This window comes from Streptopelia decaocto, assembly GCF_964273445.1.
Source record: "Streptopelia decaocto genome assembly, chromosome: Z".
In the NCBI taxonomy this organism is placed as follows: Eukaryota; Metazoa; Chordata; class Aves; order Columbiformes; family Columbidae; genus Streptopelia; species Streptopelia decaocto.
This window is the reverse complement of record NC_138657.1, coordinates 953,608-1,076,102: the sequence shown is the minus strand read 5'-3', so window position 1 is coordinate 1,076,102 and position 122,495 is coordinate 953,608. Positions and strand designations below refer to the sequence as shown.

Sequence of the window (122,495 nt, the reverse complement as noted above, 5' to 3'; positions counted from 1 at the left end):
TGACAACCAGTGACAGGACAAGGGGCAATGGGTGCAAACTGGAACACAGGAGGTTCTACTTAAATATGAGAAGAAACTTCTTCATGGTGAGGGTGTCAGAGCCTGGCCCAGGCTGCCCAGGGGGTTGTGGAGTCTCCTTCTGTGCAGACATTCCAACCCGCCTGGACACCTTCCTGTGTAACCTCATCTGGGTGTTCCTGCTCCATGGGGGGATTGACCTGGATGAGCTTTCCAGGGCCCTTCAACCCCTGACATTCTGGGATTCTGTGACCCCTGACAGCTGCCCACCCTCGCACCGTGTCCACGGACCACATCGAGCCCACGCCCCCGGCAGTGATTTTTTTTCCCCTTTCCCCAAAAGAGGAAAAGGACTTAGAGCAGGGAACAGCAAGGAATTGCTACAACTCATAAACCCAGCTGTATTTCTTGCTGGAAAACAAATCCTTTTGCTGCTCCCAAACCAGTTTCTTTGACTCTTGTTCCCAGCAGATGGCACTTGGCTGCACTGACACCTCCATTCAGCTCCGTGTGTGGTGACTCAGAAAACATCAAAGCAGCCAAACTGTTAAAAAACCACTAGGAAAAAAATAGTAGAAAATCAACTGAACTTGTGTTTGTGTGGGAATAACTTTTTTGTCTTGTTGATTGAAATGGTTTTACTTCAATTCATAGGTGGCACTCTGGTTGCTTGTTGGTAGCTCAGAATCCTGTTATGGGACCCAAGAGGGGTGTGTGGGCTGTTGTATCATAGAATCACAGGATGGTTTGTGTTGGCAGGACTTTCCCAGCTCCCCCAGTCCCCCTGCCATGACAGGGACATCTTCACCAGCTCAGGGTGCTCAGAGCCCGTCCAGCCTGGCCTGGGATGTCTCAGGGATGGTTCAGCCACCACCTCTCTGGGTACCTGGCACAGGCTCTCACCACCCTCAGGACAACAATTCCTTCCTCATGTCCGGCCTGAATCTCCCTCCTTTAGTTTAAACCATCACCCCTTGTCCTGTCACAACAGGCCCTGCTCTAAAGCCTGTCCCATCTTTCTCATGGGCCCCTTTTAAGCACTGAAAGGTGCACTAAGGTGTCCCGGAGCTTCTCTTCTCCAGCTGACCAGCCCAGCTCTCTCCCCTGTCCCCAGCAGAGCTGTTCCAGCCTCGGGTCATTGCTGGGGCTGCTCTGGCCCCTCTCCAGCAGCTCCATGTGTGTCTGTGCTGAGGACCCAGAGCTGGCCCAGCACTGCAGGGGGGTCTCACAGAGCGGAGCAGAGGGGCAGGATCCCCCAAACCTGCTGCCCGCGGGGCTGGGGATGCAGCCCAGGGCACCGTTGGCTTCTGGGCTGCGAGCGCACATGGCGGCTCATGGCCGATCTCTCAGCCCGGTGCCCCCAAGTCCTTCTCCTGGGGCTGCTCTCCATCCTGCACCCCAGCGGGACCGATACCGGGGGCTGTCCCACCAGGGCCAGGACCTGGCACTTGGCCTTGCACATCCAACCTGTTGTGCTCCATGTCTCATTTGAATGGATGGTTTTCAGATGGTCATCAGTCTGGAAAAAAAACAGGAGCAAGAAAACTGGTTTTTATTTCACCTTAGAGGGTATTGAAGATTGCAGTTTCCAAGGGATTGTGAAAGGGCAGGCAGACAAAATGCCATTTTAATGCACTTTTGATGGGCAGGTGATGCTCACCAGCTCAGTTGTCTCCTGGTCTGTGCTTAACACCCGTTCCTATTTAAAGAAAGGGAGGAGAAAGCAGGTGTTTGTTCATGTGGTTCCAGCTGTGGAGGCAGCGTTGTCCGGTGGCCCCAAGCTGGGGGCTGAATGGAAGAGGAAAAGGTCACACTTGGTGAAAAACACCCGGAGGTCTGTTGCCCTTCCCTTATGGTCCTGTCCCAGACCCAGGGGACCCCTCTAGGCAAGAAGCTGCTGCCTCCCCTGGGGCTTCCTCTGCCTCCTGGTCTGCTCTAGGTTGGAATGTCTCATTTTCTGTTCTTTGCAGATTCACGTCCTCCTCATGGATGAGAAAGCTGCCATCAGCAGGCTTGCTGTAGGGGGATCTACTTACAGGTCTTTTGTGATGAGGGGTTCTTAGCTGCGCCCTTTTCCTAAAGGAATAAAGTCTTTTGCCACCATGGGTTTAACAAACTCATTAGTGTATTAACAAGTGTACATTGCCTTCATGGCTTTCTTCTGGAGGACCCTCAGTGTGTCAAGGCAACTCTTAATCTTCAGTTTTAGATGAGCATGGATGTCTCTACTGTAAAATGAAGCCATTGGCTGTTGATTCCTTATGCCCGTTGGGCCTGTAGGGTCCACAATGCGCTGGCAGTCTGAGCCAGGTTTCAGCCTGGGGTCCCTGGGTGATTTATGTGTGCAAAATCCAGGCCGACCATAGGAATGTCATCATTAAATGAACTGGAGATTTGGTGCCAAGTGTGCTTTTAGCTCTGGTCTGGACATACATATGTAAGTGTGCATGTGTGTGTTGATGTATGTGGATATACGTGCGTGTGTCTGTATCTCTATATGTGTACATGTATAGACACAAAACTTTTTAGAGTTGTGTTTCTAAGAGTGTTTCCAGGTACAGGCTTCTGCATTTTAAGATTATGGCCAGTTTGGGAAGTTTATAAGCACAGTCAGGCAAAAGGTGATAGTAAAGTTGGGCATTTCCTGTTCCAGTTCTCGTGGTTCGTTGGCTACACCCTGTGCCCATTTCCTAAAGGAGATAAGTGCAGATGCCTTATTGGATGGTCCTGTGAGCCTGACAGTGACGTTCCACTTTCTAGGTAAGACTGGGTGGAAGTTCCTCTGAACTGGAAAGCAGAGTCGTTCCTGATGGTTGATCATGTGCCAATCAGATAACAACTGCCCTTGAAAACGCCACGCTGTTATTTACACCCAGCGCAGGGGTTTATTAGGAACCACGCAGACGCTGATCTGGAATAAACACGTAACATGATGCATAGCTCTGAGCAGGGTGTCGGCAGGTCCCGCTTGGAGGAGGTGGTGGTGGTGGGGGTTTTGTAGGGTTTATTAGGAACAAGGGTTCAAGGTGCAAGGGTTTATTAGGAACCACGCAGCTGCTGATCTGGAATAAACATATAACGAGATGGTGGGTCTGAGCAGGGTCTTGGTTCGGCAGGTCCTGTGTGGAGGATATGGTGGTGTCAAGGTTTTATTAGAGTTTATTAGGAACAAGGGTTTATTAGGAACTACGGTGCAAGGGTTAGTTAGGAACCATGGAGCTGCCGATCTGGAATAAACACATAACGTGATGGTGACTCTGAGCAGGGTCTTGGTTCGGCAGGTCCCGCATGGAGGAGGTGATGGTGGCAAGGGTTTATTAGGAACTACGGTGCCAGGGTTAGTTAGGAACCATGCAGCTGCTGATCTGGAATAAACACATAACATCATGGTGGCTCTGAGCAGGGTTTCATTTTGGCAGGTCCCACGTGGAGGACGTGGTGGTGGCCCGGGCTGGTGGGGAGGAAGGAGGAACCTGCAGCTCTCCCCTCCCGTTATCAGCGCAGCCCCAGCACGTCCCTGCTCCTTATCAACCCTGGCAGAGCTGTGTCCCGCGGCGCTGAGCCTCTGTACATCCTGCCCCTGCGCTATAGGGGCCAGCCCCTCTGCTGGAGTCTGCACGTAAAGCCGGGCACACCGGGCACGCCGTTGCAGATGTGAGCGGGCAGGACAGCTGTGGCGGGCACGGCGAGGAGGGGCGATGCTGGACCTCGTCATCCTGAGCCTCCACTTCTTCCTCTGCTTCCTCATCTCCCTCGCGATCTGGCGCCGACGTGAGGTACGGGCGGCTGCCCTTGGGGCATGCACCCCTGAACGGGCTCCCCTCCCATCTCAGCACCTGCTAACGCCTTTCTCAGACTTATTTTTATGAGAAATCAGATTTTTCCTTGTACTAGGACTTCAAAGAGAACAGGAGCGCTTAGCTAATTGTAAGCAAATTTAACAGGAAGGCAGGTTTTGTGATTAAACTGCTTACGCTGTCTGCTGAGAGAGGCTTTTAGACGTTTGAAATATGTAAGAGGAGGAAGGGAAATGCAGACACATGTGCTGAAAAGCCCAGGTTGGATTGAGCTTCTCAATAAACAATTTTTTCCCCTCTTGGACTTGACATTTTCATTTTTTTATCGGCTTGTATCTGTTTGCATTTCTAGCCATAATATTATGTAAAGGGTATTTGGTTTCCATGTAAATCCTGCTGTTTACCGATAGCAAAACTAAATAGTAGAGTATTTTACCTGAAACGCCCTTGTATCTTTTTGTGTGCATCTTTCGCAGGGGTATGGTGGTTTAAGTGCAGAGTAAGGGAATAGTGATTTAGAATTTATCTCTGCTCAGCCCCAGGTATCAGGTTTGCAGCAGCTGGTTTCCCTGGTCCCAGTTCTGTCAGTGAGCACGCTGACCAGACATTATCACCGAACTCACGTGCTTTTCTTCATGTGCACTTTCATAGTTTTTCACTAAAAGTTCTGCTCCTTTGGCCTCACGTATGAAACGGGTTGGGGTTTTCTCTGGGACTGAAACATCCTTTCTACACATAGAAATCCAAACATCAACTGCTTTGCAAGTGGTTTCTTGATTATTTTGTTGTTGTTTTTTTTAAGGATGTGGCTTTGCACGGCTCAAGTACAGGAACAGTTGAAACGGGGCCAGATGGCCTTATATTAATTGGCAAAGAAGACGACATAAAGAAGTCTGGAAGAGTAACAGCCAAGGTCGATGGCAGAGAAGTTGTTGTTTTCTACCATGAAGGGAAATTTCATGCTATGGACTCTCGCTGCTACCGTAAGATATTTGCATGTATGATCTCAGCATTGTAACAATTAAACAAAAAGTCCGCTGTGTAAATTAATACTGTGTTCTACCCTGTTTCAGATGAAGGAGGCGCTTTACGTCTGGGAGACATTGAGGTACGTAAGCAAAATAAAAATAACGTAGGGGCGTAGAGACGTGTGGAATCTCTAACATGTTTGTTTGAATATTTTAATCTGAACATAAGGTTGAAAGAAATGGATGTATATGTAAAATAGCAGGCAGCCATACAGCTAAATCACCAAACGTGGGTTTTATCCCACAGATACTTCCAGGAGAAGAATCAGAAGATAATGACTTGCTTTGTTTTCTTCCTTGCAGGATATCGATGGCCAAGCATGTATTGTTTGTCCTTGGCATAAGTATGTAATTACTTTGGAAACGGGAGAAGGATTATATGAAGGAGTAGATCCTTTGGAGCCATCATCAACACCACAGTGGCGATCAAAAGGGGTCAAACAAAGGATTCACAAAGTCACGGTAGATAGTGGGAATGTTTATGTGAGCCCTCCAGATTTCTCTGTGAAATTTGACTCCGATTATTTTGCTGAAAAGTACAGAAAGAATGAATTAAATTTGGAAAAAATGTGCAACTCAAAACCAGCCAAGTAAGTTGTGGCCAGAAAGCAGAACGCTGGTGAATGCTCCAAAGAAGAAACACTGTCGTGAGATAAAAAACATGCCATGGCCATAAAGATTGTCTCCAGATTAAATTCTGGTGTTAACGTTATGTTAAAACACTGAAACACGTAGGACTGGGTAAGATAAGAAGCTCTGCATTCTCAGAAATGTCATTGATCTTGTGCCAATGAAATTTTTATTTGCACTTGCATGTCAAAAAGAATTATTTACAGCAGAGTGCTTCATAGTACTTGATATTTTAGAAATCTTATTTTGATAGTATTGTTTTAATTTTTCAGAGGGGATATAGTATATTACTACTTAAACATGTTACATAGTTTAAGTTAAATAGTCAGGTGTAAAGGTTATGTTTATATATACTTAACAGTTTATACTTATGATGCCTTTGGAATGACATGGAAATTTTTAATCTTTTAGATACCTGAGCAATCTCTGGATGTTTAATAAGTGTCACAAAGAAAAGTACAAAACTTGAGTGTATTTAATGAGCTTTTTTATGCCTCTTTGTCTATTACTACTGTGATTCCGTAGAAGTATTCATTTTCCTTCTCCTCAGTGAACTCCTTTTGGTAGTTCACCAAATAAATGTGACACGCATTTGTCATTTATGGCTTGTTCTTCCTGATTCTGTTGGACAAGAAAGAAGCTATTTGGTATAAAAACCTGATACATAATGTAGTGCCTCTTGTTTGTTTTTACTTATTTAAAATACATTTTTATACATTCATTTGAAAAAAAATGTGCTTTTAGTTTAGAGCCAAAAGTCGGGGTGCATTTTTGGGTGATTTGTTGGCTGTATGCAAAATTTGGTGATAATCAGGTTCAGTTTGAAGTTGCCTCATCTGAAAGATTTGTGTGTGCAGTGGGTTGCTGTCCTTTTAACGCACATAAAGGATAAGTAGGTCTGTGTCAACACCATTGTTCATATAAATGTATTTAGCAGCAGTGAGGCACAGGGAAGTACCAGAGGAAAACCCCTGTGCCTGTTTGATCACAATGAAAAGAAGCAAAGCACACAATGAATTTATTTCACCGCATTTGGGTGTAGAGGTCCGCCTCTCACCACGCCTGCTTACGTTGGTTTTGTGGTTGATAGGGAGAAGTGGCACCTGAGCCGACCTGTTTCAGTTTTGTGTTTTGGAAGAACTGCAGCACAGAAACACTTTTTTTCCTTCTCTTCTCCTTCTTTCTCCTTCCCCTACTTCTCCTTCTTTCTCCTTCCTCTTCCACTTCTCCTTGACCTTCTCCTTCTCCTTCCAGTTCCCCTTGCCCTTCTACTTCCCCTTGCCTTTCCCCTTCTCCTTCTTCTCCTTCTTTCCCCTTCCCCTTCTTCTCTTTCCCCTTCCCCTTCCCCTTCCCCTTCCCATTCCCCTTCCCCTTCCCCTTCTTCTCCTTCCCCTCCCTCTTCTCCTTCTTTCCCCTTCACCTTCTTCCCCTTCCCCTTCCCCTTCTTCTCCTTCCCCTTCCCCTTCTTCTCCTTCCCCTTCCCCATCTACTTCCCATTGCCCTTCCCCTTCTCCTTCTTCTCCTTCTTTCCCTTTCCCCTTCTCCTTCTCTCCCCTTCCCCTTCTTCTTTTTTCCCCTTCCCCTTCTCCTTCTCTCCCCTTCCCCTTTCTCTTCTTTCCCCTTCCCCTTCCCCTTCTTTCCCCTTCCCTTTCCCCTTCTTTCCCCTTCTCCTTCTTCTTCTTTCCCCTTCCCCTTCTTCTTCTTTCCCCTTCCCCTTCTTCTTCTTTCCCCTTCCCCTTCTCCTTCTTTCCTGTTCCCCTTCTTCTTCTTTCCCCTTCCCCTTCTCCTTCTTTTCCCTTCCCCTTCTCCTTCCCCTTCCCCTTCTTTCCCCTTCCCCCTCCCCTTCTACTTCCCCTTGCCCTTCCCCTTCTCCTTCTTCTCCTTCTTTCCCCTTCCCCTCCTTCCCCTTCCCCTCCTCCTCCTCTTCATTCCCCTTCCCCTTCCCCCTCCCCCTCCCCTTTCCTCTTCCGCTTCTCCTTCTTGAAAAACACAGATCAAAGTATTGTGAGGCCTTCACATACAGCTGTATTGGCTCATGTGATTGCTTAGGTAGCATTTTTATTGCTTTGGGTTTTTTTTGAAAGTACTGCATTAATAAAAGTTGGCTATTTAAATTAATAGAGATGCTGTTCAGGAAAGTAAGAATAATGAGCAATATGCAGTTTCCTGTATGTCATTTAGTAGAATGTTAGTAACAGGAAGTTTTACTTGAAAGTTTGGTGATCATGTTACTGGAAGAGTGTTCGGGCTTTTGCGGAACTGAATTTTCTGGCTAAAATCCAGCAAAGTGTTTAATGATATGTTTACTGTTAATCATATGCAATCAGTGGGACTGAATGCCCAGGCTTAGCTAAGTCCCTTTTTTTCTCAGTATTTGTCAGACATAATAATTCCTGCAAGGTTTTAAGGTGGTGTTGCTTTTAATTTAAATGTGTTCTTATTCTCAAGAAGATTGTCTTAATTTAATACCTAAAGTTCATCAGTCAATTTGCTTTCCCCTCTGTTTTCTTATTGATGATCATGGAACAGAAAAGTATTAACTCAGGTGGCTGCAAAAAGAAGAGGGAGAGTTGGCTGACTGTTGCTTTCTTTTTGCTTTCCTTTTGCTTTTTTTTTCTTCTTTTTTGATGCAAAGAACAAAACCTACAGTTGCTACCTTTAAAAAAATACATATGTACTCCCTATTCTGTTTTATTTGTCTGAGCTTTGAAGTGCTAGAATATGCACCCAGTTTGAAAATACTGTCACCATTTAGTGTCCCAGGGTTGGACATTTCTGAGTCTCTTGTCCTGCCAGCCCTTTTCTAGGTCTTTAGTTATTACTGGCGTATCATGTAAAAATATGGAAAATGTGGGGTTTTCATGAAAGGGAGGAGCCAGGAGGTTGGTGGGGAAGGATGGAGAGGGAACATGGGGGGATTTTGGATGTGATGGGGAGTGGGGATGCAGACACCAGAGCTGGGTCTTGGTCCTCAGGGGGGAAGGAAACTTTAGTGGGAAAAAACAGAAAGGGCAGGAAAAGGCACTTTTGGGCACAAGGAGACTGAAGGGCATGGAGAGTGGTCCAGGGAGCTGCTGGTGGGGTGGAGGACGGCTTGGTTTGTAATTAGAAACTAATGGGGAAAAAGGAGGGAGATGAGGAGCGGTGAAGCCAAGGCAGCGGGACTGGGATGGCATTTAAGGGACCACAAAGACAGCAGGAATGAGTAATTGTGGGCAAGAGACCAAAAAGTCACTGGCTGGATAATTAGAGCCTCCTGGAGAGATGTGTTAATGAGCAGGATGTTAAGGTCAACCCTCCAGATCATTCAGGAGGAGTGTTTTGTTGCTGATAGTTTTCGGGGTTTAGTTTAATTTGACAAATGAGAAAACACCATCTGTTTTACCATCATTAATCAGCCCAGCAACGAACAGAGAAATATATTTTGTGCTTTGGCTTGAGAATTTTTCAGGAAGACTCTGCGAGACGTTCAGGCTCTGCAAGACGCTTTCACAAGCAGCTTCAACAGAATAAACAAATCATGTTTTTCCTATCAGGGAGCCATCTTTTTGATAAAGACAGGTGAAAACTGTGACTGCAGCATGTTGAACTGCAGCTTGAGGCTTGACCTGATCTAGCTGCACTGTCAACCTCAATTAAACCATATCAGCTGTCAGGCTGGATGCTGTACATTTTCCTTCTGCATGCAGTGCCTCGTGCTGCAATGTCGTGTTGTGGGTGCTCTACACAAAATAAAGGACAACTTCAATGTGAAAAGTGTTATAAAGTTGGAATTGATGGAGTGGATTAGAAGGGGCATGGTCAGTAGGTCAGAGAGGTTCTCCTGCCCCTCTGCTCTGCCCTGGGGAGACCACACCTGGAATATTGTGTCCAGTTGTGGCCCCTCAGTTCCAGCAGGACAGGGAACTGCTGCAGAGAGTCCAGCGCAGCCACCAAGATGCTGCAGGGAGTGGAGCATCTCCCGTGTGAGGAAAGGCTGAGGGAGCTGGGGCTCTGGAGCTGGACAAGAGGAGACTGAGGGGGGACTCATTCCTGGGGATCAATATGGAAAGGGGGAGTGTCAGGAGGATGGAGCCAGGCTCTTCTGGTGACAACCAGTGACAGGACAAGGGGCAATGGGTGCAAACTGGAACACAGGAGGTTCCACTGGAAGAGGAGAAGAAACTTGTTGGGGTGAGGGTGGCAGAGCCTGGCCCAGGCTGCCCAGGGGGTTGTGGAGTCTCCTTCTGTGCAGACATTCCAACCCGCCTGGACACCTTCCTGTGTAACCTCATCTGGGTGTTCCTGCTCCATGGGGGGATTGCACTGGATGAGCTTTGCAGGGCCCTTCAACCCCTCACATTCTGGGATTCTGCGATTCAGAAGGTTATGAACATACCCCATATGGAGCACATACAATAGTGAGAGGGGTCTTTGCAGGACAGGACATCACACCGGGTGGGGAAAAATGTCTGGTCTGTAGGAAAACAATTTTACGACCAAGCTTTCACTGCCAAAGCCCTTTTGAATAGCGTTACATGGTTCCTAATTTCATCCATCTCTGCCAGCGGCTGAACCGGTACCATGCTGGGGATGCGGGGATGCAGGAGGAGCAGGGGGTGAAGCGTGGGGGCGTGTGATGGGTTGTGTCAGGTCTTTGGACTCTTATCCAGCAAGCTGCTGCTTTTGTTGAATTTGTTCATGCAAACCTGCTGATTTTGTTAAGTGCTATTTTTTACTTGAATAAAGAGTAAGCACAGTTCTCAACACCTGACACGTATAAATTACTGAACTAGGCTAAAAGGGAAAATGCCGGTTTTGCTTGTAGGTACACAAACTGAGAAATCAATGAAAAATATCCTGATTATCTCATTAATGACTCTTCTGTGAGATGAGGAGAGTGTCTTGACGAGCACTGGCTGTGATTCTGGACCAGTTGGGTTCTGTTGCTAAAAGAGATGTTTGAGAAGAGTAGTTTGTTGCTGCAAACTGTAGTGGTTAGAAACCTAAGGCTTATGAAGGAAAGACTGCTCCAGAAATAATTATCCTTTTTGAAGATTATGGTAAAATGTAAGCTATCTTATTAAAATATATATATATATATATATATATATATATATATATATATATATATATAAATTAACTCTTCAGATTACAATGAACAAAGAAAATTATTTTGTTTGTGGCTTTCCATGCGCTCTTGGTGCTTTGCTGAGGCTGTGGTTAACTTGGGACAACACAGGGATTACAGATAAAGGTAATATCTTTTTATTAAGCCAGGCAATGTAGCTAGAATAATTGCTAAAGCTTTCAGGCACACTGAAGTGGGGCTGTAGCACCTTAGGGCATTTCTGATTTATTCATGTTTGTGGATGAGTTGTTTAATAGGAAATATTACCTCTGCTTGCAAATCTCCTGACTTGATTTCAATTAACGTCCAAGACACATAGCTGTATCCTCATTCAAGTAAAAAGTATAATCTTTTTTACCTTAAAAAATGTCATGCTCATTTGGCACAGATTGCTCCAAGCAAGATTGCAACCTCTGTAGATGCAGCTTGGCCCAGGAAGGCACAGAAGAATGGTGCTGTGGTGGCCACCCCCGTGTGGGTTCTATGGACATGAGGTGTTCGACTGGCTCAGCACCTGAGAAACCAGCACCACCATCTGAATCTGAAAAACAATAGGTGAGGATGAACATCACCTCCCAGGAGACTGTGTCACCTTGCAGTGCTCATGGTGTTTTTCATGAGACTCAGCACTGAAAGAAAACCCGAAGCTCAACGTCAGCTTGGAGATGCAGGTGTTCATGTGAATTTTCATTATCAGTTTGGCTACTCAAACCTATGCAAAGCAGAAAGGAGTCTTGATTTTAAGTAAGTTAATGTGCAAGGCCAAGTGCCAGGTCCTGCCCTGGTGGGACAGCCCCCGGTATCGGTCCCGCTGGGTGCAGGATGGAGAGCAGCCCCAGGAGAAGGACTTGGGGGCACCGGGCTGAGAGATCGGCCATGAGCCGCCATGTGCGCTCGCAGCCCAGAAGCCAACGGTGCCCTGGGCTGCATCCCCAGCCCCGCGGGCAGCAGGTTTGGGGGATCCTGCCCCTCTGCTCCGCTCTGTGAGACCCCCCTGCAGTGCTGGGCCAGCTCTGGGTCCTCAGCACAGACACACATGGAGCTGCTGGAGAGGGGCCAGAGCAGCCCCAGCAATGACCCGAGGCTGGAACAGCTCTGCTGGGGACAGGGGAGAGAGCTGGGCTGTTCACTGGAGAAGAGAAGCTCCGGGACACCTTAGTGCACCTTTCAGTGCTTAAAGGGGCCCATGAGAAAGATGGGACAGACTTTAGAGCAGGGCCTGTTGTGACAGGACAAGGGTGATGGTTTAAACTAAAGGAGGGAGATTCAGGCCGGACATGAGGAAGGAATTGTTGTCCTGAGGGTGGTGAGAGCCTGTGCCAGGTACCCAGAGAGGTGGTGGATGAACCATCCCTGGAGACATCCCAGGCCAGGCTGAGGGTTGGACTAGATGGTCTGTAAATGTCCATTCCAACCCAAACCATTCTGTGATTTTATGATTTTATGAAATATTGTACTCCTGGTTGTTTTTTCCATTGCTTTTTTAATAACTGATGACTAGTTATAGACAAAACATACTGGCATTTAAAAATATGTGCTATTATCCTTCTGTGCCGATCTCTTATCCCAATGGGTTTTGCTTTCATAATTTGGATGATGCAAGCTTTAATCTTAATTATCTGTTCATTTCTATGCACATCTTTTACAAAATTTTTCTTTTGCTATGCAGAATGGAAGAATCCCTTCTGAAAACATTCATAGCAATAAAATACAGTAGGTCAATAACGTTGCCCCATGTCGCCTGCATTTTCAAATATTGTCAGTCAGTTCCTTGGTGAATAACGTTATCATGGCTGTGAAACTGAAGCAGAAATTAATGGTTGAAATGTTCCCTAGTTTTGGTATAGATGAGTATTCCTGTAGGGGAAAAAGAAAAGAAAGGAAAAAAAAAAGGGAGACTTTAAGTACTGAAAATGAAACAAAAATAATACAAAGCGTGTTTATGGCATTTACCCAAACATTCTCCCCATATCTCCCCATTGCAAAATAAAAACAAGAAAGAATCCAAAACTTCCTTTGTAGTAATAAAATAAACCTTATTTCTTGTCCTTTTAAGTTCAAAAGAGACAAAACCAGAGCTGTTCTTAATCCCTTTCCTGAGATTTCAGATACGCAAGGCGGCTCGTGGTTGCTGCCCCTTGCAAAGGGCAGCGCTGCTGTTCTTCAGCGGTGATGAGTAGCTTTTCCATTACCTGAGCAATGACGTGCTCAACCACTTCTGACATGTACAAGGCTGCTTGCCAGAAAACTCTGGAACCCTCCCCGTGCCAGGCTCTGCAGAGCTGCCCCCTCAGCGGTGGTGGGGACCCAAGGGATGGTTTATTTCTGAGCAAGAATATCACAGAACCCCAGAGTGTCAGGGGTTGAAGGGCCCTGGAAAGCTCATCCAGTGCAATCCCCCCATGGAGCAGGAACACCCAGATGAGGTTACACAGGAAGGTGTCCAGGCGGGTTGGAATGTCTGCACAGAAGGAGACTCCACAACCCCCTGGGCAGCCTGGGCCAGGCTCTGACACCCTCACCCCAACAAGTTGCTTCTCCTCTTTCAGTGGAACCTCCTGTGTTCCAGTTTGCACCCATTGCCCCTTGTCCTGTCCCTGGTTGTCACCAGAAGAGCCTGGCTCCATCCTCCTGACACTGCCCCTTTCCATATTGATCCCCAGGAATGAGTCCCCCCTCAGTGTCCTCTTGTCCAGCTCCAGAGCCCCAGCTCCCTCAGCCTTTCCTCACACGGGAGATGCTCCACTCCCTGCAGCATCTTGGTGGCTGCGCTGGACTCTCTCCAGCAGTTCCCTGTCCTGCTGGAACTGAGGGGCCACAGCTGGACACAAGATTCCAGGTGTGGTCTCCCCAGGGCAGAGCAGAGGGGCAGGAGAACCTCTCTGACCCACTGACCACCCCCTTCTAACCCACCCCAGGTACCATTGGCCTCCCTGGCCACAAGGGCCCAGTGCTGGCTCATGGTCACCCTGCTGTCCCCAGGACCCCCAGGTCCCTTTCCCTACACTGCTCTCCAATACCTCATTCCTTGACTGACATCACTGGATGCCAATTAAATCCGTACATCCCTGAGAAACAGTGGTTCCTGCTGCAGCTGTGATGGTTTGGGTGGCTGCTGACAAAAGCTGTAAGTGCAGGTGGATGCTCTGTGCCCATTCCTGGGTGCTGTGCTCGTGATGTTTGTGAAATTCTGTGGAGCAGCTGGGAATTCGTGACCAGGTCGGTTACAGAGGGACATTACATCCTGGTGGCCCCTCCAAATCCTTCAGAAAGGTGGGAACAGTGACAGTGAGAATATCAGATTATTTGGCCAGAGTTGTGGCAAGTGGAATGAAAAGTGCCGCTTCACCTTGGGACCCCTGACAAACTGCTGGTGTTTGACATAAAACAAGCTTCTGCAATGTAATCTCTGTACCTCAGGAACAATATATACATGAACATGGAATATAAACATAAAATTAGATCCTGGGGGCAGTTTTGGGCCCCTCATGACAAGAAAGGGCTTGAGTTGCTGGAGCAAGTGGAGAGAAGGGAACGGAGCTGGTGAGGGGCTGGAGCACAAGTGTGATGGAGCGGCTGAGGGACCTGGGGGTTCAGCTGGAGAACAGGAGCTGAGGGGAGACCTTCTGATCTCTGAACTGCCTGAAAGGAGCTTGGAGCCAGGGGGGTCGGGCTCTGCTCCCCAGGAACAAGCGCCAGGAGCTGAGGAAACGGCCTCAAGTTGTGCCAGGGGAGGTTGAGGTTGGATGTCGGAACAATTTCTCCCCCAAAGGGCTGTGGGGCATTGGAACAGGCTGCCCAGGGCAGTGCTGGAGTCACCAGCCCTGGAGGGCTGGACAGACGGACACGAGATTCTCAAGACATGGGGCCGGGACAGGGGTGGGGGAGCAGGTGGACTCGATGATCTTGATCTCACCCAACCAAAATGATCCTGTGATTCTGCAATTAGTAAAGAGTAAATACCTCTAACGAAACCACTGTCAAGGTCTTTCACGTGTCACCCATCTCCGAGTTTTCTCGCAGCCAGGGAGGTGGAACAATGGACGGCAACGTGTCTGGCTGCCAGCAAACTTCAGGTGGTTATTTCCAAGGGAAGGAACTAAGTTTCCAAAACAAGCAGCCCTCACCCTTTGCAGGATCTTTTTTAACCCAGCGGCACTTGGCAGCCCCACGTTTGAGAACCGTCTGCAGCCGTGTCCTGTCCCATGGCACATGGGATGCACATGGTGCTCGCTGTGCTGAGAGGGGATCTTGGCACAACGCAGCAAGGACCTGGGAACGGTGCCCAGTCACAGGTTTCTTTTAATTTGGATTGAGAGGAGCTAAGGTGCACAGTCATGCATATATAAGCATATTGTACACACTTTATAAATAAAGCTCTAGCTGCTAGGCTATATCACACGACAAATGACAAACGAGGTGGCTGTGAGGTCACTTCTTCATTCAGATGTTCATCCTTTTCAAGAGTTTGGGAATCCGGGTTTGGTACATGAGTACCACAGCGGACAAGCACAGCTTTTTAATCAGGGCATGACTTATCAATACTCTTTGAAGCGGCGCCTTCATTTGTCTGTGGGGCACGGCCCGAGCTGCGTTAGCATCCTGTATCATAACATACACCTCATCCTCTGCTGGCGTGGTGGACGATTCATGTCTCACACCACCTTCTTCCAGATGTAAAACCACCACAGCCTTGAAGTTACGAGTAAAACTTCTGGGGCAACAAAAGGACCGGGAGATATTTACAGAAAGCCCATATACCAATATCTGGGAAACCCACACTGCTCCCTAATTAATGCTCACTGATGCAAAGGTAGGCTTAGCAAAATTCATCAGCTGAATAAAGACAAAGGCAGAAATACTGCTTTGAAGGATTAAAGATCTAATGTCCAGTAGTTTGCTTCTTATGTGTTAAATATTCTCTGACTGATGAGCTTTGTTTTACCTTAACTGGTGTGTGCATGTCTCAACCTGCACCACAGTAATGTCCAAGTTTTTGGGGAAAAAACACAGTTTTCTAGCAAGATGAAAGGATAATGATCCCCACTATTCCTGACAAATGAGGCAACAATTAACATAAATGGTGCTTGCTAACTTTGGGTCCAGTCCCATATGTGAGCCGAGACGCTGAAAACCTGGTTTTGTCTTTGTTTTTCCTGAGTACAAAATAACATACAGCACTTCCATATGAATCGACAGCTTGCTTCAGTGGTGGTTTCAGGTAAGGACCCTGCACTTAGATGAATCATAGCATGAAGTGTCAAGAAAATGAGAAATGCAATTAGTCATTGCCCATTAAAATTTGTTTCAAGTGACTTGCCTAAATTTATTTAAGAATTGTAGCAAGGAAAACATTCTTTAAGAGTAACTACAAGTTTTCCACACCTGGAATGAACTCATTCACTCAAGCTGCGGGTGGCAGCGTACTGCAAAGATTTGAGACGAGAACGTTTCAATGCTGTCATGGTCATCCTTGCTATCCCAGCCCTGTGCTATCACCTTGGTAATGGATTTGAGAACCTACCTCGTTTCCTTGTAATCTGGGATTGATACAGGGAATTGACCATTAACTAATTAACACTTAAAAAACTAACACTTGACACTTAAAGAACTAACCCTACCCCACATCACTTAGAGAGCCAACCCTTTAACCCACATCACTATTGCCCAGCCTTGCTTAGCTCTGTGTAACTTACTGTACGAAAAACAGGACTTCACTGACGCCTTGCAAGGACAATAATCCTTGGGTGCATCTTTGGTGCATCCTTGGGTGAACTAGATTACAGAAATTTGGGCACAGGACAGGAGATACGCCAGTTTTAACCAACTCAGCAGTCTGAGACCCAACCAACTCATCACACTGACCAAAGTTGACCATGTACAGAGAAGAGGACACGGGTTCACGATCACTGTGCAGCGGCAACCAGGAGGAGCCAGAGGTGGAGACTACGGAAATGCTCTCCTGAACTCATTGTAATAAGAACCGCCCTCTTGTGGACAGGTTATATGTATAGGCGTTCCTAGAGCTTTCATGAATATGTAACACTTTACTGCATTTAACCAAGTTCACAGCTACTGTAATTTTACACACGCATTACGTGAAATGATTCCCTGTGTGTCCGGCTTCGTAAATAAATGCATACCTTCCTTATAACTTCAAGGGTTGTAAGGTCATTCTGTGCTACAGGATGTAACGAGAGGCTTAAAAAGTTAGAGAAAAGAGGAGAAAGTAGAAGGTGCACGTTCATGGAGACACGGGCTGCACTAAGTGATGACAACAAGAACAACAGACAAATGCGCTTTAGTTAATGCTGGTAGAACGTTGTACAAAGAGACCCTAAAAGGGTGATCCATACAGAAACCGAGGCCATTTCTCAGCTATTTCAGGAGTTTCAAAGGGTTAAAAAAATAAGTCCAGATTTTGCAGGTTAGTGGGGAGAAATTATTTCCTTGATAGCAGAAATTGTGGTGTTACCACCAGAGTAATATGGCAACTGAAATGAGACAGTAGACACAGAATCAAAAGAATCAGCTAAGAATGAGAGGATTTCTTCATTAACCTTCAAAGTCTGCTTGATATCAGGTTAGAGATCAACATAAACAAGAAGTTTTCGGCTTTAAATCCCTCACTTGTTGTGCTAGTCACAGGTAAAATATTGCACTATCAATTTTCTTTCAAGTTTTATTTATTACCTTCTTTAAAAAGTTTGTTTTTTACCACTGCTGAGCTATTCCTGTCTTCAGCAGCCAAGCATTAAACTGCAAATTTAGGCCAACAAACTGCCTCATATATAAAATAATAAATTAAGCAAGCCGTGATTTCAGATGCATGCAGAACACTATTGGCAGAATTCAAAACATCAAAACCATAAAAAGTTCATTTATCTCATGAGAAAATGTCTTTATCATGCACTTATTAGTTAATCCTTGTTTAGAAATTTTGTAGCTTCTGAGGAGATGTTTATACTGTGATGTATCTAATGGATAGTTGTTTACCATATATGCCCCATACCACAGCACAGGGGTTGGAAGAAGGTGGCTAAGACTTTTAAGAGCCCACTTAGTCCATCTGAGGTTTCTGTAGTATATATCTGGCTTGAACAAATTATTTTTTAGAGGATTTAGGCATTTTATTGATAGTATTGTCAGATTCATTGCTCTTACTGGCCAGTCGTTGAAGGTTTCTCTTGGGCAGGAATTAAACCCATAGAAGGACTGGATTTTGAAATGGCAGGTTCACTGGAAGAGAAGAACATATTAAACCATAGGTGTACCAAAATAAGATCAAAACTCAGTTAATTATATCCTATTTAGCAATCTGTAGAAATGTGTCAAATAAAATATTTCTATATACCACCTCATTACTTTGCTGACAGCTCAGTTTTAAATTGGTACAAATGTTTATACTGATAGACAATGGTAAATACTCCTAAAGACCACAGCTTCTCAAATAAGTCCCATTTATATTTTTTCTCTTAAATTTCCATGTTTTCATGTAATGAATAGGAAATAAAAAGTAAATTGAGCCATTGATTCCACTCCTGGAATTAAAGCATGAGCTATTTCTGTTTTAGTCATGATATTGTATATTATTTAGTTTCGAACTCACTTGAAAAGACTTTCATTAACAAGCACAAGCTTCATAAATCATTGCACACAAACTTTATTGAAATTGTAAATTGAAAGTGTAAAACCAGAATGTTCTGTCCCACCAGATCACATTTTTGTCAAAAGTAAACCAAAGAAGAGAATAAAACTGTCTTGTAGGGCTATCATTGAATAAACCACTATTGTAAAATACATGGAAGAGTCTATAAACCTAGAAGCTTATAGAAAACCACTCTTATTACTAAAGAGAAAACAAAATTGATTTTATTATTTATAGCTAGTTTTCCACTTAATTTTACCCTGTTTCCAAGTGTTTTGCCTTGTTTGGTCTTTTTTGAAAATCATGCCCCTAATTTCCCATTTTTGTTAGGTGAAAAAGCATTGTTAGGTAACCCTGGCAAGATCTCTGGAGATACGGATCTGCATGCAAGACTATAGCTTGAGTTGCTGTCAAATACATAACTGAAAATCACAAAGTAACTTAAGGCTCCCCGCTGTAGAAATCTGAAGATTACTGATGATTTAAAAATAAAGAACGAAACCAAAAGCACAAACAACCAAGAACTGCTGAATCTTTCCTTGCAGAAAAAAGCTTCATTTATTTTTTGTAAATGTCTTCAGAGAAGAAAAAAACCTGTCAAATGTGTGCCTGAAAAATTACCTTTCAGTAGCATTTGCTGTTTATACTTCCATTATGAGAATGTCAGAGCATCTTAATTATTTGTAGGCTTCTGCAGTGCCTCTGAAGTGAAAATAAGGCAAAAAAATAGGGCCTTTGCCACAACAAAATTGATGTTATTTGTCATATGCTGCCTCTGTCTTCAATTTTAAACTGGGAGGTGAGATGTCACCATTGGCAGGCTATGAACATGCGTTTTGAAAACAGTACCAATTCTTTTATTTCTTATGATTTGTTGCAGAAGAAAAATAACATTAAGAAAGGAGAAAAGAAAAAGGTTTATTAAATTCAAACAGAATTGCATATATATTAGCGAAGCATGGCATTTTATTGTGAGGTTAACTGAAGGAAGAAGTTCATAGTGGTAGTCAATGGTGCGGAGTCCAGTTGAGGCCAGTATCCAGTGCAGAGCCTCAGGGGGCAGTACTGGGGCCGGTGTTATTCAATATATTCATTAATGATTTGGACGAGGGAATAGAGTGACTGTCAGCAAGTTTGCTGGTGACAGCAAGCTGGGAGGAGTGGTGACACTGGAAGCTGTGCTGCCATCAGAGACCTGGACAGGCTGGAGAGCTGGGCGGGGAATAACCTGATGAAATTTAACAAGGGCAAGTGTAGAGTCCTGCATCTGGGCAGGAACAACCCCAGGTTCTAGTATGGGTTGGGAGATTACATATTAGAGAGCAGTGTAGGGGAAAGGGACCTGGGGGTCCTGGGGACAGCAGGGTGACCATGAGCCAGCACTGGGCCCTTGTGGCCAGGAAGCCAATGGGACCTGGGGTGGGTTAGAAGGGGGTGGTCAGTGGGTCAGAGAGGTTCTCCTGCCCCTCTGCTCTGCCCTGGGGAGACCACACCTGGAATCTTGTGTCCAGCTGTGGCCCCTCAGTTCCAGCAGGACAGGGAACTGCTGCAGAGAGTCCAGCGCAGCCACCAAGATGCTGCAGGGAGTGGAGCATCTCCCGTGTGAGGAAAGGCTGAGGGAGCTGGGGCTCTGGAGCTGGACAAGAGGACACTGAGGGGGGACTCATTCCTGGGGATCAATATGGAAAGGGGGAGTGTCAGGAGGATGGAGCCAGGCTCTTCTGGTGACAACCAGGGACAGGACAAGGGGCAATGGGTGCAAACTGGAACACAGGAGGTTCCGCTGGAAGATGAGAAGCAACTTGTTTGGGGTGAGGGTGTCAGAGCCTGGCCCAGGCTGCCCAGGGGGTTGTGGAGTCTCCTTCTGTGCAGACATTCCAACCCGCCTGGACACCTTCCTGTGTAACCTCATCTGGGTGTTCCTGCTCCATGGGGGGATTGCACTGGATGAGCTTTCCAGGGCCCTTCCAATCCCAAACATACTGTGATACTGTGATGCTGTGATAACACATATTCTGCCGTCAGAAAAGCACCACACCCGCCATGGAAAAGAAAATACGAGAAGTAAAAGAGGAAGTTTAGACAAGTTACTGATTTCAGTGTTTGCTACACCTTTGTACACATTAAGTGCAAAACAAACCAGATAAGTAGCTCGTATGTGTGTTCTTTCCATCCAGCTCAACCAGCTCTTTGAAACTGTTTGTCAGCCCCTTTTTCAAACTTTGGCAATTATTGTAGTTTTTCTGCAGTATCAAGAATAGCACGTTGTTATAATATAGGAAAATTCCTCTTCTTGCTCTTTTCTTTTTTGCACTATGAAAAATTTAGGCCCCCAATGCTAATCTGCTTTGATTTTTTCAGATCAGACCATCTCTCTGGCCTTTTTGCCTCATTTTTATTGCAACTACAGTACTTTTAATAAAGCAATAGAAACTAAAGCTAGTTACCACAGAATATCTAGTTCTAATCAGTCAGTTTGTATCTGTGCCAACTCTAGACCAATAACAAATACAAGGTAGTCTGTGGTTATTTTTTATTTGCTCCAACTTAGAGAAAATAAAGCATAAAAGAAAAATACTGATTTACGGATTTACATTTTTGGTTTGGAGAGCTGGCATTCAGAAATGTCAGCTTTTTATTGAAAGCTTTTTATGTGGAAACTTACCAAATTTGTCCTTCAGATGTGCACTTCAAATTCAAAGCAAAAACACAAAAACCCACAAACCAAACCAAAACCCACCAAAAAAAAAAAAAAAGCCCAAAACAAATAAAACAAAACGCAAACCAAAACTCTCTTATAAACCCCACGACACCACCATCACCACCAATTCCAAGAAAATGTTGTGGAAACGAAAATGACACAGTGCTGTGAATTTCCATCTCCCTCGTGGGCAGAGGGAGCCGTTTTCAGGCTGGTTTCCAGAGAAAGAAACACTTAAAGCCATGTTGATCACACCGTCCGTCTGCCAGCCCTTAGTAGTGAACTTTACCTATAGCAGACAGATGGTGGAAAAGCCTTGAACATAGTAAACTCCTATTAGTATTGTAAAAATAGGCTGCTCAGTAGCAAGACCTCAATTAATGCTCCTATAGCGACAACAGCCACAACAGGAGCGCTTCTGTGACTACACATTATACACCAGTGCTTGAGGCAGTGAAATAGTCATTCACTGGCTTCTGCTCTTAAAAATAATCCATTTATAAAGACACTTCAATTTGTGTCCTTGTATCATGTCCCATTTCTCACATCATGTGTAGTTTATCATCCAGCAAAGGCTCCAGAGCAGCTAATACCTCTGAGGTGTTGAGCAACTGTTCTGGAACAAGCGACCTGGAATTGCAGGGGAATGTCAGAGGCTATGAGGTGAAAATTAAGTGGTTTTTATTTATTACAGTGAAAGCAATAACATTTGGTTTTCATACACTGGCCATTCTCTCTCTCCTGCGTGTATCCGCTCCTGTAGTTAGAGGTACATGGGCAGCAGAGGAGGCTGAGAACCAGTGAGAAGTAGAAGGAGTATTAAATAGCCATAAAATTGTAACAGAAGGGAAAATAAGAAAGCAGAAATAAGATAAATAAATGAACTACTAAGCAGACAATTTAGAATCTAGCTCTAAACTTAATCTTTGGACTTTTTGAAACACAACTAACATTTTAAACATGAAATGGCCATCCAGTGACATCTGTGGAGATGTTTAACATCTGTATGAGGAAAGCTGAGTAACTATGTGCTGTCTTCTAATTCTGGAGAGGTGCAGTTGTATGAAAAGAGTTAGAAGGTAACTGTAAACAGTAAACTTACTTCTGGTTAAATTCAATTTATGACTTATTAAGAACTTACAATGTTGACAGCGGAACAGTTAGTGCTGTTAGGCATATATACAGGGTGGATATTTATATATCTAGGTATGAACTTTATTCTTTAATTTTTCTCTTCTTAAAATGCATATTAACTCGATGTTGATCTGACATTATTAGACTATTCTGCTTTACCTGATGCAGTGAATCCTATTTGCACCCCCGTAGTGCATTTTTAATAACAAAAAATACAAACTCTATGCATTACTCAATGAAGCTGTGGGTGGACAAAGGGCAGAACTTCTGCAGGAGCACATTAAGTAATTTTGAGGGTCTCCTCCCTGTAGAATTCACATGCTGGGTCACTCGGTCTTGAGCGCTTATCCAGGTGATCATAAAATGGATTAAAACAGCGCAATTAGTAGCACTCGTTAAACAATGACATGGGAATTGTACGGCGCAGCTGTGCATCTACACCTGGGGATTCTTCCCGTCGTGAAGGGGGTGTCTTCTTCTGCAGCACATCATGTTGTTTCAGCCTTGCGTCCCATCGTGGGTTAACCCGGGCTGGAAATACAACCACGATAGCCGCTCCATCACCTGCTCCCCTGCTCTCCCCCTCAGCCAGGGAGAGAATCAGAAGGGAAGGGAGAAACTTGGATTGAGATAAACACACTTCAGTAAAACAACAAAATACTGATACACTACTAGTAAATATAGATACATAAAAAATAGAAATAAAAGATACTCAAGGCAATTCCTCATGAACTCTGCCCATATTGAGCAGCCAGTCCCAGCAAGCCACACCTGGTCCGAACAGACGATCCCAGAGAGAGAAAAGAGAGGAAAAAGACAGAAAAGTGCAAAGGCCTCTGCAAAATGGCAAAAAAAAAAGAACTAAATGTCCCGCACCGCACTCCCCTGGCTCCGGCAAAAAGAGCGAAGAGGAGAGAGGTAGCGCTGGATCCCAGCTTCTAACTCTCCTTAAATAATTAGCATGACACTAATGAGCTGGAGCACTCCCATTGATGGGTCTGGGTGTCAGTCCAGCTCTGTCTGTCCATCCCGCTGCCCCACACCTGTGGGCAGAGCTCAGAGTGCCCTTGGCTCTCAGACCAGAGCAATTCGAAACATTAACCCTGTGCTGGGCTGTCGTCTCTTGTTCTCAAACTAAGTCCTAATAATGAGCATACTAGCTACGGAAAATAAAGGTTTCTAACTGCACAAAGAAAATGAACCCATTTTCATTCAAACCAGCACACATCTCTGCAGCAGGTTGGACCACACAGGCAGGAGGTGAGTCCCATTGCCATAATTCGGGAGCTTGTTCCCTCTCTGCCAAAGGCAGCAGGTTTGGAGGACAGACCTTCCACCGGGCTCCTGCAGCAGCAGACGTGGATCCTGGTAGCCCACAGCTCAGCCTCGTGTGTGAGCAGCTTTACACCGCTCAGTAGTTGCTTTCACACCTCTGTTGCACTACAAACTGGATCTGGTTTAAATTTAAAAAGTGTCATTTTTCTTTCTCCTTCTCCTCCCATCAGTTCATTCTCCATGCCCTGCATACTTTGATACAACACTGGGCTGATATTACATTACTTGATATAGTAATACTAGAAAAAATAGTTAAAGTAGATGTTAACAAGTGGCCAGGAGTAGGTAACATTTATGAGAGTGTTCCTCAGCAAATCAGGTAAGAAACCACAAAACTGGGTCTGGGGTCTGTGTATCGTTGGAGGTGCCATCGGAGGCTGCCAGTGCATTCAAAAACTGCTCCATCAGGATCTGGGGAATGCTGAAGCAATGGGCCCATCCGCAATTGCTGGTGAGGGGACACAGTCTGCGGTGGAGAACGAGCCTGAGGGACACGTGGGTGACCACGGTCTGTTGGAAAGGCGTTGGAGAGGCTCCAGTGAAGCCCAGCATCGCTGGCATTTGGAGGAAGGGCGGTAAGCATGCCGATGAAGGCAGTCGTGTGGGCATAATAATCCTCTTGCATTTTCAAAAAGCCTTTGAGAAGCTTTTTGCAAAGCTTATTAAACTTTGTAAAGAAACTGAGATTGGACGAGAGGTTGTTTTTTGGGTTGAAAGCTGGTGTAAGAAGAGGAAGTGAAGGACAGGGCTTAGCCGTCACTCTCCAGGAACAATTCAGGTCGGAAGGGACCTCTTGAGGACATCTAACCCAGCTTCCACTCCAAGGCTGTCTAGTGAGCTCACATTGCACAAGGACTCTTCCAGTGAAACCTTCGATGCCTCCAAGGACACAACCCCACGACTTGGTACAAAATCTTTGGGATGTGTGCTGATATTCCTTGCTTTCTCCACCTCTGGAAAACAGTTAACAGTGAGTTAACAGTGAAGTCTGTTGGTCTGGAGGGACAGTGACCTCTGGCCAGGAGCACCTGGGCCATCTCCGAAACTTGCTCGAGTATTCACACAGGGGAATATAATCAAACCCATTCTCCCAAGCCCGACCAAGCCTACACCATTTTTTCTGGCATAGTTGTACTGAAAAATGTTAGTGTTCCTTAACACTGGCCGTTCATTCCTTGCTTTCCCACACACAGGTGGCTTTTATTGGTTCGGATGTGGCAGATGGTGACAACACCAGAAAGAGTCCTTCTGTTTGCTCAGGCTTTGTCCATGCACGAGGTCTCGGCTGGTGGATCCATCTGTAGCACGGATGAGCACCAATAAAGTCAAGCCTATCATAGGTTATATTTTGCAACATCGCCTCTATTCACCAAAACATATATTTGAAAAAAAATATCCCGGAAATTTGCCTCTCCTAGAATAAGGCAGCTTCTCGTGTGCCTGAGGCTGCTCAGAACATCAGCAGCTCTGTGCGGGCTCAAGTAACAACTGGGCTTGGCAACAACTTCTCAGTCCAAGTGCATTAAACCCCCTCACTGTCCTGAAAATATGGGCCAGTTAGTCCTATGTGAATCAGTGCAAGCTTGGAAAGGAAAAAACCCTCCTCCTTGACTTGGCTGCAGTTATCCTCTTGCTGTGGAAAATACCATTACCCTGTTGTCAGCAAAAACTGCATACTTGTTTTCACTGCTTTATCTGAGGTGCTCGCTGGAGAGCTTCAACAGAAATAATTTGAAACAAAATAATAATGTTCCAGTGTAAAATGCACAAGCTCAAGCAAGCCATTGTTTTCTGAGCCCTGTCAAAGGCTCCTTTTTCTGCAGTTTTGTCGCTGTATGTCGGCAGCAAAGGCAAATGCCTGCTGGCCCCAACGTTTGCTGGTCATAGGATATTCAGCTTCCACATTGCCAAACAGGGAACAGTCAAACAATCCTCTATAATCCTCTTCTCTCTGTTAAACAGTCTTCTATGGCTTTCCCTTGCAGTGCCCAAGTAACCTGCAAAATGCATCTGAGGTAGCAGCACCAAGCACCTTCTCAGCTCATGATATTTATCACCATGCAAAAGTGAACTAATTCGCTTTTCTTGTGTGTGTTTGTTTATTTGTTTGAAAAACATTCCGCAGTCTCTCAGCAATGCAGGCAAAAATGGGGCAACAGACCTACTTTCACAGAAGAACAGGCAGCGTTTTCATCCAATTTTAACGCTTGCTTTACAAACGCTGTTTTAAATATTCTGATTGCTGAAGTTTTGCTAAAAGAGTGCAGTATTTCAGCCTGTGAGCTCTAAGTGCTGCTCACCAGGTGAGACGCATCCCACATCCACCATCTGCACAATGTGCCGGAATTAAAGCTTCGTGCAGCCCTAATTATCTTCCCAGGGGGTTGAAAGAAGGAGCGAGAGGAAAACAAGTGTTTTCTGTGCCCCTCCGCCTCTGTTGGCACCTCTGCCCCTCGTGCCCTTCGGCAGGGCTGGGGCTGCAGCAACCACTAATCTGCGCTAATTGGAGTTTGTTTGTGTTAATTGGGTCACCTCCCACTAGAGCCACCTTATTTATCAGGCCGTTTTTTCCCAGTATTACAATTCTATGTGTGTGCTTGTTAGCGGGTACGGATGTATAAATATGTCTAAATATATGTGTGTATACATATCCGTGTGTGTGCGCACTTAGCTGCGCTAGGTTTTGTTCACTAGTGTTGGACAGAACATTTATCTCAAATGTTGGCTCATTTTCAACATCTAGGCCACAACAAGTTCAAATTTAGGGATTCCAGATGATATTTAGTGCCCTTTAAAAAGTACAGTAGTGGTCATGGTGGAAAAGGTGTGATGTCTCTGACTATGTTGGCTCTCATTAAATGAACTTCATATAGGGAGTGTTTGGATGCTACTGAAGATTGAGATGTGGAGGATGATACAACACAGTCTGAGGATAATCTGGGGAAAAAACAGTGTTTTCCTTTGATCGATTTTTTTAACTCAGCAGAGAAACATGGATCCAAACCTTTTATTTTTTTACGGTGGGAGGGAACAAAACCAAAATCCCCATCTGTCATTTGTCTTTGGCTTTTCTACACAAAGCGAGATTGAAAAGCAGAAGAAACGGGAATGGGATAAAACACGGGGAAACAAAAAGGTCGGTAATTTTTCTTTTTGTTTATTTGGTTTATGTTTGGCTTTGTTCATGTTCTTCTTGGGCTTTGTGTGTGTGTGGTGTTTTGTTTGTTGTTTATTGTTTTGGTTTAGTTTTGGTTTCAATAAAGCCCACAGATTTCATAATAAAAATATAAAAACTAATACATGACTTCATTAGCATACGACTAATGCTTATGATCTTCAAAAACGTCCCGGCCAACCAACACAAAATTGGTATAAAACTTTGGCAGTGACATCAATTATCATCTCCCAAATTCACCAATGGTGGAATGGAACCTTCTTCTCAGAGCATGAGGCATTGCAGGCAAAGGTCTGTTAATTATTTTGTTGATAATTGTATCAAGACCTGTGTTGAATAAGTTCTTGCCAGTGGGAAGTGTTGGCATAATACAAGGTGTTTATTTAGAATGAAATTATTTGTACTCTGTGATGGTTTTTGTTTGTTTGGTGTTGTGTGTTTGTGGTTTGGGTTTTTTGTTTTTTTATTTGCTTGGGGGGGGCGGGGTGTTTGTTTGTTTGTTTGTTTTGGGGGTGTTTGTTTGGTTTGATTTGGTTGTTTGTTTCCCTCTTTTTCCTCTAATGCGTGTGGTGGTACCTGACAGATAACACGCCACTTTAGAATGGATTTACTTCCAGGTATTTGTGTTTATTTTATTGCAATTAGAGATAGTCCCTTTTTTAAAACAGTGCTTTAAACAGCACACAAATGCTAAAAAAAATCTACATGGGCATTTAAGAAATTGTCAGCCTAATATTGAAAGAATAGATACTATTTACCTAAAAAAACCCCAAAACCACTTTAACAGAGGATTTGTTGCGCTGCTCTGCTCCAGCTGTGGCAGCCCTTGGTGCAGATGTGCTGGCACTGCCCGGGCACCGCGATGCTGGTGTTATTTTCCGCAGGATGCCCTGCGAACGCTCCCACAGGGCTCGGGAGCCTTTGTCTGCTGTGCTGAGCTGGCTGCAGCGCGTTGGCTCCGCAGGCACGTCAGCCCAGCCCCTGGCTTGTGCTCCGCTCCCCGGCTGACGTCAGGATGCCATGGCCGTGACCGAGCGGCCGCCGCAGCCCCGGGCGCCTCCGGTTCACCGGCAGCTGCTGAGTAACGCGGACACCGGCGCCCGGGCTGCTGCTGGAATTGCTGGTACCACTGCTGCTGCTGGAATTGTTGGTACTGGTACCACTGCTGCTGCTGCTGTTCTTGGTACTGGTACCGCTGCTGCTGGTGTTGCTGGTACGGGTACCGCTGCTCCTACTGGTATTGCTGGTACTGCTACTGCTGGTACTGCTGCTAGTACTGGTGCTGCTGGAACTGCGGGTACTGTTACCACTGATCGTGCTGGTATTGTTGGTGCTGGTACTGCTGCTACTGCTGCTGCTGGAATTGCTGGTACTGCTAACACCACTCCTGCTGCTCCTGCTGGAATTGGTACCGCTGCTACTTCTCGTACTGGTACCACTTCTAATACTGGTACTGCTACTGCTGGTACTGGTACCACTGCTACCGCTAGTACTGGTATCATTGGTACCGCTGCTGCTCCTGCTGCTCCTGTTGGTACTGGTACCACTGCTGCTGCTGGTCCTACTGGTACTGCTGGTACTGGTATTGCTGCTGCTGCTGCCACTGCTACTGGAACTGCTGCTGGTGCTGGAGCTGCTGCTGCTGGTACCGCCGGTACTGTCGGTACCGGTACCACTGCTGGAGCTGGTGCCACTGGTGCTGGTGCCACTGGTACCGGCAGCGGGTCACCCCGACTCTCCGCAGGGGGGGGACGCGCCGGGACCCCCGGGGGCGGCGGGGACGAGCGGGGCTGAGCGCGGGCACGGACAGACGGACAGACGGACCGCCCGCCCGGCCGCGGATTTGTAATGCAGGCGGCGTTTCCAGGTTTCTTTTCCACTTTGCTCTCACCCTGCTGTTGGATTTGAGATCATGTATGTGTTTTGCTGTTGATTCTGGGGGGCGCGGGGTTTAGGATCTAGGTGGGGGAGAGGATTTGGAAGCATTGATATGTTAGTTTTGATTTAAGGGTGTTGTTTTTCTTTTCTCGCTTATCCCCGCCTTTCATCTTCGCTAACACAGCTTCGTTTTTTACTGCTTTTAAAAAAAAATTTTAGGTCGGTTAATATTGTAGCCTTGGGGAACGAAAGGGACGGGTTTTCTGAGGACAATCAGCAGCCGAGCCTGATCTGGAGCTACCTCAGGAGGAGCGCCCTCATTTCCCAGACCGACAGCAGCGGGTCCGCCGGGCACCTCGGGAACGCGGCTTTCACCGAGTACCGAGCCTGTGCGTTCGGAAACGTCCGGCTGCTGGTGCACGACTGCCCTGTCTGGGTAAGACATCAGCCTCGCCTTTTAACCAGACTTAGCAGCGCTAGCTGTCCTCGTCAAATGCAAATCTTAAATTTAAATTTTAAATCATTTTCATTCTTGTGGGATTTTATTCATATTTTCATCCTTGCAAACGGTAAAAGCATGTAAAACGCAGGCAAGGCAAATGCTGCAAAGTCTGGGAGGTGCGGCAGAAAGTTTCTCATTAACAAGCCACTGCCCACCCCCCCTGTAGGAAGGTGATATATTCAATTGTGCTGTTGAGTGAAATCTTGGCTGAAGATAATCCAGAGGTAAACAAGGACCCCTTTTATGTGACGCTGCACCATAAGCACTCTCTTCAAGTATTTATCAACAATAAAACAAAGCTTACCTTTTCCTTTTTCGTCTGAAAAAATGACAAGGCAGTGAGCTTTCCAGCTTTGAAAAATGACAGATTATAAGATCTGATATTTTGCAAAATACAGCACATGGAGTAATTTTATTTATTTATCTATTTATTTAAATAATGAAGACTCACATCTTAACATTATTTACTTAATTTGAAGGTAAACAAAAGGGATTTTGGCACTTTTCCAGGTTGTCAGCACTTTTGTTAGTAAGTGAGATAACTCAGTTATGAGTATGAGCAGATCAATCATTAGGTAGGAAATGATACTGGTAATCTAACTTAAAACATATTTAGTGGCTACTTAGCAGCCTTAAAAAAAAAAAATTAAGCTTAGCAGCTTTTGGAAAGTAAAACAATAATCAGTTTCAGCTCCATAATTCTATCCTTAGACTGATTTTTGCAGTCCTGTAAGGGAAACCTTTTTTTGGAATCCGCAGGAATCCTGGCAGTTCCAGAAATAAATAATCAGGAGTCTGTGATATTAAAAGCGAATGGTCCTGTTCTCTATTTCTCAAGCCTTTTTGTCAGCTGTGCTTATGAGAGCAGGTTCAGACGGGCTGGGGGATCCTGGTTTTAATCTTTGAAGCCACATGAGACCTGCATGTGTGGTTTGCTCGAGTCGCTGGTGCAGCAACGAGCAGAAGCTCCTGAATACAAAGGGAGGGTGTAGGACTTCAAAGGGTGTCCCAGAGGACTGGGGGTTGGCGAGGGAGGTGGCAATTCAGGCAGGGATGGCTGGAGAAGGGCAAAGAAAGGACCCAGATTGGAGACAGGGTCATGTGGTTTGGTGTTGTTTTATTTGCATTTGCTCTTCTGCAAAACAAGGCTCTTCAGTTCTGCAGAACTTGTCATTTTGCCCTTCAAAAGCTGGTTTGTTATTGTCTGGAGCGTTACCTTTCTGAGGTCTCTCGGTTTTTCCTTTCTCAGCTAAAGCTGGCAAGAGATTTATTACTGGGAATGGTGAAGAACAGCTGGGATCTTTCTCTTAGTAGAAGACCCCTCAGATAGGTGGACTGGCCTCTGCTGGAGGTTATTTGCTCTGAGCAAAGCTCTCTCTTTGCTAGTGCTGGGTGGAACAGCATTGTTTTCCATAGTCTGGGTGCTTGAGGTTTGCCATGTCATGGTGGTTATTTCAGGAGTGTTCCTCTGGTAGTCGGGGGAGATGGTACAGGACAATTCTAAATGTTGGCTGATGTTGCCTCAAGTCATATTCTTCATGGAAAAATATTCTTGTTGCACTTTACTAAAGCATGGATCTGGTGAGATGGTGGGCCTCTTGTTATTTCCACCTCTATCATCTCAGCGTAAAGTAAAAGCAGATTTGCACTTTACCAGAGATTTATATCTCTTCTAGATTAAGTCCATGCAATTAAGGTAAGCCAGTCTTAGACATAAACCCATCAACTCAAAGCTGTGACTCCCCAAACTCCAGAATGCCCAGCTGCTCCTTGTCCTCTACATTTATCAGCCTGGAAAAGCAGCGTGGATGTGACTTTACCAAGCAGAGCTCCCCAGTGCCTGGGGGGACCCTTGTGTGAGAAGTTTTGTGGTACAGAGTGAGGTTGCTCATGTTCCTGTTTGCTGCTGCACGTGTCTTTGTCAGCCCAGGTCACTGATGAACTTTTTGAGCCTACAGAAAGGGTCAACAGCAAGAGTGTCTTGAGGTGATCTCTTCCTGATTATATTATGGTATTTGGCTTCTTACGATGTGTTATGTCTCTTTGAAAGGGCTGCAGTGGGGTTTTTCAGCAGCTGCCGAAGTGCTTGTGCACTGATGGGTTGGAGAAGCGTGAAAGGTCTGGACCATGGTGGCATCATCCCGCTGGGCACGTGGCTGGTGAAACAGCGGGAGCAATGCCACGGGAGGGTGGCATTTCATATTTGGGGCGACCCAATGTGGCTGCCAAGCTGCAGGGATAGGACAAAAGGATTCTTGGTAAAAATAAAACAGGAGGAGCATGTTGTGAGCAGCTCTTTCCCATGGAGTGGCTGGGTGCAGGGCGGACATGCTGAGCTTGAGGGGGATGTTATCATTAACGCAGATGACACGGGGTTGTAGAGATAGTGGTAGAGCGTAATTTTCAAAATCTGCGGACGAAGTGTCGCTCTTTCCAAACCCACGTTGATCTCTGTGTTACCATCACGGGGTGTATCACTACAGCCCGTTGTGTCCTGAGCTGCAAAGCTGCGTGGTGATACCTCCCATGTGCCGGGGACAGATACACAAGTGGACCCACGACCTTGGTTCACATGGCTGCAAGAGGCTTTGACCAAAAATGCAGACCCAGGGTGAGAGGAGACATAAAGAACTAGGGAAATCCTACCTGTGTGCTAACACCCGTGCTGAATATTGTGATTTTAATAGCTGATCAGTTGCTAATGCATGCTTGGGTTGTGCTCTCATAAAGCATGTTGAACTAACATGTCCCAGTTTTGCTCATATTTTGGGGGGCAGGCTTCAGTATGGGAGCTAGTAACTTACAAGGAGTAATTGCAAGATGAATTTTAAGATTTGCTTTGGATTAGTTAGCATTATTTAGCACTCTATACGACAGTTTTCGGGACTGAGTTGCTGTTTCATTAGCTTGCTTGTAGTTTGCAGCTTCAGCCACTTTGTATTGAATTTTATTGCGCTTCTGGATATGTATAAGCAAGAACTGTAGAAAAAGTGCAGGCAAAACTCGTAATGTCTGGTGTCAACTTCAGGATGGACCCCAGCATCGGAGCTGTAATGTGTATTTTAATTCACTTCACTATGACGCTGTAAAAGAAATGGCAGAATGGAAACCTCAGTGTGAGTGTCCCCTACCCACACCACCTCTCGCGCTTTGCTCGCTTGTTTGGAGCTGTGCCATAAGGATAAAAGCATTTTAATCCTGGGCTGGGGAGTCTTGCTGTCCTTTTTAACCTTTTGTGAGCTACTGTTTGTTTGTTTGTTTGTTTGTGGTTTTGTTTGTTCATTTGTTTTTCTTTCCCAAGGCAACAATACTTCCAGAATTTGTAAAATTTCCTCCTAGTTTACAAAAACTGCATAGTTTCAAGAGAGTCACTGACATCACCCTGTTCCCAGCACCATAAATGTTTGAGGAGAAGGTTTGGAGAGCACCCAGTGCTGGATTTGATGGGTGCTGCGATGTGTTGGTAGCTGCTCTGGAACTCAATAGTGCTCAAATACATTAACTGCAATATTATTACTATTTTTACATTCTTACTTTCAATATCACTTTCCATGAGTCTTTTCACATCTTTCTGCTCTTTTTCTTACACCAACTGAACCCTGTGAGCTTTCTCACCTCCATGGTCCCACCCATGGTGCTGTTACCCGGCTCCTCGTGCTCCCTTTGCTGGCCAGTCTGGCCACACATTAACGTGTCTCAAGGTAAAGGAATCTGATCCACTTCTAAATTTTACTTCTTACTTTTAGAAATCGGATCATATTATTGCTTCTGTACAAAGCCATAGCTTGCAACTTTCCATTTGTTTAGTATGTCACCCTTTCACATTTCTAAGCGTGGCTGTCTCAGGTTGGCAGTTTAGAACAAGTGATCGTATCGTGGTAAATTGTTTTCCCTATTGTGCTCCTTATTTTTGCTTTCTACAAACATTATTAAATTGCCTTATGAGAGGACAACAGCAGACAATGCTAGCCTTCATTAATTTTGTTTCTGGGTCAGCTCAACCAGTTAAAGCTGTTTTGGAAGAACAAAAGCGACAGTCTGGGGTTGTGGTCTGAATTCCCTTGATTTCTGAAGAAGCTGCTTCCTTCTATGCAAAGTTCAGGGGACAAGTAGCTTATGGAGACCAGGCCTAAAAAGTCTGTTCTGCTGTGGACCTGAGTGATTATACATTTCAGAGGAACCTTTGCTGTCACTGCTGCCCCAAACCAAGCGCTGGGCTTGTTGGGCATGGGGACATTTACCAGCGGCATTTAGAAAGCGTGTGGGCATTGCAGGGGCACAGTGGATTTCATTGCCGTTCCATAATGGCATTCATAAGTTATTTTTAACAAAGCAAGTATTGTCCTCTTGAGGGGCCGTGTGATCGTGTAGGAAAACCATGTCTTCGTTGCCTCTGAAGGCTTTATTTTCAGTGTTAACGCTTGAGAAGTAGCTTTTACTAATGGCATGAATATATTATGAAATGTGTATAATGGAGATGTGCAATGAAAGAATGGAGCTTTTTTGCTAATAAGTCCTGAGAGGAATAGCGATAGGAGGATAATTATAATTAATAAGGCCATATTATAATAACCTTAGCTATGCAGTTACTGTTTCCTTTTGTCAATAGCTGTCTTGGGAAGTGGAACGTGCTAAGAGCAGGAAGCATGATGAGGAACAGCCGCTACCTAAATTTCATAGTTGGAGCCTGGAATTGAGGTTATCCCTGAATCCCAACTGTGGTGCGGTTCATCATCTGCAGAATTTTCTCTGCGATTTTTGCATGAAAGTTCCCCTAAAAGTGATAATCGATTTAATTAGCTTAACTTGGATGAAGGTCCAGACGCTCTGTCTCAGTGATGCTTTGGGAGGTCCGGAGGATTCTCCCAGCACAGAACAGGCTATGCTCTGCTGGTGTAAAATGAAAGTAATTGCATCAAGACCTCCAGAAATGCATCTTTCTCCTCTGTGTTTCTAAGTGTGGCATCCATCTTCAAGAATGGGCTTTTGAAGGTTTTAAATCTAATATGTGAGGGCACAAGGAAACTGCAGAACAGTAACAGAAATGATGTGTTGTGAGATGTTGGTTGGCGCGTTCTGTGTTTTTCACTTATTGATTTACCCCGGCTGGCTCGTGCCTGGGGAAAGTGGTGTCAATCCACACCAGAACTTCATAAACTATGGGAAAATGCTTTGTGACGTGATTAACAGACACGCAGTCGTGGCACAGGGCACTGGTGGAGAGCACAGACCTGCACAAGCTGCTGCAATTGCAGCCACGCACACCTGGGCAGCTGTCACAGCATCACCACGTCTCCATAGAATTCATTTCCCCTATCGTTAAACAACAAAAAGGGGGAAAAAAAGGATGTTTGCACGTCTGTGTGGCTGCTTTCGTAAGGGTTTTGCTAGATTTCCCTCCACCTGCAGAAATGGAAACACAGCAAGTTGGGTTAAGCACAAAAAGGGTAGGAGAATCATACGAGGTAATGAACATATTTTCTTTTTCTTTTTGTTTTGCTTACCAAAATACAACTGCTTCTCTTATTCTATTGTTTTCACTAGGAAAAAAAAAAAAAATCTGCTTTTTTTTTATAATTTGCTATGTGATATTGACCTCTTAAGCTGCTGTTTTGCTATATGCCTATAACTATATGTAGCTATATGCTATATGCACACACAAACACGAGTCTACTTCAACATACTCTGTTGAGATTCCCATCAACAAGAAGGTTCTTTCCTTGGGCACGGCTGTGTTCACATTCACCAAAATTTTCCCAAAATCTTTCTGTTTTGTAACACGAAATGGTGTCATAGTGCGTTAGACATTTAGCTCTGTTATAAAAGAGAGGGAGCTGCAAACCATTCACGAACACATCGCAACGTGTGAATAATACATATTACATTCTGCAAGAAGTTTCCATAAATATTTTATTTATTATTAATACTTAAACTCATGTCGGAATTCTTGCATATTTATACATCTGGGCTCCAAACCTGAGCAGTAATGCTGCTGGTTATTGCAGAGCTTACAGAGATGAGCATGAGCAAACCAGGGCTGGGCTTGAATACAGGCAGCTAGAAGTGAATTGCAAAAGGACAGGCATGTTTTCTGTCTGCCTAAATATCCTATATTATTGTTTTGTTTGTATAGTATTTTTCTCTTAAGCCTCTGTCACATTAAATGTATATAACCCTGCTAAAAACTCTGTAGCAATCTTCATCAGCTAAAACATATTGAAGCTGTCCCTCGAATATTCTCAATTTTTGATGGAATATGTGATCAAATTCTGCAAATGCCCATCTAGCTGGGTGCCACAAAGCACTGTAGCTGGTAGTCTTACTGCTATAGGTGCTAAAATTGTGTTTATGTTTTAATTTTGTATTCTTCACACAGCTTAAATGGTTCTGTTAAATGCTGGTGGAGATTTTCCTTAGCCTGGGATTATAATAGTCTCTAACTGAGTCAACTGAAAAAACAAATATCAAGGGCAGTGCTTTGAAAGCTCTTGTGAACATGGTGAATCATTGGAGAGCTATTCTTGATAATTTGTTGTAACAGTTTTCTGTGGTTTTCTTAGTACAGAACATCTACTCAAGAAACTAATGGGAACACATATTATACTTCAGGTTTATTTTCTGAATTATTTCTTTGTAAAGACAACACTTCAATTGGGTACTATGTGCACTGACAGTCTACACAAATATTTGCCAACTGACGCATTTCCATCAACTTCATGCAACCTCTTGTACTTAAGAACACTGTCGCTAGTTCACCACAGATTTCAAACAGTGAGTCTTTTGAAGGGACCAAAAATAATTATATTGACAATGCAAGTCACTTTTTGAATACTAATAATATTTTACATGTTTCTCTGGTTAACGTCTGTAATGCTCTTACTTCTGTGACCTGTCCTTTGAAAATCACATTGGCCATCTCCAAGCCAAACCTCGGGTCCTTTTTGTCACTTCCAGTCACTGCCCTCCTAAAAAGTGTCTCTGCACCTTTCTTACAAGCCCCCTTTAAGTATCAAAGGGCCACAATAATCCCAGAATGTCAGGGGTTGAAGGGCCCTGGAAAGCTCATCCAGCCCAATCCCCCCATGGAGCAGGAACACCCAGATGAGGTTACACAGGAAGGTGTCCAGGCGGGTTGGAATGTCTGCAGAGAAGGAGACTCCACAACCCCCTGGGCAGCCTGGGCCAGGCTCTGCCACCCTCACCCCCAACAAGGTTCTTCTCCTCTTTCAGTGGAACCTCCTGTGTTCCAGTTTGCACCCATTGCCCCTTGTCCTGTACCTGGTTGTCACCAGAAGAGCCTGGCTCCATCCTCCCGACACTCCCCCTTTCCATATTGATCCCCATGAATGAGTCCCCCCTCAGTGTCCTCTTGTCCAGCTCCAGAGCCCCAGCTCCCTCAGCCTTTCCTCACACGGGAGATGCTCCACTCCCTCCAGCATCTTGGTGGCTGCGCTGGACTCTCTGCAGCAGTTCCCTGTCCTGCTGGAACTGAGGGGCCACAACTGGACACAATATTCCAGGTGTGGTCTCCCCAGGGCAGAGCAGAGGGGCAGGAGAACCTCTCTGACCTACTGGCCACCCCCTTCCAATAATAAGGTCTCTCTGTTCCAAGAGTTCATCATAGTATTTTAGATTCTTGAGTTGACTTTTCAGTTCCTGGACCAGTTCCAGATTTCTGTCAAGAACTTGCAATGCAGCACATGTGCAAAGTCGTGGATTTCACTTTGGTTATGAGCTGCCTTTAGGTAAAGCAAAAATTGTAAAATTACAGTTCTCATGACAAAATACAAGTAATAACTGTATATTAAATGTAGTTGCAGCACAGTTGTATGTTAACAGGATACAAGATAATTTTCCAGTGTAAGTCTTACACTTAAAGCACAGATCAGTGAGAAATGGAATACGAAGTCAAAAAAGAAAGTTTAGTTATGTGATTGAAGTCTTTACCCTGAAGACATTAACACTTGTTAAGGCTACATGGAAGCTCTTGTGAAGCAGATAATAATCATATCCAACTGATAAAACTTGGATTAAAAGTTCATAGGTACACAGCATATTTCTGGGTAACCCCTTCCCTAAAATGTTGTGATAAACAGTAGGCTTGTGTAAACTCCTGCAAATCTTTGCCACTGAAGCTGCTTTTATTTCCTTAAAAACCTTTTGAAAGGTAATTAAAAGTAATTAAACCAATAAAGTTTCTTCCTGCAAAGTATATTCCTCGATAAACCCTATTTTTTTCTTCTTCCTGAAGAATTCCTGAACTCACAAAAGAGATTTACGGTTTATTATAATGGACAGCTTGTTCTGCAAACAAGGAAATTACAAAGCATGAATTCTGTTCTTTGTTTCACGTCTTCAAATAAGAGATTAAGTTATCAGTTAAAAATACTTCTGTAAGGTTTTGCATTAAGGCTGTTGAATAGTTCACCTTTCCCTTTATAGGCAGGAAATTACTGATTTGTGTTTCTTCTGTTTAGGATATATTCGACAGTGACTGGTACACCTCTCGCAGTCTCATTGGAAGAGCTGATATTATTGTGATTAAATACTCTGTCAATGACAAGACTTCATTTCAAGAACTCAAGGAGAGTTACATCCCAATGATAAAAAAGGCATTAAACCACTCTTCGGTCCCAGTAATAATTTCTGCCATTGGTGCCAGAAAAAATGGTATGTACTCAGTCTCCTGTAGTAACAGTTAAAATCCCACTTGGAAGTTAGAGATGCTGCAATTTCAACAGAAGATGATTGTTTTTCCAAGTTGTTGACAGAAACAGTCTGCCAGCATGACAGTAACGCATGTGTGTGCTATGGTACTGTAAACTGGTGTATTGGCAAGAACATTATGCTTAATTAACCCTGGCAATGAATGAATCATAGAATCATAAAATAGTTTGAGTGGGAAGGGACCTTCCACCCCCCTGCCATGACAGGGACACCTTCACCAGCTCAGGGTGCTCAGACCCCGTCCAGCCTGGCCTGGGATGTCTCAGGGATGGTTCATCCACCACCTCTCTGGGTACCTGGCACAGGCTCTCACCACCCTCAGGACAACAATTCCTTCCTCATGTCCGGCCTGAATCTTCCTCCTTTAGTTTAAACCATCACCCTTGTCCTGTGACAACAGCCCCTGCTCTAAAGTCTGTCCCATCTATCTCATGGGCTCATTTTGAGTACTTGAAACCATCACATGCTGGGATCAAATCTAATGCTTTGGGTGCACATTTGGCTTTATGAGTTGAACCCTGTGGTTGTAAACTCTCTCTAGTTGTGTCTCGGGTATAAAATATCTCCAGTGTGTGAGATTGGGTCCCTCAGCGTGTAACCACTGGAGAAGGGGTGGGAAAAGCCTGGAAATCCTGCAGGATGTCCTTGGATGAATGGACATACTACAAAGGTGGTACCACAATGTGCCACATGCTGCCGCATCACAGCAGCATCGCTGTGGTATAGATGTGGTGCAGCTGTGGTATAGATTATGTGTTTGCACATCACTGCATCCAGACTTATCAGTCGTCTGCTATGAGATCGATGCGAATTGATTTTACACTGAATATTTAGCTAGCACAAAGTTGTGTTGTTGCTGTCTAATCAATATGAAACTCAAAGCCACTTGGCTGTGGAAGGACCATGTGGACTTGCACGGTGTCCAGCAGCTGAGGATGCCCATGCTGGGAGAACACATGGCTTGGTTACACGTCAGTAACCTCCGTCTGTTGACAGCAGGCAAATCACACTCAGAAAGAACACCAGAGATACAAGTAGAACAGATGTACGAACTTTATTCTGTATTTTCAAATGTTTTGCATTGCATTTTTGTTGATTTTTATATGGCCCTTTTAGTTGTGGGGTCTGATTTTTTTATTTCCCTTTTTTCCCTAAAGCAATGAATGCAAAATTGCACCTGACAGTTCTGCCTTTTACTTTACAAGTTTGACTAAAACAAGCGTTTCTGAGCATCCCTCCTGCTATAAGCAAGCGATATGGTGGATGTAGATGTAAACATTTATTTTATGATGTATGAAGAAATACGAAGCTGTGTGAAGTGTATCTTATGTGGACATAATGCTCAGTTTTGCCAGAGCCTATTTATATAGCTTTTTGCTTAGGGACTGAGAAAGGCCTATTAAAGAACTCTGTAACAAGTAAATCTTTATTTTTCTTCCCTTTACTGATTCACTGATGATGATAAAACATTTTTATACTTTGATTTGTACAAAGGTAATACATCTGCCTTTCTAAAGGCAAGATCTCACTGAACTAATGTTTGTCTTCCCTAACACATTTTCTTGCACATTTCGTTTTAGCACACAATACCACCAAAATGAACAACTCGACCACTGTAGTTTTTATTTTCTACTTTTATTTTTTTTTAATTCTTTTGTCCCATCTTCCTCCCTAAACAATGTGACTGTGGGACAACTCAGGCTCTCCAGTCGCATTTTCTCTTTGGGACCTGCTGGATCTGTGCACACACAGAGCCCTTTTGTTTCTAGGAGGCATGTGAGAACACAACCGTTTGCTCATACGAATTACTAAGATACAAATCTGTAGCAGCAAGTGGCGTTGCTGAAAGGAATTTTCAAAAAGCTGTGCTGTTGCATGTTATCCATAGTTCTGAGTGGAGAAAATTAGTGTAGAGCGTGCACAGCACATTTGCAAGCTCTTCCCTGGCTTTAGGAAAAGTTGAGCCTGGCTGACAGATTTTGATCAGTTAACGGGCTTAATTTTAAAAAACACCTATTTTGCCTTAAAAAATTATATATTTTTATATATATATATATATATATATATATAAAATATGTATAATTAAATCATATTCTGCAGTACATACATGCCTGTAACAGCCAGGACTGCAGTGGAAATTTTTCCCTTCCATTGCTGTGTATGTTTCTTGCACGGGCAGGCCACAATAATTAAACAAGTTTAAGGGAAACATTAATGAATGGTAACACCTGCAGACCGGTTCAGCCAAACCTGGCTTCTGGAAGTGCTGCTTGGCTTCTCTAACTTAGCAAAACTATGTGAATCAATGCTAATGAAACATAAGTTGGGGTTTTTTTGCATTAGTTGTAGATTTCTTGCTATGAAAATACTATGTTCCCATTTCCCTTTTTGTTTGTTTTTGGTTGGTTGTTGGTTGGTTGGGTTTTCTTTTTTGTTTCATGGGGGTTTTTTTGGCTTTTGGGTTTTGTTGGTTGTTTGGTTGTTTTTTTGGTTTGTGTTTTGTTTGTTTGTTGGTTTGGGTTTTTTTGTGGTGTTTTGTTGTCGTTTTTTTCCCTAAATATTACATATGTATAGTTATTTAGGAAGATAAATATTCTGGATTATTTGACAAAAAATGGCACTTTTTGGTCACTTTTTGCCCCAGGAGTGACTTGCACCTGCCCCCTGTGCACTTCGGACAGGAGGAGCTGTGTGGCCACCTCCGAGGGAGTGCAGCTGGCCAAGGAGCTGGGAGCCACTTACCTCGAGCTGCACACGCTCAATGACTTCTACATACAGAAGTACTTTGGAGGAGTGGTGAGCGAGAAACCCCCGGGTTGAAAGAGGGTGGGACACATGGGAGGTGCACGGACGATGTCGAAGCTTTGGAGAGCAGAGGCAGACCATGAGCCAAGGTTGAGTTCCCACTGGTGCCAGGTTTAGCTTAGATATTAGGCATAAATTCTCCCCCATGAGGGTGCCCCAGGTTGGCCAGGGAGGTGGTGGCTGAACCATCCCTGAGACATCCCAGGCCAGGCTGGACGGGGCTCTGAGCACCCTGAGCTGGTGAAGATGTCCCTGCTCATGGCAGTTGGGTGGAAGGTCCCTTCCAACCTAAGCTATTCTATGATTCCAGCTGAATATGTAGTACTAAAGTTCCTCTGGTTTAAACTACCTTCTAGGAAGTTTTAGAGAACTCACAGCACACACTGCAAGAATTTCCTGCCCCTATTCCTGTCCTTTTATCTTGCTGGGATGGGATAACCAAAACTCAACTGGATAAGGCTCCGAACAACCCCATTCCACTTTGAAGATGCATCTTGTTTTGAGCAGCTGCCCTGGGTGGATGACCTCCACAGGTCCCTTCCAAGCCAAATTGTTCCATAATCTTCTGGCATTTTTAATTGTAACTGCTCAAACTCTCACAGCTTTTCTACTTGTAAAGTAAGACAGGTAAGACTGTTGAATTGCCTGTTTTTTTTTAGTGTATTATTGTGGTTGCTTGGTTTGCAGCCATGACACAGTTTTGCAACCCTGAGCAGATCCTGGGGTCAGCTGCAGCAGCACTGAACAAGGCAGAAGATGAGAAGCTCGTTAAAATGTCCCTCTTCTAATAAACTTGTTGTTTTTCCACTCTCCTGAAGGCAGGGAAGCCCACTGAGCAGTTCCAGAATACAGATTTTCAGACTTGTCTTCTCCACAGAATTATTTCACACTGATATTTCATTTGTGGTTGTAAGGTGTTTTAACCCCAGCCTTATTTTGGACCTTTTGGTTTCTTTCCCAATGATGTTTGAGCTTGAACAAAAAAGTGCAGTTCTTTCAGCACAGTAACTTCACATGGTCTGTGCTGTTGTCCCTGGTGTGTAAGTACAGTCTATTTCCTTGGAATTTGATGGTAAATTGGAATAGCTGGTCTGTTTTTATTGGATCTTTTTATTCCCAATTAAAAATGGGGAATTCACTGAACACCTGGTCCAATCAGAGTATTTTTCTACTTTTTAGAAAGCAGTATATGTGCTACAGTAATACCTTAGGTGAGGAAAGCATTTAAGACATGCATAAACTCAAACTGAACCACCCTTTGTGCCTCTTCATTCCTGTAAAAGGGATCATTTCCCTTCGGGTAATTTTTTATTGCAGGGATGATACTTGCAGCCTGTGAAACAAACCTTGCCCACAAAGACCACCCTGTAATGGGATTTTTCAGAGTACACAGTAGCTTTGCATTTTGTGGGTTTGTTGCAAGCTGAAGAGCTCGTATATGGTTTTGTCACTTCCATCACTTGCACCTGAGTGTTATCCATCAAGTCTCATTCTTCTCTGTAATTAGCACCTGTGCAAGGCAGTAAACTGAATATCTGTGCAGGTGTCATTTGTGAGAAGATTAAATACAATTAATGACCAACACTGGAAAAAATAGGCTTTAAAATTGTACTAATTCCAACTACATTTGGTACCTGCTCCTAGTAAAGAGGTGCTGGGATTCTCCTGGATGACGTTCATAGAGGCAACAGCCTCAGTCCTGCATACAGCACCCACTCGTTCTCCTTAGTCTGATGTCTAGGCTGTTCTTAAATAAGCAGGGTTATTCAAAAATACGTTTTGTGTTTTAGCTGGAATATTTCATGATCCAAAGTTTGAACCAGAAGTCATCTGAAAAAATGAAGAGAAGGAAAAAGACGCAGAAGTGTCATCGAGTTCAACCGCCGCAGCTTGAACAGCCAGGTGCTCGCTGATGTCTGGTCTCCGGTATCATTTGTCTCGTGTGTTGTGTTCCTTGCTCAATTAACATTTTGTAATCATTACTATGAGCTGCGCTATCTGTCATCAGCTATTCTGGTTATGTTGCTCTAGTTACATCACCTTTTAGTGATGGCTTAATTAATTTGGGGACAATTTTGTAGCAATATGCAACATTGCAATGGACTTATAATTTATTTCAGAGTGGTTTTCTGGTGCACTCGATGAAATGATGCAATGGTGCATTAATGTAAAGCTTTGCGTACAAATTATAAGTCATTACATAGTTACATTGTGCTTTATTGTTCTACAGTATCATCAAGTAATACTTTTGCTCTCTGTAAATAGAACAGGAGAGGTATATGCCCCAGCATGTGATTTCCTGCACAAGTTTTCTGAGCATCTGATACATTCATTCAGTGAAATAATTACTGACAATTAGTTAACCCTAAATATGTATTTGTCTCTTTTCACATGTACTATAAATTCATTGAGATCCCTTAGGTTTGGGATTCACAGGCAAGGTTTCTTACAAACATAAATGCCTAAAGAGGTTTTATGAAAGGATGGACACTTTTCACTAACTTAAGTATTCCTTTTTTTTTTTTTCTTATATTACTAGACTTAGTATCTTCATTTTTTGCAGTATTTTACTAAACATATTCAAATGGCATTCAAGAAACTTTCCTGTTGAATACTTCTTTCAAAAATTCTGTTTCATTCGATCAGGTCTCTGGGAGCAGAGTTGTGTGTTGGTTGATACTGTCTTCAGCTCTACAGCCTGACTCGTTCTCTTCCACAGAAAAAATGCCGATCCTGAAGGGCGAAGCCTCGCACTACGACGCGGACCTGCACAACCTGCTCTGCTGCTGCCAGTGCGCGGACGTGGCCTTTTACTCCGAAGACCTGAGCACGGTGGTGGAGGCTCACAAGATCATCCTCTGCTCCGTCAGCCCGCTCTTCATGCTGCTGTTCGAGGTGAAGAGCCCGGCCGACATCCCGGACGCCTCCATCGTGCGGACGGCGCGGAGCCTCTTCGCGGTGGATGCTGGGGCCGCCTTCCCCCCGTCCCCCCGTGGTGTCCCACCGTGTGTCCCACCGGTGAGGGTGGTGGTGAAGGACTCTGTCTTCTGCTCCTGTCTGCCGGACATCCTTCACTTCATTTACTCAGGTACTGCCAGGAACGGTTCCAGCTGCTTATTTCTCCTACAGTTACAGAATCACTGAATCACGGAATCGACTGGGTTGGAAAAGACCTCAGAGGTCATCGAGTCCAACCCTTGGTCCAACTCCAGTCCATTGACCAGATCATGGCACTAAGTGCCATGTCCAACCTCAGTTTACAAAGCTCCAGGGCCGGTGAGTCCAGCACCTCCCTGGGCAGCCATTCCAATGCCTGACCAGTCTCTCCGCAAAGAATTGCTTTCTAATCTCCAGCCTAAATTTCCCCTGGCAGGGTTGAAGCCCATGGCCCCTTGTCCTATTGCTGATGCCTGGGAGAAGAGACCAATCCCCACCTGGGTGGCTCATGGAGGAGTATGGAGGAGTTGATGGCTCGTGGAGGAGTATGCACATCAACCTAAGGAACACGTCTTTGCTGTTGGGAGATGATGTTCTGACATGTCGCTACATTTATTTCAACCTTGTGATTATGATCATAAAATCACAGAAGTTTGTGTTGCAGGGCCCTCCCCAGCTCCCCCAGTTTCCCCCCTGCCATGAGCTCAGGTTGCTTAGAGCCCCGTCCAGCCTGGCCTAGGATGTCTCCAGGGATAGGTGCCTTAATTTAGACATGTTTTAGCGTAATTTTCCTTTTGTTATTTTCATTTCTGGTCAACTGCCAAGAAAGAAGTTCCTTTCAATCTCTAGGAGCAAAGCACAAAATCCCATAGAACTCCACGTTGTCCATGTAACAGGAGCACTCGTGGGATGTCAGAAAAGACCACTTTCCTGAGATATTTTCAACTCCACAACTAGACGTACCCAGTTCCTAGTTGAGCTGCTCCTCAACTAAATAGTTTCAGTGGCACAGAGGACCCAGCTCTCTATTCATTACATTGCTTTTATTGTAGATAGAATCATAGAATCATAGAATTATTTCAGTTGGAAGAGACCCTCAGGATCATTGCCCTCTCTGGCCAACCTGGGACATCCAGAATTTGTGACAGTTGTAGATCATGCACTTTTAAATTATTGTAAATGATTGTATGTTCTAATCACATCGATGAGAGTGAAGGGTTACTTAAGAAAACTGAAGTAATTTCTCTTCTGCATATGGTGCTGCTGAAAACAGTAATAACTGGTTGGGTTGCAGGGGCTCTGACACTCTGCATGAGTTTTGCTGCCGATTCAGTACAAGCAATGACCAAAGACCTCACCTGCTAATCCCCGTTGTCTGTTAACATGAAATTGATATTTTTCTACCTAAATGTTGCTCAGGAATCCTCAGGTGAAAGAGAATTTTTTTTTTTTTTTTTCTAGAAGTACGTGATGGTAATTTGTTCATTATTAAATATTTTGCAAGCTGTCAGTACGTAAGAATATATATGTATATATATTGAAAGAGTTAGACAGCTTTTTAATGGTGCATTCTGGTTTTATGTACAATTTTTAAAAGTCAAAAATAATTATATTAATAGATTGTTAGAGCTGCATCCATAAAGAAGCTTAGTCAATCTCTGCTTAGTAGCTGAGATGCAGGCGCTGGCTTATGAAGACAGAAGGAAAACTCTTTCAGATTTCAATAAGAGTTTGTAATTGAAAACATCCCCTCCAGTTCTTCCCAAACCAGCGTCAAATACAAAGAACAGATGCAGAATTTTTTCAATGTGAATGGATTGATTTACTGGCATAATGAATAGAGGATTAAACCTGGAATTTCAGCAGATGAAAGATAAGTGTGTCTGCTGCTTTCTTTGTATCAATTTTAGTTTTGTTTATGTCAGACAAAGAGGTGGGAAACTTTGCACAGTTGTAGATGAAACTCTGCTGTGCGTCACAGCTCCCGACCCGAAGGTCATTGGCGAAGGTCATTGGTGAAGGTCATTGGCAAAGGTCATTGGTGAAGGCCATTGGCAAAGGTCATTGGCGAAGGTCATTGGTGAAGGTCATTGGCGAAGGTCATTGGCGAAGGTCATTGGTGAAGGTCATTGGTGAAGGTCATTGGCAAAGGTCATTGGCGAAGGTCATTGGCGAAGGTCATTGGTGAAGGTCATTGGCAGAGGTCATTGGTGAAGGTCATTGGTGAAGGTCATTGGCAAAGGTCATTGGTGAAGGCCATTGGCAAAGGTCATTGGTGAAGGTCATTGGCGAAGGTCATTGGCAAAGGTCATTGGCGAAGGTCATTGGCAAAGGTCATTGGCGAAGGTCATTGGCGAAGGTCATTGGCAAAGGTCATTGCCCTGTTTGGCACCTTTGAGAGGTGGCGATGTCTTTCAAAGATGTTTGATGCATGGGCTGAGAACAGATCAGGTCACGAGGCAGTGTCATCATTTTCAGCCTTTCAGGACCATGACTTTATGCCCATGGGTTATAAATACCATCCATATGGTACACATAGGAGCTGACAACGCTAAAGACGCCGAATGCTGTATGTGCCGTTTTAGTCTTTTCTGCAGCTTCCAGGACTGGGCTGGCTTGTGCTTTGCCCTGAGCTTTTTCTGTCTCTGACTCTTCTTTGCTGCACAGCCCTGGGAATTAGAGCTGAAAGGTACCAAAAAAACCCCATGGTGTCTTTGAGACTCACTGCAGCAAAATTTATAGCGATAAATTATGTTTATTTTAATGTCAACCAACACTTTCAGTTGTTCCCAGAAAGCTAGGGAGGGCCCTGAAAGCATATCAAGGTTTTGACTCTAAAAACAATAAATAAACAAATTACACTGCAAACTTGCTGGGTTTTTTAGATACCGCTATTCAGACTCTAACTGTGCATGAAGCTCTTCTGGTTCAGACACCTGCAAAGCAATCCCACCAGCAATAGGAACAGAAGCTGAATAATTTCTGTAAATGTTGAAACATTCAGGATTTTTTTCAGAATGCAATATGTAGTGATCGAACTGGGACGAATCCAGAAATCAGTTTTGAAAGCAAAGGAGATACTCTGATCTCTCTGCACTTAATTGGATTCGTTTAAAAGTACCAGGGAAGTTTTATTGTGCAAGAATTGCATTTTGCCCTTCCTAAGCAAAAAGATATGAGTATGTGCAAAAACTATACTTTCCGCAGGATCTGTTTTCCATGGATATTTTTTTCCTCTGCCTGCATTGCTGATTTGCAACCCAGCTTTTCCTGGTCTTGCCACAGGTGCTTTCCAGTGGGAACGGCTGGAAGAGGATATAAAAAAGAAGTTGAAGGACCCAGAAGAAACTGAACAAGTGCTTGAGAAAGTTAAATGCATCCTGAAAACTCCAGGGAAGGTACATCTGACTCTGTTGGGGTAACTGTTATTAGTTACTTCGGTTTTTGGGAAATTGTTTTGCAGACAAGATTTCCTTGTCAGTCCGTTTTAAACTCTGGCTTACCCAGTTTGTTATTTTAACAGTGGGTTGTTTGCAGACAAGTATAAAATAGAAACACAGAGATGCTGATCTGATGTGCAGAATTAATGTAACTGGTAACACACAAGTGATTGTCCTAGAAGTGTTGCTCATATTCACAACTTTGCACATTGTCTAACAATATGTGCTTCTAATTCTCATCTGATAGAAGCTGCCCAGCAAAGCCTGGCTTTCCTGAGTACATACCAAAAGTTACATTTCTGCAGTAGGTCAGGAGAGTTGATTCCTCTTGTAAGTGCTGTGGGGTGGAAATCTGTCTATAGCTCAATGTATTTAATTCAGCGGATGACTTCACAATAAAATGTGATCTGTGTCACGTTATTACATTAATAAAAAGTTACAATACAGAATTAATTTTAACAGCCATTTGCTGACAGAGCTCATACATTCCCTGGTACTATAGAACTTGCAGAAAGTATTTCTGTTGATTTAAATGAGAAATTAACTTGGACTGTCTTGAGATAATATGAAAATCAAAATGTTTCTTAGCTGTTTTAAGCTTCTGGTTGCTCAGCTGTAGGCTTTCCAGTCCTAAGTGTGCACAGCTAAAACATTCATAGGCTTGGACTGGGAAAGTCCTGAAAACTTTTAAGAAAATAAGTATGAGATGTTGTTTCTTCTGTGGTTTTGTTATGCCTTTGAGGTACCTTTATTTCATATTTAGGAGTATTTTTTTGAATACATGGGGACTAGATAAAAATTGAGATTTTCCTTATAACAATTAATTCTATAAATTAGACAAAATTTTAATCGTCAGTTCAATCTCACCCGAATTTCGCTTGTCGCAATTTAGCACTATGATCCTGGCAGTGTTCCTTTTGGTAGCTTAGATTCAATTTTTAAAGTAAGAAAAACAAAACTGAAAAACTAAGTGGAAGTGCTGGGTTTTGGAGGCTCTCGACGCGAGCTCGCCCAGATTGTCGGAAGAGAATTCTGCATGTCAGCCCGTGAGCTCCCTCTGCCTCTGTGGAGACAACGCCAGGACAATATCAAAAAATACACAGCTTTTGGCTGCCTTGCATACGTGTGCAGCATCATATTGGGGTTGGACTTGTGTCCCATCAGCCTTCCCCACAGAGCCCTCGGACCTCACGCTTCTGCAGCTTCGGGTGCGAACAGAGCAGAAAATTCGTGGTGCGGATAAAGCTGCCCAGAGATGCTGGATGGGGGAGTTTTGTCAGCCCAGAGGGTACCAAGGGAAGAGCTGGGATGTGAGTGTAGGAGACAAAGATGCCTTGGAGCTGCTGTGCTGTGAGGAAAAGGAAATTAAATGATAAAGATAATTGCAGAGTATTGCACATGTGAGAGGCATTAGCAGAACACAAAGCAGACAGTGAAAGGCTGTTGCTTAGTTTCCCTATATAAACCATGGTTTGTATTCTTCTGTGGGCTGTGTTTTGTAATCTTCCATGGCAGTGTTTTATTAATATTTTATTAATATATTAATATTTATAAACTGTTTTGCAGCTGAACGCTGTGAAGGACTGCAGATCCCACCAGATAAAGCGGCTGTACAATACTTCTCTCAGGCTGTTCTTTAATACGCCTGTCCTGGCTGATGTCATCTTCAAAATACAAGGTACAGTACCACTGCTCCTGTTCACATGGACACCACTGCTCCTCCAGCTTATGCTCTCTCTGCAGAAGATGGGCAAATGAAGATGGCCATGTTTTCTGTTGCATCAAAACTAAGACCATGCATACGCTTAGTTATCATTGTGAAAAGCATTTTTCCCTAGAGCTAATGCTTGTCCCTATGGGTGCTTTACAGCAGTGTCCACTCTCAAGCTGGTTTATCGGGGCTGAGCCCATATGAGTGTCCTCTGCCTGTCACGGTAGACTTTGTGCCCCCACAGGTTCAGCAGAACGAGGGGTGTTCTGCAGGAAAGGCTCCTGCCATGGCGTAGCACCAAGGTAGACAGTCTAAACCAGGGTTTGCATCACAGAGGACAGTGATTTTATTTAAAAACTTATTTGCCTTCCTCATGTTCCCACTTGTGCAAACACCAGGATGTACCCAAGGGTTCTATCCAGCATCAAACCTTGGAGATGCATGGACTCTGGTGGCCACATCTGGACTTGTTATTGGTGGGCTTTTTTGTTGTTAATAATTAAAAGAAGTCTGTTGAGATGATGGTAATTATCATCTAGTCCACTTTGTGGCCAGGACTAAAAAGATGAGGGGGAGCAGGGGATGGATTTCCATGCTGACTTGTCTGGAACAGTCTGTTAAGTTTAAAATTTCCCCTGTGCTGAGCACTGAGGAGGCCAAACCTCGAATCCTGGGGTAGTTTTGGGCCCCTCACACCAAGAAAGGGCTTGAGGTGCTGGAGCGAGTGGAGAGAAGGGAACGGAGCTGGTGAGGGGCTGGAGCACAAGTGTGATGGAGCGGCTGAGGGACCTGGGGGTTCAGCTGGAGAACAGGAGCTGAGGGGAGACCTTCTGATCTCTGAACTGCCTGAAAGGAGCTTGGAGCCAGGGGGGTCGGGCTCTGCTCCCCAGGAACAAGCGCCAGGAGCAGAGGAAACGGCCTCAAGTTGCGCCAGGGGAGGTTGAGGTTGGATGTGGGAACAATTTCTTCCCCAAAGGGCTGTGGGGCATTGAACAGGCTGCCCAGGGCAGTGCTGGAGTCACCATCCCTGGAGGGCTGGACAGACGGACATGGGGTTTTCAGGGACGTGGGGTAGATGTGGACTGGGCTGTGTTGGGTTAACAATTGGACTCAATGATCTTAAAGGTCTTTTCCAATCAGAACTGTTCTATGATTCTAAGAAGTTGGTGGTGTTACAAAGATCTGCTCACAAAGACGTCAAGTGCTCCTCAGCATAGACATGGGCAATGAAACCATCTTTTGTTCCCTCTTTGTCTGCAAAGAATGTGCTTGGGGGCACCAATATGCTGCAGTGTCACAGCTGGTTTTTTGTTTTTGCTGTTGTTGTGGTGGTTGTCGTTGTTTTTCGTTTTCTGGAAATAAAATGTGCTCACCCTTAAAATAAAACTACAGGGGGTAAAAGTGCCACATGCTTTTGCGAGAATAAGTATGAGATGGTTTTTAAACGCTCATGATTCTCCCGTTTTGTCCATGCCCACCCTTCATGCAGCAATAGTCTTTTAGGATTCAACAGTTATTTTCAGCTTTAAATCTCAGGGACAAATATGAAGCATTAATCCCTCAAACACAAGTACCTGAGGACAAGCAGATTCTTTCTAGGTGTTCTGTTCAATATGCAGGAAGAACCCCAAAAAGATATTTGAAAAGGAGAACAAAATACTGATGCTGAGCTTAATTACATGAACAATTCGTCTCTGTCCCACTCGCAGAGAGACTCTGTGGGAGGCTGATGAAACCATACCACCGCTATATATTTTACAGAAAAAAAATTACTGCTGAATGAATGGGGTGACAAGTACTTTTTAAAAAGTATGCTTACTGTTTTCCTAGTGCTTGATAAATCTTCCAAGCCTTTTTCTCTAATTCATTAGCCACAATAATTGCATTAAAATTAAATAATCACTAAGAGACACCGGAGGCTTTAATCTTGATCAGGCAAATACGTTTTTAGGTCTTCAACTAATTCCTTGAATATTGGGGGTTGCTTTGAGCTTTCCAGCTCACAAAAGCACATGGGAGATGTTGAAAATGGGAGCCCATTATGCCTGTGTAAAGACTCATAATGTGACCAAACCTCCTAATTAGTAAGTAAATATCCAATTGCATGTGGAACTGCATGTACACCTTACACCGCTTCTGCACCGTCTATTGCTCGTGTTATGTGAGTAAATATATAATGGCATTGTTGTGTCCTCTCTATATAGAAATATACCTATTTTGTATGCAGCTTAGGTAATTTGGAAGTATAAACACAGGTGAATAGAAATAGAACAAAAATGAAAAGGTGTCAAATGTCTTCAAGGAATTAGGTGGGTGGCAGGGTTGTGGTTGAGGAAATTAGGATAGTAACTTCTGTATAAGTATTTATAGTATATTTATCTTGCTTATCGGTTGATCTGTATATTATAATTTTGATTATAATAGAAAGATCGATCAGCATTATTTTTGTAATGTAGCCATCAGGAAATTCATTTAGACAGAACACTTAATCTGGTTAAATTCATACATACTTAATGGATTTAGTGGAGTTTTATCTGGGATAATTTGCCTTTCTCTGCTTTTGCAGTTGTGTGAAAGTCTGACTTCTGGAACACACATTCATTACCAATGGGATTACTGATGAACGCAAATGACTCATTTGAATAATAATTCACTGCGCTGTGTATTTATGCAGCGGGACAGAGGTTCAGTTCATGTAAAATGGTGTAACGACAGTGGAGTCAGATTTTTTACTAGTTGAAAGACTTTCTGACTGATAAAAGTTTGCCCTATTTGGAGCACCCGGTGTTAGGAGCAGGTTGTCATAACAAATTTGGTATTTCCTTTTGTTTTCTGCTGGCTACTAGGCAAATATAAATATCTTGACTGGTATAAACTGAGTGTGCTATTAGTTATCTGTTCGATATTGTTAATTTTAAACACTTTAATTGGCTTCAGTGAAGCAAAGACCTCCTAAGAAAATACCCGCTTCAAAATCAAGATGTTTGTGTGCATATAAAACGATCACGAGCTTTAATTTGCGTCCCGCAGGCGCCACGGTGCCAGCGCACAGGGCAGTTCTGGTGGCTCGCTGCGAGGTCATGGCCGCGATGTTCAATGGAAATTATCTGGAAGCAAACAGCATCCTGGTCCCAGTGTACGGGGTTTCCAAAGACACGTTCCTCTCCTTTCTCGAGTATCTTTATACCGACTCCTGCTGCCCAGGTAAGAGAATTTAAAAACACGCGTATGTCTGTCACTTATTTTTCTGCAGTGACTCATTAATAGAAAGTAAAGTTGCTGCCTTGTTGCTGCTGCACTTATCTCGCCGAAAAATGCCAATGTTTTCAAGTATAATACATCAAGAAAAGCAACTTGTTCATACTGTGCAATAAACAAATAAATCAGCCTTATTGAACTAAGATCAACTACAGGCAGGACAAAAACCGTCAATAAAAAGCTGTATTTTTTGTGCTTGAGCAAGACTCAAACTTTGACATTTTATCTCTGGTCCATCGCAATATTTGGAATTTTATTTCTACATCACAATAATTCTGCTTTCTAATCTTAATCTGGGTTTTATTTTAAAATGGCATTTTGTTTAACATATATTTTGATAAGTCTAACATAAGGAAGGTTAAGTTGGAAGAATACCTTATTTGTACTCATGGATATCTTATTTCTATGTAAAACTAGGAAAAGTGTGTCAAATGGAGTATTTATCAAGAAAAAATGAACTAGAGTATTCTTTGTGTTTTAATCTTTGTCTTTTTTTTTAATGAAAATCTACATTCTAAATAAGAAATATGATTTAAAACCAGCTGTTTTCCTGTGATGTGATGAATGATGTTGCTATACATATTTTTGCTTTTGGTTTCATTTTCAAATAATTCTATGCTATTCTTTGGTTTTCCATATGTTTCTCTTTCCAGTCTAACATTTCCTCGTCTATCAGTTTAAATATGTAACCGCCATAGAATTTTTTTATTCTTTTTTTTTTTAATATGGTAGCTCCATCTTCTTTTGGGCCTTTTTACAGGTGTTTCAAAAAGATGGACCCAATTTGAAATCCCCTCTGTATCTTTGAAATTGGGTCCATCTTTTTGAAACACCCTGTATATTTTCTTGTGCATGTATCACATAAGTTCTTTTTTGAAAGAGAAGTTAGAAAGCTAAATTCTCTTATTAATCATCACTTTAAATAGGCCAGGAGCACTTGACTTAGCATCTTGGAGATACAGGATATTGAGAATAATTTATTACATTTACTTTCTAAAAAGTACTAACTACTCTTTTTGTGTTAACTAAATAGTTTATCTGGAATAAGATAGAAAACTTACAGAATATAGAAAATAGAACATATTCTATATAGAATACAGATAACCTTTAATTATGATAATGAAAAATAAAAGAAGGTGATCGACAGCGGTTTGATTTTGGGTCCAACGTTAGGCGTTTAAAAGGCTACTCAGTGAAAAGTGGCTCTGATAATTTTGTCGAAAAGGTAAAATGCATGTAAATTTTTGTTGTCGTTTTTCAGCCAGTATTCTCCAGGCCATGTCCCTCTTGATCTGTGCGGAGATGTACCAGGTAATGAGACTCCAGCACATCTGCGAGCTCTATATCATCACGCAGCTCCAGAGCATGCCCAGCAGGGAACTGGCGTCCACGAGCCTCAGCATTGTCAGCTTGCTCAAAAAGGCCAAGGTGCGTGTTGAATATGCCAAATAAGAACATGTATATTGGCTTCAGTGAGGTTTTTTTGCTTGTTCTTAAAATGTAATTGTTAAGATTTTTAAGATCTTAATAATTTCCCTTCCTAAGCGTTGATAAGCAATCCTGATTAGGGATATTTGGTGGCACAGGATTGGCTAAAATAAAGCCTTCTTCAGCCTTTTATTGCATTTATACCATAATTTGTGCAATTGGCTTCATCGAGGACATGTTGCTGTAATTCAGCTTAATTGCAGCTTTTGCCAGAAAAGGTGTGTTTTAGGCAAATGAAGAGGCACTACTTTCTCTTTTGGTCAAAAAGAAAATATGCAATATGTAAGTGGCAAAGGAGATCTAACCTGATTGAATATTGAGTGAAATACATAAAAACCATGAAAATATTAGAGGCTGAAAAAAAGCAATTGTGTAAACAGAAGAGGAAAATAAAAACTGAACTGATTACAAGCCTCAGGCAGGGTATTGTCTCAAATGAACAGCATTTTGTGGAGAAAGAGGAGACAACAAAACCATCATGACATGCTCCTCACGTTCCTTTTTCAGAAGCTCTGCTTCTGTGCAGAAAACAGAGATTTTGAAGATTTGTGACCAAAGGAGCCCCAGGGGTTGGATCACACCTCTGGGACAGCGAGTTTTATTGTTTGTTCTTGGGTCTCCATCTGTTTACATGTTTCCATCAACAACGTTTCCTTCATTATCTCCTACAGTCAAAACTTTATTTAGTAAACAGTGGAAATCTGAAATATTTTGGCATGCAAGGTATAGTTGTGTTATAGACATGACAGCATTAAGTGTTGTTTGTGTTTCCTTCTTGCAGTTTCACAATTCTGATTGCCTCTCAACCTGGCTTCTTCATTTTATTGCGACTAACTACCTCATCTTCAGTCAAAAACCTGAATTTCAAGATCTTTCAGGTAATTTATCAATTGCTTTTAAAACAATAGATGTTTTTACTTTCTGCTTAGATCGGAAACGAGGTACTGGACAGTACTACTTCTGCATGAGAAGATGATTGGGATTTCTTTAGGATATACATTCTAGTTTAGTCCAGAGTCCAAGCTGGATGGTTCACCCTTCCAGCTTATGTACATAATTTTGTTCCATTTGTACATTTGAATCAATGAGTCACTTCCAATACCTGCTCCTTCAGGGTTGGGGTTTTCTTTGAAGAAAACAGGATTCTTACAGTACTCTCTAGCAGATCTCATGAAATCAAATAATTAATGTCATTCAAGTAGATAAACCCAGGTTCTTCCAGGGAACTGCTATTTACTTTCCCAAATGGTATATTTGTTTCCTGATATGTAACTCTAGAAACTTTTGCTCATTGATTATGGGATTTTTCATCACCCTGACAAAGGTGATCTTGACGTGTGCATCTCTTTGATCCTTGGTTCATAGTCACACCATTGGTAATGGGCCAGTGTATTGCAGAAAAGGGTTTTCTTGTTAGTGATCTGAAGCTCTGTTTGGTCCAAAGTACATTAAAGGTCCTCTTTCCGCATTTGCAAGGCTCATATACGTATGTGTGATGATAGACAACTGTGTAATCATTAGGAGCAAAGGAAGGAGATCTAGGTCCTCCCTGCCGTGTTTGGACTTGAAATTCATCTTCCAGCTGCCCACCGGTGCATCTTCTGAAATGTCCATTTTGTATAGGGAGATCTGGATTAAACTCGGTAGAACAGGGCACCTGTGTCCCCCATCAGTGGGGCTGGTCCACAGCGGACTTGATCTGCTTCCCTTGTTGCTGGTTCAGGTGACAGGGCGACACTTTGTGGGATCTCCCTCACTACAGGGTTTTGGTCTCCACCACCCTGTGGTTCTCCTGAAGCTGCAGGGATCAGGTTGTCCTCTGCATTTTGTGAAGACAGAGGCTGCCTCTGGCTTCCCCTGGGTAGCCAGGAGTGCACAGAGACCCTTCTGGCTTACGGTCCCTACAGGGCTCTATCTAGGCACATCTGCTTACCCATTTTTCTATTCCCCAGTGGGATATCACTTTATTCATATAGCTTATTGAATGTGTGTGGGGTTTTGTCTGTTTGTCTTTTTGTTGTTGTTTTTTACTGCCATGGAAAGTCAGAGCAATGGCACTTCTATCTCCACACTGCAGTTATCCCAGTGGCTGCCAGACTGCATATGTTTTGAAACTTACGCAGTGATGCTTCTGATAAGCATCGTTTCTCAGCACTCACCAGCAGGTGCTGTGGGATGAACAGTTGCAGTGTGACCTCCCCAGACCTTTGCTTTGCCATCACCTGCAGTTTCCTTCCATGCTTCCACCCAGGGCTGATGGAGGGCGGTACTAAAGCAGTCAGGTGAGATTTCGGAGGTCTCTGGCCACTCGCTGATACCAGGCTGGCCATTTTGGTAAGCGCCTGTATGTTGGCTCAAAGGACAAGGGTACCACACTAGAGGATAACTTTGAGTTTTGGTGTCCACACACCCAGCAATCTGCCCTTCGTCCTTCTGCTCCCTCTGAGTCTCTTGCACTGAGGGGTCAAGATTCTCTACTGTATCACTTGCACTGAGACAGACACAGGAAAGAAATAGGAATATATAAGAAAATATAGATGGATGGGATGAAACTGTGCTGATCCAGCTTGCCAGGGCACAAACACTCACAGGCACATTATGATGGGACCACACTTCGCAGACCTACTTACAGGTAGTCTCCCTTTCTTACTCAAGGCTGCATGGCACAACGTGGAGGATCAGGCCGAAAGAGTTGCGGTGAACGGAGCCAAACCCAGTTGGCGACCGGTCATGAGTGGTGTCCCCAGGGATCAGTATGGGGCCAGTTCTGCTTAAACTCCTTATCAATGATCTGGATAGGGAATTGAGAGCACCCTCAGTCAGTTTGCAGATGACACCAGGCTGGGTGGGAGTGTTCACAGAATCGCAGAATCCCAGAATGTCAGGGGTTGAAGGGCCCTGGAAAGCCCATCCAGTGCAATCCCCCCATGGAGCAGGAACACCCAGATGAGGTTACACAGGAAGGTGTCCAGGCGGGTTGGAATGTCTGCACAGAAGGAGACTCCACAACCCCCCTGGGCAGCCTGGGCCAGGCTCTGACACCCTCACCCCCAACAAATTTCTTCTCAAATTCAAGTGGAACCTCCTGTGTTCCAGTTTGCACCCATTGCCCCTTGTCCTGTCACCCAGAAGAGCCTGGCTGCATGCTCCTGACACTCCCCCTTTCCATATTGATCCCCATGAATGAGTCCCCCCTCAGTGTCCTCTTGTCCAGCTCCAGAGCCCCAGCTCCCTCAGCCTTTCCTCACACGGGAGATGCTCCACTCCCTGCAGCATCTTGGTGGCTGCGCTGGACTCTCTCCAGCAGTTCCCCGTCCTGCTGGAACTGAGGGGCCACAGCTGGACACAATATTCCAGGTGTGGTCTCCCCAGGGCAGAGCAGAGGGGCAGGAGAACCTCTCTGACCTACTGACCACCCCCTTCTAACCCACCCCAGGTACCATTGGCTTCCTGGCCACAAGGGCCCAGTGCTGGCTCATGGTCATCCTGCTGTTCCCAGGACCCCCAGGTCCTTTTCCCTACACTGCTCTCCAACAGGTCATCCCCCAACTTATACTGGAGCTCTGCTGGAGGGTGGGATGGCCATACAGAGGGGTCTGGACCATCTGGATCGATGGGCTGAGGCCAATTGTCTGAGGTTCAACAAGGCCAAGTGCCGGGTCCTGCACTGGGGTCGCAACAACCCCATGAACGCTGCAGCTGGGGAACAGCAGCTGGAAAAGGCCCTGGGGGTGTTGGTGACAGCGGCTGAACATGAGCCAGCGTGTGCCCAGGTGGCCAAGAGGCCACAGGATCCTGGCTGGTCCCAGCACTGGGGTGGCCAGCAGGCCCAGGGCAGTGACCGTCCCTGTGCTGGGACCTGGGGAGGCCAAACCGCCAATCCTGGGGCAGTTCTGGGCCCCTCATCATCAGAAGGACATTGAGGCACTAGAGAGAGTGCAGAGGAGGGAACGGAGCTGGTGAGGGGCTGGAGCACAAGTGTGATGGAGCGGCTGAGGGACCTGGGGGGTTCAGCTGGAGAACAGGAGCTGAGGGGAGACCTTCTGATCTCTGAACTGCCTGAAAGGAGCTTGGAGCCAGGGGGGTCGGGCTCTGCTCCCCAGGAACAAGCGCCAGGAGCAGAGGAAACGGCCTCAAGTTGCGCCAGGGGAGGTTGAGGTTGGATCTGGGGAACAATTTCTTCCCCAAAGGGCTGTGGGGCATTGAACAGGCTGCCCAGGGCAGTGCTGGAGTCACCATCCCTGGAGGGGCTTAAAAGACACTTAGACAAGGTTCTTAGGGACATGGGTTAGTGCCAGAGTTGGGTTAGGTTATGGTTGGACTCTGTGATCCTGAGGGTCTCTTCCAACTGAAATGATTCTGTGGTACTTTGATCACCTCAGGGATCCAGGAGAGCAACTCAGCATGGTGCGCCAGCTCTCTGGTGTCTTTCTGATGGCTGAAATCTTCAGCAGCAGCCCTGCCTATTGCACAAGGCGAGCGGGAAGGTGCCGCTGGCAGCCCTTTGTTCCTGCAAATTCACTGACCTCAGCCCTCCCCGAGCTGCAGCTCTGCGTTGGTCTCTGTCCTGCTCGGTCAGAGCCCCCAAAGGACTAGGCAACCACTGCAGGCTGACCTGGGAAATTCTGAGGTAGTGTGATGAAAATGCGTATTCCTGCGAAGGCAAAGGGGATTTCATCTAAAAATACAGCTAAAAACTCTGCTACATGGTTTCATCAGTGACAAAAAACACATGCAATAGAAGACAAAACTCTTGTTTAATTATTAATTGCTCTCCCTACCTCTCTTTTTGCAATGATCTTCAGACAAACTATTGGCATAGGGACTGAAATACCCTCCTTTATATATTACAGCGTAGAAAAATGCTCACAGTTGATTACCCCATCTGGTTATCACAGCATCCCAGGCTGTTAGTGACCCCCGTGTGTCCCCAGCCCCCCCTGCTCCCGCAGGGTCACAGCAGATCCCACAGGATCCCAGGGGCTGCAATGGCTCACAGAAGGAGACTCCACACCCGCTCTGGGCAGCCTGGGCCAGGCTCTGGCACCTCCAGCAAACAAGGTTCTGCTCATGTTCACATGGAGCCTCCTGTGTTTCAGTCTGTGCCCGCTGCCCCTCACCCTGGCCTTGGGCACCACTGAACAGAGTCTGCTCCATCCTGACACCACCCTGACACACTGATCATTGATCACATCCCTCTCAGCTCCTCTTCTCCACTCCGCAGCCCCAGCTCTCTCAGTGTCTCCTCACACAAAGATGCTCCAGACCCCTCAGCATCTCCGTGTCCCTCCCTGGACTCTCTGCAGTGGTTCCTTGTCCCTCTTGACCTGGGGAGCCCAGCACTGGCCCCAGTTCTGCAGATGGGGCCTCCCCAGGCAGAGCAGAGGGGGAGGATTATCTTTTGCAGATGAAGAATATCCATCTTCAGGGTAATCTCTCCGATCCCGGTAACGGCTATTGTATTTATTAACTAACTTATTTATTGTTAACTTAAAAGCAAGGGAACATCATGCGCTAACTCTTCTGTCTGTACTATGGCAAGTTCTAGGCAAAGTGGAGAGTGCTCATCCTTACTTTTCTAGTCATATTTATACCCCTAACTCTTTTTAACCCATTTTGAAAGACTTTTTGCAGCCTGTGCACTTGTGCTGTTTGGATACTACATTTAATTCCTTTGTTGCTCTGTTTAGTGGAGGAGCGCAATTTCGTAGAGATGCACAGGTGGCCTTCCAACTTGTACCTGAAGCAGCTTGCAGAGTACAGGAACTACGTCCACTCTCAGAAGTGCCATTGTGCAGTGATGTGAGAAGCCTGAACACGCACAAAGTGCATCTCAACCGGGAAATCTCAGACTGGGAATGATACGGAGCATAATAATCACATCAAGAGCAAAACCAGATGTTCCCTGCAATGCGGTATGCCTTGCTGTAGTGCACTTACTAGTGGTCCTTGCTTTGATAATAAACCACGCTGTTTATTTTTTTCCCTAAAGCACAGAGAAATGTAGCATGAAGATTTATTTCAAGCACAAAGATTTCACACCGATGGGGATTTAACGTAGCATGGGACAGTGTCATGACTGTCATCTGTTCCGCCTTCTTATTTCTTTATTGCTTGTTGCATTGTTTTTGATGGTTATTTCTGGCTGCCAAATCTGCACCTGTTGAAACCAGTGGTTTTTGTAAATCTGTGTACAGCAGGGGCATTGTGGCAGTGCAGGAAAGCTGAGAAGTCAGCTCTTAAGTTCTTTAATTATTTCAGAATGCAAAAATTTACTGCATCATCTGTTGGTTTGCAAAATAAAGTGTAGGCTTAATAAGCATTTTAGTAACTGTTTGTTTTCTACTTCAAGTTCAGTATCTAGTTCCTTTTGTTAAAACTGTTAGAGTCGTATGAGCAGGTGTTTTACTTCCAGAAGGATGCCTATGCATCACTATATTCCCTAGTGCCTCCCAAACATATAGAAATTAAACATATTTTCCTTCCAAGTAGACAGGAGAAGAAAGTCTGTTTTAATAATTCGTAGAACACCTTTGCTAGTGTGGTCATACTGTATTTTCTCCCCAGGAGCAAAGAAGTCAGACCAGAGCATATCCATACGGTACTGGGAGGGACTGGGAGGGAAAGGGTCTTTAATGTGATGTAGGTTTCTGGGGCAAAACTCATTGACACTAGTGACCTTTTGAGGAAAAGTGGACAGGGAACGCCAACTTTGAGCTCAACCCTCCCCAGCGGGGACTCAGTTTAAACTGAATTATCATAATGTGCCATAAACTACATCATGTGAGATAAACCTGATTATTTCTTGCTGTGTAGAGTCTTTCTCAGATACAACAGAGAAATCCTAAATATTATGACTAGGATGACCCTTGTGGACAGTACCGAGAGTTTTCTCAACCTGAATCGCTCGTTGTGACCTTGTGTATACGTAGTAATATCAAAGACAACATGAACCCAACCATTACATAACACATCTGTCTGAGCACAGATGTTTTTCTGTTAGTAGAGATCTTATCAAAGAATTAAACCCTTCTTGTCTTGTTGTGTTTTAAATTCTGCTTTGCCAGCTGCATTTAATTTAGTTGTGTAGTCTGAGCCTAGAAAGACAAGGAAAAGACACTGAAAATGCTATTTAGTGTTACCTCAATGTCCACAAGAGGACATCTAGAAAGTACTTGGAGACTGCAGATGGAACACCAAATTATGGACCTGAATCTTTTTTTGTTTTATTTTTTGCTTGAAAGACTTTTTAAAAAATATTTCAATACACGTTTATATGTGAATTGTTCTTTTCAAATTCCATGCTAGAGTCATAGAGATTTATTTACTTTTTCTGGTGATGTTTTGCAGAGGTTGAGAGGGTATTTCCTTTCCTATTTTTGGATAGAAAAAAAATAATAATAAAAAATCTTGTGACTCAGCTGGCTGCTGCAGGCTCAAAATTCTGAGGTTGTTTTTATGTAAGAATGAGAATTCATTTTTATTTTTCAATTTTCACCCTAAAGTTCTTTAGAAGATGAGATATACTTATCTACAGCCCACATACATAGGAAGTCTGAAATATAGAGTATTACATTACATTTTCAAGGCCACTAAAGAGAAATGAAAACTTTAAAGAAAAAGTATGCAGAGAAAAGTAATACATATTGAAATCAAATGTGAAAAAAACATTATTTCCCATCATCATAGTAAACATTTAAAATAATAGGCATAAGTTGACTGGATAGATACAAACAAAGCTATGGGGTTTTTGAAACATTCAGTTGTGTACCAAAAACGAAAAGAAAAGGTGAAGTACAGGTTGCCTGGACACCCAAGAGCATCTTTGGTCACAACTTGCGCTTCTACCAGCAGATCAGTCATCAAAAATACGGATTATACGCCTCATACTGACTTCTTGTACAAAACTGAGACAAAGTTGTGTGAATGTTTGTCTGTGTTGCACATGGTCCTAAATTTTTAGTGTTTTAAAACCTTTCCCAGTTTTTTTTTTTTTTTTTTGCTAGCAGTTAGTCTGTTGCCAGTAATTTAAGAACAAATAAAAAGCAACAAAACAATGTTTTTAACTTCCTGTAAATGTTTTATAGTCATTTAAATATAGGCTTAATGGAAATACAAACACTTTATAACCAAACAAGAGAAATATTTTGCTATTGTGTATTTTAGTCAGTGGTAAGCGTAGGTTTTATAAAGAGAAGCCAGGCAGTGTAAAAATATTTATTCACAGATTAATGCATACTGCTACTCAGACATTAAAACAGTTTTCCCTTTTACTGAGTATCCTCATAATGGTGCCTGTATCAGGTGCGGATGTGTTGTCCTTGCAGACACAGGCAATATGATAAATTTAAATTCTTAGAAGAATTCTTATTATAAATTCTTATTTCTAGGCTGTGTGATGATTTTCTGTATTAACGCATTTAACTTAAAGCTATTTTAAAAACTGATACTTTGGCATTCAGAAACGTGACTGAAAGTAAATGATGATGAGTCGTCAGCAATTTTTTAAGTGGAGGCATGAGGACAATATCACAGACAGTCAGAAATTAGGGCAGGACTGAGTTTGGTATTTATGACAACTTTGTGTGGTATATATAAACTAAAAATTGCTATGATATGAAAAAACACCCTTTTCACTATGGTATAAAGCAAAAATCAGGGACCAGCTGGGGGGAAAGGGGGAAAACAAAGTTATTTAAGCAAGTGAGGAGAAAGTTTTCCATAGATCCCAGCATCTCCCAAACTCAAGGACAGAGTAGAAGTCAAAGAAAGAGGCCAGTGGTCAACCTGGGTGCCCTTAGGCAGGACTTAGAGGGTTGGGATTACAGTTTCAGACGTAGATTTAAGTGGAGTTTTGAATCCCGAGTCCGTCATTAGAACTAACTCTCTAAATTCACATCTAGAAGATGGTTTTTTGAACAACAGATTGCACCGTATAATACTTGTTGTACCGATACATGTGTGTGCTTGTCCCAAGCTAGCAAGAAGCTTTCCAGAGACTGACACAGTCAGGTAAAAACCTCTGCTATTGTCCTTTAGTTCTTGCTGTATTTGATTGATTTGATTTAAAAAATAAATAAAAAGAGAGAAGGAAGAAAAGCTATTTTATTAACCATGTGCTGAAATGGCTGTATGTTTTGCTTTTTACATACTCTGACTAAATTGTACTTGGTTTTAGGTTGACTATGTAAAATTTTGTTAGAAAATAAAAAAAAAAAATTCTCTAGTCAGTATCGTGTGATAATTTACCCATGTGAATTAGAGATTTCAGTGTTACACTGGAAATATTTTTGTGGCATATTAGAATCATAGAATCGTATATTTTCAGTTGGAAGGACATTAAAAGCTCCCCCAGTGCCCCATGAGCAGGGACGTCTTCACCAGCTCAGGCTGCTCAGAGCCCCGTCCACCCAAAGCTTCTGGGTTCATCCTCCCCCTTTCCCTTTCCCTCTTCACCCTGGATTTCCTAATCTCAGCCAGCTCTTCTCCTGGACCTGATGACCTGATGGGGGAGTGTCCCACACGAGCCATCCCTACTTGTCCCACTGTCACCGTCCATTCGGTGATGGACTTGTGATGGTTCGTTTACCTTGATCTCGAAGCGCAAAATTAAGGCGACCAAAATGCCAAGGGGTTATAATTGAATCAGTGTTACTTTATTATTTTGGCTGTAAAGCAGCACGTGACAGAGAAAGTAGAGAGAAGGGGAAAGAAAAATAAAAGGGGGAAAGACAATTTAGCTACCACCAAATGAGTCCCAAAGGTGTCTGTCTGGTCTTGGGTCCCGTAAGAAGAGTCCTGCTGGTCATCCATCATGATCTGGGATCCTTTGGTGGAGAGATCTCTACAATGTTCAGTCGGGAACCATCATTTATGCTTCTTCATCCCCCCTCACTTCCATGGATTGGGGCCAATCTCTGCCTTTGTTTCACAATCCAGGCTTAACTGCACAGGCTCGAAGAATCACCACTTTGCTTGACAAGACCCGTCTGCACCTGCATGGCCTCATATTCAGGGGTCTCTTTCTGATCCCTTGGGTGACCTGAAGACCCTTGGTGAGCTTCTGAGCATGCTTTTCTTTGTTGGCCTTAGTAACAGGAGGTGGGGGGCAAGTTTGGCTGAAGCAGCAGGTGAGAATCCATCTTCTGGACAGCAGCTATTGTCCCCAGGTCGAAGAGGCCATATAACACAATTCCTTTTAGGAGGTGGAGGCAGCAGGTGAAGTCCACACAGCAGCAATTGTTACTGGTAACCCCCAGGTTGGACAGACCTGTGCAACACAATTCTTCTCCCCAGGCCTCTCTCCAAGTTCAATTCAGTCCAATGAAGTTCGATGAAGTCCAATGAAGTTCAAGTTCAATTGTCCAATTCAGGTCCCTGATGGTGATGTTCAGGCAAATATTGTTCTTCAGACCAACTCTTACACCCACCCACAGGGTGTCCTTTGCCTGTCCTGGAGCCGGGGCAATGGCTGGACGTGTCTGTCTCCGAGGGTTCAGACAAGCCATGCTCCGTGCCCAGCGCTTGGAAGACCAGGTTATGGGGTTTCTGGTTCTGAGGAGACCTTGCTGCAAGATGGGGCTGCAGCAGAGCCTGGCACACCGTGGGTGCCTTGGGACGGGTGGTGTCCCCATGAAGAGGGTTCTTGAGAGACAAGCCCTGGCAAAAATCAGAAGCGTTCCTCTGGTGGGGATGGGCAAGGAAAGGAAGGTGCTGCTGGTGGCACTGGGAAAGAAGAGAGCTTTGGAGAGAGCTTTGGAGGGAGCATTGCCAGCTTGGTGAACAAAGCTTTCCATCACTGTAAATCCCCAAAACCCCAGCAGCAGCTAAGACAAGCCTTCTTCTGACACCCCATCCTGGGTAGCCCTTGCCATCCGTCTGTCCCCACTGCTGCTGCCGTCCCCCTCCCGCATCCCTCCACTGCTGGGAAATTACCTTCTGCTTTCTTGTCTGGAGCATCTTTGTGCTGAGGAGACACTGAGAGCTGGGGCTGCGGAGTGGAGAAGAGGAGCTGAGAGGGATGTGATCAGTGATCAGTGTGTCAGGGTGGTGTCAGGATGGAGCAGACTCTGTTCAGTGGTGCCCAAGGCCAGGGTGAGGGGCAGCGGGCACAGACTGAAACACAGGAGGCTCCATGTGAACATGAGCAGAACCTTGTTTGCTGGAGGTGCCAGAGCCTGGCCCAGGCTGCCCAGAGCGGGTGTGGAGTCTCCTTCTGTGAGCCATTGCAGCCCCTGGGATCCTGTGTGATCTGCTGTGACCCTGCGGGAGCAGGGGGGGCTGGGGACACACAGGGGTCACTAACAGCCTGGGGTGCTGGGCTCTGTGATTCTCTCACTGGTAACGCCCCCATCATTCCTCTTCAGCCCGGAAATCTGCTTCCACTTTCTATGGGTTCTATATATATATATATAACCATCAATCCCCCTCCTGATGGGAAATCAGTTTCTGCTTAAACACTCTCATAAAAGCCATAAAGATGCAGATTTAAGAGATTCGATCTTCATCCCCTTGTCCTGGCAAGATTAATCCCTGCAGAAGTTTCAAAAAGCATCCTGGGTGATACCGACATCCCCCACCTCATGAAACAACACCTGCAAGCTGTTTTTCAAGTATTTTATTTTCAGTTACTGATTTTGGCCCTTAGAAATTTCACCAAAACATTTTTTTTTTCCTAAAAGGATATTTAAGTCTGAATTTCCACATTTTTTCCAGATTTAGGGATTGCATTTCACAGCGGGGTTGGGGGTCAGTGCAGAGACCGGCAGAAGTAATCACCATAAAAACAGAGGGAAGTATTTAAAAATCAGCTTAATCAGCCAGAAAACCCCAAACAAAAACCCAGTGACAATGGAGGGAAGAGGAGACAACCTTCCATGAGCACCAAAATGGGTGCAAACCCCCACATTAAAAGAGCTGATAGTTGAAGGAATTTTTCCTCTGGAACCAGGTAAGCCTTTTTGCCAATAATTTATAAAGTATGTGCAAGTTTCCTGCGGATCTGAAACATCTGAATTGCATATTTGCATGCTAAATTTAGGCACATGAAACTGACTCTGGAACTCAAATAGCGAAGTATTTCTACCAGGTTGTTTAAAAACTGCCCTGCACATCTGTGTACACATGTGCTTAATCTCCAGCTTTTTTTGATGATGGTTTCAATGAAACAGACGATATTCTGGATTTTTGAAGCCGAATAAGGGGGTTAGCACCAGGGTCTTTGCCCATGCAGAGAAAATTATGAATAAAAATAAACTGAGGAAATACAATGGGAATATAACACAGGGAAAATAAGAATGAGGTCAAGTAATCAGGACCTGAATTGTACAGATCATTTGCCTTAATTAATTGAAAAAAACCCATTACTTTTCCAAGCCCTCTCTGAAGGTGAAGGCACAGAAGTGATGATCAAAGAAGTAAAAAATTGTTTGATTTCCATTTCTTTGCAGCAAAAGGGGAGCCATGCTCCAAAACTGGGCAAAAATGGCAGAGAAATACCCCACTTTAAATTCCACCAAGCTCAATGAATTCTGATCATATAGCCACATGCACACCTGGAAGCTCTTTGTAACAGTTGATAAGGGTTCAACGACAACCCTGTCAAAAAAAAAAACAGTAATACTACCACAGTTTTGCAGGTATTTCCCTTCATGTTGGCTTTGCACCATGGGGGAGAGAATGTTCCTGGTTGGAAATAGGGTTGGAAATAGGGCTTGACTATGAGTAGGAATTATTTAGGGATGATGCACAGCGATCAGAAAGCATGAGTTTAGCAGAAAACGCAGCTCCTCTCACACTGAATCATTTTATTTTCAGAATAAGAGGTTTTGCTTCCCAGCAATCTGAGTGCGATGTGGCTCGTTGCGATTGGCACTAAATGGGTATCGAGCACCTGAGATCCCTCGTCAAGCGGAGTATTTACAAAGCCAAAGTCTGTGCTTTGCACCTTCACTCCCCAGCCTGTTCCTTTAACAAGCAGCTGGCAGGAAATTTAACACTGTTTGGATATCTCAGCGATATGGCAGGAGTAAATAGCCATGTGTTATCAATAAGAACACTCCTTTCATTGGCAATGTGGAATTACTGCCAGCTCGCACACGGTGCGCGCGGCCGTGTCCTCAGGCTCTCTCTGGTCCCACAGTTACAACCTGATTTTGAAAATAATTATTTTCCCAGAAATACAGCGTGACAATTGTGTAGGGTTGGGAAATAACCGGTAAAATCCGTATTTCTACCAGGATTAGGCAAGGCCTTCTGCCACCCCCCGGTGTGGTCAGGGGTGCTGTAAGGACACCCTGGCAGGGGTGACCGAGGGAAAAAGCACCGAGGGACCTTGGGGACACCATGTGCCCCTTACAGCAGCCATTGAGCATCTTGTGACGCTCTTTATACCTGATCATGGTGAATATTAGTGGTTACCTGGTCAGGATGGTGGTTTTAACTCACGCTGGTGGACATGAGCATGGCTCTAGGCTGGGGCAAACCATGGAGAACAGGATCCGGTGGGACACAATTGCAAGGAAGGCAGGAGCCAGAAAACCATCTCGGGATGCAGGTTGTGTGGCCAGAGCTCCCCAGTGTCCTGGTGGGTCCTGCTCAGGCACCTCGACTGTCAGCAGCTTTTCACACGAGAAGCAAGCGAAGGAAACCACTCAGACAGAATATTTCAGCAGCCCCTCCTGTCCCCACCTGCCACCAAACAGCCAAACGAGCAGCAAAGTGTGAAAAGTGTAATTTTAAAAAAATTTTGATAGATACCTCCCTGCTCAGCCTCGTTCTCTAGCGCCGCCGTCCACACGCTGACTTTGGTACCGCAGCCCCCGTTCCATCCCTGCGCCCCCTGAACAAAACGCTCCCCCCTCCGCACTCCTCCCAAAAACGGCTGGAAAGGGGCATGGGGGGGGGGACACAGCGAGTGGCCGCCTCTGGGCTCCTGCGAGGCGCGCAACCTCCGCTGGGCGGCAGCAGCGGCCCGCGCATCGCACCCCGCGCAAAGCACCCCCCGCATATCACAGCCCCGCGCATCGCACCCCGCGCATCGCACCCCGCGCAAAGCACCCCCCGCATATCACAGCCCCGCGCATCGCACCCCCGCGCATCACACCCCCCGCGCATCACACCCCCCGCACATCACACCCCCTGCCTATCGCAACCCCGCGCATCACATCCCCCCGCGCATCGCACCCCCGCGCATCGCACTCAGAGCAAAGCACCCCCGCGCATCGCACCCCGCGCATCACACCCCTGCGCAAAGAACCCCCGCGCATCGCACCCCGCGCATGGCACCCCCGCGCATCGCACCCCGCGCATCGCACCACCGCTTGTTGCATTCCTCCTCTCGCAACACACCCCGCACATCTCATGTCCCCGCGCATCGCATCCCCCCGAGCAAGCATCGCTCCGTGCATCCTCTCCCCCGCGCATCACACCCCCCAGCGCATCTCACACCCCGCACATCACACACCCCGCGCATCGCATCCCCCTGCGCATCCCCCCGCGCATCGCATGGTAACCCTCGAGCATTCCACCCCTGCGCATCGCACCCCGGCGCGTTGCGTCCCCCCGCTCACAACACACCCCGCACATTTCATGCTCCCGCGCATCGCACCCCCCCAGCAAGCATCGCTCCGTGCATCCTCTCCCCCGCGTACCACTCCCCCTCTGCGCATCTCACCCCTCCCCCGCGCATCGCACCACTCCGCGCATCCCCCACACACCCCCTCCCTCGTATCACACGCCCCCCATGTAATCCGCACTCCGCGCATCGCATCCCCTGCCCCTCCACGATCCCTCCGCCGAGCACATCACATCCCCCGAGCATCTCATCCACACACACATGCCCCACGCATCCCCCGTGCATCCCCCGAGCATCCCCCACGCATCCCCCACGCATCCCCCACGCATCCCCCGTGCATCCCCCACGCATCCCCCGAGCATCCCCCACGCATCCCCCGTGCATCCCCCGAGCATCCCCCGTGCATCCCCTGAGCATCCCCTGAGCATCCCCCACGCATCCCCTGAGCATCCCCCACGCATCCCCCGAGCATCCCCCACGCATCCCCCGTGCATCCCCCGAGCATCCCCCACGCATCCCCCGTGCATCCCCTGAGCATCCCCTGAGCATCACCTGAGCATCCCCTGAGCATCCCCCACGCATCCCCCACGCATCCCCTGAGCATCCCCCGCTGCTGCCGCAGGGTGAACGGTTCCAGCGGCCGGTACCACCCACTGTCCCGTTTCTGGGTTGTAAAGGACCGTTTGTCCCCAGTGGGTGTAGGGGACATAGTCTGGTGTTCCCCAAAATGCCCATCACTGGTGCTGGGGTGCGACCCAGTGTCATCACCGCCAGCATCGGGGATTTGTCCCCACTCACAGAGTGGCTTTGTGAGGGCATTTCTGCGTGTCTTGTGCCCTTCACTACATGGAAAATATGACTTCATTTTCCTCATCAGCCTCACCGACAGTGGAAAGCTCAGTGTTTGAAAATTACTGTTTTAGAGAGGAGGGAAGGTGAAACCGCTGAGGTTTTTGTTGTTGTTTTGTGGGAGGCCAGGGCAGCCTGGTCAAAATGTAAATTGTCAGGGTAGAGAAGGCTGCTGGAAAACAGGGGCAAGAACGGGAATCTGTGTCAGCTGGGGGAAAAGTGACGTTTTGTGGCAGCAGACGTGGGCAGGGACAGAGGTTTGCACAAACCTCATGGTGTGCGGTGAATTCACTGGACAGGCTGGCTGCAAGTTGGCCTTTTTCTAACCAGCATTTACAGCCGTAATTCAATGAGTGTGGCCTCGAGAGGAGCTTGCACTCCGTGATGTACTTTTCTAAAGAATAAAAGCAAAAGAATCCAAATCCTTGACAATCCTTGAAAATCCAAATCCTTGAAAACTCTTTTCTGCTTTAGTTCTCCGCGTCCAGCACACCTTGAATCAAATGATTTCATGGGATGACTTGAACAGGTTCCACATTGGCACAGGACACACCACCTGAAAACACAGGGTTCTCTCCAGTGGTCCTTGCAGATGCCACACAAAATCTGATTTTTTGGAGAACGTAATTTATGCCCTGGCACTATCCGGGAGCTTTTGTTTGTGTTGTTTTGTTTAATAACTTTGATATAACATAAAACACTGCTTTTCTTCTCTGAGTCTCCTACAGGGTAAGAAACAGTCAAACAAGAGGTAGGAATTGAAGGACTAGGTGAAAACAAACAAGTCTGGGAAAAACAAAACAAAGCAAAACAAAACAAACAAGCCTAAGCAAAAAGGGCACAAGCCCAACCTGTTCTTGTTCTCCTGTGCAGCAGTTATTAAGCGCTGAGTAACGCGGCTGGTATGCGAGGCAAAAGACGTTTGGCTTCATCCCCTCCCTTTGAAGAATTGCTCTTGGGAGGAACTCAACAAACCCTGCTACAGGGTGGTTAAAGCTTTGATTTGTCTTCTTAAGAAATGAAGTATTTTTAGTAATAACAGTCTATTCACTAGTCTTGATTTACTACAGATGACACAAGAAATCAGCTGGAGATGCCCAGAACGTCCCCTCTTTGCACTGCTTTAGCACCAGACCTCAAGCCTTCCTCCCCGTGCACTTAAACTTTTGCTTTTTTTCATGCAGATTCATTTCAAAATTCGTGGTAAGCCTGCTCTATGTTTGTCCAACAGAATAAATAATCCTTATGTTTGTTTTATGTACATAAGGAAAAAAGCCCTTTCCTTGCTCATGTTTGCTCACTGGGCAGCTGCCAGTGGTTTTGTTTGGTCAAGACAGGAGCCCAAATTCATTTTTGTGTCCCCATATGGTTTTGAGAATCATTTTGTTCAGGCATTTCTCCCCGGGCCTGGTTAGTGATTTCCCACCCTTTGTTTCTGATCGGTGTTTGTCTTGTGGGGTAGATTTCCTGTCTTTATATTTCTCTGAGTGCCATAATGTTCCCTGGGTGACGGAATATTTGTTTAATGGGACAATATCGCAGCTGGGAAATGCTCAGAGTCATTTATCACGCCGGACGGCTGCAGGGCTGGAATTCAGTATATTTCCTCTTGCTTTTGTGGTTCTATAGGAATGTCGAAGCGATTTCCCGGTGACGAGGTGGCTCCGCGGTGCGTTGGAGTGCGTGCGAGCCGCGGTCACCGCGTTATCTCGCAGGTGTTTTACATCTACAGCTTCTCCTCTCCCTCCTGTTGATACACGCTGGACGTTAAGTCAGTTGGGCTACTCGAGTGTAGAAAAAGAACTGGGTATGTAAATTTTGTAACAGGTAAATTGAGCAGCGTAAGAGGAAGGAGAACGCCATGAGAAAAACAGACAACACACACATAGAACTAGTATTTCCTTTGACTTCTTTGCCAACAAATCTTCATATTTGTGTGTATTAATATTTCCGAGGCCAGCATAATTGTACATAATAATGCTATGTAGCGTACATTTCTGAAAATTCTCATAAATTTTTGGAGTTGGGCTAGTTTGGTTTTGTTTTGGGAAGCTGTGGTGCCCCGATATTAAGACAGGCTTTGTTTGGAGGATAAGCAAGGACACACGGTCTCCTCCTCCTTTGCTTTGGAGCATAGAAAAGATTATTTGCAAATGAGTGTATAGTTGGAGCTGGGAAATGAAAGGTAAAAATAATCCTCATTTTCAAATCTGTTCTCGCTTTTGTTACCCAAATAGAGAAGATTGGAAAACCCTCACGAAGTGGATTTTAAGCGTCTGCAACATCACCCTCAGTGTTTGTAAATTGGTTTAATGTTGGGGCATCCTGTCAGAATACCCCAAAATACGTGGTTATATTTTAACTGGAGAAAAAAGAAAAGAAGAAAAAGTGGGCATAAATGGGTGAGAATGGGGCTTGTACGTGTTGCTCTTGTGTCCCCATTAGATGATGGAGCCAGAGGTTTGTTCTGCGGGTGTCCGGGTGCTGCTGCTGTAACCAGCGGAACCGCAATGAGAAGGCACCTACAGAACACACAAGGAATTTGCAAAATGCTTTAAGAGCTTTTGAAACCCAAAAACAGTTGTTCTGTTTTGGGTTTTTTTGGTCCCCCGTGTTGAAATCGCAGGCAGGTCCCACTCTTGTCAGGTATGCCCATGAACCCCAGCGGGTGCGGAGCGTGTGCCAGGCACCCTACCAGCCTCGGGCTCTTGTTGCCATCGCGGTTTTGTTGATGGGCTGATCAACCTTCTGAAAAACGGGGCGGAAAATACCCCGAGCAGCAAAAAAAAATGAGTATGAAATGCCATTTCCCTTACTGCATTTGTTTTGGTTCTGTGTGTGTTTTATTATTGGTTTCGTTCGTTTTGTTTTGTTTTTTTCTGGTCCTTAATTACTGAAGCAGCCACCTTAAACTGCAGAGTGATTTCAGGTCGCCCATGCCCTGGATGCTAAAGCATCAGTGCAAAGGGTGCAGATGCAGAGGGACACATCCAGCTGCTCCTGGTGCCTCACTTGGGAGCAGAACAGGGCATTTGCCTTTGCATAAAGTGTATGATTTTCTTTTTCTATTTTAAATTCAGTCTGAATTTCAGGAGGGACCTGTGCCTGGGACATTGTCAGCGAGGTGGAGAAGGAAGCAAACCAGGTTTTGGGAAGCTGTCCATGGAGACACAACCTGCCATGGTGCAACGAGGAGTTCCTGCACAGCCCTCACCATTCAGAGCCTGCGGAAACAAACCCCAAACCTCCCCAAACTGGCTTCAGAGGTGTAGAAGACCAAAGCCCACCACCTCCAGGCTGCTTTGTCCTCCTGCCGATCTACGGTGCGATGTTAGTGACTCCAGCATCATCTCGGATGCGTCCAGCTCCCCATGGGCTTTCTCTGCCCCAGCACACGATGGATGCGAAATCCTCCAAAATTCCTGCATTTTGGGGTCGCAGCACCTGCTGTGTCCACCCAAGGTGACACGTAGGACAAGTTTTCTGCTGAGGTCAGATGCAATTCTGCTTTTGCAGCCTCCTATTACATGTATTGGTTAAGTTGGTCTCTTCAAATGCTAATAGGGGATTCCATAGAGACACAAAGAACCGTTCTTTCGCTGAAAAAAATGGATACCCCATTCTTTAAGTACAAACTGTCTTTAATATGTAAGAGCCTTTAATATATGGCAACACTTCATGCAATGCAAAATGATCTGAAAATGAATTTTTCACTCTGAGACACCAGTAGTGTCATTATATGATTACACCTCTTAGTTCCAGAGAAACCTTTGGCTGCTGCATGTTTTAATAAAATGCATCTGCTAAACCAAGTTTTATCCCAAGACTAGAAAACAAGGATTTATAGTAATCACTGTGTCCACAATGAGAGCACATTTTAGTGTCTTTTCATGATATGGTTGTCCTCAGATGGCTCGTATTCTACACATGACAAAATGATTCTTTAATAGCTTGCACAATGCAAGGAAGGATGGCTAAAGACTTGTGGCTTTCTAGCTGAACAAAAACACTGATGTTCATAGCAGCAATTGTATACTTGACCTCCCTCAACACAGCCTAGAATTTAATTAAGAATTAATTTTGAACTTCACCGCCCCTTGATGGAAAATACAAGGTTTTTATCCGAAAACATGCTCGGTATTTTCCCTATTGCTCTCATGATCTCTGTAACAAGGACATGTTGAAAAGCCGAAGGAAGATAAAGCTCATGTTCCAATGTACCATCTGAGCAACACGGAGGGTTTGGGGAGGGTTTGCTCTTTGCTTTTAGGTGCAATAATCCCTCAGGGAGCTGCGGTACAGGGTGTCCTGTAGGCTGTTTTAAAATGGAAAAGCATCATCAAAAGGGAAGAGGAAGACGTGCTGTGTCTGCTGGAGATGATGTTCACACTGAGACTTTATTTCAGCCTCTTTCTTTTTTAGTGTTACATGATTTTTTTATTGTATTACATTTTTAGTGTTACAGCAAAAAAAATCACTTAATGTTGAGTATTTTTGAATGAAAAGGAAATTTGTGATAAGAATTCTGTACGTACAGAAATCAGAAGCCATTCAGATTGTGCTGTCGCTGAGAGGCTGGAATTGCTGCAGAGACACCACTCAGCACCACAATATAAGCGCAATTAATGAGGAGGTAAGAAGGGGGTATAATCAGTGGCTGTGTTTACTTATCACCTTTAGCTGGAATCAGTGGAAAAATACGTCTGGTGTAGTATGTGGTGAAGGCTGGAGGGGTTTAATCACATTATTGTTTTCTCTATCACGTCACGTCTCCACAATCTGTCACGATAGCGTGTTCTGTCCCGCAGCCCGCGCAAGGACACCCGCCCGGCCTCAACTTTGTTTTAACAGCAGAGGTTTGTGTAGATGGTCACTGAGACCCAGGAGTCAAACTCGGTCTGTGATTACCCCGGAACAGCAGGACACGGCCGCCTGCAGCAGCTGGGAGGGCAATTTAATTACCGATGGGTTTTCCGAACCGTCCTGCTCTCCGTGAGTTTTCCCGGCTCGCAGACGCCCCAGGGCTGGGCACTGCGGGCAATTCCCACCGCTCGTGTTGACATTTGCTGCCCCGCTGCCCGCTGGGTTCCTCAAACGTGAACAAACGACGCTGCAGCGCCAGAGGTGGTGAAACGACTCCAATGGTTCCAGATTTTGTTTTGTCTGGGAAGCGGAGCCGCGGCTCCGGGGCTGGAGCAGACACCCCACCAGCACCCCGGCTTCCAGTGAATCACAGAACCACAGAGGGTTTGGGTTTGAGGGCCCTCCCCAGCTCCCCAGCCCCCCTGCCATGACAGGGACACCTTCACCAGCTCAGGGTGCTCAGAGCCCGTCCAGCCTGGCCTGGGATGTCTCAGGGATGGTTCATCCACCACCTCTCTGGGTATCTGGCACAGGCTCTCACCACCCTCAGGACAACAATTCCTTCCTCGTGTCCGGCCTGAATCTCCCTCCTTTAGTTTAAACCATCACCCTTGTCCTGTCACAACAGGCCCTGCTCTAAAGTCTGTCCCATCTTTCTCATGGGCCCCTTTCAAGCACTGAAAGGTGCACTAAGGTGTCCTGGAGCTTCTCCTCTCCAGTGAACAGCCCAGCTCTCTCCCCTGTCCCACAGAGCTGTTCCTGGTTCTCTGCCATCCCGCATCTCGCTGCAGCAGCATCGTCCCCCCGTCCCACGCACGACCTGCCAGGCGGGGCTGGTGCGGCCGACACAGCATCCCCGACGATCCTCGTGGTGACCTGGCAGGACCGGTGGCTCAGGAGGTGACAGTTCCTCCCAGTCACCCTCCAAACTGATCTAGTTCTGCGGTGTTAGAAGGTGGAAAAATGAGGCATAGCTCAGAGATCCTGCTTTGCTCTATGAGAGAGTTACAAGCTGTACATTCCAGTCTTGGTTTATTTGTCATTTTCAGAATAAATTTCTGCCTGAAGTTGCCACAGAAATTCAGCAGGAGTATTTAAAATTATTTTTTCCTGTGCTACATACGCTCAACAAGAATTCTGTTTCTCCTGGACACATGGATTCAAGAAGCCATTGGACACACAGTGTAAATTTTGGGGTTGTCCTGTGCCGGGACAGGATTTATGGGTCCCTTCCAACTTCGAACATTCTATGGTTCTGTGCTTCTGTGGCTGGGGCTGATGTCTGAGCCAGGGAGAGGCCGAGGGGTGAGTGTTGTATGTTGTAAAGGCAAACTCACATTGGAGCGAGCGCAGAGACAACCAGACTGCGGAATTAACTTGGGGTGACTCCGAAAGAACCTCGTGCCTCTGAAGTTCTGCTCTGGCAGCAGCTTCATTGGGTTTGCACCCCGGATGCCATGAGAGGCGATGGACCCTTCATCAAAATTTGCCTCCATGTCAGGCCCAGCCAGGTTGCTGAGAAGTAAAAATTGTTTGTTTTTTAACGGGACTGTGGTTCTGCCAGGCTCGTTATGGTGACACGGGACACAGCTACTTCCTCCAGAGTTTACAGTGTTCTTGGGTGGTTGGTATCTCTCCTCAAGACATGCAAACTGTTTGTATACGAGGATTAGGGTGAGGGTGGTTGTGTGAATCCCCGTTGTTGGGGCTGAACCTCCCCCTGCGATGCTGGCACAGAACCACAGAGTATTTTGAGTCGGAAGGGACGTTTAAAGGTGGTGTAGCCCAAGCCCCTGCCATGGGACATCTTCAACTGGGTCATCACAGTATCACAGTATGTTTGGGATTGGAGGGGACCTCAAAAGCTCATCCAGTCCAATCCCCCCATGGAGCAGGAACACCCAGGTGAGGTTGCACAGGAACATGTCCAGGCGGGTTGGAATGTCTGCAGAGAAGGAGACTCCATCAACTAGACATCATCAACTAGATGATGTTGCGGCAACCAGAACTGTTCGTGTCGCTGACAGCGCCGCTGTCTGATGTGTCTGTGCACGAACAGGAGATTCTCCTGCCAGAAGCAGCAAGGACGGTTCATAAATTAGGCGATGCAGTCCTTCCCTTTTGTCTGAGCCGCATCACGTCGCAAAGTGCCGTAGGACACGATGTAGCTGAGGCAGGACAAGGCATGAGAATGTTGTCCAGTGTGACTTTTAAGTGTAGGAACTGCTGATGCGGGCAAGCCATTTTCAATAATAATGGAAAAACACCCTGCCGAATGGCCCGGGAATGGTCCTTTTGCTGCCTGCTCCTCTCCAGCCACCTCCACACGATGCGCTCACGTTGTGCACCACAACTTGTGTCTTACTTAGGTATATTTTTCCCAAGATTTTGTAAAGCTCAAGATTCACATGCAATGAAGTCACACTTGCTGTTCCTGAGGAGACTGTGGTTTAATTCTCTACAGACCCAGCACCAGCACTTATGTACAGCAGGACCTTCAATGTAAAGCGCTTTTGTGTAGCCCAGCAGTTGTGAGGCTGGGGGTCAATGGCAACTGGAGACCCGCGTGTGATGGGTGCAAACAGCCCCCCAGCCTTGAAACCTGAGCACAGAGAGTTGGGAAGAGACAGTGAGACGCATCTCGACCCCAACAACAGCGCTGTGCTTCCATGGGAGACCAACCTATTGTCTTTCTGTGTTTTGAAAAGCCCCGAGTGAATTTATTTTGCAAGCACTGGGTCACTGGCTCAAAACACCATTGGTCATAGAGGAAAAGCCTGAACCTCCTGCAAGGTCTGTCCAAAGAGGGAAAGACCAGCAGAACTTGGGTGGGAACAGGCTGAACTTTGCGTTACCTGGGGAACATTGAAACCTTTGGTAGTCAGTGCTCAACTAATTCCTGATGAAGACCAGTGATAAATACTGCTACGGCAGCGTGGTTCAGGAAGGAAAGGTGGCCTCAAGTTGCGCCAGGGGAGGTTGAGGTTGGATGTGGGAACAATTTCTTCCCCAAAGGGCTGTGGGGCATTGAACAGGCTGCCCAGGGCAGTGCTGGAGCCACCAGCCCTGGAGGGTTGGACAGACGGACATGAGGCTCTCAGGACATGGGGCAGGGACAGAGTTAGGTTATGGTTGGACTCAATGACCTTGATGATCTTTTCCAACCAAAACGATGCTGTGATTCTATGATTTTATGGCTCTATAGCCCAGTGCCACTCATGGGAGCAGGGTGACTGTGCTGTGCGTCTTTCTTGAACTCTCCTTTTGACTCTTCTTTTGGGGATTGGACTAGATGATCTTTTGAGGTCCCTTCCAATCCCAAACATACTGTGATACTGTGACTGTCTTAATGTCGTTGCTCTTATTTCCTTTTCCCTCTGGTGTTTTTCTCTCTTGCCATGTGCTTCTCCAGGTGCCCCCTGCAGCAAAGAGATGCATCCAACATCTGAGTACTCCATGGTACCACGATGAGCCGGGGGTTGAGTCACAGGGGAGAAGGGGCCTCGCACGGACACGAGCCCTTGGCAGGTGTTGTCTCCCCCGCACCCTCCCTGCGTGTGGGTGCTCAACTAAAGCACCTCCTCATAACTTTAATTGCTGTTATTTGTCTTTCACAGCTGAGGCAAGAGGGGAGGGAAAGTGGTGTTGGCCTCTTCTGAGCTGAAAACCAGCCGGGTTTGTGGGTACGAGAATTAATGCGATCTGAATTTGTACTGGTTCGTCACTTGCGGCTGGTTATCACCAGAGTGCCTAAGGAGGACGAAATCTCTGACTAAGATTTTTTCCTGTGGCTAAAATGAATTATTTGAGTTTCTCCCCACCAGGTTTTTCCCCCTGAAATGCATTGGGGCCCGAGTGCCGGAGCAGAGCACAACCTGCAGGAAACACCTGCACACGTTTGCTTTCTGCTCCAAATGCAGCATCGTGCTCAAACAGCCCAGAACAACCCCTCCTGCTCACCAGTGTTACCATCCATCGCACGCCTTCCTCATTCCTCTCTCTGCATCCGACAGCATCGCTCTTGCAAGCTTGATGTTCACAAATCAACAGCAGGAACCCTGGGCCCCCAGACAAGGACACACCAAAGCCTCGGGATTGTAAATATAACATTTTATTGAACTTGAATTGATGTAGAACAGAGGGGCGACAACGGCTCCAGCTTCCATTCACAAAATGCCCCCAGGATGTTTCATGTACAGGGTCTTAATACAGTTTGCATGGACGCAATTGAAAAGATAAGTTGTGAAACACTGTCCGGGTCAGACGGAGGGACGCACAGCCCTGCTTTCAGCCCTCATGTTCCCGATATTGTCCTCCCTTCTCCAGTTTCGTACCCTTCCCCAAAACAAGGTCACAGAACTGCCGGCCACATCCCTCCCCCATCAGGTACAGACACAGCTGACACAGAACTTAATAACTACACTTCAAAGTAGCCATAGGTCTTTGCATGAATCAACATTAAATACCCAGAAAGACTGGTTGTAACATTTTTTTTTAAAGCAAACAAATGAGCAAAGTTACTATAAAAGCATTTTAGCCCAATTTCTGTTTAAAACCTGTTGAAGTAACTAGACTCCAATATTTGTCTACATGTTTCACAAAACATTTCCAAAATATTTGAATTTATTACTTTCTTTTAATGACGGACGAGGTGAACTGAAGGCGTGGGAGCAGTCAGGAGAGCTGCTTCCACTGACCACATCTACCATTAAAATAACATAAAATACTCTGGACACAGTCTTTATCCCTCAAACTCCGGCAAGATTGGAAACCAATGTTGTTTTCAGCCAACCAGCAAGGGCGGCTGCCTCCCTTTTCCACCGTTTACATTGTGTACATTGTAGTGAGATTCACAGTTTCCGTGAGGGGGATGCGCACAGTCGCCCCTTTACCTACATCAATCGCTTCGGATCCACAGCAGTGTCACCAGCCCCGACGCCACCGCGGGCAACGTCTGCTCCCCAGAGCCATTCACAGCAAGGGCAACAATCCCATCAGAGGATCCCGACACCTGCTGAACAAGGGATCTGTGGATCTACAGCACCATTCGGCAACACACGCGATGTCGGGTGTTCTCGGAAGGCATCAGAAGTGCTCAACGCAAATGGGAAACACCTTCAGTGAAGGTCGTCCGGTTTGCGAGACGCTGAAACGGCACGAACACGTACAGCGGTGAACCAGAAAATGTGTGCAAATACAACACCACGGTAAGAGAATGAAAGGAGAGAGGGAAGGACGGAGGAAAAGGAGAAAAGGAGAAAAGCAGAAAAAGAGAAAAGGAGGAGAAGTGGAAAAGGAGAAAAGCGGAAATGGAGAAAAAAGTGGAAAAAGAGAAAAGCAGAAAAGGAGAAAATAAGAAAACCAGGAAAGTGGAAAAGGAGAAAAGAAGAAAAAAAGTGGAAAAATAGGAAAGCGGAAAAGGAGAAAAAAGCGGAAAAGGAGAAAGGAGAAAAGGAGAAAAATAGGAAAGCAGAAAAGGAGAAAAAAAGCAAAAATAGGAAAGTGGAAAAGGAGAAAAAAGCGGAAAAATAGGAAAGCGGAAAAGGAGAAAAAAGTAGAAAAGGAGAAAAGGAGAAAAATAGGAAAGCAGAAAAGGAGAAAAAAGGAGAAAAATAGGAAAGTGGAAAAGGAGAAAAAAGTGGAAAAGGAGAAAAAAGTGGAAAAGGAGAAAAAGGAGAAAAAAAAGGAGGAAAAATAGGAAAGCAGAAAAGGAGAAAAAAGCGGAAAAGGAGAAAAATGAGAAAAAATGAGGAAAAATAGGAAAGCAGAAAAGGAGAAAAGGAGAAAAAAGCGGAAAAGGAGAAAAAGGAGGAAAAAAGAGGAAAAATAGGAAAGCAGAAAAGGAGAAAAAAAGCAGAAAAATAGGAAAGCGGAAAAGGAGAAATGCAGAGAAGAAGAAAAGGAGAAAAGGAGGAATGGAGGAAAGGAGAAAGAGAGGAAAGGAGGAAAAGAGGAATGGAGGGAAGGAAGAAAGAAATCAATTAACTGCACTGAGCCTCGTGACGCAGTGATGAACACCCTGGGCAGCGTCAACGCCGCATCCCCACACACAGGTCAGACCAAGAGCGCTGAGCCGCCAAAACGCGCCCCAACACCAGGAATTCACACCATTTTAATCCGAACAGCCACTCTGCTTCTCGGTTGAAAGCTGATGACCCAGTGCAGTTAATGTAACAGCTCCCGCATTTACACCTGGGCACCGCCGTGCGCTCAGGACCGAATCCCCTCATTAAACCCAGATTACACAGCTCTTAAGGGAGCAAGAAATCCCCTCGTTTTGCCATTTGAAATGTCAGATATTGCTGTTATGCAGCAGAAAGGGATGCGCCTTGTCTGCTGTTCCACCTCCGTGAATGTAACGGCTTTGAATTCACAAATTTAAGGCAAAAGTTCAATCGCTCCCGTTCACCCAAACGCATATTTTCTGACACACATTTTCTGGTTTACGGTGACACACAACAGCTTTTTCGTGGCGCTGGAGATAAGGTCTATGAGCGATGTTACCAGCATTTTGGCAAAAATTCTAAAATCAGATTTGTAAACATAATGCTTCCCTTTTCAATTGGCAGCATTTTTAAAAGACGAACACAGTAAGACACACAAAGATTTTGCTCAATTTCAACCGAGTAACCTGTGTTTTCACATGACAAAGTAAGCAATTGTTTACATCAAAATAAACCAAAAAAACTGAATGAAATGAAACTTTGTGCTGTTTGGTGATCACAGTATCTTATAGTTAAATACATCTGTTCTTTTTTATATTCCTGGCAATCAGGACAAAATTCTTTAAATATATATTTCACGTAGGCAATAGATTCTTTGCATATCTCTCTTCAAAAAATACTTTATAGTAGTATATAAATAGGTAGCCTACATGTTTAATTTTATAATCTCGCCCAAAAACTATATATCTGTTTCATTTTCGTAAAGTATCAATTCCCCAAGTATTATTAAAGCTGACAAACTATTGAAATGGAAATGCTCTCACCTTCCACAATAGAAACAGAGATTTTGTAGGAAAACCCTACAGCAACACTCACCAGTTGTTTTAACCTGAGCGTTTGGCTTACCTAAGAGTAGCAGCTTTATTTTGCATTCCCCATCAGGCACTCGTGCACACACACGTTAAACCACACGCGCCCAGACACCCGCAGGCCACGTGGGGTCCCCGGCTGCTGCAGCCACGGGGACCGGTGTAGCTACAACTTTACACCAAACACACACAAGCAAACACCTTAAGGCAACCACTGCTATGGGGGGTTTAAGTTAAAAGGTTAAGCTTCTGCTGTAACAAAATGGGCTGTATACAGCAAACACACGTGCCTCTTTAACCCTCCAAAGCAATGGCTTATTTTTTTTTTTTTAATTTTGTGCAAATTTTAAAATCTTCTACCATTTAAGGCAAAGAGTTTGTATTAACAAGAAAGGTCAGAAAACAGCCTTATATTTATCCAAGGACATTTCAGTTTGCTACATTTCCTTAAAATGTGCACAATTTTGTAGTAGAGGTACTGGATTCCCAGCATCTACCAATGAAATTATTCCAATGGACAAACATAAGTTTTGAAGAAAAGAAGGGACCAGAAAGAGCAGCTTCAAATATGCATAAAAGCAACATCAACAACAAAAGTAGTTAAGTCTGCTAATACTGAAACTTCTGTAATGCAAAAGAATCTTACAGCAACTAATCCTAAGTTTTAAATAAATAAGCTACAGTTCGTTCATGTGTCCAGGCCGAAGCAAAGACTAGTGCCATGACTCTGCTTGCTGCTGGTCAAAATCCCCTATTAGTCTCTTAATATGAGACAGCTTGTTGTGGAGATACACGCATCTGTACTTCTCCTCATAGTAGTTGGGGTTGGACTGTCAAGATAAAGATAAAAAGAAAATTAGGGCATGAAAACTTTTCTGCGGAGTTTAAGATTTCATGTCTTTTCCTTAAAAATAGCCCTGAGCCAGTCTCCATATTTACTACACCCCACAAATCCAGTGTTACACAAACCTGTTTTATCTTTCGATACTCTTCCAACACTTCTTCATGAAGCATCTTAAAGAAAAAAAACAAAGACAGTATGAAGAATATTTCACTAGTACCAGAAAATGCAGAGCTACGTAAAGCACTAAAAATACGCTCAGTTTTACTCAAGGCATTTTCTTACCCATAGGCCACCACCTTCCTGTGTTGCCAAAATAAACCCCCAACCCCCTGTATCACCCAGGATCTGCAATTAAACCTGCAAACAGGCAACAAAAGGAGCAGGTGTCTGGCGATTTCCTTTGAGGAGTTGCTCACGCTGCTGTGTGTTCAAAAGACAGCTCAAACAGGTGGGGTTTGGGGGCTCAGCACCTTTTTGCAGGGTTTTGTCAAGCTACAAAAATCAGAGCTGGCCCATGCAGGGTCTGAGCCGGCATGCAGGTTCTGCAAGGCTGCGCTTTGTCTGATTGAGCAGTACCAGGGGTTTTTAAAACGCTCCCTCCGCCCACAAATACATTTGCAATCTGGTCAAAAACTAAATGAAAGCAACCAAAAATCCTCAGAACTAGAGAATTCTGGTATGGCAAATGTGGAATTTGCACGTCCAAATCAGAGAAGTGCAGGCTGAAAAGATTGAATATCACGCTTTTAACACCCTTTTCTGCTGAAGTCATAGCTGGGATCAGCCACCCAGAAGAGAAGGAGTAAGTTGTGACTGTAGGTTTAGATAATATACAGAATCACAAGAAGTAGAGGGTCAGGAAAGCCTTAGGATTGTGGCCACATTTCTGATCTCCTCCTCCACCTGTGTCCGAGCACACGAGGGGTCAGCAAAGCCTTGGCCTGCTCATTCCAGCTTCACAACTCACTACTCAGCCTCAGACACTGCACGTGGCAACCCTTTCAAAACCGTATCAATATAATTGCATAGCTAAATATACTGAAGAGTCCGCCTGTGCTGAAAACGTGGACTTCTAGAAGGGATAAGAGGGAGATGAAACACAATCTCCACAGTTTTATCCTCCTTTACCTGATACTCTTTGGACCCCGGAGTGAGAAGCTTCCGCTGCGCATCAAGCTCCATGAACCTCCTGCTGATGCTTTCCATGCGAGCGTGGAGGTTCCTGTACTCATCGTACTCTGCGTTGAAGTCATCCTTGTAACTTTGGCGTTGCTCGTATGAGACTATAGCTATGTATTTTCTAAAAGAAAAAAAAAGCATACATGCAATTTTACACCACGGATATTTCACAGTGAACATCAAGCAACCAAGTTTAAGTTGGTTCGCAATGTGACTGACTTTGCTTCTACATGTAAGCGTATGTGCTCCAAGATAATACATTTACGTAATTACGGAAATCTACCATATTTTTGTGACTGTTATTTGTTAATATGCACAAAAAGCAGTGTAGCATACTTAGGAAACATTAGCGATCATTCAGATATAGGAGGACCAATAAATGCTTCAGTAAGAGATGAGAAACTGCTAATAATAATCTCTTTCTATGAAGGGCCAGGTTAATCAAGTTATATTTACTTTCGAAAATTAATTTTCCTTACATTTTTGGAAGAGACTGCACTTACGGAGTTGGAGGCAGATAGATGTTTGGCTGCATTTGTGCCTATCTAACACAGGTAATGACAAAATTCGATTATTTCAGTGAACAGCAGTTCCATTGTTGTCCATTCAACTAGTGAAGTTGCCAAACCACAACAGAAACAAACTGCAGAGAAGCCTGAAACTCAAAACTACCCATCACATCAGCTCTTTGGGAGGGCAAAACCCATAAATGCCTAAAGGTGCTGATACAATTGAAACTTTCTTCATTCCCCCCTCCCACAAGTCAACGCGAGTGGATTTAACAAGCTCATTATACAAATCCAAGAAGAAGCGTCAATGTGACAAACATTTCCCACCGCTGCCACACCCGTAATTCTGGTCCTCCCAGCCCAAACACCTGGTTCTCTTTAGATGACACAGACACCTCCGCGTGGGGACGAATCCTCCAAGCCACCCTTAGGTTAACTTTAAAGAAGCCATAAAAAATTAACAAGTTGAAAGGCTGTACCGACACGGATGACAACTTTTGTTGGTGATGTACGCCAGGCTGGAGGCACCCGATTGGAGTATTAGGCGGTTTTTAAAAGGAAACTAAAGATGCCTTTCAACATTTTGGGAGGTACCTGTGGAGCAATTCGCAGGTACATCCCACAGCACGAGCCCAGCAGAGGACACGAGCCCAGCAAAGCACATGGAGAGGGAAGAAATGGGAGTGGAAGTGGCAAAAACATCAATCTGTTTTGGTTTTCCAGCTTTTGCTTAAAAAGCTTGATTTCCTTTACTCTCATAATCTTTATATTGAGACAGAAATTTTCTTTATGCTAAAGCTGTGATTATACTCATGAATTATGTAACACTTAGAGACAGGAAGAGAAACTGGAATAAACTACCAAAGCGCTTTAAACTGCCCCAAGTTACAGGTGCTCTCAGGTTTCAGTTTTCCTGTAATGATCAGGCAGGTGTCTGAAACAGCACGACCTCATTTTTTTACAGGACATCATGGCCATTAGATTATCTGTGAGATTGCTCTAGGGGTTGTTCCTTTTACAGAGCATGCTTCACTCAAGTTTTTACTCTCAATCAGAACTAAATCAATTTCATGAAACCTTGCACGAATGCTTTTGTGTTTTTAAACTTTTAGCAATGTCTGTTGGCATCCACCTTTAATATTAGATTACACCGAATAACCGTATACCTTACTTCTCTGTATATCTGCTCTCATCTCACTGGGGAGCACACAGTGAAAAGCTGAATTTGCCTGTTTTCACACAGCAGCGGTTGTAGATGAAATGTAGGTTTGAGTTTTATAGATTGCAATAAGCTAGTCATTGTAGATACATAACAGTAATGATTTTTATCTTGTTGATGTCAAAATAAAGCAGCTGAAATTTAAAATTTGAATTGAGGCTATTCTGTTCTCTTTAGCTCTTTGGTCTGCAATTCTACGGTGAAACTGGATATTTTGCTGCAGCTTCAAGTCAGTCTGTGGCCATTTTACATCAAAACTTTAGAAATAATTGAGGGTTAACTCCTATAAAGCCTGATACCTTCCCTCCCCACCTTTTCAGCTTAGACACACCAAGCAGCGAAAACACAAGAAAGATGTTCAAATTTACATGTTTTCTAAAAATAAAACAGCTCACGTTCATATTCCTTTTTTTTGTGTTCTTGAAAAAGAATTAAAGTGAGTGCTTTAAGTCTTCTTCCAAAATACAATAAAAATTATTTTTAATGCTTCTTTTGCCCCACAATAATTAAGGGACAACCTCCACGTTTAAAACTTGTCTGTACTTGAATAATGCAGCTGAGTGACTTAAAAGAACTTGTCGTTATTCCATAATTACATTTTAGTAAATTTTTGGATTTCTAGCAAAATTTGAGTTTTTACAGGTGATTTTTCAAATGCTTCAATGAGTGGCAAGAAACTTAATTCTTATTTTACTCACATGAAGTAGTCCGGTTGTTCACTTGTTGATAAAGGGGAATCTACGGAGGCAACGCAAGTTTCTTCAGCTCCTACAGAAAGGCAGAATTTTGACACTTGTGATAAACAGATTTTTAATATAGCCAAGCAACACCAACCTGGAGGGCCTGAAAACATCCCTTACAGTTTGATTCTCACAGTAAATTACATGGGATAAGCTCTATAAGTTAATAATAGGGCTGACGCGACCTACACCACAGTAGGCAGTACCGGGGTTTACAGAGAGGGCACAGATGCTTTATTCTACAGGTTCTGTGCTGCCACGGTATTAACCCAAGGTCAGCTTCTCTTATTCGAAGGAATGATGTGGCATCTGCACAGCAATTCAAGTTATGCAGCAACAGATGTAGCTGCACAAAAGACAACAGCTTGAGATATATATATAGCTATATATATATAAACATCCAGGTTCCAGAAAGAAATAGAGTAGAAAGGTGAAGTCCTTTCCATGCCATGTTTTTATCCCACGTTCCCTGCCAGTTACGGATATTAGATTTAATTAGATTTAATTTCGGCACTCCTCTAAGCAAGGAAGTCAATAGCGTTGTGGGTGGGTTACTGGCATTCAGGCTTCAATAACCTGCGACAAAGGCTTGCTCCTCATTAACCTCGCAATGCTGGGTTTGAAAGTTATTTGCACTTGTTAATTGCTCTTTTAAATGACATTATGAAAGCACCGTACAATTACTCTCTAATCCCTCTCTTTAAAGGAATATTTCAAGAGCCCCCTGTCTTTTTGATTAATAAGAGAAACAGCTGCTGTAAGGAAAAGGAAGGAAAACATGAAGGAACATTCACTATCCTGGTAATTTATATCTGCTTTTCATTTGGGGTTTTGCAGCAATCTTAAATAAGACACAGTCCTTTATATTTACCACTGTCTTACACTGCTGCTGTTTAAACACAGTATTTCTCAGTTTAGCCATTCTTGCCAATCTCTGAGATACCTGAGCTCTAAGTCACGGGGAGAAAAAAGAGCTATTATGCAGTATTTTACTAAATGCTTTTGCTTTTAACATTAAAATTATTATGTTGTATGGCAGGAGTATAAAAATAATATATAATACATAACACATAACAATATATAATACATAATATATGATATATACTATATCATATAGTATATATACTATACAATAAAGTATATATAGTATATAGTACACAGTATATATACTATACTATACTTTGGTGTATATATAATATATATAGTGTATATATAGTATATATACACTATATAGTGTATATATATGTACTATATATACTATATGCTATATACTATATATTTGAGAGAAATGCAAACAGTAATATTCACATTATGTACAGTACAACTTATGTGAACAGTTTCGCTGAAAGCATTTAATTTCCAAAAATTCAAGTGCATTTGTTGACATGCTTCAGTCCATTTGAAAGCTTCAGCATGAGCACCAACTTGAAACGTAGTAGAGGATTTTCCTTCCCTAGCTGTTTAGAATTTTGTTACTAGCTTCTAGAGAAAGATGCTCATACGTTTATAAATTTGAGCATGAACATTTTCAAAGCAAAATCTCTGAAATTTGACAACACCTAAGATTTAACAAAGGAACCGAACTTGGCTCTATTGTGTGTGCATTAAGAAATCGAGTATTCTTTGTGCATTTCTGCTAAGCATTTCAACGCTGTTTTCAGTAGGTAACATTTCTGTATCTTTTGGTATCAAGAGTTTTGCAGCCAGGATGGAGAAGAGCTTACAGCACGGGTCAAACCAACATTCTAGTAAATCACACGCCAGTTTACATACATTTTAGGCTTTCCATGAACCTTGCATTGTAATACAGATGAAATACATTTAATATCTGATCCATGTGTTTCAGTAAACTGGTGTGCAATAAGTACTTGTGACAGGTTTTTATTTTCAGCATACAGACTTTGAAATTTGCTGAAGGAAAAACTGGAGTAAGTTTCAGTAAACCGTCAATTTCCTGGACACCAAGAAAAAAAAACAAAACAAAAAGGCCCACATCACCCACGCGATAATTGTGATTTTCTAGTGCCTAGCTCTTCCTTGTAACCGGTTTCCATCCAACAGCAATCCATTTAAGATTCCCATGTTCTAAAGATTTTTGTACTACACAGTGAGAACTCTTAAAAATGAACCTGATTTTAGCTACGTTTCCAGCAGAACAAGCCCAGCTTCTGTGTTTTGTTTTTAAACTGACAATTACAATGTGGTGCAACGGCAGTAAAAAAATTGACTTTTCATGCCATGAAGCAAGTATAATGGAAAAGCACTTAATGTATAGCAAGTGAAAAAATACACCATTTGCATTTCCAGCGCCCAGTTTTACTGGTCCCTTTTCAGCAGTGTTACCTGCATTAATAGTTATAAAAAGCAGCGTATTTATACCTTCACATGAATCCAAATGGGAGGATTCTTCCAGCTTTGTAGTTTCTTCTTTTCCGAGGTCTTTCTCCTCCTCGCTCGTACTCGTAGAGTCCTGAGTTTCACTTTCGTCATTGTCCTTACGCTTTTTCGCCTTCTTGGGCTTTTGGTGCAACATCACACGCTTCCTGCTTGCAGATTGGGGATGCTCCTCCTGCACCGGGGCCGGGACTCCCAAACCAGTCTGAGGGGTGTATTTCTGTTGCTGGTCCTCGTAGACGCTGTCGTGGTTTTGGCTGGAGGCGTCAACCGGCAGGTCCTGTGTCCCGCGGCCCTCGGGGGTGCAGGGGGAGCTGGAGATTTGGGGAGGGCTGGATGTGGGGAGCAGCACTGGGGGTGCGGGGGCGGCTGCGGGACGGGGGGGCGGCGGAGCGGCCGCTTTCTCGCTGTAGTGGGGCAAGAGGCCGCTGAACTGGGGGCGACTGGTCAGGTGAGAGATCCTCTGCTTCTTGTTCATCACAGGACCGATAAAATTGGAACTCGAAGGACGTTTCTGTAGTAATAACAAAAAAAAGAAAAAACACCAAACTCAGCAGAATCAAGTTTTACTCACATTCTGAAAAAGAAGCATTTCTGAACAGGTAATTGTTGGAAATATGTCTTTCTCACCTAAAAACAGCTGTCAAACAAAGAAGCACCGCAGCTAAACACGTGGTTTATTTTATTCTTAGTTTCTCATCTTATGCTTTACCAATGTGTTCTTCAAATCCACAGCTAAAGCATAGAGGGTGTGGGTCTCTGCTCCCCAGGAACAAGCGCCAGGAGCAGAGGAAACGGCCTCAAGTTGCCCAGGGGAGGTTGAGGTTGGATCTGGGAACAATTTCTTCCCCAAAGGGCTGTGGGGCATTGAACAGGCTGCCCAGGGCAGTGCTGGAGTCACCAGCCCTGGAGGGGTTTAAAAGGCGTTTAGATGAGGTTCTCAGGGACATGGATAGTGCCCAAGTTAGGTTATGGTCAGAGTTCATGATCTTGATGGTCTTTTCCAACCAAAATGATTCTACAAAAGGCTTTGGAAGAAAGACGCTGTGTTCAGCAGCAACATCAAAGGCTTCACCAAAGTGAGGAGGTCAGGTCGGTGTCCTTTAGGTACTGACTGGCTTAAGAGTCAGATTTTGCCATCACACAGCCACCCAGTTTACTGAAGCAGCCCAAGAAACAGGCAGCAGCGTGCTTATCAGGGCGTGTGAAGCGCAAAGCTGATAAGAACAGCTAAAACCCCTCGTTTTGCTAGAGTTGTGGTTCCAGCCGTTGTTCAGCTGACGCGCTGGTTCACATCCTCTTCTGAAGCAAGAACACGCTGCTCAGGTGGATGCACAAGCTTGGACCAGGAACGCCAGGCATGGCTCTGCGCCACCCTGCTGGGACTAATCCAGATCCTGCGTGTAAAGCGTTCCCGGCACCTGCACCACTTCATGCTCTCACTGGAACAATGTTAGGGAAAGACAGGAGTGACCTCCCCTCTCTAATTAAACATAAATAGCTGAGTGGTGAACAACTTTCTGTACTTCCCACCTGATCGCTGTGCACTGCATGCAGTGCAGTTTTAGTCACAGAAAGTATCAAACTTTTCCTTAAAGAAATACCTTTCATACAAAGTCTGCCTTCTCACACCTAGGCTGCCCCGAATCAAAACCATACAATATAGAATCATTTTGGTTGGAAAAGGCCTTTAAGATCATCGAGTCCAGCCGTGAAAAATGGGTGTTTAAATTATGCCTATAGGAAAAAAAAATATCCCTCCAAGTGGATCATGGCTGTAGTTTGTCCTCATTCTGAACTTTTCCAAGCTTTATATTCAAACAGTAGCACAGGATGTTTGTGCATATATTATTATAACTACCATATCACAAAGAACCTTGAACATGTGTTGTTGCATAACAAAAATATATACATACCTTGTTTTTAGAAGACCTTCCCACACACCAAGATAAACAAGTGTGGCAATATGAAACAGTTTTAAATATTTAACCAGAAAGCACAAGGTTGTGTAACAATAATGGGTAACCAAGAAGCTCAGCAGGTGAGTTCTGCAAGGTCAATGTGCTGTGGATGGACAGTTACGGCTGTGCAAACGCAATGGGGTGGTCTCTGTCAGAGATATGGGTGTATGTACAAAACACTGTGCAGCCACCAATTGTTGATTTTTCTGAATATTTTAATAAACATTCTGCAATACAGAACACTAAATATAGCAGTCCTTAAGCTACGTGACCATATTTTTTTTTTGCAGTGTTTGGCGGTGCAACTGTCTTTAAAACAAATATAATAATCCAACTAGAAATAAATGCTTCAGTTTTACATGTGTTGACAACATTACCAGTGATTCACATCACAGCGTTCACCCCAATACAAAGTGTGATAACTCTTAACAGACTGTAAATAATGTAAAATAAATTACAAAATACCTGAGAAGGTGTTGAGGAAGCATCTTTATTGGAATTTACAGGAGATCCCGAATGGCTGGTGCTGGTGGCATTCTGAGATGAATTTAACTTTCTGTAAGGATGACCCAACATTTCAGGTTAGAAGGCAAAAATGTTTATGTCATAGTTCTTTCATTATAGGGAAGACTGGCATTCATTTCCCAGAAAAGGTTTTTTAAATGGCTATTTTCTTTCCCCTAGAGACTGAACTTACCTAGAAAGTATTAACTCCAATGACTGTTTATCTATTTCACTGTATCCAGGCCAATCTTTTTGAATATCTTTAAATAAATAATCCTTCAGAGTGTAAGAATTATCCTTTGGATTCAGGTTGGCTACCTACAGGCAGATATTTAAGAAAATAAATGTTCATTATACCTAAATGCAAACTACAGCAAAAAAAAAAAATAGATTGGTACTGCAAAGCTTAATCAAAGCTGAAAACAAAACCACACACCAGTTTTCCAGGGTTTCCAGATGCGAAGATCAAAGCAGCTTTCATGTAATGAGCAGAGATGTTGAAAAGTGTGGTCAATTTGGGATGTACGAAAATCCCAAACTGCTGCGAGCATGTATGAAACATACTCCACGAGAACCTCTCTCTGCACCACGTACCTGGTGTTCTGTCTTTAATGCAGCATTGCGAATCAAGGCAAACTACGCCAATGCTTTAAATCCTCACTAGACGAGATAAGGCGAGAGGCCTAGTCTTCACTTGTTTGTCTTTATTTCTGAAAACTGAAGAACACCATCTCCACGCACAAGCCCAGAGCTGTTCAACCTCAGGAGGACACCTGCTGTACTTTTGTGCTTTTTGTAGCAAAGCACAGACCGTGCCTGGAACAACGAGTGTTTTCCACCATCGCAATAACAACCTCAGCATTCTCTATTTCTCTTGACAAACAACTGCTTGTCTTAGGTGCACAAGTCACAACAAACTACAGCCTTCTACGGAATGGTTGTATGCAATAAACTAACTGGCACTGAACAACTTATTTTAGTGCAAAGATTCATTATTCAACCCTCTCATAAGTTTTAAGCCATACTGAAGTTTTACTGATTCAGAAGGAAAAAAGCAACTGTACTCATATCTTATAAGTTATACTTTGAAAATGAGTTTATATCTTCCTTAAGAAAAATGCAAAGTCTGCTCAAAACATTAAAAACCCACTGGCATACAAAGTGCTGGTTTAGACTTCATCACCTGATGTCAATTCAGAGTTTCAGGGAAAACCTCAAAGAAAAAACAGTCTCCATCAGTTTGCCTGAAAATGCTGAATAACTCATCAACATATCACCACTACTTTTTGCCTATTTTTCCTCCGAAAGCTAATTCATGTGTGTGTGCATGTCTATCTGTCCCCATCTTAAAAAACAATTAAGAGTAACAGAGGTACCCAGAAACAGTAATTAACTTCTTAAAAACAGAATTAAAGTTGTGCTCCAAGAGAAGCAAATGTGTGCATATTGGATCTTACCAAGTACAGGCTGCTGATTTTACATTTGTACCGAAAAATCCCATTATGAAGCTAAGAAAAATGTGAGCAAGGCTTCTCAGGTTGCAGTTTTGCTAACATGACCATTTCTGAATGCAAACCAACACCCTGAGGTGGTTCAAATCACACAGAGAAGACAGATCCAAGTAAGTCTGCTTAAATATTGTCAAGCCTAATGGGACAGCAGAAAATTTTTGCACCTTTTATCCTCTTGGGAGCAGAGCTTTCAGAATTTTGTAATCAGCTTAAAAGTATAAATCAAGTACTTCACTTTGTATGTAAGAATATTGTTCTCATTAAATTGTGTATGTCTTCAGGGTCAAAAAACTACCATTTACTGGGCAAACAAAGCAACAATGTTTAACATATTCACCGAACGAGCTTTAAAAATTCAGCATAGGATCAGCCAAAGTTATATAAATGTTGAATTTTACTCACTTTAATAGGTTCCAAAACACTTTTTCCCTACATATATATGAAATATTCCTGCTTTACATATTAATACATGCATACTCAGCCACAGCCTACAGGTACATTAAAAAGTAAGGGAGGAGCCACTGCATCTCACAATACTTTATGAAGACTCTTCTGGGCTGTTATAGTAGAAAATTCGTGTGGCAAACTTGAACAAACAGCTTCAAAGTTTCAGCTGTAACTTTATTGGCTTGCTGATAATTTTAATGGATATGATAAAGAAATACAAGTGGAACTTAACTGAAAAGAGCACTGGGAAAGCTACTGAATAAAAAAAGGTTTCACGTAAGATAAAGACACAATCCACATGGCAGCAAAGAAAGATTATGCTCGAAATAGGACCATCCCCTTTTTCATTTACAATTTGGCTGTAACATTCTTCCCTGGTTTGCAATTCCAACAGACCCTGCAAGAAGCCAAGTACCAGTTCCAGGGCAGCAACGACGTTCAAATAAAACACTGACCTATGTGATTACCCAGCTTCTCATAAACTCATCACAAGAAATATTAAGTACTATGACAAACTATTTCACACAACTGAGAGAACACGCAGTCAGTTTCTCTCAATTAAACAGTTAAGCAGCCCAAGTAAAAGACAGAGGAAAAAAGAGCACGTTAAAAGCAACAAAGCTAGAAGTAGTTAATGACTGCCTGCCATTCTAGCAAAACAAAAACACTCCCCAAAATTTCTTAAGTATTTCTTTCCTTTCCCTCATGTTAAATTGCAGTTTGGGCACATGTGTAAAGCTGACTGAAAAAGTTAAACAAGGAGTAGTACTTGAGCTGTCTATTATTTTCTAATTTAAACACAGGAGTAACACACCTCAAAATGATGATTAAAAGAATAGCAGGAGGGACAAAAAGCTGACACAAAACTGCATGATCTCACCTGCGGAAGGATAATCCCAAGGGAATTCTTGTCTTTTTGGTTCACTCCATCTCTTTGCAAGCGAGCAAGTAACTCTGGTTTCTTGTAATTCTTCAGTGCCAGTAAGTGAATTACCCTGTCCCTGTACGGCCGCTGAGAAACAGCACCGTGAGTGTGAGTCCTCCGCACCGCGACCGCGGGGTTCACGGGTGTCGACCTCTTCCTCTGCGGAGCAGCATCCGGAACGCTTCGTGGTGGAGGCCTTTTGATCTGGACTCTTTTTCCTAAAGTAAAGGTGAAAAAACAAGAAAAAAGACAAAAAAAGGTGATGTGGGAGGTCAAGGGAAAACAAGAGAGTTGATTTACAAGAGTTTACGAAGCTGGATAAACTCTGAAGACTGTATTTACTTAGCATTTCAAGTTCTAAAAGAATACACAGGTAGTAAAGGTGGCTCAAGCAAGGCATCAGTGAAGAAATACTCAATTAAAAAAATAAAGCTGGTCAATGAGTGATACTGGTAGGAACACTTTATCAATTATTCATGTAGATTGTGCTTTTATTACTTTTCCAGTTTATAAGCTCAAGCACTGAATACCCAAAATCAGGCTCTTCTCTTTTTTAGGAGAGTAAAGTGTGATGCAAGGGTCTTGCATGTAATTAAAAGATTCCTCATTAATGCCTAGCGAGACCAAGTCTATACAATTAATTGCATCACCGGATAAAGAAACTACAAGCACTTGGTGTTAATCACTTGAGTTACCATAAACTAAACCACATTTTAAACCGAAATCTTTCCCACTTATTAAACAAGCCCAAGTTTATCAGAAAAAACATACCAAAGATTTAACAGCTCTTGGGACCAAGTTCTAAAACACGGCCCGCACATTTTGGATCAAACTCTATAAAAATACGTGCTTCTCACTCAAGGAACAATGCAAGTGTTTGCAAGCGATGCATCCAGAATTGAGGACTAACATCACCCAACTTGAACGTCAGTTTTCCAGAAAAAGACCCAAACTTCTATAGTCTGTGTTTTTAAATAGCACTTGTTATCAGACAGAAAAAAAAAAAAGATTTATCAAATATTATAGAAAATCACTGTAGTCAACATGGTTTGCAATCTAGCAGAGGATGTGACTCAACCTAGGCATTTTTCTGAAACCAACAACTCATGTTTGGTACATGAAGGAGACTTTAATGAGTATTGGTGGCAAAATCTGGAGCTTGCCTCCCCTAAAAGACACGCAGGCTCTGAGCTGTGCTTATGTACCACTCATCCTCAGGAACAGCACAAATTCATTTCCATTTTGTAGTGGAGACCAAACCTTTATAACCTTTCCATCCTGCTATTACCTGGACTTCGCCCTTCTGGTTTTCAGGAACAAACCTAAGTGTGCACACACAGGGTTACTTTTTCAGAACCTTATGAACTTGCTAGTTGGTTGTTGAACACATTACAAACGTTTTGATGAGTTAAATTTTATGTAGATACACCAACCCACCACACAGCCCGTAGTGTAAGCAGCATCCAAACAAAATAGCTCCTGAAGTTGTGTCTCCAAATCACTTGAAAACCCCAAATTAACTGAAAACATAATCAATCATTAACACAACCAACAACTCCAGTTCCTAATTTGTCCTGCATGAAGAATGTTGCAGTCACACCGTGACCTACCAGCAGCTAGACCTGTCCTACCTGAGCTCCATCAACGCCAGTCTGAAACAAAACATCCCCAAACACCGTAATTGTCTTAATTCCAGTCTTGAGACCCCATTTATTTAATGTTAAATTCACCTGACATCTGTTTAAACCACCAAAAAAATCATGCTGACCAACCACACGTGAAATAGAACTTCTCCAATGAGAAGGTTTGATATACATGAAAGCGGCTCCTGTCATGCTGCTGTTAAAGAGCAGCATGGACACTATGGGGAAACCAGAACAACGTTGTGTCCTGGTACTAACCCGTTCCCAGCTTCCTCAGTGTCAAGGCCTTACACAATTATATCTGTATCTCCAAAACCCATGACTACACTGGCTTAAAATGCTGTGCAGTAAGCTGAGGCAGAGCAAGCAATGGACCATCACTGTCAGGGACATCTGTGGATGCAGCCAAAGCCAAGTGAGAGCCTGTTCTGCTCGATGAGCATAAAGAACTGGCTGGAGGGTCGGGCCCAAAGAGTTGTGGTGAACGGAGCCAAATCCAGGTGGCAGTTGGTCATGAGTGGCATCCCCAGGGCTCAGTACTGGGGCCAGTTCTGTTTAACCTCTTTATCAATGATCTGGACGAGGGGATCGAGTGCACCCTCAGTCACTTTGCAGATGACACCAGGTTGGGTGCAGTGTTGATGTGCTGGAGGGTGGGATGGCCCTACAGAGGGGTCTGGACCGGCTGGATCGATGGGCTGAGGCCAATTGTCTGAGGGTCACCAAGGCCAAGTGCCGGGTCCTGCACTGGGGTCACAACAACCCCATGGACGCTGCAGCTGGGGAAGAGCGGCTGGAAAAGGCCCTGGGGGTGTTGGTGACAGCGGCTGAACATGAGCCAGCGTGTGCCCAGGTGGCCAAGAGGCCACAGGATCCTGGCTGGGACCAGCACTGGGGTGGCCAGCAGGCCCAGGGCAGTGACCGTCCCTGTGCTGGGACCTGGGGAGGACAAACCGCCAATCCTGGGGCAGTTCTGGGCCCCTCATCATCAGAAGGACATTGAGGCACTAGAGAGAGTGCAGAGGAGGGAATGGAGCTGGTGAGGGGCTGGAGCACAAGTGTGATGGAGCGGCTGAGGGACCTGGGGGGTTCGGCTGGAGAACAGGAGCTGAGGGGAGACCTTCTGATCTCTGAACTGCCTGAAAGGAGCTTGGAGCCAGGGGGGTCGGGCTCTGCTCCCCAGGAACAAGCGCCAGGAGCAGAGGAAACGGCCTCAAGTTGCGCCAGGGGAGGCTGAGGTTGGATCTGGGAACAATTTCTTCCCCAAAGGGCTGTGGGGCATTGAACAGGCTGCCCAGGGCAGTGCTGGAGTCACCAGCCCTGGAGGGCTGGACAGACAGACATGACGTTCTCAGGACATGGGGCAGGGACAGGGTGGGTTATGGTTGGACTCAATGATCCTGAGGGTCTATTCCAACCGAACCGATTCCATGATTCTGAGATGGATGTACCTGCTCCAGGTCACTGCTGCAGGCAGGACCAGCGCTGCCCGACCACCGAGTACCTGCAAGGGGGATGTTCACCTCGGATCTGCAGCTCCAGGCTCCTCAGGCAAACAGTACCCAGAACAGTCTAATAACAGACGATACCACCTAAACACTTTTTGTTTTGTGGGAAACAACAAAATTCATGGGGAGATGCCAACATTACCTTACTGTAACCTTTTTTTTCTTCAAAAAACCCCAACAAAACGGTCTTGTAGTAACAGTTGCTTACTGATGGGCAAGATATCAAATAAATAAAATTCAATCAGGATTAAGAACTGTGAAAAGTCAAGTTTTCCAAATCAATCTTATGAATTTGTATATGAGACTTCCGCAATACTATTTTTTTTAGATTAAAAATTAAGGTTATTAGTTCAGCACAGTATTTAGTTACCCAAAAGTGCTGTTACAAAAGCAAAACATTAGCTACTAAACCAGAGGATGTAAGTGCATGGGGTGGTAAAAACCCTCACCTCAATGGTCAAACTTTCAACCAGTCAAACAATATGGGAAAAAGGAAGGAAAAAAAGTCTAATGTCTGAATGCAGCAACAGGAGATGTCGAATCTGCCAACTGAGGGCAAGCTACCTACACCTGAGACCTTTGAGGACACCACCTTTCCCGAGGATGCACTGAAAAGATGAATTACCGAATTTGAAATCTTACAGACAGCTATTAGAAAATGAAATACAACCATACCTAAAAATGGTCCACCAGGTTTAATAACCTTTGCACTTCGATTGCGCGACTCCTCTTCTGCCTGGGTCATGCGCTCTCTGGTCGTCTGATAGGAATCGCTTGTTGCACATACTGTAATTTTATTCTGTATAGATCCCAGGCAACTGAGTTGCGAGGCTCCAGAACTATAAAAACATTGAAAAAGATTGAGCCCAAGCACTAGTTCAGGTTTAGAAGTATGGTTGTATCAGGAACTTTAAAACCTGTCTTAACAGGTGAAGAAATATGTTTTCCAGTTCTGACAGCTAGCTAGGGCATAAATGTATTTAAAATTGCCTCTGTGCAGCCAAACTGTATCAGTTTTACCTGTCAATGTAATGGCATTTCCTCACATAATTGTACCTGAGAGGCAGACTCGGGGCAGTGTTGCGGTGGAACTGATCACGGCTGCAATGACAATGACGGGGCAACTCACGTCACGTCACAACCCTAATGGTGGGCAGCTCCCGTCCCAGAGGTTTTACACCATCTGTGAGGCACACACCTCCTCAACTCTGCCTGAGGTGGCCCCAGGTGGCCCCAGGTAGCCCCAGGCCCGTGGAGGACAGGCCGTCCTTGCCTCAAGAGCTGTGCACAGCCCGCGCTGCCCATGTCCCCTCATCTCGCTCCCCAAGATGTCCGCCCTCCTCCTCGCCCGCTCGGTGCGTTTCTTGGTGCTGAGGAGGCCTGTGCTCTGCCCACCGCTTCTCTGAGGACACACGTCCCACAAGAGGTGCCCAGAGCAGACCCCACGCGTGGGGAAGGACAGTGAGGTCTCCTCCATAGCATCAGGAGGTGTTTTTTGGGGGCCCGGCCCTCTGTGGTCAGTCCACACGCGCTCCTGCACTGCCTTGTGCCCAGCAAGGAGGGCACCTCGACTTCGGTTAAACTGGCTTAATTAGCACCACTCTTAACGAGCACACTGTGCCGCACCTGCCACGGCAACAACTCTGACCAGAGAAAGGGCACCGGCTCTAGCTAACCCAAAACATTTCAACCACCCTAAAACTCCCCATCATGGCTCCAAGAAGGGTCAAGAATCTTGTGTCTCAACCTACCACATAACTTCTGAACCTCACAAAGCTGGACCAAGCCACCAACAAATATTTCAAGCCAACACATCTACAGTTTAGTCCATAGCCTAGACCTATGTAATGATTCCTCACTCCGAAATCAGCACATTTGCTCAGAAAAAAAGGGTCCTTCTTGCCATCTAAAGTGCAGCTTTTACCCATTGCCCATTTCCTTCAATATTGCTGCCTTTTATGTGCTTTTTCACCACAGGAACAGCCAAGCACCAAGACCCTGAGTAATCGCCCTCCTCGGGCTGGGCATTTTCAAAATCCAAGCCAGTTTTGAAGCTAGACCTGACTTGAGCAGAAAATTAGACTAGACACCCTGCAGAAGTCCTTTCTGGTTTTATTGTTTTAAACGACTCCGGATGTATTAACTTTGCAAGCACTTTGCACAAACTGAGAGGTAGCTACACAGAACTTTGGAAAAGCTAGTCTGAATTAGATTTTGAAGTAGATTAGCAAAATGAAGTCACACTAAAACTACCTAGGCACGCTATTCAGAAGTATTCAGAGCTAAAGTAGCTGAAATGCAATCTTACATCAAAAAACAGAGTTTAATTCAAGTGAAGGTGCTTCTTCCCAATAAGAAAGTGCCCTCAGAGATGCTCACCAGAGGAGAGGCAGGACCCTTCACGTGCACCCCTACGCCGGCTTTGTGCCTCGGGTAAGAGTTTAACCAAAAACAAGCAAACAACAAGCCCCAGGCTCCCCCACTAAACCACTCAGCTTCTCCCAGTCCCACCAGTTCAGTGAGTTCACTGAAAGGCTGTATTGTAGCAGAACAGACCTAATGCAAGGGGAGGCAGAAAGATGAGGATGCTGAGAGATCTGCCATTAGGCAGAGAGTTATTAAATGGGGTCATTTTCTTATTGCTCTCAAAACCTGCCCTCTGGGAATCTCTGTTTTGACACTGAGGGCAGAAGCTCTCCTGTGTCCAAGAACCTGAGCAGCACCTTTTGGAGACGCGTCGCTGTGCCCGTTTGCTGTGGGCTTCTCACATCAACACAAACTCCACCCGAGATGTCGGCATCGATCAAAAGGGACAACCAGCACCACTGGACCACATCAATACTACGGTGAATGTAAAATTCTAGAAGCTGAAGGAAATGTTGTGTAAAATCACGGTATTTTCTTGCTTTTTCGGTAGATGTTAACACTGTCCACTTTGGCGGAATGGATCAGGACAAGGTGCTGATGTATTACGTTTGGGTTCTGAAATGCCACGGTCATGGAATTACGGGTAAGGTCACAAAGTTATGTGATTCTTAAAATAAGAAACTACCCATCGTGGCCAGCATGCCAGCATGCTGCCAGCCATAATCATATTTACATATGGTTGCAGAATGGATCTGGTCTAGCTTGGACCACACTGAACTCCAAATGCTTTTAAAAATAGCACCAAGTATTCAAAAGGTTACTTTTTATAAGAGCAAACCCAGAAAGAATTTTATGTAAAAGCCAGTATTTATAACTTGCAAGAAATCATGCTATTGCTAGGAATTAATTCTCTACTGCAGCTTGTCACTAGGAGCATGCTTCTCTTAAAGGTTTTGCTATATGCTCAAAACCACAGAATCTACTTAAATTTGCCATGAAGGAAAATGTTAAGTAAAACTTACCTTGAGTCTGTTTGCTGGACACAGTCAAAGCTTCCCTGAGGATTATCTTTGCCAACATTTGACACATAGAAGTTAAATGTATGTGCTTCATTTGGCGCATCAACTCCGGGAATTTTAATACGCTAGAAGGAAAGAAAAAAGGTTTATGTAAAAACTTCAATATACGCTCCTTTACTTGCCATTAACCAGGACCATAATTTTACACGAGAAAACATATTTCAAGGATTTTGAAGTTATTTCAGTCAACGTCACTAGAAAAGCTGCTTTGGCACAATTCTCCCCCTGAAACCAGCGCTGAGCATCCAAGTCGCAAGTCATCCTTCCCGTTTACTGCAATTAATATGCATGTGCTTAACTTTAAATGCCAACGTCTAAGTCTAATCAAACAGGCTGAAGCTCAGCTAACATAACAGAGCAGAGCAATTTGCACAGATTTTCCCCGACTTTGAGATCTGTTCGGCCAAAATGAAGCTCCAAGAAGGAAAATAAACACCACCACCCACATGAGTAAAATTCTTAATCTATAAAAGATAAATTTCAACTCCGACCGGTGCTAAAAGCCTTATTCTTTTACTCAGCTCTAGAAGCAATTATTCACATAAATGTAAAATGTGAATAGGTTTTTCTAAGTTTAGTCAGATATAACAAAACTTGATTTCCTTGGCTGAACCAGTGATCTAGTACAGAATGTGCTGCATTCTGCTGCAGCGTGGAAATGTAAATACGAGGAATCATTAAAATGTTTATTGGCATAGGCACATTTTTCAGTGTGCTGCTATGCAAAACAATACTGAAGCACAAAATACTAGTGACATCCAACTACTTTATTCTGAAGGTAAAATTAGCTTGCGGTAAATCGAAAAAGCTACTCTTTTGAAATTCGCTTGAATTTTTGATGGAATATTAACCACAACTTACAAATAAAGATAAGTAAAAGCAATATGCAGCAGTCTCTTAGAAATCTTTCTCTCAGTATTTGCTTGTGAGATTGGTTAGTCTTCATAAATGTCATTTACACAAAGTGCTACTACAAAACAGCTCAGCTACCATTTATATCAGTATTTTAACCATTAGAACTGGCAGTTTACCAACAGCTTGGGACAGTGACTGGATGTGAAGGAGAAAGACAAGTCACCCGAACATCATATTAGTTTACTTAAGCTTAAAGTAGTAGGGTGCTTAAAAGAGCAACCTGTGCACTTTATACAAGAATGGAAATAAATTGGGTAAATTACCGAACACATGATCTTTGATTATATACACATCTTTACCTTTTACTGATTATGACAGTTACTATAAACATCAACCTAAGAAGAACACAGAGGCCCAAACGACAGTAAAATTCATCTACATTCTATAAAATTAAGTACAATTGATTGAATGTTTCAGGTTTTACTACAAATTCAGCAGGTGTATATGTATTAATTTGACAATTTGAATTCTACCCACTGTAGAAGACATGATGTTTTCAGAAAACCAATAAATATACACTGTGATAAATGTGGGGCTGGCCCTTGGGAACACGGCCGAGCAGGGGAGGGAGGTGGACACCGCTCTGTGTGCTTGGACTTCATTCTCAAAGCTTATTTTGAGCAAATCTTTACTTTCTGTTCATCAGCCTAAAGAACATATATGCATGTACTTAAACATTAGGAATTTCTGTACCCTAACATCTATATTTAAAATTCCAGAAGAACTGCTGTGGGTATTAAACCATAAAGTGGCTCAATGTGTTTTGATGCAATGATGTTAAGAGGACGTTTAAAAACGTTTTTGTTGCTGTCCCGCTCCCTCCAGGGAAGTCTGATTTCTCCCAAAGACTGAAGACATATACACTGATATCGACAAAAACAAGTACAGGCCTGAGAAACTTATCACCAACAGATTTATCAGGTGCAAACTCAAATGGGAATGTTGAATGTTTCAAGGCTTCTCAAACACAAACTCCGTAAGAAAGATATCAAAAGTGATGAGGGGACCAGCGACTGCAACCACCGAGACAGGTCTCTTCTAATGAGTAATTACGAGCTCTAGAAATTATTTTAATTCTCAAATTTTTTTTATACATTTTTCACAAACTTTGCAAGAATTAGATGCCCATTCCTTGGGTATTCACTAAATTGGATGAAGAGGATGCAAGAACTATGCGGGAACATTTATCTGCTAGAAGATTTCAGAAGTGGCAGTGCAACTAGCCTGAGAATAAAAAATTAACTCTGTCATCCGCAGTTCCAAAGTTTTAGTATTTAATCCGTAATGCAGACAGAAGCCTTTCGTTTTTGTGACCTTTTTCTGGGACCCATTCAGAATATCCACACAGCCCAAAGCTTTGTTCCTCAAACAAGCACGTTTTTTGAGGTTAGTCGTAATTCAGATAACCCAGTTTAATAAACTTGGGAAAAGCTCCAAGGGAAGTCACATTTTAAGTCACATTTTAAGTTATATGCAGTCTAGAAAGCATTCCTAGGATATCAACACATTTAAAGACAAAGCAATACGTGAAGCAGATAAACTTGCTGACAACACCTGGGTTTGCAAAAACAACCGTCACCTTAAACCCTTATGGATGAAGTTCTACTGCTGTTGACATATTCGTCATTCCTTTCTGTGTTCCGATAGACAACACAACACTTTGAAGGAGTTCATAGACTCAGTAACTTCTGCAAATAAGCATTTTGTTTTGAATAAACGATTCTGGTTTTAAACTGTAAATTTTTATTATAGGGTTCTGAAGAGTTCAATAGGCAGTTAAAGGATTTTTCGCTTAATCAGAATTAACATACTGCATTACTTGAGATAAGCACAGTGGCAAAATGTTTCTTTTCCCTATTTGAGCAGTACTTGCAGAAGGTGGCCAAGAAGCCCTTATTAACAAAGTACACACTGCAACCACATTAATCCATAACAGAAAATAAACCTTTGTTTGCATCAGGAAGCAGCACAGCAAGCCCGTTGTCAGCACCTTTGTGATTCTGATTTGTATTCAGCCTTCCACACATAAAGAACATCTGGCTGGTCCATGTCGTGCAACACACTGAAAAGGAGCTTGGTCTATTCTGTTACAGCAAACAGGGAGATTTCCAAACAGCAAACAGCAAAGTATGATAACTACATGGCTTCCCCGCACCCGGGTGGTCTGTGAAACAGCAATATACAGCAATTAATGGGATCCACATGTATAAATGTAGCAATAGTTACATTTATACAGTCCTCAAATTCCATTCGGCCCTTTGAAGGGAACTGCGAGGCTGATGTGGCCCCCAGTGAAAATGAGTGTGACACCCCTGGTGTGAACTGTCACCGAAGGTGAAATTCAGTGAAGAAATGTCTTGTAAGTGATGTGCAAAAACTCATCTTGTGTGTGTGTGTGTTGGCTAATAAATACTGCTGCTCATTAAAACTTAACTTCTAGCCTCATTTTCTCCTTCCTTAACCGTGATTCCTAATAACAAGAAGGAACTTTACATGCAATTCCTGGTGATTAGAGTATTTTTTTTTGTTGCATATGGTAATTCACCCTTAGATTTATGCAGTGGATGATGAGAGAGAAGGGACGGGGAAGGGGAAAAGGAAGGGGAAGGGGAAGGGGAAGGGGAAGGGGAAGGGGAAGGGGAAGGGGAAGGAGAAGGAGAAGGAGAAGGAGAAGGAGAAGGAGAAGGAGAAGGAGAAGGAGAAGGAGAAGGAGAAGGAGAAGGAGAAGGAGAAGGAGAAGGAGAAGGAGAAGGAGAAGGAGAAGGAGAAGGAGAAGGAGAAGGAGAAGGAGAAGGAGAAGGAGAAGGGGAAAGGGAAGAGAAGACAAGACAAGACGGAGGAAAAAGAGAAAAAAAAGAGAAAAAAAAAGAGAAAAAAAGGAGGAAAAAAGAGAGAAAAAATAGAAAAAAGAGAAAAGAGAAGAAAAAGAAAAAAGAGAAAAAAGAGAAGAAAGAGAAAAAAGAGAAAAAAGAGAAAAAAAGGAGAAATAAAGAGAAAAAAGGAGAAAAGGAAAGAAAGAGAGAAAAGGAGAGCAAAAGGGGAAGAGAGAAAGGAGAAAAAAGAGAAAAAGGAGAAAGAAGGAGGAAAAAAAAGAAAAAGTTATCTCCTAGGGCATCTTCCTGAGCGCTGTCGCTGCAGCAACACACAGCAACGGCGTTCACAGAGAATCCGCCTTTCCCGGAGCATCTCCCGATAAACCACAGCCCAGCGGCTGCTTCCCGCAGTCCGGCTGAGCCCCACAGGGCACAGGGAAGCGCTGGGCGCAGTGTGTGGGACGGAAAGGACATCACACCTGTTCATCCATACACACCGAAATTCAGGAAGGTGCCGGCTTGATGTGCTAAAGAACATCCCAGGACTGAGCTGGTACAGGGTCCTCTCGGATTTAAAAAACAAACAAGGTCTCAGCACAGGGTACAGAAAACAGGAGTGGAAGAACAGACCTGTGGAGATGAAGCCTTAACATTTTTCTGCTTTAGAAATTTGAGACTTTAGGATAAAACTGTAAAGTTCTATTACTGCAAGCTGTTTGGAAACAAAAGGATGTAGAGGTCACTTCTAAGTCCTCTCAAATGAAAATAAGGTTCCACATTTAAGTGACAGGAGAAAAGTCAAGACTGTCCTCAGCCTGCTTTAAAACATCACTTTAAATTCCAAACCATCAAACTAGCCTGTGATTTCTTAGCATCTAAAGGATTTAGTAATCGGGAATATCCGCTTATCCACTTCTAGTGTAAAGCTCCTCCTCCCATTCCCCACATTTGACACAATCCTGACCACCCTGAGTCAGAAAGTCCCTTTTATTTCTCCACTCCAGCCTTTCCCACGATCCATAGAGAACTGGGACTAGAACGTGTGTAGAGATGGAATATTTAAAAAAAAGCCTTTATTTTAACAGTAGTATTTTATCCTCAGCTAGGAGCCAGATAGTTGCCTGAACTGCAGAGGAAGCACCCTCAGCAGACAAATAAAACCACTGCTTGTTTTCGGCAATATTTAAGGAAATGTCTGGCCGTCATAGGTAACCTGCAACCTCGGCACCGGGAAACACACCCTGAGTGCTCTGATCCCCACTGGAAAACAGTTTGGAGGAGGGATGGGGAGGGATGGGGTGGGATGGGATGGGATGGGGTGGGATGGGGTGGGATGGGGTGGGATGGGGTGGGGTGGGATGGGGTGGGATGGGATGGGGTAGGATAGGGTGGGATGGGGTGGGATGGGATGGGATGGGATGGGATGGGATGGGATGGGGTGGGGTGGGGTGGGATGGGGTGGGATGGGGTGGGATGGGATGGGGTAGGATAGGGTGGGATGGGATGGGGTGGGATGGGATGGGATGGGATGGGATGGGATGGGATGGGGTGGGGTGGGATGGGGTGGGATGGGGTGGGATGGGGTAGGATAGGGTGGGATGGGATGGGGTGGGATGGGATGGGATGGGGTGGGATGGGGTGGGATGGGGTGGGATGGGGTGGGATGGGATGGGATAGGGTGGGATGGGGTGGGATGGGATGGGATAGGGTGGGATGGGGTGGGATGGGATGGGATGGGATGGGATGGGATGGGATGGGATGGGATGGGATGGGATGGGATGGGATGGGATGGGATGGGATGGGAGCCTTGCAAAGGGCCAGTCCTCTGCCACACAATTTGTGTATGCTGGAAATACTCAGAACGTGGCTACATAACATACAGAAACAAGGAGCTAAACATTTCCCTCCTGTTGTATGTATGGTAGTAAACATCCTGTTTTAATTTACCATCTGCATTGACGGCCTTAAATTTCTGATCCTATTGCAGAGACTTAGGATCTAGGAGTCTCCCTCAATAAATTCCATAGTTTGCATTTCCTTAGTTACGGACAGATCTGCTCCTGCAGCAAAGCGCCTGCAGACGTTTCACAGTATCACAGTATGTTTGGGATTGGAAGGGACCTCAAAAGCTCATCCAGTGCAATCCCCCCATGGAGCAGGAACACCCAGATGAGGTTACACAGGAAGGTGTCCAGGCGGGTTGGAATGTCTGCACAGAAGGAGACTCCACAACCCCCTGGGCAGCCTGGGCCAGGCTCTGACACCCTCACTGAGAAGAAGTTTCTTCTCAAATTTAAGTGGAACCTCTTGTGTTCCAGTTTGAACGCATTGCCCCTTGTCCTATCATTGTTTGCCACCGAGAAGAGCCTGGCTCCATCCTCATGGCACTCACCCTATATATATATTTATAAACATTAATAAGGTCCCCCCTTAGTCTCCTCTTCTCCAAACTAAAGAGACCCAGCTCCCTCAGCCTTTCTTCATAAGGTTGATGCTCCACTCCCTTAATCATCTTGGTTGCCCTACGCTGGACCCTCTCCAGCAGTTCCCTGTCCTTCTGGAACTGAGCGGCCCAGAACTGGACACAATATTCCAGGTGTGGTCTCACCAGGGTGGAGTAGAGGGGAAGGAGGACCTCTCTCGATCTACTGACCACCCCCCTTCTAATCCACCCCAGGATGCCATTGGCCTTCCTGGCCACAAGGGCCCAGTGCTGGCTCATGGTCACCCTGCTGTCCCCAGGACCCCCAGGTCCCTTTCCCCTACACTGCTCTCTAATACGTAATTTCCCAACCTATACTGGAACCTGGGGCTGTTCCTGCCCAGGTGCAGGACTCTACACTTGCCCTTGTTAAATTTCATCAGGTTATTCCCCGCCCAACTCTCCAGCCTGTCCAGGTCTCTGATGGCAGCACAGCTTCCAGTGTCACCCACTCCTCCCAGTTTGGTGTCATCAGCAAACTTGCTGACAGTCACTCAATTCCCTCGTCCAAATCGTTAATGAATATATTGAACAATATTGGCCCCAGCACTGCCCCCTGAGGCACTGCACTGGATACTGGCCTCAACTGGACTCCGCACCATTGACCACGACTCTCTGGCTTCTCTCCCTAAGCCAGTTTGCAACCCACCTCACTACTCTATTGTCTAGACCACACCTCCTCAGCTTAGCTGTGAGGATGCTGTGGGAGACTGTGTCAAATGCCTTACTCAAGTCAAGGCAGACCACATCCACCGCTCTGCCATCATCCATCCACCTTGTTACATTCTCATAAAAGGCTATGAGGTTGGTCAAGCATGACCTACCCTTGGTAAAGCCATGCTGACTGCCCCTAATAACCCTCTTATCCTTGATATGCCTTGAGATGGCACCAAGGACAAGCTGTTCCATTACTTTCCCAGGGACAGAGGTGAGGCTGACCGGTCTATAGTTACCCGGGTCCTCCTTCTTGCCCTTTTTGAAGACTGGAGTGACATTTGCTTTCCTCCAATCCTCGGGCACCTCTCCCGTTTCCCAAGACTTGGCAAAGATGATGGAGAGCGGTCCAGCAATGACTTCAGCCAGCTCCCTCAGCACCCGCGGATGCATCCCATCCGGACCCATGGATTTATGAATGTCCAGACTATTTAATTGCTCCCTAACCCAGTCCTCATCGACTAAAGCAAACTCCTCCATTGACCTGGCTTCATCCGGGGTCTCAGGGGTACAGGGGTTTCCATCTCACAGAGCACAGCAGCAAACCTTACTGTTGAGTTTCATAACGAAAAAGCACATACCTGGACGAACTTGCTATCAGAAACAAAGGTGACACCATTGTAAATTAACATTTGGCTGGTCAGAAGTCTTGTGACTCTCAGATTTTGACAGCTTTTGATAAAAACTACAGGTTATTGGTTTTGGTTTGTTTTTGTTACAGCTGAGAAATAGTCTCACCCGGCCTAGTAACATCTCAGACCTCACATACTACTGCTTTAAAGCAGCATGTGAAATTTTGCAGAGCAAGAGAGGGTGCAGCATTGATGAAGCGTGCTGGTAATTTCTTCACAGCGACAGCCAGGTTAATTATTGTGCTCCGAGAGCTCATTTTCAGCTCCTGCTCCATCCCTCGCAGCGCTCGCACACCTGTGCCAGCAGATCTGCTGCACTGGATTACTTCCCAGCCCAATTAGCAAATCCAACTTCCCTCCTGACGGCAGCACGATCTTGATCTGTGCTCCCAGCCACTCTCTCCTGCTACAGTGTTTTTGGCTGATTGTCTTAACTCGGGTGGTTATTAATTCCAGCAAGGAAATTGTTTTGCCAGTATAGTTTAAATTGCAAATGAGCTGTAATGAGAAAGGCTTTTCTCACAAGTGCAGCATTAAGGGACTTTGATTTGCACAACCAGCTTTGTTATAGATAGAATTCTACCAGCATCTGAGTACAGTTCAGCCAAACCGATGCTGGATCAGGACCGAAGTCTCACACCTTTGGGCAGGAATATGTCCTCACGCTGCGATAAAAACCTTACCCATCCTTCCCTCATCCCTTCCCGCTCTCTCTACACAAGCACTGCACAGTTATATGGAAAACTGGACCAGTTAATGGATCTGAATTAAGGCTGGCAGCATAAAAGGCACAATCTTTACTTCAGTCTTTAAAACCGAGTCTATGGCCATCCCTTAAAGTTTAAATATTAAACCTAAAATCTTAAATCATTCCTGTTAGAGATCACAGCCCGCATTTAATTTTACCTTCAGCTTTAGTTCTCCAGTTTGCACCACTGATTGATTGTTCTACAGGACCCACAGATTTTAGGAGGCTACAACTCTTCCTATTTTCCATCAACAGGCTTGAAATACTTTATTATAGTTTCAGAACAGGTCCAAGAAGCATCAGTAGTCTCTGGTATAAAAAAAAACACCCCTCAAAGCTGCACGTATGCTTCACACCTTGAAACCAACCTCTTAAAGTCCATTGTAAGACGTTAAATTTGCACTACTCAGTTGACACCTTACAAGTCACTCCCATTGCTTTCAAATATTGGCTAAAGGTGACAAAAGCAAGATAAAAAGAAGCATACTTACAGCACGATTCTCTTCCAGTTTCAGCTACAATTTTTAAGTAAATATGCAATGAAACATACCTGGTATTAAGCAGATCTTAAGAACGTTTGTAGGATGTATTTTTTTTTAAATAAGTGAAAGCGGTTAACCCACACCGCATTTATTTCCCAATATAACAAGAAGGCAAAATACTCACCCCTTGGGATCCTTGAAACTGAATTGAAGGTTGAGAAGAAATACGACCCTACGAAAGAAAAAAAGTAGAATGTAACCAAAATGACAAACCCCAGCAAAAGCTATTTCGAGGCTCTCGCAGCCCCAGGGTGCCGAGACACCCGAGAGCTGGAGCTTTGCTGGTCTCAGCAAGGACACCTGGACACCACAGGGAGTCACAGGCGGCACTGAGCGTTGTGCAAAAGGTATTTGCTGGCACAGAAAGGAGAAACAACCTCTCCTCAAAGTACCACGGAATGTGGGGGCCCAAAACAGCCTGCTCTCCCCTCCCAAACCATGCCCTGCTGTCCTGGTGGTTTATAGATTGAAATGGTGATGCTGGAAACCAAACCTCCCACCGCAGCACCCCCCGAGCAACGCGGACAGCCCGGCCACCGCCACGAGGGCAGGGGCACCAGCACCACCTCCTTCTGCTCTTTCGCTCTTAAATTAAGCTAATTAACCTCAGCTAGCACATGTCTCAAAGAACAAAAGAGATTCAGTACCATCAATCTCATTCCAAAATCTTCCGAGCTCCCCCCCCAAACAGTCTTTGTTTCTTCAGCCAACTATCCGCCAAGGGAAATAATACAATATGGCCAAAAATAACAAAAGTCACCTGCACCCTGTCTCTATAACTCCACGGCACCACGTGCAGCCTGTTCCTGACCTGAGAGGATGGAAGAGTCCTGCTCTGCTTCTGTGCTGACACCGCCGTCCGTGAGGACTTGCAAATATAAAGGCAACAAAATTTAAAAATCAAGGAGGTTGCTAGTGGGAAACTACTTTTGTCTGTCGCGAGCTGGCTTCTGGTCTATCTGCTCCTCGGCTCAGCCCACACAGCAGCACCGACACTGCCAGCAGGAGCCCGCCGATAAGAATATCCCGTTTCAGCAGCAATGCTGACTGTGCTCAGCTTTACTGAATCCCGAAGCCACGCTGCTGGACACACAAACATACGGCAGCTGTGCTGACAGGCCCCATTTGCCAGGCTGCGTCCACACGGTGTTACACTGCAAACATGCTCAACAAGTTGCACCAAAAGATGAAATCCTAATGAATACAGACTTTATTCCAGCACAACCAAGTGTCTATGGACTCTTTAAAAATTATTATCTTTGATTTTCCACAACTGCAGGCCTATACACTGTCTGAGGTTATGGAGCAGCGAAAAACACATACAACCTTAAGGCCCGAAATGGCTTGCTGCCAATTTGTCTGCTCCACAAACCCTCCGACTCAGAACCATAAAGTTGTACAAGTCAGCTGAGTTTGACGTTATTGACATACCCGCCTGCTTGTCCACATGTAAGTAAATTCATTTAAAAAACGCAAGGTCCAGCGCACAGTTATGAACCCAAGCCTTTGTCAGAGGTTTTCCAGAATGAAGTTTAGTGCTGTACACAGAAATTAATGTGTGAAGGCACTTGACAAAACATCAAGCCAGACAGGCTATGCCATGACCGTGCAGGACCACGCAGCAGCCATCACCTTCGTACAACGGCTCACAGAACCCGACACGAGCTGATTTTTGACACGGAGAAACCACCGTGGCTTCACCAGCCACCTCCTGTACTGCAGCACAAGGAAATGACGTTAAAAAAATACACAAATTTATCAGGGCATTGAGCTGAAAGGTCTCACATACCCGCTGGCAGGCGGTCTGGAGCACCAGGCTGCTGAAGCGGGGACCTCGGCCCTGCCACCAAACCTGTCCCCACAGCATCCAACACCTGACAGTTTGAACAGCCCCACGTGGACCTGCAGCTTCTCCAAACCCGTCCCTCTGCTCCCTCAGGATCACACAGTTTTCCTGCACTTTCTTCTCGCAGCCAAGAGCATGAAGTTTTGGAGAAGCGGCTCACTGTGGGAGCCCAGGAGTCCCACCACTTCCCTACGCCCCATTTCCCCACCGCCCACCCTCGTTAGGGGTGTCAGCAGTTGCATCTATTCAGACACTTTTTGTCCATGAATTAGTCCAGTCCTTATCTGAACCCACTGACAAACCAGGAGTCCACAGACAACTTGGAACACGGGTGCTTTACACAGCGCCAAAGGAACCCTCCTCCATCACCCTCAACACCCGCCCAGACGGTCATGGAACTAATCCTTTCTAAGGACTGGAAACTGCGGTTCCAAGATCTCTCATCCTGTAGCTACAACTGCCTGTTCCAAGTTTCATGTCATGCAGAGCTTATGTTTCCCCTACAGGTTACTTTACCTATGGTGAAAACAATATTCCATCTTTTTTGACACGAATTCAGATGAGCAAGGTCTTTCCAGAGCTCCTCAGCATCACTTCCATAGAATCATTGAATCATTTCAGTTGGAAGAGACCCTCAAGATCACCGAGACCCACCATAACCCAACTCCAGCACTAAACCATGTCCCTGAGAACCTCATCTAAATGCTTTTTAAACACCTCCAGGGACTAGAACCACCTGAAAAAATGCAAGTATCTCTTCCAAGCTTTGAGATCTCAGTATCTTCTCCAGGCCATCGCTGAATACGTTAAGTGAAAGTGGCCCCAGGACTGAGACCTGGGAAATCAGAGGTGGACTCGCTGCCTCCCCGAGGAACATGTGAGCTGATTCCTCCTCCCAGTACACCCTCACCAGTTTGGCCAGTTCAGCCCAAAACCTCTGGAACAGCACAAACTTGAAAATCCCGCAATCCCACACCCAGGGTATAAACTCCAGAGCCCTGCCTAGTTAATCCAAGGAGGCGATCCTGGAAAAAACTGCCAGCGCCTGAAACAGCTGGAGCAACGTACACATCGCCTCACTAAAGAATAGGAATAATCATGGATCAAGGCAGCTGGAAACCAAGATACAAACAGCTTCAGGTACACTGCACTGAAGTAATTACTCTTTATTTGTATCTGAAGCTTTCACTTAAGATAAGAAATAAGCTCTCCACAGGAGAGGTTAAAAAAAAATATATTAGCTAGAGCTGCTGTGACATTCAGGTCTTAAAGCTCTAAACCGGGGCACAAAACCTCAAGGACTAGCTGGCTTGTCTTCTCCAGGTTCACTCTTTTGCTTAATAGTCTTTGGGCAGGGACTGCGTCTCCTTGCAAGACTCAAGATCTGCGCACACATGGCACGCTGCAAGTAACTCAGATATTTATGAGGCACCACCCTGGTACATGAAGCTAATTATCTACTATGTTCCAGGCATGCTGACTCAGAGCGAGCAGATGATGCCTTTGCATCAGCACATTAGAGACTGTGATGTCTAGTAACACTTTTCAAATGCTTTGATAATTTTTACAGAGCTGTGTATTACGTAGCAGGAGGTTATGACAAGATAACAGTGTTCCTCAGCAATGCCAGCATAAGGATTTCCCCAACAACCTCCTCCTCTTTGCATTGGGCTCTCTTCCCTGCCTTGGGGCCTGCAGCCGCCCATCGAGCCCCAAAAAGTTGTCAATAATGAATCACAGAATCCTTTAGGTTGGAAGAGACCCTCAACATCATCAAGTCCAACTGTTAACCCAACTCTGTCACCAAACTATGTCCCTAAGGGTATGGCCTTGGGTCAGCACAACTCACGCTGAGGAATTAGAGGTCTCCTTGCAAGAAGAAAAAGCACTTGGAAGGAAAGACTACCTGCACTGATAAATAAGTTACTACGACAGCGTATTGCTGTGCAGAGGATCCCTCCTTACGTGCACAGCCCAGCGAGCACATCAGCCGCATCCCAACAGCTGCAACGACCGACGGACCAGAGCAGCCAGTCAGGCTGAGCTTAATGAAGTTCAGATCACCAGCTCTGACCCCAAACGCAGAATACAGTCACATAAGCCTGCTGTGGGGTTTCCATTTCAATACATGGATATGGAGATACAACAGTAATTTAACCTCCTTTGGTGTATCCACTCTGATTAGTCTTGGAGTTACACTGTTTTGTTGGGGCTTTTGTTTTTTAAATATGCAACATCTTCTCTCAATCCAGACAGTACTCGGTAACCAGGAACACCCGAAACACACAGCTCCACAACCTGGTTACTATGCAAACCCTAGAGACACGGAACTCATCATCACACCAAGAGTACTTCGCCAACACCGGTGCATTTATCCTCCTGTTCGCCATAAGCAGGTGTTACTACCATTTTACAAGCAGTAACAGAAAGAGACAATTACAATCTGCATCACCTGGTTGTCTTGGGTGTCAGATGCAAAAAATTCAAGTTTTGATTTTCAGTGAGACTTGTTGGCACTTGACACTGTCACCAGTGGCTCCCAGTTCCCTCCACTGTCCCCACGAGCAGCTCGCAGCAGTCGCAGTGCACACCAGGGGTGCTGAAAATGGGAACACGCAACCGCCCGGTGCCAAAACCAGACTGCCAGCACCAGGATGGGGTTAACACAAAGCTGGGAGCAGATGCGAAGAGGGTAAGGGGCCAACCTGGTGCACCCCATGAGCTCACCCCACCTCCTGCAGCCACAGCACTGATGCTGCAGCCCTGGGGCCAGACAGAAGGAGCCTGGGGAGGGGGAAAGTGCTGGAGGTGCTGGGCCAGGAGGCAGGACTGCCCTTCTGAGGGAAACTGACCAACAGATCCACCTAGCTGTACTGGAGAACGAAAGCTGTATTCTTGCTGCATGGTCATAATCTGCGCAACTGCCCACAGCTCCCTCCAGCACTTGTGGGTCTTTCCATAACCTCCTCATCTGGGTGTTCCTGCTCCGGCGGGGGGATTGGACTGGATCAGTTTCCAGGTCCCTTCCAACCCCTGACATTCTGCGATTCTGTGATTTGACTCACTAACCTAGAAGACATTCAAAAACATAGCCGAACGGGTAGTTTTCTGCAAGGGAAAGAAACAGAACAAGTCTTTCCCCTTTCAGGGGCCATGAAACCTGCAATCAGTCCAAACCATCTCACAGTGTCGCTGTGGACGTCCAGCTGAGCTGCGCCTCCCGCGATCACCGGCGCAGGGTACATACACACAAGGCACCACGACCGAGCCACCACGTTTGCTAGGAGAGCATTTCTCTGCCCTGAGCTCTTCCTGCTATCCCGTGTCTCATCAGCCACAACCTTCTGACACCTGAAACAGGACACGCGCCTTAGTCACTTCATACCAGACTTACGCAGGTCACAGCCCTGGGTGCCGGACGAGGATTCTGTGGGAAGGTAATGCATCCATACCCCTGCAAGAACTACAGCTAACACACAGCTACCCCAAAGAAACTGTAGGGATTAGGATTTTTTTTTTCCCCACTAACAGATTTATTTGAAAATGGACTCAAAAGTTAGCAACAACACAAAAGCAACGCACAGTGACGTTACCCAGGCCTTGCTGCCGTAAGAAAACAGGTTCCAAAGAGCTTGCAATCAACTAGTCACTGATGAAAATGCATTTATAATGAGTACTCTTATTGCTCAAATTGATCAACTCTGCATTATCAGTTACATCACACGTTCAGATACATGCAATCTTAGATTTCAATAAATCAAACTAGAATAGACACAACTTATCGATGCTCCACCAGTACATTTAGACTGGCAACCTGGAGACAGAGATGCCACACAGGCACATCCCTTATGTTTGCACACAAGTGAGCACCAGCCTTCTACAATGGAGTAACCGCATCAGTGGACAAAGGAAGGCCTACGGATGTCGTCTGTCCGGACTTCTGTAAAGCCTCTGACGTGGTTCCCCACAACATCCCTCTCTCCGAATTGGCGAGACATGGATTTGATGGGTGGACCGTTCACTGGATGAGGAATTGGCTGGTCACATCCAGAGGGTAGCAGTCAATGGCACAATGTTTGGATGGAGACCAGTGACAAGTGGTGTCCCTTAGGGGTCCATATAGGGATCACTGCTGTTTAACACCTTCATCAACGACATCAACAGTGGGATCAAGTTCACCCTCAGCAAGTTCATGCATGACACCAAGCTGAGTGGTGCAGGTGACACGTCTGAAGGACGGGATCCATCCAGAGGGACCTGGACAAGCTCAAGAAGTGGATCCATGCAAACACCATGAGGTTTAATGAGGCCGAGTGCCAGGTCCTTCCCTGGTGGGACAACCCCCGGTATCAGTCCCGCTGGGTGCAGGATGGAGAGCAGCCCCAGGAGAAGGACTTGGGGGCACCGGGCTGAGAGATCGGCCATGAGCCGCCATGTGCGCTCGCAGCCCAGAAGCCAACGGTGCCCTGGGCTGCATCCCCAGCCCCGCGGGCAGCAGGTTTGGGGGATCCTGCCCCTCTGCTCCGCTCTGTGAGACCCCCCTGCAGTGCTGGGCCAGCTCTGGGTCCTCAGCACAGACACACATGGAGCTGCTGGAGAGGGGCCAGAGCAGCCCCAGCAATGACCCGAGGCTGGAACAGCTCTGCTGGGGACAGGGGAGAGAGCTGGGCTGTTCAGCTGGAGAAGAGAAGCTCCGGGACACCTTAGTGCACCTTTCAGTGCTTCAAAGGGGCCCATGAGAAAGATGGGACAGACTTTTGAGCAGGGCCTGTTGTGACAGGACAAGGGTGATGGTTTAAACTAAAGGAGGGAGATTCAGGCCGGACATGAGGAAGGAATTGTTGTCCTGAGGGTGGTGAGAGCCTGTGCCAGGTACCCAGAGAGGTGGTGGATGAACCATCCCTGAGACATCCCAGGCCAGGCTGGACGGGGCTCTGAGCACCCTGAGCTGGTGCAGATGTCCCTGTCATGGCAGGGGACTGGGGAACATCTGAAGGTCCCTGCCAACTCAGACTATTCCATGATTCCACAATTCTGTGATTCTATAACCAGCCAACCTTATCCCCCAGCTCCCCACTCAGAGTTCCTAAAAATTCTTGCTCCTGGTCTTCTCCATCACTCTCAGTTAACACCAGTCTGCTTTTCTCTTTCCCTAGGGCTTATTTTCCCAGTCTTCTTGTGTCATCAACTTTAGTTCCCCCTGCAGCCAAGTCCCACCTTGATCTCTCCCCAGTTGCTCCTCTGGGGTCGCATTGCCCTGCTGCAGGTGCCAGAGCCCATCCTGGCGCACCTTAACCTAAATCCATCACAGCTGAGGACACATGCAAGCTGCAGTTCTGAAAAGACTAACTAACAAGGTGTCCACCTTTGAGCTGAGCTCAAAAGCACAAAAGCAAAACCTCTGTCCCATCTGTGAGCAGACGCACATCCTCATTCCCAGAACGGCACTCTTGGAGCTCCCCAGAATTCCAACCCTTGCAAAAAAACCTAGTTTTTTAAGCACCAGACAAGATCCTAGCTGTTTGGGGCAGACGTGAGCCATGGGGAATTTCCACCCTGGTAAACGAAATATGGCGGAGCCCTATGACTCCATTTCATTTGGTTAGATTGGGGGAACATCAGGCAAACATTGCATCTCATACGCTCCCTGACTCAGCAGTTCTGCAGCTGCAACACCCCAAAAATGGTTTGAAGAATAAAAACTTAAATGCAAGACAGATTCCTAGGAGTCACAACTATCCTTTTCTGAAAAGTTCAAATCTTACAGACCAAAAGCTTTGCTTTAACAGCATGCAGGATAAAATATACACCTCCAGCGGCTTTCACCTGGAGAAGCACAGCTGAAACACGACTGTAGACGGACATTAATCCTGCACAAAGCGGTGTCAGTGGAGGACAGCGCTGTCCCCACGGCTCTGCAGACTCCGCTCTATGCGGCATTCCCCGTTCTCTTCAGAGCGGTCAGCAGATTAGGTATGGCCACACCAGCCAGAGTGAAATTATATGTTGTAGTCAAGCCAAACAAGAGGCCCCGTGTGCGCCAAGGTAAAACAACTGCACTTGTCTTTAACCTGTTCTCTTTATGCTGCTCCTGAGGATCATGTAGCAGCCAAATTTACAGCTAAGCCAGCAAAAGGTGAATTAGTTTTTTTGTTGCTGGGCTAAATTTCTGCACGGAGGGTGGAGTTCAGCGCTATAACTTGAGCTAATCTAATCAGCTGCCACTGGAAAAGGGAGGTTCTGCTCCCACTGCTGACTCTGGCCACGCGCTCCGTGCCCTCCCATCGCCTCACCTCCCCTGCTCCTCCATCCAGCACCGAACCGGCATGGAAAAAAGAAACACGGGCAAGTGTAGAGTCCTGAATCTGGGCAGGAACAACCCCAGGTTCCAGTGTAAGTTGGGAAATTACATATTAGAGAGCAGTGTAGGGGAAAGGGACCTGGGGGTCCTGGGGACAGCAGGGTGACCATGAGCCAGCACTGGGCCCTTGTGGCCAGGAAGCCAATGGGACCTGGGGTGGGTTAGAAGGGGGTGGTCAGTAGGTCAGAGAGGTTCTCCTGCCCCTCTGCTCTGCCCTGGGGAGACCACACCTGGAATCTTGTGTCCAGTTGTGGCCCCTCAGTTCCAGCAGGACAGGGAACTGCTGGAGAGAGTCCAGCGCAGCCACCAAGATGCTGCAGGGAGTGGAGCATCTCCCGTGTGAGGAAAGGCTGAGGGAGCTGGGGCTCTGGAGCTGGACAAGAGGACACTGAGGGGGGACTCATTCCTGGGGATCAATATGGAAAGGGGGAGTGTCAGGAGGATGGAGCCAGGCTCTTCTGGTGACAACCAGTGACAGGACAAGGGGCAATGGGTGCAAACTGGAACACAGGAGGTTCCACTTAAGTGTGAGAAGAAACTTGTTAGGGGTGAGGGTGGCAGAGCCTGGGGGTTGTGGAGTCTCCTTCTCTGCAGACATTCCAACCCGCCTGGACACCTTCCTGTGTAACCTCATCTGGGTGTTCCTGCTCCATGGGGGGTTGCACTGGATGAGCTCTTGAGGGCCCTTCAACCCCTCACATTCTGGGATTCTGTGAAAAGAACCCCACAACTCAATAAATGGGTTCAGCAAAATCCCGGGGAGCAATACAAGGGATACAGGAGGTGATGCACCAGGTCTGGCAGCAGCAGATGCCAGAGCAGCTGAGCAGGGAATGCTCAGCTCTGCTTTGGGAGCTGGACCCCAGACATTGTCCATCCACAGGACACAGATGCACCGGAGAACCGTCCTGCACGTCTCGCTGCTCGCTCTGCAGAGCAGCAGAATCGCTGGCCTCAGAGGGCAACAAATACTCAACCGAAGGCAAAGTATCACTACCCACCAAACAGAACTTGATTAAAAAAAAAATCCATGCTTTAGATTAATTAATACTGCCACAGACGATGCTCAAGGATTTTAAAGCATGCTGCTCAATACTGCCAAAAGAAATCTAGGCAAGAATATCTTCCGTCATCTGAACTCAGTCTAAGCCAGGACATGGTGATAAAGCACATGAGGCAAAGAGAATCCGGGTTGAGCTCACCAGCACCAAGCTGCTGCACAGACACAATCTCTGCTCCGTGTTCCTGAAGGTGGAGCTGAAGTTAAATGATTTTAATGCAAGAATTTAAGAGTCTTTCAAGTTTTCTTTAACTGTCATGCCAGCTAAGAAAGTCCTCAGCAGAGGCTGTGAGTGCTCCATTCTTTATGCAGACTGTTTAAATTTGCATGTTAAGCAATCCACAACACAGAGCCAGATTACAAACTGCCAGGTTCCACAGGTGATGGGATAAGTAAGTCAGAGGGTGATCCTGATTTCTCACCTCTACACTTTCTGAGATATTACCCGTGTTACACAGATAATATCTCCAGCACAGAACGGAGGCAACAGCAGAGCTGCAGGTCAGCTTCCTTGCATACCCTTTACTATATTCCCCAGTTCTAAGCAATGCTGATTTTAAGCCTTCATTGTAAATTTTTCAGTTGCGCAGTCAGAACTGAAATAGGTCAGCAACACAGATGTGCGTTAAGCTATCGAGGAGGAAGGTTTCACCAGCTGCAGACAATCCATCCTGTCCTCCCCTGGCACCAGACAGACGTGTGAGCTCGCAGAACCAAACCTGACCTGTTTTAAACGGAGACAGCATCCCCTAATGGCGACATTCTTGTCAAACACTAATATAACAAACCAAGAAGCGCCTGCAGTAAGATAACTCTGAGGGTCGCTTCCTGGAGCACCATGGGTTTTCCTGACAGTGCAAGAGTCAGAAATGAGTGATTTGGTTGAAGAGTTGAAAATATTACCCTTTCTAAACCAAGAAATTCCAGAGGCTAGAACAACAGAGCTAGAAGTTTTTATCTTCTATTACTGTTCCACTTGCCACTGTTCAAATGGCACATTCAGACTCGAGCAGGAGCAGATTACGGAAAGAAGACCTGCAGGAAGCATTAGAGACTCATTCACTGCTAGGAAGATGAAGAAACAGTGAAATAGGGAAAAGAATTTCAATTATTTTCTTGATCATAATGACCAAAAATAACTCTTTATTCAGTTTGCAATATCCTGATTATTAGGCATACATTTTTCATTTTTCATTCAAAATTGCATTAACTCAGAAATTTATCCTGGTTTGGAAAAAAAATACATAAATTATTTACCCAAGTTGTTTCATCAATTAGAAATAATTAAACTTCTCCCAAGATGTATTTACCTACAGTAAAGAAAGCAGTTTATTACAGTCAGCACAATTTCCAACTTGCCATGTGTCTGGACACACAGAAGTGTCCGATTTCAAACCACAATACCACATATCACACTTCCACAAGGCGTGCACAACCTCTGGGGACCTCCGCTCCCGATTACCGCACAAAATACCCAAAACGAGGAGTGAGAGCTGCCTGGTGCTTGGGTCCCATCATGAGGGAGATCAGAGCAGCGTGTCCCACCTGCATCCCATGGGCTGCAGGATGGCATCCTTCATCCTTCAATGTCACTTTAAGGATCCCTTTCACGAAGAAGAGAATATAGAATCCACCACACATAGCAACTGCTTTCTCAGTATAGTTATCTACTTTGGGGTCAAATCCAAATGCCTCTGGAATGAGCTGGAAAATTGAATTAGAAAAGAGAGTACCAATGGCCAAGCCCACAAAGTAGGTTAAAACCTTTGGGGAATGTGACTTCTTCAGGAGGGGAGTTAAAATCAATCCCAGAAGCAATGCCAAGTTAATGACAGTCACAGCCATGAACCCAAATCCCCAAACTTGCAAAGAATGTGGTTTAGACGTATCCACAAAGTTTTCCTGATGATCACACGGGTGAAAAATCAGCTGTTGCAGAACAGCAGGACATATTGTGGAGAAGCCTGGATTTAATAAATGACTGTTGTTTGGTATCCCATGCAAAGAAAAAATTTCTTCACCACTCAAGCACTGGTTGTGGTGCAGGTGGGTCAGCGATATCCTTCATCCCTCATCCTTCATCCCTCGTCCTTCACTCCTCATATCGCTCATCCCTCCATCCCTCAACTCCCTCATCCTTCATCCCTCCATCCATGATCCTTCATCTCTCATATCCCTCAACCCTCATCCTTCATCCCTCATATCCCTCATATTCCTCATCCTTTATATCCCTCATCGTTCCTCGGGAGGACAGAACCCGTCCGTCCTGCATTAAATGACTTTAAATTAGCCGCAGGGATCCCGCGGCTGCGGCTGCCAATATCAAATACCTGAGTCACTTTTGGGACGGGCGCTCGCTGGCTGCGAGCCCCTCTGCATCCCACGGACACCCGGCCCTGCCCACCCGCGGGTCAGCCCGTGTAAACACCGGGTAATGTCCAAAACATTAATTTCAGCCAGCGGGCACGCTGGAAGTTTGCGAAGTGTCACCGCGGCGGAGAGAACGCGCAGCAACCTCCAACCGCCACCGGGCTCCCCGGACCCGTCCCCGCGGACACGAGTGGGGATCCCGCGGTGTCCCGGCACCTGCACCCCCGCGGGAGGCACCGCACGGGGGAGGGGGGCTGAGGCTGCCCGGGAGACCCGCCGGGGCTGCACGCACTGACACCACGGTGACCCCCCGAGCCGCGCCGCTCACCTTGCAGCGCTGGTACTTCTCCAGCGCCCGCAGCGCGGTCTCGGTCAGCTTGACGTGCATGACGGTGACCCGGGACGCGCCGCCCTCGCAGGACACCCCGTACCGCTCCCCTTCCCGCAGCTCCGCCATCTTCCGCGGCCCCTCACCGGCCGCCGGCCGCTCCGGCCATCCCGCCCCGCCGGCCCCGCCGCGCAGCCGCGACACGCCCAGCGGCACCGGGCTGTGGCGTCACAGAGGGGCGGGAGCGCGGCGGGGACACCGGGGCGGGCAGAGCAGCGTGCGGGGTGGGTGGGGCCGGCGGGGGTGGCAGAAGGGACCTTCAGATCCCCCCAGCCCCCCTGCCATGACAGGGACATCTTCACCAGCTCAGGGTGCTCAGAGCCCGTCCAGCCTGGCCTGGGATGTCTCAGGGATGGTTCAGCCACCACCTCTCTGGGTACCTGGCACAGGCTCTCACCACCCTCAGGGCAACAATTCCTTCCTCATGTCCGGCCTGAATCTCCCTCCTTTAGTTTAAACCATCACCCTTGTCCTGTCACAACAGGCCCTGCTCTAAAGTCTGTCCCATCTTTCTCATGGGCCCCTTTTAAGTCTGGAAAAGCCACACTAAGAATCCCAGAATGTCAGGGGTTGAAGGGCCCTGGAAAGCCCATCCAGTGCAATCCCCCCATGGAGCAGGAACACCCAGATGAGGTTCCACAGGAAGGTGTCCAGGGGGTTGGAATGTCTGCACAGGAGACTCCACAACCCCCTGGGCAGCCTGGGCCAGGCTCTGACACCCTCACCTGGAACAAGTTTCTTCTCATCTTTCAGTGGAACCTCCTGTGTTCCAGTTTGCACCCATTGCCCCTTGTCCTGTCACTGGTTGTCACCCAGAAGAGCCTGGCTCCATCCTCATGACTAAAGTGTCCCGGAGCTTCTCTTCTCCAGTGAACAGCCCAGCTCTCTCCCCTGTCCCCAGCAGAGCTGTTCCAGCCTCGGGTCATTGCTGGGGCTGCTCTGGCCCCTCTCCAGCAGCTCCATGTGTGTCTGTGCTGAGGACCCAGAGCTGGCCCAGCACTGCAGGGGGATCTCACAGAGCGGGGCAGAGGGGCAGGATCCCCCAAACCTGCTGCCCGCGGGGCTGGGGATGCAGCCCAGGGCACCATTGGCTTCTGGGCTGCGAGCGCACATGGCGGCTCATGGCCGATCTCTCAGCCCGGTGCCCCCAAGTCCTTCTCCTGGGGCTGCTCTCCATCCTGCACCCAGCGGGACCGATACCGGGCGTTGTCCCACCAGGGCAGGACCTGGCACTTGGCCTTGTTGAACCTCATGGTGTTTGCATGGATACATTTCTCGAGCTTGTCCAGGTCCCTCTGGATGGGTCATGGAGTCCGACTGCTGTCCCTGCACAGGACACCCCACACACCGTGTGTCTGAGGACGTTGTCCAGTCTCTTCTTGAACACTGTCAGGTTTGGGCATGTATGGGAATACAGCGGAAGATTTGGCGGGGAGATTAGTTAAATGTAAATACTCTCAAGTGACTTGTACCCATCTGTAGAAAAAGCACATACATCACACTAATTGTTTTACTGACCTTGTGGGCTTGATGAGTAGAACCTCTGTGTTAGATAACATAGGCCTGTGAGAAACTCTGTGCACCTTATCTGTATGTCTGAGATTCCTGCTCTGTTGTGAGAAAGAGCGGGAGGCTGGCGTGCCTGGAACCTTGAAACACGGGCGAGCTCAGCGGGCCCGGTGACCTTCCGCAGGGCTGGACTGACCAGCGCCGGCGTGCCCGCTGCTGTCACCTCTGCTGCGAGCTCGGGTGCGGCTCCGGAGATCCCCCAGCACAGAGGCAACTAAAATAAAACTTGCTCTTTGCAAACGCATTCATGGCCTCTGGCTCTTGTGCGACGTGCCTGCCTATGTGTACACAGGGCCGTGACACCTCCCTGGGGACACCTCCCTGTCCAGCACCTCTGGGTGAAGAACCTTTTCCTCATGTCCCACTGACCCTCCCTGGCACATCTGCTGCCGTTCCCTGGGCTCTGTCACTGTCACAGAGCAGAGCTCAGCCTGCCCCTCCTGCTCCTGCTGAGGAACCTGCAGCCCATGAGCTCTGCCCTCAGTCTGCTCTGCTCCAGCTGAACAGACCCAGGGACTGCAGCTGCTCCTCATACGGCTTCATCTCCAGACCTTCACCAACTCATGGTGCAGGTTTTTAGTAG

At 45.2% G+C, this 122,495-nt stretch overlaps 3 protein-coding genes across 4 annotated transcripts; 2 read left to right on the top strand and 1 right to left on the bottom strand.

Annotated features, from left to right (window-relative positions):
- Positions 1-3,418: 3,418 nt before the first annotated feature.
- Positions 3,419-6,141, top strand: RFESD (Rieske Fe-S domain containing). The gene is made up of 4 exons (XM_082074534.1): positions 3,419-3,794; positions 4,618-4,798; positions 4,889-4,923; positions 5,147-6,141. Exons 1-4 carry the CDS (start codon positions 3,717-3,719, stop codon positions 5,435-5,437), a joined length of 585 nt encoding a protein of 194 aa, XP_081930660.1. The 5' UTR covers positions 3,419-3,716; the 3' UTR covers positions 5,438-6,141.
- A 21,455-nt stretch (positions 6,142-27,596) lies between these two features.
- RHOBTB3 (Rho related BTB domain containing 3) lies at positions 27,597-59,128 on the top strand (the record flags this gene model as incomplete). Its single annotated transcript, XM_082075142.1, has 13 exons — positions 27,597-27,765; positions 27,851-27,902; positions 28,674-28,890; positions 37,434-37,626; positions 40,328-40,479; positions 42,279-42,390; positions 43,208-43,576; positions 46,711-46,823; positions 48,432-48,543; positions 51,607-51,780; positions 53,096-53,262; positions 54,104-54,200; positions 59,013-59,128. 13 exons carry the CDS (start codon positions 27,597-27,599, stop codon positions 59,126-59,128), a joined length of 2,043 nt encoding a protein of 680 aa, XP_081931268.1.
- Positions 59,129-79,302: 20,174 nt separating this feature from the next.
- Positions 79,303-120,443, bottom strand: ELL2 (elongation factor for RNA polymerase II 2). Of its 2 annotated transcripts, XM_082074572.1 has the most exons (13): positions 120,284-120,295; positions 108,443-108,490; positions 102,333-102,551; positions 99,416-99,537; positions 96,702-96,865; positions 92,831-93,093; positions 90,186-90,310; positions 89,954-90,044; positions 87,513-88,041; positions 85,092-85,161; positions 82,615-82,786; positions 81,612-81,656; positions 79,303-81,472 (listed from the first exon to the last, which is right to left on the bottom strand). In XM_082074572.1, exons 3-13 carry the CDS (start codon positions 102,342-102,344, stop codon positions 81,356-81,358), a joined length of 1,710 nt encoding a protein of 569 aa, XP_081930698.1. In that variant the 5' UTR covers positions 102,345-102,551; positions 108,443-108,490; positions 120,284-120,295; the 3' UTR covers positions 79,303-81,355. The 2 variants fall into 2 exon arrangements, with proteins under 2 accessions (XP_081930698.1, XP_081930697.1); XM_082074571.1 differs by lacking the exon at positions 102,333-102,551 and having other exon boundaries at positions 120,284-120,443.
- Between the last annotated feature and the right edge of the window lie 2,052 nt (positions 120,444-122,495).

Coding starts and splice junctions, on each gene's coding strand:
- ELL2 (XM_082074571.1), bottom strand. CDS start 120,412: ATGGCGGAGCTGCGGGAAGGGGAGCGGTACGGGGTGTCCTGCGAGGGC. Junction 99,538..108,442: donor AGTTTCAAGGATCCCAAGGG/GTGAGTATTTTG, acceptor CTTTCCTTCTAG/CGTATTAAAATTCCCGGAGT. Junction 82,787..85,091: donor GAACAACCGGACTACTTCAT/GTGAGTAAAATA, acceptor TTTTTCTTTTAG/AAAATACATAGCTATAGTCT.
- RFESD (XM_082074534.1), top strand. CDS start 3,717: ATGCTGGACCTCGTCATCCTGAGCCTCCACTTCTTCCTCTGCTTCCTC. Junction 3,795..4,617: donor CGATCTGGCGCCGACGTGAG/GTACGGGCGGCT, acceptor GTTTTTTTTAAG/GATGTGGCTTTGCACGGCTC. Junction 4,799..4,888: donor TATGGACTCTCGCTGCTACC/GTAAGATATTTG, acceptor ACCCTGTTTCAG/ATGAAGGAGGCGCTTTACGT.